Raw genomic sequence first — 144179 nt, 5'->3', positions numbered from 1 at the left:
CAGAAGGGCATTGTTGGCTAACCTTGAGCACCCTGCGGAAATATGGTGGGGACAATTCGCAGAGAGAGCAGTGGGGGGGGGGCGAGACTGGAGAGGAGATGGTAGAAGACAGAAAGACCACCGACTTGCCTGCGGTGAGAGAGTGAGAGGCCCAAAGACTCAGCCTCATCGCACAGGAGATGCCAATGATCTGAAATGCCTTGGTTTCCACAGCGTGAAGCCAAGAAAGGTGGGAGGCAGGAGCACCAGCCCAGAGGGCAGAGCAGTACTCCATCAGACTGCAGACAAAAGCTTTGTAAGTAGTCAGGAGCTCAGGTGGGCCGAGGAAGGACTTTGCACGATGGAGGATTCCCAGTCAGCGACTGGCTTTGGAGGCGAAGTTTGAAATGTGGCTTTCCCACAAAAGATTATGGCAGGTAGTGAGACCCAGAAGCTTGAAAGAAAGGACTTCTTCCAGAGGATTGTTGAGAAAGTGGATGGGAGGGTTTCCCAAATGGTCCTTTCGGAGAGACATAGTGAAAGTGTGAGATTTGTCCGGATTTAAAGACATGTTCCACGTGTTGGACCAGGTTGTGATTTTTATACAGATCTGCCGAGAGCGAAGAATCTGCTGCTTGCTGGTCTGAGGGATGACAGATGGTACGGCAGAGGGTGGAATCATCAGCAAAAATATAAAGAGGATTTTTGAGAGAGTCGGAGAGATCGTTGATGAAAACCAGAAAAGGAACAGGGCCCAGAACGCTACCTTGAGGAACTTCAGCCTGGACAAGAAGAGGGGATGAAAGAACTCCATTTAGGGCCACACAGTGATGGCAACAGGAGAGGAAATCTATGAGCCATGAGTGGAGATGGCCTTGGATACCATAGGAAGAGAGTTTGGTGAGCAGGGCAGGGTGCCAGACCATGTCAAAAGCACGCGATATGTCTCGGGAGATGGCTCTGATTTCATATCTGGCATTGAGGACCTCCATCCATTGTTGGGAGAGCAGAAGCAGCATATCCAGGGTAGAGTGACCTGGTATGAAACCAAATTGATGATTGGAAATCAAGCCAGTGGAGAAGAGGAAGGATTTGACGTCTGAAGCGATGATTGATTCCATAACCTTGCTGATGTTTGGGAGAAGGCTGATTGGTCTGTCGTTGCAGGGATCTGTTTTTGCACCTTTTTTATGCAGGGCAGTAATCTTTGCTGATTTCCCAGCAGATGGCAGATGACCTTGAGCAAATGAGAGGGTGAATAGAAAAATGAGAGGGTGAGCAAGACCAGAGGAGCAGGTTTTTCGGACACGTGGGCTGATGCCGTCTGGACCGGTTGCAGAATCTGAGTCGAGGTTTGACAGCAAGCTCTCCACCTTGTCAGGAGAAAAGGACACAGAGTGCAGGGACAGTTGGGTGCGACTGGGTATGGTGGGTACAGAAAGCGATGGGTTTTGGACACAAGATTTCAATGCAAACACCGAGTTTCGGCATTCAGCCTTTTCATGTGTGGTGTCAGCAGTGTGGCCATTTGAGGAAAGGGAGGGGATGGAGGGGAAACATACACCAGAAACAGATTTGATTAGATGCCACCAGGATTTTGAGGAGGGAGAGAGGTTTGAGTGTTCATCCTTGAGATGAGAAAGATGTTGTTTTCTGGCTCTCTTGAGGGTAGATACACACTTGTTACGAGATTTATGGAAGGAATTGAGATTACCCTCAGTTGGGTTTGCTTTCCATGAGGCAAAGGCAAGTTGTTTCAGGACAATTGCCTCGCCACAAGCTTCAGTGAACCATGGGCGGGAGGAAGGGTAGGACAACTGAAGATGAGAGTGGTAAATCTGTGCATGAGGGAGAGCAAGTTTCTTTAAAAGAATTCCCAGGATGAGTTGATGTTGGAGAAAGTAGCGATAGGATACCAGTCAAGAAGTTTGATGGCTGTTTGGAGACCCTGCCAGTCGGCATGAGTGAAATGCCAGACTCGACGGCGGTGAGGTGGTTCTCTGATAACAGCCAGAGAGATGTCCACTTTGACGAGGCCGTGGTCAGAAGAACCTTTTGGAGCGGAAGAAGAACAGCAGATATTTTCAGTGAAATTTGTCAAAATCAGATCCCGAAGAGATGGAGTACCATTGGTTGAGATCCGGGTCGGGAAATTGATCGATTGAGTCAGTCCCAATAAGTCGCAGAAAGCTTTTGCTGAAGTACCATGACAGGTGAGAGAGGTACCCACACCCATCCAAATGGCATGATGACAATTGAAGTCGCCACATATGAGGAAGAGAGAGTTTGGATGAGAAGATAGAAGTTGGTTCATGTTTTCAGATAGTGAGGTGTAGATGGAGTCATCACTGTTTGGTGGACGGTACAGTACACATATATAAACATGAGGTGGAAGTGGGGGAGGAAGCCGTAGCCAGAGGTATTCCTGGGGGTGTGGGGGAGTGAGGGCAGTGCATGGATAGTGAGGAATAGGGTCTTTGATGAAGAGAGCAACTCCTCCACCAGGAGGAAGCTCAGGTCTGTCACACCGGAGGAGGGAGTAACCAGGGAGAGATACTTGGGAGTCAGAGATGTCTTGAGGGAGGAAAATTTATGTTCGGCAGACTATGTCTGGTTTGTCAGTGGCAACCTGTATGGAAGGATCTGAAAGGTTTGAGCGAAGGCCCTGGATATTTGAGGTCCACACTGTTAACTGGAGGAGGAGCACTTGGTAGAGTGCAAAACCTCCGCTGCCAATACTGCTGGGTCACTTAAGTGAACCTGATATCCGATTCATTGTAGGTCAAAACGGATCAGATTCTACTGAACCACGATTGAATAAACTAAACTAGATCGACACGCATGTAGAAATGCCAAAAAAAAAAATCGAATTTTTTTTGAAAAAAATGTTGCAAAATTTGTTGTTTTTTTTTCTCAAACAATTTTTTTTTGGGGGGGTTGGAAATCACTGAAAACATGCAGAAATGCAAAAACAAAAATTCAAATATTTTTCCAAAATGGCCGCCATAGCGGCCATATTGGACTTTGGACCAAGTCCAAAATCTAATGGCATGATCCTTGCACCATACCTAATCCCCCTACCAAGTTTCGTCAAAATCCGTCGAGGAGTTTTTCCGTAATACTGTTCACAAACAAACAAACAGACAGGGGTGAAAACAGTAACCTCCGTCCATCTTCGATGGCAGAGGTTAACTAGAGGGGGAGCACTCGGGAGAGTGCAAAACCTCCACTGCCAATACTGCTGGGTCACTCAAGTGAACCTTATATCTTATTCATTAAATATGATGTCAACAGTGCTGACAGTTATAGTTCTTTTCTCCAACATTTTTTTGGGGGGTGGGGGGTTGGAAATCACTTAAAACATGTAGAAATGCAAAAAAAAGAAATCGAAATTTTGTTGAAAAAAAAGTTGCAAAAATTTTTTTTTTCTCCAACAATTTTTTTGCGGGGGGGGGTGGAAATCACTTAAAACATGTAGAAATGCAAAAAAAAATTGTTTTTTCTCTAAATTTTGTTGGGGGGGTTGGAAATCACTTAAAACATGTAGAAATTCCCCCCAAATAATTTTTTTTTCTCTAACAGTTTTGTGGGGGGGGTTGTAAATCACTGAAAATGTAGAAATGCAAAAAAAAAATTTCTCGAACTATTTTTGTGGGGGGGGGGTTGGAAATCACTTAAAACATGTAGAAATGCAAAAAAAACTTTTTTTTTCTCTAACAATTTTTTTTGGGGGGGGGACCAAGTCCAAAATCTAATGGCATGATCGTTGGACCATACCTAACCCCCCCCCCACCAAGTTTCGTCGAAATCCGTCGATGAGTTTTTCCGTAATACTGTTCACAAACAAACAAACAAACAGAAAGGGGTGAAAACAGTAACCTCCGATCTTTGATGGCGGAGGTTAACGAGAGGGGGAGCACTCGGGAGAGTGCAAAACCTCCGCCGCCAATACTGCTGGGTCACTCAAGTGAACCTTATATCTTATTCATTAAATATGATGTCAACAGTGCTGAGAGTTATAGTTCTTTTCTCCAACATTTTTTTTGGGGGGGGGATTTTAAGTGATTTGGTGATTTGGTTTGATTTGGAAATCACTTAAAACATGTAGAAATGCAAACAAAAAAAAAAATTATCTAACAATTTTTTTGGGGGGGGCGGGACCAAGTCCAAAATTTAATGGCATGATCCTTGGACCATACCTAACCCCCCTACCAAGTTTCGTCGAAATCCGTCGAGGAGTTTTTTCCGTAATACTGTTCACAAACAAACAAACAAACAGAAAGGGGTGAAAACAGTAACCTCCATCCATCTTCGAAGATGGCGGAGGTTAATAAAGAGGGAGGGAGGAGGCTTTGGGTACAGGGGATGGGAGGGGTGGGGAGGGGAGGACAAGGGAGGAGGGGAGAGGTAAGGAGAGTTGTTGAAAGAGTGTGGGGGATTGCAGAATAGCTAGGGGAGGGGTCTGGATGAGGAGGAGATAAGGCTCTGTGGTGCTGGGTGAGAGGGGGGACAAGAGAGGGGGCAGAAGGCAGTTGAGGATTTGAGGAAGTGTCGTGATGAGATGGAGGTGAGAGAGCAGGGGAAGGAGGCAGCTTTGTGGTTGAGAGGGGTGGGGGGGGGGGAACTTTAAGAAGGATGAGTGAGGGGGAGTGAATGGTGGGAGAAGGATGAGTGGGGAGAGTTGAGGGAGAAAGGTGAGAGGGAGGCTTGGAGGGAGAAGAGTCTGATGGTTGCTTTGAGAGTGAGGGGTGAGTTGGCACTGAAGTTGGAAAAAAAGAATGGTTGATGGAAAGCGAACATTCATCGCAAACTGGGGTTTTATAAATATTTCTGTCAGAGGTGCGATTTCACACGTTTCTTGATGGATGCAAGAAAGAGGAATTCAGAGAATGAAGAGGAGAAACGCTGTAACAGTTGGATTTTTCGGCAAGGTATGAAGGAAAGGTCAAATTGAGAGCAGTCTGTTTAAATAGTAGAAGAGTAGTGCATTATGATACAGTCAAGACTGCCACACGCATGAAAGAGGAAGATTAAGCATTATAAGAGATCGTTTTTATTGTTATCATTATTATCATTCTTGTTTGAGAAATTTTTCATCAGATTAGGTAATGGAAATGTTGTGGAAAAAATCGTGAAGTGAATGGTGAATTTGGATCGGTAAACGCAAGGGGTGGAAACAGATCACGGGTACCGTGAGAAGCACGTGACTCTGGGAGGTGTATTGTCAAAAGTGAAATTATTTATTTTAAATAAGGATTGTGTAACATTCGGAAAAGAGAAGGTTGAAGTAAAATCATGGAGGTGTACGGTGAATTTGTAACTGTAAACGCAGAGTGAAGCTGCTGGGTTGATGAAACCCATCAGGAAGAGGGTGGAGATTGACACGTGGTTACAAGAGGTGTATAGATCGAAAGTGTACAAGGAATGTTATTAATTTTTGAAGAGTAGGTAAGATTCGGGAATGGAAGGTTGTTGGAAGAAATCGTGAAGGTAATGGCGAGAGTGGGTCAGCTCAAGTCGAATAAAGATGGTTTCCGGCAGGAGGAGGAAGAAGAAGACGACTAAGAGGAAGAAGAAGAAGAAGGATCGGCACTTGTGGATATGCAAGGAGAAAGGTAGTTTTTTAAAAAAAATTGGGGGGGGGGGTTAAGACAAGAAACAAAGTGTTTAGTTTGGAGGGGTGGGGGCGTTGGGAAAGTGGGGAAATAGGAAATGAAGGTAATAAGGAGAGAATACAAATAAAAACGATCGTATACCAAGAGGGAAAGGATGAGGAGGCCTCAAGAAACCCAGTCAGACAAGGTCGACGAAAACTCACAAAATAGCACGATTTTTGAAACATAACCAAACTAGGAACACACAGTAACATGTAGGTAAGAAAATAAACAGTTAAAACGGGAAAGATAACAACCGGAAACTTAACTTTGAGAAAGTCAGCAGAGAGCCCTGAGAGACCCTGCCGTCGCTCCAAACCTAGAACCGGAAGTTCTAGTAATAGGTGTCCACAACCATCCTTGACCAGGTTTTTGGAACGTCGGCCGAGGCCCTCACTTGTTTTATTTTTGTTGTTGTTATTTCTTCCACCCTCTCTTTGTTATCTTCTTTTGCTTTTAAATTCATTTTCTTTGCAACCACTTGAGTGATTGACACAAATCTTGCAACATAGGATTGTCTACCCATGTAAAGTTTATTTATTTTTTACCAAAGTCACATGATTATTTGATGGAAAATGCAGATGGTGTTCCAAAAAGTCAATTTCTGTAGGCATGGGAATTGCAGGGTGTGGGTGTTTCACGTATCAGGAAATAATGTCAGTGTGTGTGTGTGTGTGTGTGTGTGTGTGTGTGTATGTGTGTGTGTGTGTGTGTGTGTGTGTGTGTGTGTGTGTGTGTGTGTGTGTGTGTGTGTGTGTGTGTGTGTGTGTGTGTGTGTGTGTGTCCTCCATAACTCCAAAACCATGAAACCCAGCAGCCTGAAACATTGCACGCATACTAAGAGAACTCCAAGAAAGTGCAAGAGTGATAATTCAGTGATTGGGTTAATTAAAACACCCGTTTTGAAGATAATTAACGGCCTTATTTAATTATATCCTGTCAGGTGCATCCTCGGCCACATTACTCTTTGGGGTCTTAAGGCATCTCCTAGATAATCTCGCCGGGGTCTGAAGCTGCCATGTTTTTTGGCCTACTCAACCATGCCTTGCCTTGGAACAGGCTGCAATGATTTCTTAACGATAAAGTTTTTTTTCACTTTCCTCACTCATTATTGAATACCTGTTCATCATAGCTACGAATCGCTGTGTACATCACATTTGTAATTGGTATAGTTTTCAAATTAGGAGCTTGAAGCGATTTCATGCATTAAACTAGGTTCCCACTGTCGTGCGATCCGTTACGAACTCCACGATTGGCCATTCGTAGCTGATCATGGAATTTCTCTGAAATTTCATGTTTGGATATGAGGTGATGTGAGTCGATACGTTCTGATACGATTTGTTGTGCTCGGATGTGATCTGTTCACGATTTGTCAATTTCAGGTGTCACGATCTGTCACGGTCTGATCTTCCGTTCAGATACGATCATATACGTTCCGATAGGATTGTTTCGATTGAGTCCACGATTGGGTCTCGATCTGACACGATCATCACGATTGGGTTCCCCGAATTAGGACAATCTGGTACATGCAGATACGTTGTGATACGTTCATCAAGAACCGATGCGCTCTGTTACGATAGGATACGATTATGGTCGCGATGTCTTTCACGATCATGATCGAGGGTGAGCACGATTTAAGCTACGACTGGACCCCGACGGGTATATATACAGCCCGACTGACCATGTCTTCATTGTTTCTTGAACTTTTACAGAGTTGAGAACACATCTCAACAGAGCGTGGTGTTTGTCTTGTCTAAGATCGATCCCGATCACCACGATTTGGAAGCACGATTAGATGCGATCTGTCGCGCTTTGTTACGATGCAATACGATCTGATACGATGATCCTGATTGACAATTGATCATGTTGATCGTAGAAAAATTTTGAACCGTTCAAAAATTTTCTACGATTAACACGATTGCCACTACTGATCTCAAGATCTGATAAGATCTGATAGGATCACCACGATTAGTCCACGATTAGGACCACGATTTCAATCGTGATAGTGTGAATGATGCATTATATGATACGATTTCCCACGATCTACTCTCCCAGACCAATTCAATTGAAATATTATTTCGGTTTGGAGGATCGGATATCATCCAGACTAAAGAAGTGTCGAAATCTGGAGTGAAATATGATAATTAAAAGAAATAAATGAGTCTTATAACTCAGCCGATATACCTATTTTCTTTAAGAAAGCAAGTCTGTGTTCCTTCCTTCTCCATAGATACACAAGAAAATGTGAAATTCCCAAACCATTAAACTTTTATTTTCTACTGTTTGGAGAATTATATTCAGTGAACAAAACATTTAGGAATGTGCCAAAATTAACCAGCTTCATTGAGCGAGATGACTTGATGCATTCCATGCTTGACCTCACACTGTCCCCCAGAAGGACTACTTTTCCATAGCGTCTGCCAGATCTGTCTATATTTTCGTAGGTTTCACGAGGTGCTCTACAGGGAATCAATGCATATCTGGTGAAAAACGGACGTTTTAATGAAGTTATAACGTTTGAGTGGACCGCGAATGATGTACCATGTGACGCGTGCACAGACGAGTAGGCAACATGGTGGATTATATCTGTAATGTTTATTTCAAGAGTGATTAAGCTTTGCGATGTCTCCAGAGTTGTTCGACATGAGCAGCATCTCTTTTGTGGATAAAGTCATTATTTGAACAAGTTTATTTTATATTTTAACTGCTGCATGTGCGGTGAAGACTGCCTCTAAAGTTAAAGCGATCCCCGATGGTGTGTGTGTGTGTGTGTGTGTGTGTGTGTGTGTGTGTGTGTGTGTGTGTGTGTGTGTGTGTGTGTGTGTGTGTGTGTGTGTGTGTGTGTGTGTGTGTGTGTGTGTGTGTGTGTGTGTGTGTGTTTTGGCAGACCTGGGTTTGAGGTTCTTGATGAGGAGAAGTGCTCAGGTTCCTCTTGAATGTCCGATCCTGAGGCTACCGGCCACGAATAACTCTGTGGCCCAGCAGGTTACAAGTGAACCACAAACGTTGATTGGTACCACCAATCCTGGCAGGTTTCTCACGACGTACCTTGTTACCTTTTAACTGGATTGGCAGGATCAACGGGGGCTTGTGCTCTGGACACATACCTCCTTTATCTTACCTGGTCAGGTGCAGCTGAGTAGAGCTGCCAAGCACGCGCCGACTAACATGTAGAGCCAATTTGTTGGGTAAAACTTCCTGCCTAACAAGCATGCGGACTATGCTAGATCAATGGAGGAAAGGACACTAAGATGTGGGTGCATTACAATAACAAACAATTTATTCAAAGAAAGCATGAGGAGAGGTATGTGGCAGCAAGCTGGCTCTCATTTTGCTGACCTCAGAAGGATGACAGGCAGAGTTAACCTCACCTGGTATTAATTCAACAGCTGAGTGGGATTTGAACTCAGGATCCTAGGATCCCAAGCTCACTACCCTAACCATTAAGCCAACATGAGGCATGAAGGACTGTCTAGAACAAATAATAATGAAATGACTATCTCGGGAACTGCTATATGTTGTGTGCCATTGCCTCAGGGTCAGAGTTCTCAGAACTGTCACAGTGTGTGTGTGTGTGTGTGTGTGTGTGTGTGTGTGTGTGTGTGTGTGTGTGTGTGTGTGTGTGTGTGTGTGTGTGTGTGTGTGTGTGTGTGTGTGTGTGTGTGTGTGTGTGTGTGTGTGTGTGTGTGTGTGTGTGTGTGTGTGTGTGTGTCTGTCTGTGTGTGTGTGTGCGTGTGTGTGGTCATCATAAAGCATAACATATCTCTCTCCTCCCTCTCTTTCTCCCCCCCCCCCATCAATCCCCCACTCCCCCACCCCTAATTACTCTCTCTCTTTCTCTCTTTCTCTCTTTCTCTCTTTCTCTCTTTCTCTCTTTCTCTCTTTCTCTCTTTCTCTCTTTCTCTCTTTCTCTCTTTCTCTCACTCTCACTCTCTCTCTCGCGCCCCCTGCTGGTCGTTGGTGAGTCGTGCATGGGTGTGGCGTCATGGCGGCTCTGTGTGTGCAGCTGTGAGTACTGTGCTGTGTTAGTGTTGTTCCTGTCCCTATTTCGTTTCCCTCTGTGTCCCCGTACGTGTTTGTGGAGTTTTTTTCCCTGTTTCCCTTCCTGCTGAGACGAGAGAGAGGGAGAGCGCGCACGGTAGGTGCTTTGTGGGTTTTCCTTGAAACCTTCGGGTTTCTGGGCCTACTTTTTCATCTGCCTTGTTTTCATAGGCCTGCCGTTTATCGGTGGTTTAGCTTCTTCCTTATACTCTTCCTTTCCCTTATACTTCATTTGACCCACTTGCTGGTTGCTTGTGACGGTTTTCCTTTGTTAAACTTAAACTTCTCTTCTTTTGCTTTAAGCTATGGCAAACGGACGTTTGCACAATAGTGTGTACGAGTCACTCACTCGGAAAAATGGAGTGACAATTACTCCACCTGATGGAGTTAGTGTTGAGAACGTGGTGATGGCTCTGGGAGAGCTCGTAGGAATCGAGAATGTTCTCGCCGCTTCGAAAATGAGCCAACATGTCGTGGTTTTCTTGTCGGAGGAGCGACACGTGGCTCAGGCGGTCGAAACCGGTCTATCCGTACTACCAGACGTCTTCGTTAACGTTAGTTATCTCGATACGATGGCGGTAAAATTATCACTGTCCAACATCCCGCCCTTCTTCTCGAGTGAGGAGATTGTAGCTGCATTAAGCGTTTTTGGCACAGTTGTATCACGAATCTCCATGATTCCACTTCGTCTCCGCTCTGACGCTTCGGTTCGCCACATCATGTCGTTCCGACGTCATTGCTATATCATTCTAAAAAACAACGCTCAATCGCTCAATGCAGTTATGACTTTAAAAAATAAAAACCGCAATTACCAGATTTATATTGCAACGGAGACCACAACTTGTTTTATCTGTGGTGAATCGGGACATTTAAAAAGCGATTGCCCCAAGAATATATTAAGTGGAATATCTAGTGTGGTCGAACCCATTGAGACGAATAGTGGTATATCTAGAGTTGGGAACGTTGGTGACGCTTCAAACTCGAACAATCTGCCTGGGCCGTCGAGAGTGGAGGTAAATCCCCCCCTGACAGATGACGAAAGCTTCACCGTTGTTCCTTCAAAAAGGAAACATAAATTGAAGCATTTAAATGATAACAATAGTCAAGATGTGACGGCGAGCTGTGCAAAAAAGATGGCGCCGGCTGCCGAGAATAATGACTCGTGTTTGGAAGCAACAATAGATGCTCTTTTTAAAACGAAAAATCGATTTGATGTAATTGCTCCAGAGGATCATGACTTTTTTATCGGTGGGGTTAGTGAACATGAGGAAGAGATTGGTTTTGTGCAGCAGGGAGCACACGTGACCACTCCCATAGTCACAGGCACCTTGGATATTAACACCGAATCCACTGTAACCCCCCTCCCTGAAAAGACCAACAGTGAAATGTGTACCGTTTCTAAGTCACCAATTACTCCAAACCTGGTTGAATCAGGGTGTAAAGCTTCAACTAGTGAAACACCAGGTTCATCTCAAGCGGAATATAACGTTCCTTCCATTAGTATTCTTCCTCCTCCCCGTTTTCTTCACGCTCCCACTCCTCCTCCTCCTCCCCCTCCCACTTCTAATCTTCTTCCTCTTCCCACCCCTCCACCTCCCCTATTCCACCTCCCCCCACTCCACCTCCCCCTACTCCACCTCCCCCCACTCCTCCTCCCCCACTCCTCCTCCCTCCACTCTTCCTTCCCCGACTCCTCCGACTCCTTCTCCCCCTTTGGAAGCGGAATGTGAGGCTTCCCTTATTAAACCATCAGCTCCATCTTTGGAGCATAACGATAATGTAATGGACACCAATCAGTACTCGGATTATGATTCGGACGGGGACTCATCACTTGCTTCTTGTGGCAGTGCTGAAGCATGGAATGATCCAGTTTCCCAAGATTCGGAGAGTGTTACCAGTGTTCCACCTGCCGATATCATAAAGTTTCTTCATGACACCTTTCGCAAGAAACATGTTAAAATTAAAAACTTTTTCCCTGACTTGTCCGGCTTTATAATCTCTGCGAAGCTTTTGCTCCTCAAAGCCGGACAGCTTGGTGTGACGGAATCACAAGTGTATCGACTCCGGAAATGCATCCTCAAAGCAAAGAATGAGCTGCAGACACAGAGAGACTAAGTTTTTGACACACCCAAACTCTGTGTTAGCCTATGGCCTTCTCTATAGCGAGTTTAAATATTAATGGGGGACGCTCCTCCATCCGTAAAGCAGAACTTAAACAGTTTGTTGAGACAAATCACATTGATGTTTTGCTTTTGCAAGAAACAAGATGCAGCTCCTCTTGTGCAAGTGAATGGCAAAGGATAATGAGGGGAAAATGGTTTTTTAGTAGTCTGGAACACCCAAGGGCTGGGGTGGCTGTTTATTTACAACCTTCCTTTTGCAGTCCCAGTGTTGTTTTTAATGAGATTATCAAAGGGTATTTGATTTCACTCACCTTCACACACAATGGCTTTAAACACACCGTACTGAATGTCTACGCACCTAGCGATAGCACAGAGAGACTCGCCTTTTACACACACTTAGAAACGTCTCTTGTACACATTGATTTTGATGGACTTGTCTGCTTGGGTGGAGATTTTAACTGCACGATGGACCCCACCATTGATCATAATGGAGAGGAGCCGCACCCAGCAAGCGCAGCGCCTTTGTTGAGAGCCTTGTCCAAGTTTTCCCTGGTTGATGTGTGGAGAATCCGCAATCTTTCTCTCCGCCAATACACGTGGAGTCGGTGTTCAAAAGGCCACGTATCACTTGCAAGATTGGACCGTTTCTACATCAACAGTACCTTTTTAAATGTTGTGAGCAATATGGACATTATTCCGAGCGGCTTCTCAGACCATCACATGGTCGCACTTCGGATTCACCAACCAGTTCGGAATCGTGGTGCTGCCTACTGGACCTTCAACGCAAGCCTCTTGGATGACCAACTGTTTGTCGATGCCTTTGGTGTGTTCTGGAGAGCCTTGCTCCAACGTAAAACTTCCTTCCCCTGCCTTGGAAAATGGTGGGACAACGTCAAAGTGCAAATAAGATCCTTTTGCCAACAATATGGAGCCTACCACACCAAATATGACTCTGCCCTTCAATCCTTGCTTGCCAAAGAAATATTATATTTGCAGACCAACCTCTTGGCCTCAAATCATGAAAGAACCAACCTCTTGCTGGCGAAGAAAAAGCTCTTCTTGCTGGACTTTGTGCAAAGCAAGCCAGAGGAGCGCTGATTCGTCTCCGACTGGAGAATTTGTGCTACCTGGACACCTCCTCTAAGTTCTTTTTTGGACTGGAAGATCAAACAAAGAGAAGTCAGCAGATAACTTCAGTAAGGACAAAGGAAGGAAGGATAACACACAATCAAAAAGATGTCAGAGCCTCACTCAGACACTACTTTACTGAACTTTATCATGCTCCGAAAATCGACAACAAAATGGTAACAGTGCTGACTTCTTCCTTACCTACCTTGTCAAAATCTGCAGTTCTACAAATGGACAAGGAAGTAACTTTGGAGGAACTCCAAGCTGCTCTTCAAACTCTACCCTCGGGTAAGGCCTCCGGCCTGGATGGAATTCCTGCGGAATTTTATAAAACCTTTTGGGACCTCCTCGGACCAGAACTACTTGAGGTTATAATCGACGGTCGACGATCAGGCGCACTGCCATTAAGCTGCCGGAGGGCTGTCCTCGCCCTTATCCCCAAAAAAGGAGACCTTCAGCAACCACACAACTGGCGTCCCATCTCATTACTCTGTGCAGACTACAAAATATTTTCCAAGGCCCTTGCCAACCGCCTTAAAGCCATAATCGAGGAGATCGTACACCCAGATCAGTCTTACTGTGTCCCAAAGAGGACAATTCATGACAGTATCTTTATTGTGCGTGATATAATTGACATCTGTTCTCTTGAGCAAAGAAATGTCGGGTTGGTGTTCTTAGATCAAGAAAAGGCCTTTGATACCATTGATCATTTTTATCTTTTCTCTGTTTTACGGTGTGTTCGTTTTGGGGAAAATTTTATCTCTCATGTGCAGTTACTGTATAACAACACTTTTAGTCTCTTAAAGGTTAACAACATTTTATGTCCCCCTTTCCCGGTTAATAGAGGCATTCGTCAAGGGTGCCCTCTTTCTGGCCTCCTGTACTCTCTTGCGATCGAGCCTTTGCTCGTTCGGTTGCGTGCACGTCTTCTTGGTTTCCTTCCTCAACCAATGGCGAACCCGTTTAAAGTGATTGCTTATGCAGATGATCTTTGTGCAATCGTTCGCTCGAATGAGGACGTCTCAGCCTTGGTCCGTTGCATTCATGAATTTGGTTTGGCAAGTTCCACAAAAGTGAACTGGGGAAAAAGCAGGGCTCTCCATCTTGGTCCACAAAATGGCGCCATTCCTCCGACTCTTCCCGAGAAACTTAAATGGGAAAGGGATGGAATTCTTTACCTAGGCGTCTTTCTTGGAACTGAGAACTTCATTTTAAAAAACTGGGAATCTCTAATAATTAAAACTGAGAGACGTTTACGAAAGTGGAAGGGCTTACTTTGTCAACTCTCCTATCGGGGCCGAACCCTCATTATAAACAACCTTGCAGCATCAATGCTTTGGCACGTTTTTATAGCACTGCAGCCCCCAGATTTGTTTCTTAAAAAATTACAATCAATTCTTATTGACTTCTTTTGGGGAGGAAAGCATTGGCTCCAACCTGGTGTGTTAAACTTGCCTGTTGCTGAAGGAGGACAGGGGCTGATTGCTATTACCAGCAAGGTGATGGCTTTTCGCCTCCTTTCGCTTCGCAGACTGCTGTACACGGACGTCTCGTGGAAGGCCTTGGCTCACTGCCTGCTTCGGCAGGCGGGGAAACTCGGCTACGATCAGCAACTGTTCCTTATTGACACCAAGAAAGTTGATATAGCATCAGTCCCCCTGTTTTATAGAAGCATGCTGAAGGCATGGCAGGCAGTCACTGTTCGCCGAAATAACAATGACTACTCCCTGGAAATGTTTTTAAATGAGCCTATCTTTTTAAACCCCATTTTTGAAGGGGTCTGCAGCAATTATATTCTTGTGCAGAAGTTTATTGATGCTGGATGTACGAAGGTAAAAGATCTCAGAACTCCTTCTCCTTATAAGTGGAAGCCAGCTGCTGACGTCGCTGTGGCCACTGGAGTGAGGTCCATTCGAATTATTGGGAGAATCTTTTCTGTGATTCTGCGCTTTTTCAAGCAAACTAATCTGAAATGGATTCCACAGGTAGAAGCTAACCTTTCTTTATCCCTACATCCCTTTCCAGAGCTTTTGCTTCATTTTCAAGGTTTCACCTCCTTTAAATTGATGGAAAAATCTTCTGTTTACGCTTTGTGTGTTAAAACTCTTGTTCCCGATAGACCTGCGGAACCACAAGCACATTGGGGGAGAATGCTTCAGACCACTCATTCTACTTCGATCAACTGGCATGTTATGTACAAGGCACCCACTGCTAAGCGCTCCGGAGATTTGCAGTGGCGACTGGCACATTACATTTTACCATCCAATGTTTTATCTCATCGTATATGTCCCGATAACACAGAATTGTGTCCCTTCTGCGGTGCCACAGAAACTATTTTTCACATTTTTATTGATTGCTCAAGGTTGGCACCCCTTTTTACAGTCTTATCACGTGCTATCCGGGGACTCGGCCTAACTTTTACTTGTTGTGGTTTTGTTTACGGTTTTAGCATCTTCCACCAGCGTAAATATGAGTGCCTGTTAGCAAATTATTTGTCCTCTGAAGCGAAGCTTGCTATATACATGTCAAGGAAACGCAAACTTCAAGATGTTTGTGATTCTGTTTCCGATGTTGTTTATCTCTTTAAAACCTTGGTCACAGCACGAGTGCACCTTGAAATTAATTCCAGTGATTGTACACTGTTTTCACAACAGTGGTGTGTGAACACATCCTTATGTGAACTTGTTGATGGTGTACTTACATTGAAGTTTTAATTTACCTTGTTTCTTTGTTGGGCAATGCTCAGGCATTTGCTTGTACTGGTATAACTTCTCTTGTTACATCATGATCCCAAACAATCAAGAGGCCAAAAGTGTCTGTGTCTCTCTCTCTCTCTCTCTGTCTCTCTCTCTCTCTCTCGCTTGGCACGCACGTGCAAACGCAAGGGGCTGTTGCTCAGTCTCTGGCGGTACGTGTGGAGCCTGTGTTGCTTTCTCTCTTCTTATCATCTTCTCCTCTCTCTAATGTATTTTTTGGGGGTGTTCCTTGTGTATAAATTGTTATCAATGCTTTATCGATTACTTGAAAATTGAATTGGTTTCTTCTCTTCTTTTTTCCACTCTTGTATATAATCCTTTGCTTTGTTGTATTGAATTTTTACCTTTTATACTTTTTTTGTAATAAAAGGACATAAAAGTCAAAGTCTCTCTCTGTCTCTCTGTCTCTCTGTCTCTCTGTCTCTCTGTCTCTCTGTCTCTCTGTCTCTCTGTCTCTCTGTCTCTCTGTCTCTCTCCTCCCCACCCCCTTGGTATTCCCATCAGTGAAGCGATGTGTGGTGTTTGCTCGTGAGGAATAAACGGCCTCGACCTCGTTCAGCCTTAGCCAAATGCATATTTACTTGCTACACGAGCCATGGAACCCAAAAATATTTTTTAAATACATGACAAACTTCCCAGAATTTATTTGGGTAATGCATGCAAAAGCACATCCTGGAATTCAAATGGCCATGCTATTCTCCCAAACACCCACCTGCCAAATCATCCCCACCACCGCCCATCTTGTCCAAGGCATTTAACCACAGAGTATGTTAGATGCCCTTCTGACAAGGCCCAGTTCTTTTTCCAATATCTTGGAACATTCTTTTTTGCAATTGCTATCCAACCGTAAAGAATCTAAGGACAAATAATGAAGCATCAATTGTAACCGAATTACTTATTCTTAGTCACGAATCAAGTTCGTATTGGTCGTGAATCTGTCAATAGTTTTGTAAAGCACACAGTATTCATCTCCACAAACTCTCCAGCTGAACCCCATGAGGCTCGGTCGCTCTGAGGATCAACATCCCTCGTTAGCCAAAAGAAGCAAAGTTCATTCCTGCTAAACTTGGTGCTGTGGAGAAATGTCACACCCTCTGTCTTCACACACAACCCAGCACGTGCTCCCAGTAGATGTCACGTCTTTCTACCCAGCAGGCCTTGACGAGATTGACAGGCTGACGCCGTGATCCCCGCACCATCAGCATGCAAAACACTGTGCCTGCCAGTGATCCCATGAAACGGTAACAAAGACAGACTCTGTTACAGTATAGCAGGTCTCGGCTGGAATGAGCCCATGTTAAAGTGCTTATCAAATCGTCCGTCCCTGCTGCATCTGCACTTGGATTCTTGTATTTCCAATTATTTCTTTTAGGGGAAAGCAACTGAAAGTCAACATTATTTTTACTAAACATTGCAAAGCAATTGGGAGATAAGAGTCCACAAATCCAGATATATGAATTGGTGATTATAGGGAAGAAAATTTTTTCATTCAACTTTTTGTTGGGATGCTTTCTTAATATTTAAATTTTGTCAGATACATAATGCGTATGACTGTGGAACATTGACAGATCTATCCCACCCCTGCCTACCTCCTGTATATAATCTATATATAATGGAACAAGTGTTTGTATGTCTGGATGTCCACTCTATACCCATTAATTTGACAGCTGTCCTGACGCCACCCACAATTGTAACTTGAAAAAAATTTCATACATCCACCATTTTGGTGCTATATTGTAAGCCTATTCAGAAGTGTCAAATTCACAGTTGCCATGCCCTCCCTATAAGTTTTCCATTCAGTGTAAAACAACCAAAGCAGCTGTTAAATGGCTCATCAAATATCGAAAGGTTGGAGCTGATAGGTGTCATGGGCCTTGTGAAGTCAACAGTACGTACTGTATGTATATATTGTTATGGTTTCGGCGTCGACCGAAGGGTGTGGGTTCATGAGGAGGAAAGGGGGGAGGGCTCTCAGACATGCCACTCAACCTCCACAGCCGCAGGTAACGGATAACTCCACAGCCCAACCGGTTGCTATGCAACCGCAGATGCCAGTTGGGGCAACGAGGTTGAACAGGGTCTTCACAACCTATTGGTGATATAATGACCCCAACTGTGGAACCGTGCTCTCAACGCCCCACCCCTATCTACTTACTTAGTATGTCCGAATGAAACCATGGGTGGGATGTTGGAACAAATTAGTGGGGTACAACTTTCCATCTGTTCATTAAGTACATGCTATGCTGAGCCAATGAAGGAAAAGAGACAATCGAGCAGGTTTGAAATCAGTTTACCAATGATTCCCAGAAGGCACATATTTACAGCGACATGATTCACAAGCACCTATTTCCAATCACAATTATTTACAAGCACATACAAAAAGAAAAGCAATTACCCCTGCCACAGAAGAGTCCCTTAAACACTCTTAATTATCTAAGATCAGAGACAGACAAGCGTGCCACACAATCATCTGGGAAAGTAGAAAGGAAGAGGGAAAGAAAAGAAGAGTGAGGTGTGGTTGCGGCCCCTCACTCACCCACACAAGCAGGCGGGATTGTGTTCATTGCAAAGTGGAGGGAAGGGAATGTGGTGGTGTGTCGGTGCAACATCAGCAGAGTTGGATGTATGTGGAGCCTCTGCACCCGAGGATTGCATACTGCCTAGTGCCGTCAGAGTCCTTTGATCAGCGCACTCGTTCAGGCAATAAAGCAGGCAGCTCATGGTGCGGCAGACCCAGAGTTCCCAGAGTTCATCTCTGGGTATCCCCGATTCCCAAACGCTACCGAGAGTTCATCTCATCCATCCCTTTGGTGTTTATCAAAGACTGCTGCAGATATCACAATACTGTCTGTCATTTGAAAGAATAGCAAAACTTTTCACTTCATTGTGTTTTACAGCATTGTGTACAGGAACAAACAACTTCGTATATGCCTCCTCATGGTTACATGATAGGGCAGCTGCTCGATGTAAATCAGCCTCAAGATTCGTAACAGCTGCGTCTTCTTTGGATGCAAAGACTAAACCTCCAGGTCTGCCTTGTTTCAGGCTCTCTGCCAAATAAGGATACAGCTCCTTCCTTTCCTGGTTCTGCATAAAAATTGGCCAGATTTTTTGGTCCCCTTGCCTCTTCTTTGTCTGGTGTAGGATTTTTAGGCTGTTTTATTTTCATACATCGAAGACAATTCTTGTATAACCTACATTCCTTATATACCTCCCCACCTTCGACCTTTCCCCTCTGACCCAGTGTGGCTGGTGGGGACGGTGACTCAGCAGTGTGATGGGGTTTGTTTTCAGGTGTGGAGTAGCTTCATGCCTGCTCGCAGGGCATCCATTCAGTCCTTCAGCTTGGCCGTTCCTGATAGGTCTTAACTGATTTTTCTCTGTGCACCGCTGGATTGGAATGCGTTGGTTCCTCCTGATACTCCAGCATCGCCAGAGGAGAGGGTATTGCATTTGTGTCAGTTTGTTGGTCTGGTGTTTGTTTGTCTGTTTATCTGTTTGTCCACACAGAATATGAGTGTTTTTTCTCTGCAACCGCTTGTTGGATTGAGACTAAATTTTCACCACAAGAATGACTACTAATGTGGACTGTTTTAATGAGAATTATGATGTCATACATCACGTGGTGTGGCAGCCATTTTGGAAAAAGGAAAAAGTTTGGACCTCTGTATCTCTGAAACTGCACCAAGGAAAAAATTGAAACTTGGCACATGGCAAGTACTCTCCTCATGGGCAATATGTGTGACTTTTTCCTGAGGATGTCATAGGTGCCTTCATTATCACATCTTAAGTACAAATGTAGAATGCTACATCTGATCAGTATGAAACATTGAGGGTCATCTGGGGATATATTGGTCAACAGGAAAAAAATTAAGGATGTCATCGGTCACAAGGATGCAGCCTTATTGTTTGTTTGTTTTTTTAACTTTCAAAAATCTTCTCTGAAACAGCTGAACAGATCAAGGCAAAACTTTACACGCATGATCACCTATCCATGAGGACCAAAGCGTTCACATGGTTTGGCAGCCATATTGGATTTACCCTAAAACCTGGAAATAACATCTTCTCCAGGACAGATCGAAGGGAAACTTCACACAAATGTTCCCCAAGCTTTGGGGATACCAATGTGTTCACAAATAATATGGTCTGGCAGCCGTATTAGTCCAGGAACCAAACCCCCAATTTTTAGTGAACCTGGTTCTGTCGGATAAAGTTTTTTTTTCTCTCTTGTTTCTGGTAGTCTCGGGCTTGCTTATCATGAATCAGGGGGGTGCCAGATGATATCCCTTGGGGAACTCTTGATATTAACCCTTTTCTATCCAATACAGCCAAATTCTGAAAGACTCAAGTTTCCACTGTTTCTCAAGAAAGTTTGCTGAACAAAAGCTCAAATATACTTACATTCTGCAATAATTCATGTTGTAGAGAATGTTAAAATCATTTTAGGGGCACAATTTGGGAAATTAACCCTTTTCTGCTCAATTTTGTAGCATGTGGGATGGGCGTTGGCCATAGAAGAATGATGGCTTCCCACTTTCTTTTGCCACTCATGTCTTAGAAATTAGTCGAGTTCCTGAAAAGTACATCAGATGGCATTGCAGAATTGTTTTACTTCCTGTTTTAATCAATGTGTTTACCATGCATTTGTTTTAAGTCTTGTTGCTCAGCCAAGACATCAGACCACGAATTTAGACTGTTTTGAAGGCACCTAATGTAAGTAAAAATACTAAAGCATCACTGGAATGATGTATGTTAAAACATCGATACAGTTAAAGGCCAGTTTTAATGGTTTTAATTAGATTAGGCAAGCACTTCATTTCTCAATTCAATGTTAGTACTGATGCAATAAGTTATAAAAATGCCGTAGATGAGAGCTTGACAGTCTTGCATTTCGTTTTCAGCCTTGGCAGTCATGGAATCGGATACTGATGAATGCTACTTCAAATGGAAGTTCAACTGTCAAGACAAGAAAGAGAAGCTTACATGTGCTACGGCCGTCCGAAATGCCAACATCATCCGATGTAGCAAGATATATGGTGATGAAAAGCACTTTGAGCTCGAAGATGCGTTGGAGAAAAACAAGGAATTCACCTTGAAATGCCACAAAAGTTGTGTCTCCTCCTACACGTCTAAAAGTCACACACAGCGTCACAAACGTCACTGTGATGAAGAGACTGATCCTATCTCCCAGAAAGTCATGAGGCGTTCATTATCAGGATACTCTGATGAAACCTTCAACTTTAAGAAACACTGTCTTTTCTGTGGGGAAACTTGTATTATTGAGAAAGACAAGAAACAGCCTTCGACATGGAGGGAATCATACCTCTTTCATGAGATAGACAAGAAGCAGTCCCTCATAGAAATTTATATCAAGCGAAATGATGCTGTAGCGAAAATTGTCCAGCAGCGTGTTGAGGGGCACTGAGTGATCTCCATGCAGCAGATGCTAGATACCATCTGGACTGTCGGCAAAGATTTGTGTCATTTAGGTCACTTCCTGGGGAAGGTGCTGCCAGTAGCCAGGAGTCAAAAGGTAGTGATGAAGATTGTCCTTTTCTGTCAGTTGTTGAAATGCTAAAAAGTGACAGATCACAAATGTGGAATTCGGTAGAACTGTTTGACTCTTATTCCCAGTTCGGTGGAGTCCAACTTTGTCGTCGAACACTGTTGTCTAAACTTCAAGAGTTATTTGGCAATCATCTCATGGTTCTTTCTTTGCCAGGCATTGCTAATATTATTGCATTTCATAGCTGTGCCTCACAGATTCTTAGACTTGTGAACACTGAAGAAGACGACACGGAAACTTTGATTGGAAAAGCCAGTAAGAGCATCCTTCAAGAGATAAAAAAAAAACATTGACATTGACAAAGACAACTACAGCATTGACATTGATAAGGACCTTATCAAAGAGACAGTTAGTGATTTTCTCCTCAAATTATTAGGAAAGGTTTCTCCAAAACTTGATTGTACACTTCCAGCGTTGCTCATTGGTTCAATTGTAACAAGTGTTGTTAAATTCCAAATGACCAGTTTGCAAGTAGGCCTAGCTGGAAAGATGTTAGAGTCAAAGAAGCTTATCAATAATTTCTATTCATATGGGGTCTGTTGCTCATATACTGAGTACAGACGTTTCAAGAAATCAGCTGCTGAAGCAGCGGTGGCAGCTATGAAGATGGCTGGCATATCAAATGCTGCGGATGGCCTAGTTCAGGGTATTGCGGACAACTTTGACGCCGACATATCCTCTCAAAACGGTAGGCAGTCCACCCACTAACTTGCAGTCCTCCTAGCACAGTACTCACACACACCACCAGAGAAAGAGGCCAGTCAAACAATCAAAAGGATCCCCAAAGATTCCAAAGAGGTTCCATATGACGTCGACATCCACCGATACCCAAGGACCAAAACAGCCACCCATGCCAAAACATGATGCTATCAAGGCCGTCCCCACCCTGAAGTCACTTGCACAACAAGTGATTGCAGTTAAGAGAGCTTCAGAGATTGATCATAGCTTCCTACAGGATATCCTTACAAAGGAAAGCTGCCCAGAATTCCATGGGTACAACACTAAAGAAAGCAGAGAGCAGGGTCATCTTCCACAACCCAAGACAAAAGCCTTCTACCTACCGCTGATCGATATGAAGCCTTCTGATACTGATACAATGTTAACAGCAATGGAAAGAGTCCAAGATCTGACATTCAAAACTGGCCAGAAGTTTAGCGTCTTGACATGTGACCAACAGCTCTATCGAGTCGCTGTCCAGGTGTCCTGGAATCAACCAGAAATATTCAAGCATATGTTCTTGCGTCTAGGAGGCATGCATCCATTGATGAGTTTTGTTGGGGCTATTGGCTCCCTAATGGCCAATAGTGGGCTGTCAGATGTCCTTTCAGAAGTATTTGGCGGGGTTCCAAAGATGCTTAGTGGCAAAAAGTTCCCACAGAATGCACGTTCCCTGCGGATGCTGTCCGAGGAGGTGCTCCACAGCTTGTTCGCAGATCATCAATTTGAGAATGTGGATGACCTGATGAAGGCCTTGGATCAGACTGTAAGAGAGAGAGCAGGACGGTAAAACTGTGGGTAGAGGTACTGGTGAAGCCTGTTTTGTTGATGATGTCCTATATTAGGGCTGAACGAGAGGGTGACTGGTTACTTCACTTGGCAACATTTAGAAAAATGTTGCCCTATTACTTTGCGGCCAGGCACGTGAACCATGCCAGATATGGTGTGTACTATCTGAGGTCCATGGAGAAGCTGCCCAACCAAGTCCAAAGTCTATTCCTCAAGGGACAGCATGTGACGAGACATATTCGTGGGATATGGAATGGCATCTGGAGCGACCAGTTCATCGAGTCCACGTTCATGAGATACGGTCATAGTGCTGGTGGAATCATTGAGATAACCCTGAAGTTGAATGCTCTGAAAGTCTGGGCACTGAGCCGCCATATCTGTTGCAAGATTGAGTCGGACATGATGGAATTAGAAGAAGAGGAAACTGATGCTACCAGACTGCAACGGCATCACAAGGAGGAGTCCAAGGCAAGAATACTAGCTGATGCCACGGACAGGGCTGGTCTCCGTCAGAAACTTGAGACTTGCACTGATCCTATGGATCCAAAGGAACATCCTGAAGGGAGTCTTGTCAACATTGTCAGTGGAAAGCTAGCACCGGTATCTGTAAATGTTGAAAATGCCGTCATGATTGGAGAGGCAATGTTAAAAGACTTTGAGAACACATGGCCTGAGGGATTTTACAGTACCATCTCTAAGACGGTAGAATCGATGTCAGTTGCCAGCAAATCTGTGAACATTGTTGACACCAAGGTTTATGACCTGAATGCCATCGACTCAAGGGTCATTGCATTATTAGCCAGTGACAGAGATGTTGATGTGAAGGAGGTGTTTGCCTATGAGTTTGCACCTGTACCAACTGCCATGTTCACGAAGGATGGAATGCGGATTGCTAAAGCCAAGTCCAAACTGAAGAAGTTGCTGCAAGTTGAAGTTTCTCGGAGGAACACTGGTGATGCAGATGTCACTATCATAGATGGGTCAGCCCTTTTATGGACCATACATTGGCCAGCAGATGGTACAGTAGCTGATTTCATTGTAAATGTCAAGAGTCGTTTAACTTCCTACCTGACCAACAGTGATGTCTACCTCATCTTTGATAGCTACCATGAATACAGTATTAAGTCTACCACGCGAGATGGCAGGGAGACAGGGGTCAGTAGACAGGGGTCAGGAGACAAACATCAACTCCATCGGACTACAAAACTGCCAGCTCAAAAGGTCATCTTGTCTTCTGTTGAAAACAAGAAACAACTCATCCAGCTCATATGCGACTAACTTATCCAAGACAGGCTTTTCCATCAGGAGAGTACACAAAGGCACAAGTTGGTTGTGACAGGAGAGGAGCCTTGCCCGATTGAAGTCGGCATGGAAGAAAAGAGGAGCCGGTTTGATCGAGAGAACCATCATGAAGAGGCCGATATCATAATTATTCAGCAAGTCCTGCACTGTGTCAGACTGGCCCGCCAGATCTCTGTGATTTCGGATGATACAGACGTCTTTGTATTGCTACGACATCACTGCCAAATGGCGGGGATGCAAGTGCCAATGACTATGGAATCTCCAAGCAATGAAAGGGCAATTGTTGACATTAAATCGACATTGGCGAGGCACCAGAAAGTTGTGAAGAACCTGCTAGCTGCCCATGCTATATCAGGATGTGACACAGTGGTGTGTTACTTCAGTATTGGAAAGGGCAAAGTGGTCAAGATCCTCAAAGGTGATGGACATGACTTATCAGCCATAGGAAATGTTTATGCTCCAATTGAACAAGTCATTGATCAAGCCACTCGCTTCATTTCAGCTTGCTATGGCATGAAGGACAGCGCAGACATGTCCAACACAAGGCTGCTTGTATGGGGTAAAAAGAATGGGAAGGGTCATTCGTCTTCCCCTAACTGGACTGCTCTTCCACCAACAAGAGAAGCATTCATTGAAAATTTGAAGAGGGCCCATTTCCAGACAATTCTATGGCGAAATCCTAGTTCTAACCCTCCACCACTGAACCCAGAAGACTTTGGATGGAAGAGGGACATAACCAACAAATCACTTTGCCCAACTGCTCTACCGGACAACACTAAACCTGCCCCTGAATTCATATTGGAAATGATCAGATGCGGCTGTAAAAGCGAACCCCCCTGTAGCTGCAAGCGATGCAGTTGTCGGGATAAAGGCTTACCTTGCACCATGTTTTGTGCATGTTTCAGTGTAGGATGCTCGAGGACCACAGTAACCTGAACTAGCCATTGAGGTGCCATTAAACTCGGAATGCCAGCAATCTGCCAGTAAGTGTTTGTAACCATGTTTTGGTCATGTGCTCACTTCTGGGGCTTTTAAAGTGAGACATTTTGAAATACACAATGCATACAGATGCTGGATTTCTGGGCCTTGACAAAAGTAGGTTGAAACTTCATCTTATTGTCTTTCTTAGTTATTTTACATTATTATTTCCACTTTACTTCAGGTCTTTGAAGTTATGCTAATAGAATTGTGAAAAATTGCTTAGTATCAATGACCAGGAAAGGGTTAATTTTTTTTCTATTGTGATCCATATATCATCCAGCATTAAGCATTGTGTGAATAAATATCAGATTTCACAAATTTGATGCATTTTATGTGAATTAATACCATGGAACGATAGGAAATTTCGAAGTTTCCATGGTTTGGGCGTGTCAGACATGAAGGGGTTAATATCAAAATTTGCCCAAAGGATATCAATTGGCACCCTCCTGATTCTTGATAAGCAACCCCCAGGCTACCAGAAACAAGAGAGAAAAAAACTTTATCCAACAAAACCAGGTTCACCCTTGCCGCTCCTGGACTATATTGGATTGAGCGGAAATCGTTTGAAACAATTATTTCTCTTGAATGGCTTCATTGATTGAAGTGAAACTTCACAATTATGATCTTGTAGTGATGGAGAATATATGTTTCAAATTTCAATGTGATCGGACACATGGTCTGGCAGGTATAATTTTTTTTTTTTTTTGATCAGGGTTCTTTTTGATTTTTTTTAGATCCTCGTGGAGGATCTCTAAGTCTTAGGCCTAAGTCAAATTTCGCACGGCGGCCATAGGATCTACAAAATCTATGGCCACTAGCAATTATAGGGTGGCTGCAGTATTTCCACGGTCACACAATGTAGCAGTCATGTATGTTTTTATTTTTCGGGGAGCCGCACGGCGTATTTAGAAATTGTGGAGACAGAAAACGTGGGGGTGCCGTACGGTCTTTGATTTGATGTCGCACGGTGACCTTAGGGCGTCCCTGCGGCGACCATAGAATTTTCAAGGCAGACGCAAGGTAGCCTCAAGGTGCCCGCAAGACGACCGCAGGGGTCCCTAAGGCGAACGTGCGGACAGACGGACGGTAATGAGTGGGTATATATACCAGTTCTTTTTTTACTGCAATAAAAATATACCATTATAATGTATATATGACTGAATATACTATAAGTATAATATATAACTGAATATATCAGTTCGGAGTATAGGCAAACACCTATACTCCGATCTCTAACGGTAGCGCACGGTGGACGCACGGTCGATGCAGACTGCCACGGAGGCCGTACGTAGGATGCATGGCGGGCGTATGGGGACCCGTGCATCGACCCTGCGTTGCCCGCAGGTAGTCACACAGACCGCAAGGCCACCGTACGTTGAACACAGGGACGTCTTAGGACTACCCTACGGCGACCGTGGAAATAGTGCGGCCGCCGTAATTTTTTGGGAGTTGGCAAAATTCATTTTTCATTGATAAGAGCCTACGGCAGCCGCACGAATAACGCAAGCCCACCGTACGCCCTACCTACGGTCGACGTGGAACACATCTACATCACAGCTTGGCTTGTCGAATTGCTACGGCCAACGTAGAAATGAAAAAAGTTATAACTCCGCCCTATAATTCCACGGCGACCCCTACGTGTAAAAGATAGCCATATGGCGTAGGGCCACCCTGAGGCCACCTCACAAACTCTGCGGCCGCCGCACGTTTCTATCAATTCAGGGGGGGGTACAGCCGCCGTATCCTAGCCGTAGAGCAAATGTGACTTAGGCACTCACGTTGTTGTTCTTGTGGACTTTTTAGCCGTGTCTCGCGTAACGAACGTGGCTCTAAGAGAGCCCGGCGTTGTTGTTGTTGTTGTTGTTGTTGTTGTTGTTGTTGTTGTTCTCCTCCTCGTCCTCCTCCTCGTCCTCCTCCTCGTCCTCCTCCTCGTCCTCCTCCTCGTCCTCCTCCTCGTCCTCCTCCTCGTCCTCCTCGTTTTTTTTTTGTTTCACAACCCAGAGTTTTCATCGGATCTTCGTGAAACTTGCCATGTATATGCAGAAAGCCCACGCGCAGGCAGTACCCATCTCCGATTTTGGAAATTCTTCTCTGAAAAAAAGTTAACGGCATAATATCGCCACTAATGGCAATCACCTACACCGTTATCTCGAAACTAGTTTGTTTCACAGCCTACAGTTTTCATCGAAACTTCCTCAAAATTGGCATGTATATGTAAAAATACCCTGCGCAGACAGTAACCATCTCCGATTTTGAAAATTCCTCCTAGAAAAAAAGTTGACGGCGTCATATCGCCGCTAATGGAAATCGCCTATACCATTATCTCCGAAACTAGGCAAGCTGTTTGAAGTTTGTTTGCAGGAATCAAGCCGGGCATTAGCACAGATAATTTATCGCAAACCTGGTACATCACAATGACGTCATATTCGATTTTATGACATCATCATGAAGAGGATGAGGATCTTTGCTCATTCGAGCTTGTTTATTTTATTTTTTATTTTATCAGGCTCACTTGGCTGTGCCTGGATGGGTTTGAGGGTAGAGGAGTAGCAGCTGAAACGGAAATTAATTTTAATCCCATTCTGGATTCAATTGAATAATAATGAACGTCATGGGTCAGGATCAAGTGTCCGATCAAAGGGAGGTTACATCAAAGCGAGACGTCTTCGTACTCAGTCATCACTGCCAGCAGTTATCAAGTGGCAGTTCTAGTTGTCTTTTATTAATTACATAGCACACCAGTACACAATCATCACCCAAGATGCACCACACAAAACAAGTTGTGGTGAGGGTCTGCAATATCTGATTGCTCTTTTTCTTGTTTGATTTTGCAACAAGCATGTATGGATGCGCTGCAGAGGTGGAGAGACAGAGAGAGAGACAGAGAGAGAGACAGAGAGAGAGACAGAGAGAGACAGAGAGACAGAGACAGAGAGACAGAGAGACAGAGACAGAGAGACAGAGAGACAGAGAGACAGAGACAGAGACACAGAGACAGAGAGAGAGAGACAGAGAGAGAGAGACAGAGAGAGAGAGAGAGACAGAGAGAGAGAGAGACAGAGAGAGAGACAGAGAGAGAGACAGAGAGAGAGACAGAGAGAGAGACAGAGAGAGAGACAGAGACAGAGACAGAGAGAGAGACAGAGAGAGAGACAGAGAGAGAGACAGAGAGAGAGACAGAGAGAGAGACAGAGAGAGAGACAGAGAGAGAGACAGAGAGAGAGACAGAGAGAGAGACAGAGAGAGAGACAGAGAGAGAGACAGAGAGAGACAGAGAGACAGAGACAGAGAGACAGAGAGACAGAGACAGAGAGACAGAGAGACAGAGAGACAGAGACAGAGAGACAGAGAATTTGATGGAAAATATGAGTCACAAAGGGGGTCCGAGTCTTCGAAACAAACAATGCATATTCCCTTTCCGTTGATATGGGAGAGGTAATTCAGCTCCACAATATATGATAATATAACAGCACTAGGGTTCCTTAATGTGTGTTGTATGTGTCTCCCGGTGTGTCCGAAAACCGTCATACCACCCCTTCCTCTGTACCAGAGCCATCCTGAGTCTGCCGGCTCAAGTACATTTCAGCTGTAGTCCCTTCAGCACCATTACCTATCCTAATGGATCCCTGAGTGAAACATTTTTGGCCAGGAAAAATTATCTTCATACATGTCCCCACGAAAAAAAGAATAATGAAACTTAATGCGTTGTGTAACTATTCTGATGCATTTATTTAGTGCACGGAATAATGACAGTTTCGCGATTCAACCTTTTATCCACACACATTTGACCAGGTGGTTGCAATGTATACACTTTATACAATCGTTACTGGTCTTTCATGATGTCCAACAGCAAGGGTCATAAATGGTCTTTGGTCAACGGCAATTGATGACAACATGCATGGTCCTTGTCGTTTGAACATGATGAGCTCTTCTTGGAGGGTGGGGTATGATAAGGCAAACTTTGGCAACATGGCAAAGCAAACTGAGCCAGCAGGTGTTGTGGCCGACCTCGCGAAGCTGCACATGTACCCAAGGGGATGGTGTTGCTGGCCGATCAGGCGGCTAGCTCGGCTCTTACCTAACATGTCCCCCATGGGCCAATCCCTGTCATTGTCCATGCCCCTCTATCCCTGTCTGACCCCCCTCCCGCTCTGTTGCTTGTCCCCCCCGCCCCCCCCGCTCTTCTCTTTTACTGTCTCTGCGTCTCTATCTATGGTGTCTCTTGGGGTCCAGTAAGTTCATTTTAACCCCCTCAAGAGAAAAGGTGGACTTGTGGAGAACCTTAGCACAATATTGAGTTGCGTCTGCAGGTTCCTTGGGTGGGAGACTCCAGTGCCCGGCAATCATCTGGGTGGTGGTTGTTGTGACAAAGAAATATTTCGAACTAACCTCACAGTTTTTACATCATTCTTTACACTCCCCTGAGACTCCACAACATGTCTCTCCTGAAACTATACGGTTCTATAAACCTTAATCACCTGTCGTCCCGCGTTTTGGTGCTCAGACCGGCTCGGCCTAATTTTGTGGCTGGGCTGTGTGACTCCATTTGCAGGTCTGCCCATGTGTTTACTCTACCGTGGCACCCCCAAACTACTGTGGCTGCCACTGAGATTACCTGCTCCACATCAAATTATGGGGGGAGCTCTTCCCGGTGTCCCTTCCCTACCAACCCCCCCCCCCCCGGTGCTCTTTCTGTTACTTGGTGCCCTGTGTCCTCTTCTGAGGTACCCGGGCCCATTAATTTGGCTCACTCCTCAGGGTCCACGGCCTACTCTGGGCTGGCGTGCTTCCAGCACCCGGGGTGCCCTTCACAACCGTACGCTACCTTCAAAGAGCCACAGTCCCAGCCCGTAATTTCACTTTCACACAATGCAATACACAACTTTCTATCCACAGCACCAACCATGGAGTGACTTCCATAAAAAAAAGTTTCTGGATCCTGCTAATTAGCCTTTAACTAGTCCTGGGTTGGCTTGGGCGGGACTCATTCCCACTCAATCATTATTTCACACCACCATTTATTCATCAATTTCTGGGCCGATGTTCCTGCATGCATTCCATCCTTTCGAGAGCGACAGTGATACCATCTCTGAGTAATTTCCCTCTAACACTTGCTCACCCCCATCGTCCCTTAAACTACACACATTACTTTGTAGTCGACATCACTAATCTCTCTGCATTCCCTGCTCAATCTCACCCATCTCTAATCTACTATGTCCACAAACAGTTTGTACATCAACATTACGTGCCGTCAGGGAACCTTAGCTTGCATCGGAGCAGTGAGCATCCATGTTGGTCCGCTGACATCCGGTATTCAGAGTATCCTAAGACTCCTCATCGGCTTGTCCACCTTGACATCTCGATGATCAGTGCATCTGATACTCAACGCACCTAGGTATCAGTACTCTAGACACTCGACGCACCCAGACTCAGCGCCTTCGGAAATCGACATGCACACACAGTGATCAGAGGCAGTAGAGGGAACATTACTCGATGAAGGAAACATTATGCATTACAGTATTCTTACTCTTCCATGAGCCTTAGCTATGGATACAAAAAAACTATCATTGGTTAGCAACCATTGTGCAGGCTTGATGTGCCAAATGGTTTATCTTTCTGTGTTGAACTTCCTTGGAAAGAAAGTCATCCCTTTACATTATGAACCACAGTGTCTTTCGTGTTCGTTTGTCTCCCGTTTATGGCGGCCGCTTCCTGGGCTGCATTTGAAAAGCTCAACGATCACTTTTCAAATGAAAACAGGTGTGAGTAATGTTGATGCCAAATTTTATTTCGCAACCAGGACCGATTGACCCTAAATTTGAACAAGATTTGCATTTCAGGTCACTGAATTCAACCACCAATAATTTTTAAGGACAAATTTGTGTTCAGGATTTTGCAAGTATCGTGCTCCGCACTGACGTCTTTCTTGTTTTATTATTCATTAACGAGTTTTGCAATAATGATGATGATCAAATAATCTTTATAACAACACAACCATTTTATTTCTGAGGCACTTGTTTGAACTGAAATATTGTGCAGCAATTTCGTTTGGAGTATTCGTCTTTTTTCCGACGCTGCAAATGGCCGTGAGGAGCATCATTGGCTGATGGTGTGGCTGTGCCACTGATGCAGTGCCACCTGTAGGCTTGAGCAGGTATTGTTCAGGGTGCCAGCGATAACGCATCTATTCTTCACGAAGGACACCCGTGGGATCTTTAATGTCCACCAAAGAGTACCATCAAATGGGATGTGCAGTTTAACGTCTATTCTATGGACGAGCAGATACCCGTCTACGATGGGTATGGGGGACAGGACGGATCACAATACTCGGTTACGGTAGTTTCTTTGGATGTTTTGCGCCACATTCAACAGCTCAGTTTATATTGGTGGCGTGTCTGGGTGCCCATGGTAGCGTTTCAGACCAGTCGCTTTAGATTGTTGGCCTTGACACATAGTGCCGGATGAATAACACGAACGATTTGAGATATTCATCGTTTCTATATTACCTCCATCAACAGATTAACAACATGGCAGGATAAAAGTCATAAATGCTGAGTTGAACAAACGTCCTGAACTCATGGACTCAGTTAAGTTAAGCACGTTGTCTTGGACCTGGCCGTTGGTTTGCTTCCGAACGCTGCTGATTGTGACGTCATCGATTCCTCTTTGAAAATTCAATCTATATTTGATTTTTTGAATCCGCTATCACCTGCGTAAATACATGGAACGCATAATGTGAAGATTTCGGAAGTATGAACAGAATAAGTTCAGAGAAAAGTGTGCTAGAAGTTGCAGGCTTACGCCCATTATATTATGATGGCACACACAATGATGAATTACCTTGCAAAACGCCACGATGGCTGTGTCAGGATTCGAACCCAAGCTACACCGCTCAGGGGCGAGTGTGCACACTTCTAAGACAGCCTGGGTGGGGGGTGTTGAGTCACATGCTGAATAGCTGACACAAGGAGGAACGCATGGAGAGTGGGGGATTACACAACAATAAATCAACAGTCAGAGACGATAAAAAGTGCCTTTTTAGGTCATCTCTTCGAACATGACCTAATAATATGGGTGTCGATGTCCTTCGATCCTTCCGTCCGTCCGTTCACAATGAAGTTGAGGTGGGAGATCTGGTATTATTTGTCCTTTCGAATTTCACAACATGCATACTTCCCTCCATGAGTCCAAGACAGGTGTGTGCCTGGACATTGGCCCAGGTACACCGTCATTCGTCTTGTAGAACAGAGAGTGAAAATAATCCATTTTAAAAATTAAACTTGATTACTTTTGAAACACCTATTTTTCTGGTCGTAAAGAGACAAGGTGAGAACAAAATAACAAATAAACACTGTTGGTTCAATCTACGTGTAGAAATAAAAAAAGAAAACACCAGCCCAGGTAATGTCTCCCACGTCAGGACGAGGTCGCATGAATTCGTGGGTTTTTGATTTCCTTTGGAAGTTCACAATTTACTGAACCTCTTGAAACTACAACTGCAGCTGTATATCAGGAACACTGCACTTTACCCAAACGGAGAATTTGGAATTTAACTTTGGTAGCTGCCCAAAGGCTGAGTCTTGCGAGCGTGAAATTGTAACATGGAATCTTTACATCACTTAGATCGCAGATATGGAGCAACAGATTCCCTTCAAAGGATGACGAGCTGCACTACTTGGTAACCAACTACTCCTGTTTACAATGATCCAATTCCACAAGATTAGAACAATAGCACATTATCAATTAATGGATTTCGAACCCAAGATGAATGTTGGGATCATGTGATTGGCTTCAAGTAGATGTATGGTTAGAGGTTGCAAAATTCGAATGATTTTAGTTGGGAACAGACATTATAGGAGGTGCATTGGACGTTTGTGAATGATACGCAAAATTCCAGAGACTGTGGCCAAACAAACGAAAAAGACATGGAGATAGATGGGCATTAACTCGGAGAAGACAACAATGGAGAGACAGCAAGAACACTGAGGTTCAGTGCACATGGAGACAAAGATAGTTTGATTAGCATTTGTACTGTCTGTTGAACAAAATATTGTTGTTTTTTACAGACAAAGGATACATTAATTATTTATACTTGTAGATGAGACCGCACACATTCTGAATAATTTTCCCTCTTGTGATTGCTGTTGCGTGTGCAGTCCCTGAGGCCGTTTGGCGGTTTACGAGCTGAATACTGATCGTGCTGAGCTCATACTGCTGACAAAAAATCTACAGAATATACAAGGAATAGATGAGAAATACACAACCGACTTCAACACTGGGGATAACATGCCATTTGGCTTATCATGCCTGTGCTACATCATCACCACATTTATCCAACAAAGTAATCTAAAAGAAACATATGCAGTCCACTCTATCACCTCTTGGGGGGAGGAGGGAAAGACAAAGAGGAAAATATATATATATATATATATATATATATATATATATATATATACTGTACATATATATGTATGTATGTATATATATATATATATATATATATATATATATATATATATATATATATATATATATACTTTTTTTGATACTTTTTCTTATTTCATATAGTATATATATGAAAGACACAGGGCGTAGTGGCGTGCGCCTGTAATCCGGCGACTCGGAGGCTGGGGTTGGAGGATGGCTTGAGGACGGGAGCTCTGCACTGGGCCGCGCTATGAGAGGGTGTAGGGCAGCCCGGAATCATGGCGAAACCCAATCCTTATCCCTGTGTCATAAGAGGCGACCAGGGTAGCGTCAGGAAGGGCATCCGGCATAAAACCTGTGCCAAATCAGTATGCGGATCATAACGGATGATCCGCTGTAGCAACCCATAACAGGAGCTGTGGCGACCCCGAAAGAAGAAGAAGAAGATATATGTATGAAAGACAAAGACGAAAGACAAAGAGGAAAATATATAGAAACATATGCAAAGATATATATATATATATATATATATATATATATATATATATATATATATATATATATATATATATATATATATATATATATATATATATATATATATATATATATATATATATATATATATATATATATACATATATATATATATATACAAAGCCTGGTGTTGGCGCAGTGGTTTGGGCAGTGGCTTGGGATCCAAAAGGTCCTGAGTTCAAGCCCCGTTGGGCCACTGAATTAATACACCAGGGGGTTGACTCAGCCTGTCATCCTTCCGAGGTCGGCGAAATGAGTACCAGTGTACTGGCCCGGTGTTTACCCCGGTTAAAATAGGTGTACCATATCCCTGTGTCGTAAAAGGCGACCAGTGTTGCGTCAGGAAGGGCATCCGGCGTAAAACGTGCCAAATCACTATGCGGATCATACGGATGATCCGCTGTGGCGACCCCTAATGGGAACAGCCGAAAGAAGAAGATAGATATATATATATATATATATATATATATATATATATATATATATATATATATATATATATATATATATATACGTACATCATCAATCTATGAAACATTACCATCATTTGTTCAGTCTCTTCTCTTGTAAGAAAAGGTCTATTATCACCCTCGTACTTAACATTCATTTATCTTTTTAATCATGTAAAGAAATTCATTTTTGGTATAATTTTGAAACAGTTATGTTCCTTTTTATAGTTTTTACTTTCATTATTTAGAAGATAATCACAAAATATACATTGTTTATGGGCTTTTGACTCTGTGTTTCATCCCACTCTATCACATGCAGGACAATTCTCAAATTTGTCATATGGAGAATCAGAGAATTCTGGAGGCTCAAGATCTGGTATTCCATTCATATTTATATCATAAAACTTTACTTAAAATAAAATTCATCTTCAGTTTGATCTTCAGTACTTTCATGATCAGCTATGAAACTACTTTCATAACTATCATTTTAAAACAAACTCTTGGTATCATAATTGTCTTCCGTACCAATGGAGATATGAGTGGGGTGAATATACTGATTCTGGCTCACTTTTCCCCATGCAAGTGAATGGGGGACTTTCAGCGATTCATATTTTTTTTCCCCTAAAAATAAACCCCCTTTTTATCCCAAGGTATATTATTTGTCTCCCCTTTTAACCTAGCGGCGCTCTTTTCAAATAACCAATGCAATAAGATAAAGATTTGTTCAAGTAGTAAAGTAGTAATGTGTTTTGTTAAAAGTGATTCTAAAGAAATATCTGAAACATGTAAGCCTAGGGGGCACTCTTTTTCAAATAACCAATGCATATTGTTTAGCTCACTCATTGAACCAACAAAGATTTGTTTATTCTCAAATTCCTTCAATAGTTTAATTTTCTTTGCACAATAATCCCCATCTTAAATATTTAAAAATAAAACATTTGAATCTTTATATTTTTCAAGATACCCCTTTTGTGTCATTATGAAATGATAAACTTCTCTTAATGCTCTCATCTGACTACCTCCTGAGCCCCAGATCATTTTTGCATAAGCCACGCCCACTTTTCATAAGCCCTGCCCACTTTTCATGAGGTATTTTTATAAGCCACGCCCACTTTCCGAAGCCCCACCCACTTGTACTAAGCCCCGCCTACTATTACATAATTTCCAGTTCATCTCTGACTCACAAAGAAATCACTAGAAAATTCTAGAATGTTACGGTTTTGAAAAATTTCCCAAGGAAGGCTTGCCTGGGCTTGCCTGGAGTTGCCCAGGGAAACCAATCTTTCTGTATAAAACATTCAAGCCCAGACTCCATTTTAAACATTTTTTTTACTTTCATTGAGAATGGAGTGCTGTACTGAGCTTGGAGTTCCTTGGAGTTCTACTACTTGTATGGAACTAAACCTTCAAATTTATGAACTGGATTCAAACCTCTTATCTATTGAGGTAAGATTTTATTTTTCTATTTTCAGAGTTTGATTTAAGCATAGACTCATTTAATAATTAAATCACTTAATTAATACATTATTATTTTCTCTCACAGGAAATTGTATCTGAAAATACCGATTTTGCCACAACTTGGGGTGAAATTGTTGGTTTGGTTGAAGACCTTATGAGTGACCAAGACCCACAGAACGAGCTGGACCTTGAGTGGGATGATTTTGGGGTTCCTTGGATTTCTACTACTTGTATGGAACTAAACCGTCAAGTTGATGAACTGGATTCAAACCTCTTATCTGTTGAGGTAAGATTTTATTTTCCTATTTACAGAGTTTGATTGAAGCATAGTGATGTGGATTTTTTTAACCCACCTTGTTGTGATCATTGAAGGATTCTACCTGGCCGATTGTGGAATCCTATTTGACTTCAGGCAGAGTTTAATGTTTTGATTTGGTTATAAAATCCTGCATAAAACCCATTGACACTAATAAAACTGATGTCCACACAAGTCCTTCCTTGTGAAACAATTTATTTTCTAATTTTCTACCATACACTCTTCACCCTCATACAATGAACTTAAGAATCCCCATTGATTGCAATATTATTTGGTTCTATTTCATTTATTCTTACTTTAGTTAACAGTTAGACCAACCCTATTCAATTCACTTCCACATTACATCAGAGAGTTTTATTCTAACTTGGTACTTGGTCAGTTCCAAGGAGCACAAGCCACTGAGATTCTAATACTTCCTCAGGTACTTGCACTGAAACAATTTTATATTTCAAAGCATTTTATACTTTCATGAGAGAGTGGTGGGGCCTATCAACCCAGACTGCAGACGTGTCCTTGAGACGAGAAGCCACTTCGTACATTTCGAGGCAAAGGTTCGCTGTTATCAGCTCAGGTCACTCCGCTCCAGACCAAGACATTTATCATCATTTAGGGCAAAAGTCTCTTGGCCAGAAAGGACAGCCAATTCAACTTGTAACATAAAAGTTGCATTTCTAAAACTCCATTTGTTACAATTTAGAATACATTAATATAAATTTTCCCCCCACAATAGACTCATTTAATAATTAAATCACTTAATTAATACATTATTATTTTCTCTCACAGGAAATTGTATCTGAAAATACTGCTTTTGCTACAACTTGGGACGAAATTGTCAGTTTGGTTGAAGACCTTGTGAGCTACCAAGACCCACAGAACGAGCTCGTCCTTGATGACCCAACCAAAGAGTTATACCTTGGAGACCAGCAAATCCTGAAAAAGAGCTTTACAGCAATAGTATTCATTGTGAGTTATCAAGGCAATACCCACTGAACAAGTTATACCTTGATGAGCCAGAATACAAATTTTACCTTGAAGACTCACAAAATTTGAAAAAATCAGAAAATGAGTTCTGCCTTGATGGTTTAAATAACTACCTTGGAGACTTGGGAAAAGGGTTATGCCAAGATGGTTCTAAATATGGAACCTACCTTGGAGACTCACAAATTTCAGACATTTTGAAAAATGGAGATTTCCTTGATGATCCACAGTTATACGATGTGAGATCAATCACTGAACAACATAAAAATTGGAAAAATGGAGTTTTCCTTGATGATCCACAGTTATACTATGTGAGATCTATCACTGAAACCCATAAAAATTGGAAAAATGGAGTTTTCCTTGATGATCCACAGTTATACTATGTGAGATCTATGACTGAAACCCATAAAAATTGGAAAAATGGAGATTTCCTTGATGATCCACAGTTATACTATGTGAGATCTATCACTGAAACCCACTATATTTCTGGAAATTGTGGTTCTACCTTGGAGTCTTGGATAGATGGTTATCTTTTTGGAGACTAGAAATGTGGGTTCTGTCTTGATAACTCACAATGTGATACATATCTTGGAAACTCAACAGGAATCTGGTTTTACCTTGGAGACTTGGAAAGTTGGGTTTATTTTGGAGACTTGAAATGTGGTTTCTACCACTCTTGGGGATCTAAACCTATCAATGTGGTTCTTTGTTGGATGGTGCTTGATGAGAGCAATATCAAGAAAGTTCTGGGAAGAAAGTGCAGGAAAGTTCTTACTCCCCCTTTTTACTTTATCAAACCTGAAAACTTTAAAAGACAGAATTTGAAGAAGAAAAAACAACATAAAAATATAGAAATTGTGAGTTCTGCGAAGAAGATGCAGGGAGGTTCTTACTTCCCCTTTTTACTTCATCAAACCTGAAAGCCTTAAAAGACAGAATCGGAAGAAGAGAAAAAAACATAAATATATATATATATATATATATATATATATATATATATATATATATATATATATATATATATATATATTGTTGTGGTTACCAGATTCGCAAACCACCATTCAGGTCCCTTAGGTGAGGTATCTCGGTAAGTGCATGTGTAGTTAGGCCCAGACCCGTTGTCTAGTGGGAATACATGTCATTTATGCGAGCTGCGACTCTTCAGGATAGCCGTTTTTCTTTTACTATCTTTATTTTGGACCAACCGCCATGATTACCATCACAACCACAACAACAACCACCAACCACAACGCCGCTTCACCACAACCGCCACGACCTTTACCGTCACAACTCGCCACCATCGCATCACCGTCATCTCGCGCCACTCATGGGCACCGATGCTGGACTCGTGTAGGGCGCACGTTGAACAGCGTGTACAAAATCACGGATTCTGTGCTTCAAAAACGGATCAAAAACGACACACGCCCACTTTTTGCCGTCCAATCGGTGAGCGAGGGGCGATTTGGCCCCGCCTCCAGGGCGATCGATATATGCAAATTTGTGGATCAAAAAGCCTTCACGCCCACTTTTTCTCGGGCCAATGGGGAGCGAGGTGAAAGGTCAAAGGGAGGGGGTCAAAGGCGAAGCTACGGGGGGGATAAAAGGACGGTGTTCGTCAGTCAGGAGAACGAGAAGGAGTCGGAGGGAGAAAGAGTCAGAGAAGAGTGTGGAAGTCTGGAGCCCGAAGCCTGCAGTAGCTGGAGAAGCTGAAGAGAGTCGAACGAGGGGAGCCCAAAGAAGAGTCCAGGGTGGAGAGTCCAGAGGCGGAGAGGCGGCAGCGGCGAAGGCAGACGAGGGGGTGCTCGCGTCGGTGCCAGGAGCTGCACGCCCGAGGGAGGCCGGCAGCGCGACCTGGCCGAGGTGGAGACGCACACCAGGGATAATAAAGATCCTCTATACCCCGAGCATCAGCAACCCCCTCCTGTTTCCCCCGCGCTGAGATAGTGCGACCAAGGGGCCCCTTTTCCCACCCCTGCCAGGCACTGTCCGCGAGGCCCGTGGAGTGCGGCGCCATCGCCGCTCCGCGTCTCATCACCAGACGGGTAGGCGCGACCCGGTCTCGGCCTCAGGCCTGCCTCATTCTTGGGGACATTTCTTTTCCTTGGTTTTGGGTATGTGTTGTCGGCGCCGTCTGTGAAGTAGAATTGTATAAGTGTTGCCGTGTGCTCGGTAGTCGGTATTAGCTCTGCATTGTTTTCACTTTTATATTTGCTTTTTGTGTAAATGGAAGTGTGTTTTCTTTTTTTTGTGTGCATTTGGTGGAATTGTATTTGTGTGCTTCCCGTGTGCCGCGAATAAATGTGCTTTATTGTTGAACTGTTCTCCCGCTTCGCTTCGTCTTTTTCTCCCATTGAATCCTCATCTTGCTTCACGTAAAGGGTTGGTAGTGGGCTGAATACGCCCGATAATTAATCGAACCGTCGAGGTCGACGATAACACCGCTCGGTTATTCTGATAGTACGGAACGGGTCGCTTAAGTGGCCCGTGTCCGAAGTCGACCTGCGGCGAGGTGCGATCGCCCGGTCTACCCTCCGCGTGGGTACTTAGGTAGGTCGAATTTGGCGAGCAACCCTATCCCACGCGGGGGCTGATTGGCTCGATCGCGGTGAGACCGAAAGGTCCACCCGTGACTGGTTCCCGGCGTTAGTCCGAGAGGGTCACGACTGGATTGTCCGTCCGGTGGGCGACGTGCCGCGATTCGAGTTACGTGGCCGTCAGCACGCCGGCGGGCGCGAAAACCGCAACACTGGTGTCAGGTCGTGCGATACAAATCCATCGCCCTCCTCGCGGCACTGGTATCGGAGAACAGGAAAACGGGCTCTCCTGTCTCCGGCTAAATTCACGGGAATCGGTCCAGGGGTGAGAGAAGCGACCCCCGATTCCCTCCAAATTACGAGCGAGCAAATTAACCCTTCACGAGAAGCAAGATGGCGTCTCAAGGCGAGCGGGTGCCGGGTGGATTTGGTATGTGTAATAGTAATGTAGAATCCATGGCTCAGGACGAGATCACCGTGCAAGAGAAACCCGTACCAGAAGGTTGGGAAAGGCATCGATGCAGTTCATCTGGTCGGTTTTTTTATTATAACCCCACCGCTAAATGTAGTCAGTGGGAGTGGCCAGGGCAGGTGATAATACAGCACGTTATGGAACTCGTGCAGAGCATAAATGACAAACTGGATTACAGGAATGCCGAAATGAAAGAAAGGAACAACGAAATGAAGAGAAATACGCAACAAATGGAAAATAAAAAAATGGATGGAAACGCACTCGAAGCGAAAAACCAAATGAAAGAAATGCGGGGTGAGATGCAGAGCATGGGCATAGGCCTGCAGGCAGGCATTATGGCAATGGCGAGGAGCGAAACGCGGACCACGGGCGAGAAAATGGCGCTGCCACGTGCTGGGACGAACGAGCTGGGGGGAGTGCAACGGCTGTCAGGCCCGCGGTCGGGGCGGGCGAGAAAATAATTCGGGAGACGTGTAAGACGAGACACGAGGTAAAGAAGGTATTAGAAAAATTAAAAGAAAGCCAGGAGGAGACAGAGGAGGGATTGAAGGTCGAAACGGTGGAGTGTGAGAAAAGACTTCAAGACATGACGAAGAGAGTTGATAAGCTGGGACTGGAGGGAAAAACGGAGACAGAGGAACTGGGAAGACGGGTAGAAAACCACAAGCGCAAGCCGGAAGAACAGTTAGAAGCCAAAGCAAAGTCTGAGTGTGCGGAGATGAGAAAGGAATTGGAAAATAAAGTTTCTGAGTTACAGAAACACCAAAACAAAGAGAGGGAACTACAAAACGAACTGAGAGTGTTAAAAGAGGAAAGGAAGAGAACGGAAAATGAAACTTTAAGAAACCACACTGTACAGATCGAACAGCTGGAAGCGAAGGCCAGACTAAAGAATGAGGAACAAGAAAGAGTAATGAAGGAAGAACGAATGAGACAGGAGAAAGAAATCAGTCAGTTGAAAGAAATGACGAGATTGCAGAAGGAGGAACAAGAAAGACAGTGGAATAGAAAACTGAAAGAGTATGAATTTGAAACTGAACGACAAAAGGAAAAAAATAGGTTTGAATACGAGGAGAAAGTAAAGGAGCAAGGAATGAAGCAGGAAGGAGAAATCAGGAGATTGAAGGACACAACGAGATTGGAGAGAAAAGAACGAGAGGAACAATGGAATAGAAAACAAAAAGAACATGAATCTGAGGTTGACCAATTGGAAGAAAAGCTGAGGCTGGAGTACGAGATAGACAAAGAACAGCGAATGAAACACAAACAGGAGATTAACCAAATGAAGAAAACCATGAAACTGGAGAAGGGAAGACAGGAGAGGAAACAAGGAAGAGTAATGAGACAGCAGCAAATGAAACACAAAATGGAGATTAACCAAATGAAGCAAACCATGAAACTGGAGAAGGAAGGACAGGAGAGGAAACGAGGAAGAGTCGTGAGAGAACAGCGAATGAAACACAGGAAGGAAATGAGGCAATTGAAAGAAACGATGAGATTGGAAAACAAAGAGCAGGAGGAACAGTGGGAAAGAAAACAACAACTCTATGAGTGTGAAATTGAACAACTAAAACGGAGGGAGAACGAACAGCTCATGGGGCTCAGAGAGAAAGAACGACTCAGATGGGAAAGGAAAAGGAACCAGGAAGAGACAGAAAAAAGGAACCAGGAGAGAAAATGTATAGAGACACGGGAGACAGACAAAATAGAGGAGAGACTGCACGATGAAGACGGGGTAAGTGACGCACACACACACACGGAGGTAGTGGAGGACAATGGGGGTGAGCTCGCGGAGCGTGTAGAGACCCAGTGCGAGCATCTGGATGGCCTCCTCCAGGAACGAGGGGAGGGAGTCTGCCCCCTTGAGGTGAGTCACGACCAGGTGAGTTCGGTCGTGCTTTGCGAGGTTGAGAGGACGGGTGCTGTGGACAGGTGCTTGGAGAGCTTGGGGGGTATAGAGGCCCCGGAGACCCTTGTGGGGACACGAATCCCCAGTGTGGTTGTCCCTGTGTGTGTGGTGCAAGGTGTGAGTGCGTCCCCGTGTGTGGAAGCGACCCCGTGTGTGAGTGGTGTGGTGGCGATGGTGCCGGAGTACGTGCTTCCCAGCACGCCGTGCGTGGGTGAGGCACCGTGTGTGAGTGAGGCCGTGTGTGTGAGTGAAACGGCCAGTGTGAGTGAGGCACCGCGGGTTAGTGCCCCCGCGTGTGTGGGTGAGGCACCGTGTGTGGATGAGGCACCGCGGTTGAGTGCCCCCGCGTGTATGAGTGAGGCACGGTGTGTGGATGAGGCACAGCGGTTGAGTTCCCCCGCGTGTGTGGGTGAGGAACCGTGTGTGGATGAGGCACCGCGGGTGAGTGCCCCCGCGTGTGTGGATGAGGCACGGAGTGCGAGTGAGGCACCGCGGGTGAGTGCCCCCGCACGCGTGAGTGAACGGCCGTGTGCAAGGTCGCTGTGTGCCAGGGAGACCGTGTGTGTGAGAGAGCGGTATGAGAGGGAGATGTCGGTTGGCATGCGGGAGCACGCAGCCGCGTCTCCCCGTGTGAATGTGATGGAGTGGACTGTGTGCGTCGTGACACGCAGGTGTGCGTGGGTTGAATGGAGACGACGACGGCGACAGAGGAGAGAAAGCCGAGTAGCGGCTGTAGTTGTTTCGGGGACCGTGCCGGGTTCACCCAGCAGTGAGCACGAGGTCCGTGCTGTGCAACGCACGAGACCACCACGTGCTCGCTTGCGAGAGTGAAGTCCCGGTCCGGAAACGCACGCGGTGGATTTGCCGATCCCGCGGACGGACAAAGTTTAGGCAGGATAACGGATTTGGACCGGACGGGTTCCCCACGCGATCGTGTGTGTTAAGCTCCAACGGGCAAAGCACATGTGTTCGCGTGGGGAACCCCTCGAGACGTGGGGCTTGTTTTTTTTTATGCGCACGGTGACGTCATGGCGGCACGTGGGGTTGGAATCCGGCAGGAGGGGTATCTCTGCCGGATGGTCCCGTCCAAGGAGGGACGAGGAACACGTGCAGCTGCATGACGTCACAGGCAGGTGTAAAGTGCGCGAGTTGCCGCGCAGGTGCTGCGCATGAAAAAAAACAAAAACAGCAAGCTTCACTTTCGGGTGCACAGGATTCCTGGGCAAGGGGTGGAAGACCTCCTTGACCTGGGCACAGGATGGAAACTAGTTAGGGGGAAGGGTTAGCTTAGTTAGACCGACTTCATGGGGCAGGGGTAAGTCCTCATGGAGTCCGTGGAATGGATTAGGTAGAGGGATTGTAGCCAGATTTAGGATGGGAAAATGGGAAATGATTTTTGATGATTTGAGGACATGGACAGACTTGTGAATGTGTAGTGGGGACGTAGCTTAGCTACGTAGGTTAAAAGGAACGTGCTATAGTTTAAGGGACGACGTGGGAGCACGAGTTAGTTAGGGGATGTAGTTAGAAGGATGGCAGAGTTCAGCGGTGTGTGTGTTGAAGAGATGAGAGTTGTGAGGTGAGTACATGGTGAGTGAGTGAGGCCAGCGGGTCTGTGTGTATGGAGTGAATGGGGAATGCATGGTGCGATGAGTGATTGGGGGGAGGAGTGACTCCCGCCCAAGGGACCCCGGGGTCAGTATAAAGTGAGTTAGCTGGGTTAGTCAAATTGAAAAATGGAGGTCGTTTTGTTGTTGGTGGGAAAGTAGGCTCGAGACCCATTTGGAGGGGTGCAGGAGCCCTGTTGACGGGCTTGGGAGCGTGGCTGCGAAAGGTGAGTATCGCTGAGTGGGTACCCCGGGCACCAGGCTAGTCGGCCGCGGTAGGCCATGGGCCCATGTGGGGCCGGGATAGAGTAGTGGGCACGAGTGCGCCTGCTTGGTGCGGGGGCCTGGGGCGCCATTAGCCGCGTGGGCAGTGTTGTGGGCACGGGTGACCCTCGGAAAGGGGCCCGGGAGGCCGGCCTGCCACGTGTGCGTTTCAGGGGAGGTGCCATGGGGGGCACTCCCCGGTGTTAGGGAGCTGGTAGGCTTGGAGGCAGTGTAGTGCCCGGGGGTGCCATAGCGGGAGATTCGGCAGAGGGTCGTGCCTGCCGGAGGGAGCCACGTGTCCCAGCCAGGAGACCGTGTGAGGGCACGGAGAGAAAATTGGGGGGCGAGGCCCGAAATTGTGAGGACACCAACACAGGCGACGGGAATCTGGGTTGTTAGAACCAATAGTTTAAGCGAGAGGCGCTTGTTGAAAGCCCCGGGGTAGTTTAACAGTTAAATGGATAGGGTAGACTAGGAAGTGTACCCCTCCGCACCATCCATCCCCTCGCTGTCGTTGTGGGCCGCTGGACCCACTTTGGTTATAGATCGCTGAACTCTGGGGAGGCCATTCTGAGGCTTCGTTGGGCCTCGACACGGGACGTTAGCTCTCCCTTAATCCCCTCCGGGAAGGGAACGTAGGGGTTGGGAGTAGGCTAGGTGACAGGATAGGTTAGCCGAACAAGGACGATAAAGGGGGTTAGGGGACGATTTATAGTGGGGGAGTAAAAATAAAAACAACAGAAAAAAATTAAGTTGGGGCTAAATTGGGGTTTGACAAATTAAGGGAGTGGGTATGTACAGTGACAGGCAAAGGCGATAGGTTGGGAGGGAGACAGGTAGGTAGGTCCGAGCCCGCCTTCCAAGTGGCCAGCACCACCGCACTCCCTCCACCAACTTCCACTGACGGCAAAAGCTGGCCAGCTTCATCTGCTGGCTGTGTTACTGCAAGGCCTGTGCCGGCCTGGTTCTGCGGGCTGTGTTTGCCTGCTGCCTTTGCCATGCCATGCCCACTGCCCCTGTTCACCAGCCCCGTTCAATTTTTGCTTTGCCCCCCCTGTTCATTTCCATGTGCGCCAGGATCAAGGCAACAGTTTGCAAGCTGCGAGAACTGCCCTGTTGGCAGCTACAACACGGGCCTGCAGTGGCGGCCCGTGCACCGTGTTTGCATTCATCCATCCATTCATCCATCCGTTCACCCATCCATTCGTTGTGCTCGTTGCGTGTGCCGCTTGAGCTGGCACGGAGACTACGTTTGTGCGGCCCATGCACCGTTGTGGTTCACTGCGTTCAGTTCAAAAGGGTAGGCCTTGGACTGCGTGTGAGCAGCCAGCCACGTTCCCTGTCACCTGCATTGTTTTGAGCCAGAGACTGCATGTGGGCAGCCTGGCTCCCTGCTAACTGCTTTCTTTTTGCAGAGTTCAATGATCCTGGGCCATGGTTTAGTGTAAAATTTGTAAGTTAAGGTTAAGATGTACTGTAAATATGAGTGCGCCCCCGGCATGTCTGTCTAGCGCCGGCAATTTTATTTAAGTCGTCCGTGTGAGTGAGTTTGTTTAGATAGTTACGCAGCCCTCAGGTTATTTATTTTGGGGACACGAATACCATGAATGTCGCACTCAGGGATCCGTAGGTAAAATGTACTAGGGGAAAACTACACATGATGGCACACGAAAATTTGACGACTCGGGACGAGTCTGTAAAAAGGGGAGGCGGTAGTGTTGTGGTTACCAAATTCGCAAACCACCATTCAGGTCCCTTAGGTGAGGTATCTCGGTAAGTGCATGTGTAGTTAGGCCCAAACCCGTTGTCTAGTGGGAATACATGTCATTTATGCGAGCTGCGACTCTTCAGGATAGCCGTTTTTCTTTTACTATCTTTATTTTGGACCAACCGCCATGATCACAACCACAACATCAACCACCGACCACAACCACCGCTTCACCACAACCGCCACGACCTTCACGTCACACCTCGCAACCGTAGCATCGCCACCGTTCTTGCCCCGCTGTGGGTACCGGTGTTGGATTCGTGCAGAGCGCGCGTCGAACAGCGTGTACAAAATCACGGATTTTGTGCTTCAAAAACGGATCAAAAACGACACACGCCCACTTTTTGCCGTCCAATCGGTGAGCGAGGGGCGATTTGGCCCCGCCTCCAGGGCGATCGATATATGCAAATTTGTGGATCAAAAAGCCTTCACGCCCACTTTTTCTCGGGCCAATGGGGAGCGAGGTGAAAGGTCAAAGGGAGGGGGTCAAAGGCGAAGCTACGGGGGGGATAAAAGGACGGTGTTCGTCAGTCAGGAGAACGAGAAGGAGTCGGAGGGAGAAAGAGTCAGAGAAGAGTGTGGAAGTCTGGAGCCCGAAGCCTGCAGTAGCTGGAGAAGCTGAAGAGAGTCGAACGAGGGGAGCCCAAAGAAGAGTCCAGGGTGGAGAGTCCAGAGGCGGAGAGGCGGCAGCGGCGAAGGCAGACGAGGGGGTGCTCGCGTCGGTGCCAGGAGCTGCACGCCCGAGGGAGGCCGGCAGCGCGACCTGGCCGAGGTGGAGACGCACACCAGGGATAATAAAGATCCTCTATACCCCGAGCATCAGCAACCCCCTCCTGTTTCCCCCCGCGCTGAGATAGTGCGACCAAGGGGGCCCCTTTTTCCCACCCCTGCCAGGCACTGTCCGCGAGGCCCGCGGAGTGCGGCGCCATCGCCGCTCCGCGTCTCATCACCAGACGGGTAGGCGCGACCCGGTCTCGGCCTCAGGCCTGCCTCATTCTTGGGGGATTTCTTTTCCTTGGTTTTGGGTATGTGTTGTCGGCGCCGTCTGTGAAGTAGAATTGTATAAGTGTTGCCGTGTGCTCGGTAGTCGGTATTAGCTCTGCATTGTTTTCACTTTTATATTTGCTTTTTGTGTAAATGGAAGTGTGTTTTCTTTTTTTTGTGTGCATTTGGTGGAATTGTATTTGTGTGCTTCCCGTGTGCCGCGAATAAATGTGCTTTATTGTTGAACTGTTCTCCCGCTTCGCTTCGTCTTTTCCTCCATTGAATCCCCATCTTGCTTCACGTAAAGGGTTGGTAGTGGGCTGAATACGCCCGATAATTAATCGAACCGTCGAGGTCGACGATAACACCGCTCGGTTATTCTGATAGTACGGAACGGGTCGCTTAAGTGGCCCGTGTCCGAAGTCGACCTGCGGCGAGGTGCGATCGCCCGGTCTACCCTCCGCGTGGGTACTTAGGTAGGTCGAATTTGGCGAGCAACCCTATCCCACGCGGGGGCTGATTGGCTCGATCGCGGTGAGACCGAAAGGTCCACCCATGACTGGTTCCCGGCGTTAGTCCGAGAGGGTCACGACTGGATTGTCCGTCCGGTGGGCGACGTGCCGCGATTCGAGTTACGTGGCCGTCAGCACGCCGGCGGGCGCGAAAACCGCAACAATATTGTTGAAATATGTATTTAAAAAAATGCATTGTGTTGGGGGTTGGGGGTTGGGATTTTGAATGTGAGGGTTGGGAGTAGGGTGAATATACTGATTCTGGCTCACTTTTCCCCATGTAAATGAATGGGAGATTTTCAGCAATTTATATTTTTTTCCCCTCAAAATAAACCCCCTTTTTATCCCAAGGTATATTTATTTGTCTCCCCTTTTAACCTTGGGGCACTCTTTTCAAATAACCAATGTAATAAGATAAAGATTTGTTCAAGTAGTAAAGTAGTTATGTGATTTGTTAAAGGTGCTCCTGCCTCCCACCTTTCTCAGCTTCACGCTGTCGAAACCAGGGCTTTTAAGATCATTGGCATCTCCCGCAATGAAGCTGAGTCTTTGGGCCTCTCACTCAATCACCGCAGGTTGGTCGGTGGTCTTTCTGTCTTCTACCGACTCCTCTCCAGCCTTGCCCCCCCTGCTCTCTCTGTGATTTGTCCCAACCACATTTCCACAGGGCGCTCAAGGTCCGCCAACAACCCCCTTCTGGTAAAACTACCAAAATCACGAATCACTGCTCATCTTCACTCTTTCATTCCTCTTTTTTCCCGCCTTTGGAATAAACTTCCTCACTCTATTCTTTCCCATTCTTCCCTCCAGGCTTTCAAAACAGCTGTTCACCACCACCTCTTATCTTCCCCCATCCAAATCCTCGATCTTTTCTACCCCCGATAATCCACCCAAGCCCACTTCCTTCAATTCTCCTGCTTTCCTTCCTGAAAGTCCCTTTAATGTCCATCTTCCCCTCGCCATGTTCCCCGTCCCATCCCCATCCCTCTCCCTTCCACAGTTCACCTGTGTCTGTTCCCCAATGTTTTGTCCCTTCCACTCCCGCCCCTCTTGTCTCATGCCTCCTTGCTGTGAGTTGTGTGTTAGCTCTCATACGAGCCTCGACCAAGGTATACAAAAAAAAAAAAAAAAAAAAAAAAAAAAAAAAAGGTGATTCTAAAGAAATATCTGAAACATGTAAGCCTATCGGTTCAATGAGTGAGCTAAACAATATGCATTGGTTATTTGAAAAAGAGTGCCATTTAATAATTTAATAATCTCTTTTTCAAATAACCAATGCATATTGTTTAGCTCACTCATTGAACCGATAAAGATTTGTTCATTCTCAAATTCCTTCAAAAATAGTTTAATTTTCTTTGCACAATAATCCCCATCTAAAATATTTAAAAATAAAACATTTGAATCTTTGTATTTTTAAAGATACCCCTTTTGTGCCATTACGAAATGATAAACTTCTCTTAATGCTCTTGTTTGACCACCTCCTGAGCCACATATCATTTTGAGATCATAGTAAATTGTTTTTTCATTGTTCAATTGATATAACCATCAAAGTTTTCAGTCCATTCACGGATATTAATTTTTTTTCTTTACATACTCGAACTTACTAGTTTTTTAATTGATTCGCTCATTTGTTTTATTTACCTTTGTTTTAGTTATTTTTTTCAATAAGATTTATTTGATATTTTTCACATTCATTATGTTTTCCATTTATATACCAAGACTGAGGTTTTCTCCACTCTTTAGTTTGATTAATACTTGGTTTGACCATTTATATATTGTGAAAAAACACGGCGGTAGCACTTAAAAACCCGAACCCATTTTCCCACCGTTAAAACACAATCTATTCTATACACTCTATCATACAATATACATATGGAACACAATCTATTCCATTATCTAAAATATATCTCTCATCATCAAAGGCTCCTAATGCCTTATGATGTACTTCTTCACTATATATCTTATGTTTATAACTTCTTATTGTATTCATTTTCCTCTATTCTTCTTTCTTATTCATCAAACAATTATAATAATTGAAAAAGTTATTGATTTCTTTATTACATATTTTTTATACCCTTTTCCTCTTATCAATCTCATCACCATACTTGTAAGCATATGCCCTTGCTCTCAATCCAATAAACTCACTCATTACTTTCCACCCAACTCATCCTTAAACTTACCAATAAACTTTTCATTATTTTTTGAAAATAACTCACTCTTCTGACTAAATTTACTTGTATCATATACTCCAATATTTTTTTTCATATCTTTATAAACATCATCAGTTTTTATATTAAGGATAAAACCATCAGCGTCCATATACAACAATGAAACATTTTCACCATACTCTTTCTTGAAGCCATTATACAAATAATCATACATCAATATCTTTGATAAATCAAGAACTGCTGTTCCAATATAAATTGGTTTATCCATTGCAATACTTTCCTTTTCCATATGAATAGCAGAAAAGTTCCCTGAAAAACCCTCTTCTCTCTTAAAACTTGGTTTATTTATCAATCTAGAAGCTTCTTTCCAAGATGTTGCAAATCAAATGTTTTGCCTGTTTCTAACATTCTCCATTGTCTTTCCAAAGACAGCATTATTCATCAATTGAAAGAATTCCCCTTCAAATTTTACTTTTATATTTGTTCTCATATCTGTATTGAATTTAATATACTTTTTCATCCAAGGACTTTGTTTAAATTTTAAAACTCTATGAATTCTAGCTACTCTCAATCCTTCTCTCAAAAACGGTTTCAAGCTTCTCTGATGCAAAACATATCCCTCTTTATCATACAATGTTGTTAATAAGTTTTCTGTTGATTTGCCTTGAATATTAAAACTTTTATGATAATCACTTAACCATTCTTTCTTTGGGGTTTCTTTCTCACATGAAAAAGGAAGGTCTTTATGCTTATTATGAAGATCACTCGGGTACCTCAAATCAACTTCAAAATAATTACCTTCTTCTTCCTCATTCAATTCCTCTTGAGAAGAAATAACAATATTCATCAAAGCCTTTTCATAATCCTTTTATTCCACCCACTCTAATTTACCATAAGGCAGAGATTGAGACATTGCCTATCCATACAAATTATTAGCATCAAAATACATCAAATAATTACTATCTTTTTCACTATCATAATTTGGAAGATATTTATTATTTGCTTTAGCATATCTTTTTGAACATACTTGTGATATTCCACCTCTCTTAGACTTCTCAATCATAAAAAGCACATCTACATCACTGATTAAATCTATATCTTGTTTTGTCATTTTCAACATTGCACTCCAAGCAAAACCAGGAGCTGTGAAATAGTGGGCAGGATACAATCCATCACAATTTTTATTATGACAGAGTGATCTAAAAGCTTCAAACACATCAGCTAACAATAAAACATCTGTTTTTAGATACAAATCATGATATTATCCAAGGTTCTTTATCGTAAATATTTCCCAAATTTCTTGTGCATGTTTACATTCCTTATCACTTATCTCTTCTTCATAAAGGTTATTATAGAAACTTTCTTTTGAAGGAAGTTCTGTTTCTTTAAATCTCATAAATGAATCCATATAATCATACGGATAAATTCCCTTACTTGTAAGAATTTTCTCTTTACTTTGAATTTCATTCCTTGTTTGAATTTCCTCTCTCGTGAGAATTCCTTCTTTAATCAGAATTTCATCTTTAATCAGAATTTCCTCTTCAGTTAGAATGTCATTCATTGTTTGAATTTTCTTTATAATTAGAATTTCATCTTCAGTTAGAATTTCTTCATTAATTTCCACATTAATTAGAATTTCCTCTTTACTTTGAATTCTCTCTTTAATCTGAATTTCCTCTTTAGTTGGAATTTCCTCTTTTGGAAAGAATGAATTAAGATTAGGAAAAGACCCCGTGGAGCTTAGATTTGATGCGAGGTTGGCTGGTGGTGTTCCCATAAAGTTGTAAGAATCTAGAAACCTAATACGAGTTAAAGGTTTTGTGAATATCATTTTTGAAAATGAAATATACTTTTGACTTGTGTTTGTTATGGCAGAAATAATCTCTGGTGTTTTTGAAAGTTCATTTATAAACAGATGTGTATCATAGTTGGCGCTGTTGTGAAGAAAGACTGGAATAAAAGAAGGAAATTTATAATTAAGATGACAACAGGAATGAGCGGGACCTCTATATTTACCAGTAAGATGACAATGATCCCTAACTTTAGACTCCTCAAATTCCTTCTCACAATGCAGATCTTGTTCTTTCTAAATTCTAATATTTCTTCTTCGGTTAATTTCATCGGTTCATTTGTTTCTTTCATTAATTTAGTTACTCTTATACAATCCTTTTCTAATCGTTTTACAAACTCTTTTGAAGCTTTTTTCCACTATAATGTTCAAGTTTATTATACTTTTCTCCAACAGATGATTTGATATAATAACAGAAACCACAAGGAATATGTTTTTGATATTTATTTGTATATGATTCTTTTGGATTAGGAGAAGCAGTATTTATCTTTTTTTAGGATACATTCAAAATCAGCGTATATCACAAATTGGTGCATGATAGATTAATTTTAATCTTCAAAAGAAATCTTTTTACCAGGTTTATACATTGTAATTACAGCTGATTTATGATTACTACAATATTTTGAATGTTGTTCTAATCGTTCTTTTGTATGAAATGAATTAAGACATCGTTTACAAGGATATATTTTGTTGGCTGTTCTGAATACTGAGAAGAGATTAATCTTGATAAATTATTGATGTATGTATTATGTGAATTATTTTCAACACTAAAATATAAAAGATCAATGTGTGTTTCTTCATTTTTATAGTTGTTTGAAATTTTAATATTTGAACTTTGTTTGTATCCGTTAATCCATATACATTAATAGAAAGATTATTCTTTTTATCAAATTTAGGAATATCTGTTAGTGGCATTGGGAATTTAAAATCTTTAATGTCCAAGGTTTTCTCATATTTCATATATTGCTTTACTCTTTCTGAATTAGAATTTGGTGGATGTAAGTGAGCAAGAACAGACCAGAGAAAACATTTATTATCATTGTTCTTAATATTAACAACTGCCTTATTTAGTTGTTTTTTTTTTTTTTTGGTAATTCAGTATAAGAAGAAGCTGAAAGAGGGTTTGATTTTAGAATGTGTATATCTTAAAAGATTTTTTAAATATTAAATCCACTTCCTACCACTGAATTATCAACATCCTCCTCTTGTCTTGATAGTTTTTCATAAACCCCACTATTCAAAAAATGTTGAAATGATGTTATAAAATGAAGATCTGTTCTCATATATGGAGTTTGTTCTTTATCTTGTCTTTTCATATTCATTTTCACTCCCATATAAAACTTTAAAGTTTTACCAGTATACCAGTTTACCAGTATGAGTACCAGTATACTGGGCTGGTGTATACCCCAGTTAAAATAGGTGTACCATATCCCTGTGTTGTAAGAGGCGACCAGTGTTGCGTCAGGAAGGGCATCCGGCGTAAAACATGTGCCAAATCACTATGCGGATGATACGGATGATCCGCTGTGGCGACCCCTCACGGGAGCAGCTGAAAGAAGAAGAAGAAGAAGAAGAAGAAGAAGAAGAAGAAGAAGAAGAAGAAGAAGAAGATAAAAGAAGATAGTTCTTCATAAACCCCACTATTCAAAAAATCTTGAAATGATGTTATAAAATGAAGATCTGTTCTCATATAATGAGTTTGTTCTTCATCTTGTCTTTTCATATTCATTTTCACTCCCATATTAAACTTTAAAGTTTTCATTTCTTTTAATGTCTTTTTAATAACTTTTTCAACATCAGGTTTCACTATTTCAATTGATTCAGCTATTGATGATGGACCGGGTTCTCCAAATTGAAAAAGCCTTATTTTTATATGCCCTTTAAATGCCCCATCAGTGTTTTCAATATAATAGTCTCCCTTTACTTTAAACTCATTTTTCTTGTGTTTTTGTGATTGAAGGTGATTCTTATAACTACTCTTCAAAACATCCTTTGAGCAGATATCACAATGTTTTCTTTCCAACTCAAGAGGAGATATTTGATGAAATAGATTAAATGTGTGTTTGTTGGTTTGAAGGTGTTTTTTATAATATTTATATTCGTGATTACAAACATCGCAGTACGTTGTAGTCACCCATATTTATATAATAAAACTTTGCTTAAACTAAAATTTTCTTGATAAAAATTTCGTTTAATTTATCGGCGAATCTGTTCTTAAAACTATTTTATCCTCCAACTTTTTTCACTTAATAAATACTTTGTTTCAAGACACAAAAGACAAGTTTCAATCAATCTCTTCATTTGTAAAAGATACTGAGAAATATGTCAAGGATGTAAAATTGAACAAGAATAAATATAACAACTATTGGATAAAAACAATTATGGTAAATAACATGAGTTCTTCAATTTCCTTCAGTGGAAGGGCTTTTAGTATACCTGGAAGAACATCAATTAAGGTATCTCCAACAAAAGTTTCTCCTCTCCTTCTGGTAATATATTTAAAACGAGAAAAAGCAATGAAACAAGAAAAAGTATCAAAAAAAGAAAAAAACCTTATGGATGAAGCTTTAGAAAGAAAAGACAAGACCATCTGTAATATGCAAGGAGAATTTTGTATTTTTTTTCAACAACCCTAAAGATGTAAATCCTGATGAAATAAAGGATGTTAATATATCAGCTGAAATGGCATTACGTTCAATCGTAGATTAGGATCATTTTAAAATTACCTTTTATATAAAAAAATGTTGTAGTTCAATCTGGTAATGAAAAATAGTATATAGATATCGATGGTAATATTATTAAATATGAGTCAATATGCAACTGAAAGTATAGATGAATTTTAGTTTAAATAAAGTTTTACTTTATAAATTTGCGAGACTTTCCTGATTCTCCATATGACAAATTTGAGAATTGTCCTGCGTGTAATAGAATGGGATTAAACACAGAGTCAAAAGTCTACAAACAATGTATATTCTGTGATTATCTTCGAATTAATGATAATAAAAAATATAAAAAGGAAAATAATTATTTTAGATTTACACCAAAAATGAATTACTTTACAATATTGATTCGAGAAATGAATGTAAAGTATGAGGGTGATAACACACCTTTCCTTACAAGAGAAGAAACTGAACGTATTAGAGAAGTGTTCCAAGGATTGTTGTTATATATTATTCATGGATGTGATTTTCAGGGAAATATCAACACAAGATATTGCATAAATAAAATAATGGATTATCTTGAAAACCTGAACTTAGGATAAAATATAGAGTTTCTAAAAAAGCCAACAATAAAATAAATAACCTGTTTTCCAAATATATAAATGAATGATTTTTTACCCATTTGGGAAAATAAGATAAAATTTAACAATCATAAAAATCTTCCAAATTCATTAAGTTGTCTCATAGTTGGTTCAAGCGGATGTGGAAAAACCTGCCTACTTTTCAAGATGCTCCTGACTCCCAACTTTTTAGATTATGATAATTTAATAATTTTCACAAAGTCGAGTTTTCAACCAGAGTATCAACGACTCTCACAAGGTTTTAATGCTGGTCTTCAAAAAGAAGATATTATTGGTTAATTTAAACTTCAAAAAAACCTAAATGATCATAACATTGAAGATATAATACAACTATTTTGTGATACACAGAGATGTAAAAATAAATCAAAACCGATAACTTGTATTCTTAGTGATAATACGGATGATATACCGTCTCCCCAAGATTTGGAAAAATCAAAAAAGAACCTCGTTATCTTTGATGATTGTGTTAATGAGAGAAACCAAACGGTAATGGACAGCTACTACACAAAAGGGAGACATTCTTCTTGTAATTGTATTTATCTTAGTCAATCATACTTTCAACTTCCTCGTCATTCCATCAGAAATAATGCTAATACTTTTATTTTATTCAAGTTAAATTCAATAGATATAAACAATTTTTGGAGAGATAATTGTTCTACATTATGTAGTAAAAAGGAACTTGGGGATTACATGAAGCACATGACTGAAAAATATAAATATATTGTTGTGAAACAAGATGAGATATAAAATGATATTTTCCAATAAATAAATGGGTGCGAAAGAAAGAGCAAGAAGATTTAAGGAACATCAAGAGTTGGTTTCAAAAGGTGTAAAACAGCAGGAAGACATAAAGAAGAAACGCAGACAGAAACTAAGGGGTGAAGAATCATTTGAAAGAAAACAAGAGAAATTTTTTAAACCACTTTTAAAAACTTCCCATGAAAAAATTATAGATGTTTCCACAGTTCCCACAGTAGAATATACGCCTAAAAAAACTTCAAATGTTAAAAGATTTCAGTCAAATGACGAAGGAAGAATTAGAGCATATCGGAGAATTATAATATGATGATGAAGGTTTATTTCAACAACTGGAAGAGATTAATTGACCCCCTGAAAATATTGTGAATGCTCTTCAAAACAATGAATACTCAGCGGATTCAAAAACCAAAGCAGGACTCATTCCAACAGAACAACCAGCAATATTTCATCTTGTTCAAGAAACCAAGCTGTTATTTAATGATGAATTAAAGTTCTTGGGTTCTGCTCAACCCCCGATTAAACTAACTCCGAGATTTATGTTTCTTCTCACAAAAGATGGAAGACAAGGTTCAACTGTGAGGGATGAATCAAAGTATATTGATAAACCATTGGATATGAAAAATAATGATGATAGAGTATATATTGATCTGCTGAACACTCTAAATTATAGGGTTAGTATTTCTGGTAAAAGTAGGAAAAATGAGGAGAAACACATTATTCAGGCTTTAAGTATCCTTGGTTCAGGTATTAGTTTTCTTCCAAATGGCCCATCCCAATTAGTTAATAGATGGTTATTGTTGTAAGGTAGTATTAAGGCTGGAAATAACAATTGTTTTAATGAAGCATCAGCCATTTTAGACCAGTTGATGAACATGAAAATAATTAATAAATCTCAACATAAAGACATTTTATCTCATATTAAATAAGATGAGAAGCAGAATCCTGAGTTTTAATTTCACAACAAGCGACCACACATCTTCATTCCCATACCCACTACAACTTGACCCAACAAAAGAATATGAGGCATCTTTATTGTCCATGGAAACTTATAATACCTTATTTAATATAACTGATAAAAATGACAAGTTTAGTTATAATCCGGGAACTGGATACAAAACGATAACAGTCTCACCCGGAGCATATGAGATTTGTCAAATATCTTCCGAAATTGCTTGTCTTATGAAAGAACAGGGTGATGAACCAAAAAATATTGTTATAGATATTCAAAAACATACTTCAAAATCAACGATTAAACTTAAAAATAACTACAAGGTTGATTTCACAATTGATAATTCATTTAGAGAGTGATTGGGTTTCTCCTCAAAAAAGATTGAAACTAATGGGACGTTTTACAGTGATAATGTCATTCAAATATCCTCAGGAATAAATTCGGTATTAATTCACTGTGATTTGATTGATGGTGCTTATAATGATGGAATAAAAACAAATGCAATATTTTCATTCAGCGCATACTCAACCCCAATTGGTTATAAATTCAATATGGAACCCAAAAATTTGGTTTATCTCCCTGTGTCAGGAAAAACCATACACAGAGTAAATTTTAGGATAACCGACCAAGATAATCGTATGATTTCTTTTAATGGAGAAGTTATATCCATCAGAATTCACCTACGTGAAGTTTTCCAAAAAATAAATACGATGGTTATTGTGAGGAAACACGAGTTGAGAAAATATGAAATAATTACAGGGGATGGGATGTTCCTTTCCCCATACTACAACGGTGAAGGTATGTATCTTGATGGAGGATACTATAAACCGAAGAGACAAAGGGATGTCGGACATCAATTTAGAGCAGATGGGATAATTGATACTCTAATGCATATCAGTTCAACTATTCTTAAACATAAAGACCTAATTGGTTCAACTGCTTCTGCTGTGGGAAATGTAGCAGGTGCTGTAAAGAGCATAAAAGATACCCAAAAGGAATCTCATAAATTACAAGCAATTAAAGAAATTAAGAAAGGCAAAACTCAGTTGTCCTCCCAAGAACGACAGAAAATAATTCAAATACTTGGGTCAGGATTTCAAAAGTTTTAATATCTTTTTTCCTCAACAAATACAAGTTTGGAAGCAATTGATAGTATCTATAATTTGGATGAAACTATTATCATCTCAAACTCCACTAAAAAAGATTACTTCAAGGTAAAGGCAATAACTGGAACAGACTGGAATGCAAATTGTACAAAAAGTTTTGAAATAAATAAGCAACAAACCTATTTGAATCTATCCGAAAGTTTTTAATTGTGAAAATTTAAATTCACTAAGGTTGGGAATAACACAAACGCTACACTCGTAAATGATTTCTTCTGGAAAATGTTTGATAGTTTTCGTTTGTACATTGGAACACAAGAAGTTGAAGCAGTTGATTATGTCTCTGCTGTATCTGAAATGATGAAATTTACACTATATACATTCAGTGATAGAATGGGAAAGGGGGCTGTCAAAGGTTTTATTCCTGATATGTCAACGGGAACAACCACAGACCCTGGATATACTCAAAGGAAAGGAACGTATATGAATGATACAAAAGCAGTTAATCGTTTTACTGTGGCAGTTCCTCTTAAAGGTATATTTGGATTTTGTGATCATGATAAAGTTCTGTATGGTCTTAAAATTAGATTTCAACTTCAAAGGAATGAAAATGAAAATAGATGACTTTTTGGTGTTGGTAGTGCTTTTGGTGAGCAGAATAAATTTGTAATTGATGAAATGAGTTGGTATATTAGTGAATATACTCCAAATCTTAAAACAGAAGAGATGTTGAATCGAAGACTTAACTCAAAGAAACCACTCAGTGTATCATACCTCAAAAGATGTCAACACATTGAACTAAACCAAACCACTTACACGTGGAATTTGGGTGTCTGGAAGGAAAGCCACGATATCTGTGTATCATTTTTTTTTAAAAACCAGATGGAGATACTTCTACTGATAAGAATAATGCATTGAGTGATAATGCTCAGGTGAAACAACTTCGTGTTTCTCGAGATGGAATATTTTATCCACGAGATAGATTGGAAATTAATTGGGGAGAAAATGATTTTGCTGAAGCATACAAGTCTTACCAAAAGGTGTGTGAAAGTAATGGAAATAAAGAACCTATTTTGGATATGACAGCATTTAAAAGTTTGAATACAATCTATGCGTTTGACCTGAGTGCTCAAAAGGAAACTACAAAGTCTAATTGAGTGGATACTTCCCGATACATTGAAAGAGGAGAGAGTGAAGAAGTTGATGCATATTGTTTGCTTTTGGAAGAAACAGAATGATAGATTAATACAGATAATGGTGTTGTGATGAGTCTCACATAATTTTTTGTAAAATAAATGAGTGACAAAGTACCAACTGGGGTATATGTTAATCAAATCAATCTTCATAAACTATCATCTTGTGTTCAACATCAAAAGTCTTGTACGATTAATGTTTATACAATTCAGAGAAAAGGAGCAGTAAGAATTGATGTTTTGCTCACAAGAGAACAGGTTAAAATCCTGAACGATACTGGCTCACTTAAAATTAAAATGACAAAACCAATGTTGAAAAAATATTCAAGAAGAGAGACGAGTGGAGGATTTCTCCCATTTCTAATTCCTTTATTTGCGGGTTTAAGTGCGGTTGGAGCATTGACGGGTGGTATTTCAACAGCGGTGAAAACTGCCAACGAAAGGAGGGCTCAACTCTGGGCTCAAAAAGAATTGGAAAGACATAACAAAGAGTTGGAGAAACAAATTAGTGGAAGTGGTGTAATTGTAGATTTTGCTGAAAAACTTGAAGGTCTGCCTGATAAAGCGAGATTGTTAGTTGGAGATATGCTTTCTTCCATCGCACAAGGAGGTGTAAAATTAACTAAAAGGGGTAATGGATTATATCTTTCTAATAAATAAATGAGCATTGATGAGTGGTTTAAAGGATTTGGAAAGAATACAACATCAAATTTACAACTTGTCAAATATTGTAAGAAATTAAAAATTCATAATATGGTTATTTGTATGAGAGATGAATTAACAAATGTGCCGAAACATACAAAGAATATTATTATGAACTTAGAAGATAATAATGGAAACTGTTCTCATTGGGTTTGTATTTTTAATAGTCAAGACAAATATTATTTTGATAGTTTTGGTCTAACACCATCTGTTGAAGTCATAAAATTCTTCCAGAATGGTGTTTATCAAACATTTCAAGTCCAAGAATTAAATTCCAATTGTTGTGGTCAATTATGTCTCTATGTGTTATTTCAACTCAACAAAAATAAAAAATTTTATGACATTATTTTTAATCTAATATAAATGACTGATGTTGGTAAAGATGGTTCTATCTTTGTATCCCAAGAACTGGATATTGATTTATCAAATTATTACACAAAGGCACAGGCTGAACGACATAAATATAGTATAACAAGATATATTAATATTAAAAATGCTTATAAATTAAAAAATTATCCAAGCCCGACTGACGCGAATGACTTGGTGAGATTAAGCGATTTTTCACAATATAAATCCTTAAATAAAACGGCCGGGTATTCCAAAGATACAAAAGTGTTGATTTTATCTCCAGGTCACACAGAATTCACAATTCGAATCAAAATAAATTTTTATAAAGAAGGGCTTATCATTTGTATGAGAATAGAACAACGGGGGTATGGTATGAATGATTTAGGGTATAATTGGTCATTTAAAATTGACGTAGAAGACCTGGAACATTTAAATCAGTCTCGTAAGGAAGAATATTATCCACTTGGTATAGAGAATAAGTTTTGTGGAAGCATGATTAGTTAGCAACAATATAAAATAATTTAATAAGGGTAAATACAGTAATGGTTTTGCCATAGTTTATATCATGAAAACAGAAAAAACAGGATTATATATAATAAGTAAGGAAATACAAAATGATTTAACTATGGGGAGGTGTTTCGTACCATCATATTATTTTGACATATATTTCTAATACATAAATGACAGCAAGAAGGCTTCAAGAAAATTATCATTTCTGTGTCCAAGCATACCTTCAAGAAAAGGGTATTCAGTATTTTGATAAATATGTTCTACAACATAAGAATGAGGTATTTTCAATAAAAGATTGGCTTTATACTGATGTTGATAAACCAACAACTTTAGATTTAATTAGAATGTTAAATAATGAAAAAAATATTTCGTTAAGAAAATGTAAGGCTATTTTAGAAATTCAAAAGAAATTTTATTGGGTTCCTGTTGTGGTAAAAAAAATTATTTTGGATACAGGAATAACAAGAAATCCCGATGAATATATGTATGATATTCTATGGGATGTAAGCGATTCAAGGAGAGGAAGGAGTTGAAGAAGAGAGAGAAGGAGGAGAGGGAGAAGAAAGAGAGAGAAGAGAGAGAAGGAGGAAAGAGAGAAGAGAGAGAAGGAGGAGAGAGAGAAGAGAGAGAGGGAGGAGAAGGAAGAAAGAGCGAGAATGAATAAAAAATGAAAATATGGAAACCAGTGAGATTAAAAAAAGATTGGGGGTATTACAGAAAATAACTCAACTCACCGAGGAGGAAAACAAAGAATTGACAAGTCTATGAGCAATATTTTCGACAAGACTGTTTTCAAGGACAAGATATCAACTTTAATTTAAGTTTTTCATATTTTTCTGAAATAAATGGAGGAGAGAGTAAAGGCATTTCTAAGGATTCTTTATGTTTTAAAAATTAAGATTCAAATGTGCATGTTGGAAACTAAAAAGGTTTTCGCACTCTGTAGGAATTTTTCTCATAAATAAATGAGTTATTGTCTTAAATGTAAAAAGAAAACTAATACTAAAAATATTTCATATTGCAAAAGTAAAAATAACAGGGTTATACAAAAAGGTAGATGTTTGGTGTGTGGCTCAAAAAAAATCAATTTATCTCCAAACACAAACGAGGAGGAGATATACAAAAGTGTTTATCAGGAAGTAAATTTACAACTACTGGAATACCAGGGGAATTGCATCTACCAGGGTATCCTTTCTGTGATCCAGGCACAAACTTGGATTAAAGATTAGATGAGGCAGACAATCCTAAATCATGGAGTAAGCCCATCAATAGGGTTGATGAAGTGTGCATGAGGCACGATATTGATTATGGGAATACCACAACCTTGGAAGAAAAACATGAAGCCGATAGAGAAATGTTGTATAATTTGTCTCTGATACAAAATCCAACCTTGAGAGAAAAAGTTGATAGGTTCATCGTGAAGAAGATTATCAGTGCTAAATTGAAACTTGGACTTGGAAATTCAAAAAAATTATAGGCTCTAATGATGTCATTAGGACTGAAGAGCAATTAGCTGATGAATTACATAAACCAATATTCACAAAGTTTCGTAGAAGGAAGGTTTATTCCAAGGAAGTTGATTATATCTGGTCTGCTGATTTGATTGAACTCAATAATGATAAGGGGTACAAGTATGCTTTAACCGTTATTGATTTGAGGAGTAGATACGCATGAGTTGTCGCTTTAAAAAACAAAACAGGTAATACTCTTATGATAGCCTTTCAACAGATATTTAATAAAAGCTAGAGAAAACCTAAAAAATTGTGGACTGATGAGGGTGGAGAGTTTTATAACAAGTCATTTGTGAATTTTCTAAAAAATAACAGTATTACATTATACAGTACCTTTAATGAAGGAAAGGCCGTTGTTGTTGAACGTTTTAATCTTACCTTAAAAGAGAGACTATATCAAAAATTCACACAACTTGGTTCACAATGGTCATCTTTTATTCAGGATATTATGGATAAGTATAATGACACGATTCACACGTCAACGAATATGAAACCATCAGAAACATTTACAAAATTAAAATATGAAAAAGAGATTATTGTCAGAAAACCTAAGTTCAAAGTTGGTGATATCATAATTATATATAGGGGGAAATCTCATTTTGAAAAGGGTTATACTAAACGATGGACGAACGAACTTTTAAAAATTGTTGATGTAATACATACGGTTCCTTGGACTTATAAGATATATGATTTGGAAGGGGAAGAGATTTTAGGTTCATTTTATTCACAGGAATTACAAAAGACAAAACTAAGCAGATAATACCCATGGGAGCAATGGGTTGGCCCTTCACTCCCTCCTACCATACACCTTTGTGGGCACTCGAGGTCAAGTCCGAGGTGTATAACAGTATATAATGTGTGTCAAGGGGGGGCGTTCACAGAATCCTCAACTGAATAGTCAAGGCTTAGCGTGTGTGTGTGTGTGTGTGTGTGTGTGTGTGTGTGTGTGTGTGTGTGTGTGTGTGTGTGTGTGTGTGTGTGTGTGTGTGTGTGTGTGTGTGCGTGTGTGTGTGCGCGCGCGCGCGCGTGCGCACAATGGGAGCAATGGGTTGGCGCTTCACTCCCTCCTACTATACACCGTTGTGGACACTCGAGGGCCAAGTCCGAGATGTATAACAGGTGGCATCTGCCGTATATAATGTTTGTCAAGGGGGGACGTTCTTAGATTTATGAACCCAAAAACACAGAATCCTCAACTGAATAGTCAAGGCTTAACGTGTGTGTGTGTGTGTGTGTGTGTGTGTGTGTGTGTGTGTGTGTGTGTGTGTGTGTGTGTGTGTGTGTGTGTGTGTGTGTGTGTGTGTCAACCCTCACATTCAAAATCTCAACCCTCGCCCAACACAATGTCTTTTTCAAAATGAGATTTCCACATATATATATATATATATATAAATATATATATATATATATATGTATATATGTATATAAATATATATATATATATATATATATGTATATATGTATATATATATATATATATATATATATATATATATATATATATATATATATATATATATATGTATATATGTTTTACTTTTTTTTTTCTCTTCCAATTCTGTCTTTTAAGGCTTTCAGGTTTGATGACGTAGAAAGGGGCAGTCAGCCTGCACTTTCTTCCCAGAACTAACAATATATTTTCTATGTTTTTTTCTCTTCTTCCAATTCTGTCTTTTAAGGCTTTCAGGTTTGATGACGTAGAAAGGGGGAGTCAGCCTGCACTTTCTTCCCAGAACTTTCTTGATCTTGCTCCCACCAAGCACCATCCAACAAAGAACTACATCGATAGGTTTCGATCCCAAAGAGTGGTAGCATTTCAAGTCTCCAAAATAAACCCAACTTTCCAAGTTTTCAAGGTATAACCACATTCCTGTTGAGTTTCCAAGATACGTATCACATTGTGAGTTATCAAGCCAGAACCCACATTTCAAGTCTCCAAGGTAGTTATTTAAACCATCAAGGCAGAACTCATTTACTGATTTTTTTGTAAAATTTGTGAGTCTCCAAGGTAAAACTTGTATTCTGGTTCATCAAGCTATAACTTGTTCAGTAGGTATTGTCTTGATAACTCACATTGAGTACTATTGCTGTAAAACTCTTTTTCAGGATTTTGCTGGTCTCCAAGGTATATCTCTGGTTGGGCCATCAAGGTCAAGCTCGTTCTGTGGGTCTTGGTCGCTCACAAGGTCTTCAACCAAACCAACAATTTCACCCCAAGTTGTGGCAAAATCGGTATTTTCAGATGCAATTTCCTGTGAGAGAAAATAATAATGTATTAAGTAAGTTATTTAATTATTAAATGAGTCTATGCTTCAATCAAACTTTGAAAATACGAAAATAAAATCTTACCTCAACAGATAAGAGGTTTGAATCCAGTTCATCAACTTGAAGATTTAGTTCCATACAAGTAGTAGAGCTCCAAGCAAGCACACAGCACACCATTGCCAGCAAAAAAAATGTTTAAAATGGAGCCTGGGCTTGAGGCTTTTATGGAGAAACACTGGTGGGTGTGATTTCCTTTGGAAATTCCCTGGGCAAGCCCAGGCAAGCCTCGTGAGAATGGAGAAAATTTTTTTCAAAATGGAGGATTCTTTGAAAATTCCCTGGGCAAGCCCAGGCAAGCCTTGTGAGAATGGAGAAAATTTTTTCAAAATGGAGGATTGTTTGAAAAATTGCCTAACAGCCTTGGAAATTTTTTCAAAACCATAACATTCTAGAATTTTCTCATGATTTCTTTGTGAGTCAGAGATGAACTGGAAATGATGTAAGAGTCGGCGGGGCTTAGTAAAAGTGGGAGGGGCTTAGGAAAAGTGAGCGTGGCTCATGGAAAATACCACGTGAAATGTGGGTGGGGCTTAGAAAAGAGTGGGCGGGGCTTAGGAAAAGTGGGCGAGGCTTATGAAAACTGGGCGTGGCTTAGCAAAAAATAATCTGAGGCTCAGGAGGTGGTCAAACAAGAGCATTAAGAGAAGTTTATCATTTCGTAATGGCACAAAAGGGGTATCTTAAAAAAATATAAAGATTCAAATGTTTTATTTTTAAATATTTTAGATGGGGATTATTGTGCAAAGAAAATTAGACTATTGAAGGAATTTGAGAATGAACAAATCTTTGTCGGTTCAATGAGTGAGCTAAACAATATGCATTGGTTATTTGAAAAAGAGTGTTCCGAGGCTTACATGTTTCAGGTATTTCTTTAGAATCACCTTTAACAAATCAAATTACTACTTTCCTACTTGAACAAATCTTTATCTTATTACATTGGTTATTTGAAAAGAGTGCCCCGAGGTTAAAAGGAGAGACAAATAAATATACCTTGGGATAAAAAGGGGGTTTATTTTGAGGGGAAAAAAATATAAATCGCTGAAAATCCCCCATTCATTTACATGGGGAAAAGTGAGCCAGAATCAGTATATTAACCCAACTGTTGGGGTTGAGATTTTGAATGTGAGGGTTGGGGTGGGGGTTGAGATTTTGAATGTGAGGGTTGGGGTTGAGATTTTGAATGTGAGGGTTAGGGTTGAGATTTTGAAAGTGAGGGTTGGGGACACACACACACACACACACACACACACACACACACACACACACACACACACACACACACACACACACACACACACACACACACATAACAACAAACAAAAGTTAAGCCTTGACTATTCAGTTGAGGATTCTGTGTTTTGGGTTCACAGATCGAAGAACGTCCTCCATTGCACACACACCAACAAACAAAAGTTAAGCCTTGACGATTCAGTTGAGGATTCTGTGTTTTGGGTTCACAGATCTAAGAACGTCCCCCTTGACACACATGATATACGGCAGATGCCACCTGCTATACACCTCGGACTTGGCCCTCGAGTGTCCACAATGGTGTATAGTATGGGGGAGTGAAGCGCCAACCCATTCTTCCCATGGGTATTATCTGCTTAGTTTTGTCTTTTGTAATTCCTGTGAATAAAATGAACCTAACATCTCTTCCCCTTCTGAATCATATATCTTATAAGTCCAAGGAACCGTATCTATTACATCAACAATTTTAAAAAGTTTGTTCATCCATCGCTTTTTATAACCCTTTTCAAAATGAGATTTCCATCTATATATTCTTATGATATCACAAACTTTGAACTTAGGTTTTCTGACATTAATCTTTTCATATTTTAGTTTTGTCAATGTTTCTGATGGTTTCATATTCGTTGACGTGTGAATCGTGTCATTATACCTATCTACAATATCCTGAATAAAAGATGACCATTGTTGTGAACCGAATTGTGTGAATTTTTTATTTAGTCTCTCTTTTAAGGTACGATTAAAATGTTCAATAACAATGGCTTTTCCTTCATTAAAGGTACTGTGTAATGTAATACTGTTATTTTTTAGAAAATTCATAAATGTCTCGTTATAAAACTCTCCACCCTCATCAGTCCACATTTTTTTATGTTTTCTCTTACTTTTATTAAATATCTGTTGAAAGGCTATCATAAGAGTATTACCTGTTTTGTTTTTTTAAAGGGACAACCCATGCGTATCTACTCCTCAAATCAATAACGGTTAAAGCATACTTGTACCCCTTATCATTATCGAGTTCAATCAAATCAGCAGACCAGATATAATCAACTTCGTTGGAATAAACCTTCCTTCTTTGAAACTTTGTGAATATTGGTTTATGTAATTCATCAGCTAATTGCTCTTCAGTCTTCATGACATCCTTAGAGCCTATAAGTTTCTTGAATTTCCAAGCCCAAGTTTAAATTTAGCACTGATCATCTTCTTCACGATGAGCCTATCAACTTTTTCTCTCAAGGTTGGATTTTGTATCGGTGACAAATTATACAACATTTCTCTATCAGCTTCATGCTTTTCTTCCAAAGTTGTGGTATTCCCATAATCAATATCATGTCTCATGCACACTTCATCAACCCTATTGATGGGCTTACTCCATGATTTAGGATTGTCTGCCTCATCCAATCTTTTATCCAAGTTTGTGCCTGGATCACAGAAAGAATACCCTGGTAGATGTAATTCCCCTGGTATTCCAGTAGTTGTAAATTTACTTCCTGATAAACACTTTTGTATATCTCCTCCAACTTTGTGTTTGGAGATAAATTGATTTTTTTTTGCACCACACACTGAACATATACCTTTTTGTATAACCCTGTTATTTTTACTTTTAAAATATGAAATATTTTTAGTATTAGTTTTCTTTTTACACTTGAGACAATAACTCATTTATTTATGAGAAAAATTCCTACAGAGTGCGAAAACCTTTTCAGTTTCCAACATGCACATTTGAATCTTAATTTTTAAAACATAAAGAATCCTTAGAAATGCCTTCACTCTCTCCATTTATTTCACAAAAAAATGAAAAATTTAAAAGTCAATATCTTGTCCTTGAAAACGATGTCAATAGTCTTGTCGAAAATATTGCAAATAGACTTGTCAATTCTTTGTTTTCCTCCTCGGTGTGTTGAGATTTATTTATTTTCTGTAATACCTCCAATCTTTTTTAATCTCACCAGTTTCCATATTTTCATATTTATTCGTTCTCGCTCTTTCCTCCCTCTACTCCTTCTCTCTCTTCCTTCTCTCTCCTCCTTCTCTCTCCTCCTTCTCTCTCTTCTCCCTCTCCTCCTTCTCTTTCTTCTCTCTCTTCTCCCTCTCCTCCTCTTTTTTCTGTCGTTCCTCCTTCTCTCTCTTCTCCCTCTCCTCCTTCTCTCTCTTCTCCTTTTCCTCCTCTTCTCTCTCTTCTTCAACTCCTGCCTCGTCCCTTACTATCCTTTAATCACTTACACCCCATAGAATATCATACATATATTCATCAGGATTTCTTGTTATTCCTGTATGCAATAATTTTTTTACAAGAGGAAACCAATAAAATTTCTTTTGAATTTCTCAAAGAGCCTTACGTTTTCTTAACTTTATAATTTTTTCATTATTTAACATTTTACTTAAATCTAAAGTTGTTGGTTTATCAACATCAGCATACTGCCAATCTTTTATTGAAAATACCTCATTCTTATGTTGTGGAATATATTTATTAAACTACCGAATACCCTTTTCTTGAAGGGATGCTTGGACACAGAAATGATAATTTTCTTGAAGCCTTCTTGCCGTCATTTATGTATTAGAAATATATGTTAGAATAATATTATGACACGAAACATCTCCCCATCTTCCCATAGCTAAATCATTTTGTATTTCCTTACTTATTATATATAATCCTGTTTTTTCTGTTTTCATGATATAAACTCGGGCAAAACCATGATTATATTTACCCTTATTAAATTCTTTTATTTGTTGTTTACTAATCGTGGCTCCACAAAACTCATTCTCTCTACCAAGTGGATAATATTCTTCCTTATGAGACTGATTTAATTGTTCCAGGTCTTCTAGGTCAATTTTAAATGACCAATTATATCCTCAATCATTCATATCATACCCCCATTGTTCTATTCTCATACAAACGATACGCCCTTCTTTATAAAAATTTATTTTAATTCTAACTGTGAATTCTGTATGACCTGGAGATAAAATCAACACTTCTGTATCTTTGGAATACACGGCCATTTTATTTAAGGATATATATATATATATATATATATATATATATATATATATATATATATATATATATATATATATATATATATATATATATATATATGTTGTGATTAATCACTTAATCTCACCAAGTCATTCGCGTCAGTCGGGCTTGGATAATTTTTTAATTTAAAAACATTTTTCATCTTAATATTTTTGGTTATACTATATTTCTGTCGTTCAGCCTGTGCCTTTGTGTAATAATTTGATAAATCAATATCCAGTTCTTGGGATACACCAAAGATAGAACCATCTTCACCAACATAAGTCATTTATATTAGATTAAAAATAATGTCATCAAAAAATTTATTTTTGTTGAGTTGAAATAACACATATAGACATAATTGACCACAACACTTGGAATTTATTTATTGGACTTGAAATGTTTGATAAACACCATTCTCTAAGAATTTTATGACTTCAACAGGTGGTGGAAGACCAAAACTATCAAAATAATATGTCTTGACTATTAAAAATACAAACCCAATGAGAACCGTCCCCATTATTATCTTCTAAGTTCATAATAGTATTATTTGTATGTTTTGGCACGTTTGTTAATTCATCTCTCATACAAATAACCACATTATGAATTTTTACTTTCTTACAATATTTGACAAGTTGTAAATTTGATGTTGTATTCTTTCCAAATTCTGTAAACCACTCATCAATGCTCATTTATTTATTAGAAAGATATAATCCATTACCTCTTTTCGTTAATTTTACACCTGCTTGTGCGATAGAAGAAAGCACATCTCCAACTAACAATCTCGCTTTATCAGGCAGACTTTCAAGTTTTTCAGCAAAATCTACAATTACACCACTTCCACTAATTTGTTTCTCCAACTCTTTGTTATGTCTTTCCAATTCTTTTTGAGCCTGGAGTTGAGCCTTCCTTTCGTTGGCAGTTTTCACTGCTGTTGAAATACCACCCGTCAATGCTCCATCCGCACTTAAACCAGCAAATAAAGGAATTAGAAATGGGAGAAATCCTCCTCTCGTCTCTCTTATTGAATATTTTATCAACATTGGTTTTGTCAATTTAATTTAAAGTGAGCCAGTATCGTTCAAGATTTTAACCTGTTCTCTTGTGAGCAAAACATAAATTCTTACTGCTCCTTTTCTCTGAATTGTATTAACGTTAATCGTACAAGGCTTTTGATTTTGAACACAAGATGATAGTTTCTGAAGATTGATTTGATAAACATATGCCCCAGTTGGTACATTGCCACTGATTTATTTAACAAAAATTATGTGAGACGAATCATAACACCATTATCTGTATTAATCTGTAATTCTGTTTTTTCCAAAAGCAAACAATATGTATCAACTTCTTCACTCTCTCCTCTTTCAATGTATAGGGAAGTATCCACTCGATTCGACTTTATAGCTTCCTTTTGAGCACTCATCAAACGCTTAGATTGCATACAAACTTTTAAATGCTGTCATATCCAAAATAGGTTCTTTATTTCCATTACTTTCACACACCTTTTGCTAAGACTTGTATGCTTCAGCATAATCATTTTTTCCCCAATTAATATCCAATCTATCTCGTGGATAAAATGTTCCATCGAGAGAAACACTAAGTTGTTTCACCTTAGCATTATCACTCAATGCATTATTCTTATCTGTAGCAGTATCACCATCTGTTTTTTTTTAATTGATCCACAGATGTCGTGGCTTTCCTTCCAGAACACCCAAATTCCCACGTGTAAGTAGTTTGGTTTAGTTTAACGTGTTGACATCTTCTTTTGAGGTATGATGCACTGAGTGGTTTCTTTGAGTTAAGTCTTCTGTTCAAGATCTCTTCTGTTTTAAGATTAGGAGTATATTCACTAATATACCAACTCATTTCATCAATTACAAATTTATTCTGAGCACCAAAAGCACTACCAACACCAAAAAGTCATCTATTTTCATTATCATTCCTTTGTAGTTGAAATCTAATTTTAAGACCATACAGAACTTTATCATGATCACAAAATCCAAATATACCTTTAAGAGGAACTGCCACAGTAAAACTATTAACTGCTTTTGTATCATCATTGTACATTCCTTTCCTTTGAGTATATCCAGGGTCTGTGTTTGTTCCCTTTGACATATCAGAAATAAAACCTTCAACAGCCCCCTTTCCCATTCTATCACTGAATGAATATAGTGTAAATTTCATCATTTCAGATACAGCAGAGACATAATCAACCGCTTCAACTTCTTGTGTTCCAATGTACAAACGAACACTATCAAACATTTTCCAGAAGAAATCATTCACGAGTGTAGCGTTTGTGTTATTCCCAGCCTTAGTGAATGTAAATTTACACAACAAGAAACTTTCGGATAGATTCAAATAAGTTTGTTGATTATTTCTTTCAAAACTTTTTGTTCCATTTGCATTCAAGTCTGTTCCAGTTATTGCATTTACCTTGAAGGAATCTTCTTTTTTAGTGGAGTTTGAGATGACAATAGTATCATCCAAATCATAGATACTATCAATTGCTTCCATACTTGTATTTGTTGAGGAAAAAAGATGTTAAAACTTTTGAAACCCTGACCCAAGTATTTGAATTATTTTCTGTCGTTCTTGAGGAGACAACTGAGTTTTGCCTTTCTTAATTTCTTTTATTGCTTATAATTTATGAGATTACTTTTGGGCATCTTTTATTCTCTTTACAGCACCAGAAGCAGTTGAACCAATTAGGTCTTTATGTTTAAGAATAGTTGAACCGATACCCATTAGAGTATCAATTATCCCATCTCCTCTAAATTGATGTCCGACACCCCTTTGTCTCTTAGGTTTATAGTATCCTCTATCAAGATACATACCTTCACTGTTGTAGTATGGGGAAAGGAACATCCCATCCCCTGTAATTATTTTATATTTTCTCAACTCGTGTTTCCTCACAATAACCATCATATTTATTTATTGGAAAACTTCCCGTCGGTGAATTCTGATGGATATAACTTCTCCATTAAAATAAATCATATGATTATCTTGGTCGGTTATAATCAAATTTACTCTGCGTATGGTTTTTCCTGACACAGGGAGATAAACCAAATTTTTGGGATCCATATTGAATTTATAACCAATTGGGGTTGAGTATGCGCTGAATGAAAATGTTGTATTTCTTTTTATTCCAGCATTATAAGCTCCATAAATCAAATCACAGTGAATTAATACTGAATTTATTCCTGAGGATATTTGAATGACATTTTCACTGAAAAACGTCCTATTTGTTTCAATCTTTTTTGAGGAAAAACCCAATAACAATCTAAATGAATTATTATCAATTGTGAAATTAACTTTGTAGTTATTTTTAAGTTTAATCGTTGATTTTGAATTATGTTTTTGAATATATATATAACAATATTTTTGGTTCATCACCCTGTTCTTTCATAAGACGAGCAATTTCGGAAGATATTTGAGAAATCTCATGTACTCCGGGTGAAACTGTTATCGTTTTGTATCCACTTCCCGGATTATAACTAAACTTATCATTTTTCTCAGTTATATTAAATAAGTTATTATAAGTTTCCATGGAAAATAAAGATGCCTCATATACTTTTGTTGGGTCAAGTTGTGGTGGGTATGGGAATGAAGATGTGTGGTTGCTTGTTGTGAAATTAAAACAAAGGATTGTGCTTGTCATGATATTTAATGTGAGATAAAATGTCTTTATATTGATATTTATTAATTATTTTCATGTTCATCAACTGGTCTGAAATGGCTGATGCTTCATTAAAACAATTGTTATTTCCAGCCTTCTTACTACCTAACAACAATAAAAGTCTATTAACTAATTGTGATGGATCATTTGGAAGAAAACTAACACCTGAACCAAGGATACTTAAAGCCTGAATAATGTGTTTCTCCTTCTCATTCTTGCTACGTTTACCAGAAAGACTAACCCTATAATTAACAGAGTTCAGCAGATCAATATATACTCTATCATCATTATTTTTCATATCCAATGGTTTATCAAAACACTTTGAGTCACCCCTCACAGTTGAAGCTTGTCTTCCATCTTTTGTGAGAAGAAACATTAATCTGGGGGTTAATTTAACAGTGGGTTGAGCAGAACTCAAGAACCTTAATTCATCATTCAATATAAATACCTTTTCTTGAACAAGATTAAATGTTGCTGGTTGTTCTGTTGGAATGAGTCCTGCTTTGGTTTTTGATTCCGCTGAATTTTCATTGTTTTGAAGAGCATTCACAATGTAATCAGGGGGTTGATTTTTCTCTTCCAGTTGTTGAAATAATCCCTCATCATCATATTATAATTCTCCTGTATGCTCAAATTCTTCCTCCGTCATTTGACTTAAATCTTTTATCATTTGAAGTTTTTTAGGAGTATATTCTATTGTGGGAACTGTGGAAACATGTACAATTTTTCTTTGGAAGTTTTTAAAAGTGGTTTAAAAAATTTCTCTTGTTTTCTTTCAAATGCTTCTTCACCCATTAGTTTATGTCTGTGTTTCTTCTTTATGTCTTCCTGTTGTTTTACGACTTTTGAAACCAACTCATGATGTTCCTTAAATCTTCTTGCTCTTTCTTTCGCATCCATTTATTTATTGGAAAATATCATTTAATATCCCATCTTGTTTCACAACAATATATTTATATTTTTCAGTCGTGTGCTTCTTCTAATCCCCAAATTCCTTTTTACTACATAATGTAGAACAAGTATCTCTCCAAAAATTATTTATATCTATTGAATTTAACTTCAATAAAATACAAGTATGAGCATTGTTTCTGATGGAACAACGAGGAAGTTGAAAGTACGATTGACTAAGATAAATACAACTACAAGAAGAATGTCTCCCTCTTGTGTAGCAGCTATCCATTACCGTTTGATTTCTCTCATTAACACAATCATCAAATATAACGAGGTTCTTTTTTGATTTATCCAAATCTTGGGGAGACGGTATATCATCCGTATTATCACTAAGAATACAAGTTATTGGTTTTGATTTCTTTTTACATCTCTGTGTATCACAAAATAGTTGTATTATATCTTCAATGTTATAATCATTTAGGTTTTTTTGAAGTTTAAATAAACCGATTATATCTTCTTTTTGAAGACCAGCATTAGAATCTTGTGAGAGAAGTTGATTCTCTGGTTGAAAACTCGACTTTGTGAAAATTATTAAATTATCATAATCTAAAAAGTTGGGAGTCAGGAGCATCTTCAAAAGTAAGCAGGTTTTTCCACATCCGCTTGAACCAACTATGAGACATCTAAATGAATTTGGGAGATTTTTATGGTTGTTAAATTTTATCTTATTTTCCCAAATGGGCAAAAAAATCATTCATTTATATATTTGGAAAACAGGTTATTTAATTTATTATTGGCCTTTTTTTAGAAACTCTATATTTTATCCTAAATTTGGGTTTAATTTCAAGATAATCCATTATTTTATTTATTCAATATCTTGTGTTGATATTTCCCTGAAAATGACAATTGTGAATAATATATAAATCCTTTGAACATTTCTCGAATACGTTCAGTTTCTTCCCTTGTAAGGAAAGGTGTGTTATCACCCTCATACCTTACATTCATTTCTCTCATCAATCTTGTAAAGTAATTCTTTTTTGGTGCAAATCTAAAAGAATTATTTTCCTTTTTATATTTTTCATTATCATTAATTAGATGATAATCACAGAATATACATCGTTTATAGACTTTTCACTCTGTGTTTAATCCCACTCTATAACACGCAGGACAATTCTCAAATTTGTCACATGAAGAATCAGGGAAGTCTTGCATATTTATAAAGTAAAACTTTACTTAAACTAAAGTTCATCTTCAGAATCATCTATAAAACTATCATAATCACTCTCATGTTATTCAAAATCTTCAGTTGAATATTGACTCATATTTAATTAGTAGAAACAATATTACCATTGATATCTATATTCTTTTTTTTCATTACCAGATTCAACTACAACATTTTTTATATTTAAGGTAATTTTAATATGATCCTTAACTACCATTGAACGAAATGTCATTTCAGCTGATACATTAACATCCTTTATTTCATCAGGATTTACATCTTTCGGGTTGGTAAAAAAAAAATACAAATTTCTCCTTGCATATTACAGATGGTCTTGTATTTTCTTTCAAAAGCTTCATCCATAAGGTTTTTATTTTTTAATACTTTTTCTTGTTTCATTGCTTTTTCTAGTTTTGAATATATTCCCAGGAAGAGAGGAGAAACTTTTGTTGGAGATACTTTAATTGATGTTCTTCCAGGTATACTAAAAGCCCTTCCACTGAAGGAAATTGAAGAACTCATCTTATCCACCATAATTGTTTTTATCCAATAGTTGTTATATTTATCTTTGTTCAATTTTATATCCTTGACATATTTCTCAGTATCTTTAACAAATGAAGGGATTCATTGAAACTTATCTTTTGTGTCTTGAAACATTGTATTCATAAAGTGAAAAAATTTGGAGGATAAAATGGTTTTAAGCACAGATTCACCTATAAATTAAACGAAATTTTCATCAAGAAAATTTTAGTTTAAGCAAAGTTTTATTATATAAATATGGTGAATACAACATACTGTCATGTTTGTAATCACGAATATAAATATTATAAAAAACACCTTTGAACCAACAAACACACATTTAATCTATTTCATCAAATATCTCCTCTTGAGTTGGAAAGAAAACTGTGATATCTGCTCATAGGATGTTTTGAAGAGTAGTTATAAGAATCACCTTCAATCACAAAAACACAAGAAAAATGAGTTTAAAGTAAAGGGAGACTATTATATTGAAAACACTGATGGGGCATTTAAAGGGCACATAAAAATAAGGCTTTTTCAATTTGGAGAGCCTGGTCCATCATCAATAGCTGAATCAATTGAAATGGTGAAACCTGATGTTGAAAAAGTTATTAAAAGACATTAAAAGAAATGAAAACTTTAAAGTTTAATATGGGAGTGAAAATGAATATGAAAAGACAAGATGAAGAACAAACTCATTATATGAGAACAGATCTTCATTTTATAACATCATTTCAAGATTTTTTGAATAGTGGGGTTTATGAAGAACTATCAAGACAAGAGGATGATGTTGATAATACAGTGGTAGGAAGTGGATTTATTATTTTAAAAGTCATCTTTTTAGATATACACATTCTAAAATCAAACCCTCTTAAAGCTTCTTCTTATATTGAATTACCAAAAGAAATAAAACTAAAGAAGGCAGTTGTTAATATTAAGAACAATGATAATAAATGTTTTTTCTGGTCTGTTCTTGCTCACTTACATCCACCAAATTGTAATTCAGAAAGAGTAAAACAATATATGACATATGAGAATACCTTGGACATTAAAGATTTTAAATTCCCAATGCCACGAACAGATATTCCTAAATTTGAGAAAAAGAATAATCTTTCTATTAATGTATATGGATTAACGGATACAAACAAAGTTCAAATATTAAAAATTTCAAACAACTATAAAAATGAAGAAACACACATTGATCTTTTATATTTTAGTGTTGCAAAGGATTCACATTATACATACGTCAATAATTTATCAAGATTAATCTCTTCTCAGGTATTCAGAACAGCAAACAAAATATATCCTTGTAAGCGATGTCTTAATTCATTTCATATGAAAGAACGATTAGAACAACATTCAAAATATTGTAGTAATCATAAATCAGCTGTAATTACAATGCCTAAACCTGGTGAAAAGATTTCTTTTGAAGATTATCATAAATCTATCATGCACCCATTTGTGATATACGCTGATTTTGAATGTATCCCAAAAAAGATAAATACTGCTTCTCCTAATCCAAAAGAATCATATACAAATAAATATCAAAAACATATTCCTTGTGGTTTCTGTTATTCTATCAAATCATCTGTTGGAGAAAAGTATAACAAACTTGAACATTATAGTAGAAAAAAGCTTCACAAGAGTTTGTAAAACGATTAGAAAAGGATTGCATAAGACTAACTAAATTAATGAAAGAAACAAATGACCGATGAAATTAACCGAATAAGAAAAATTAGAATTTTGAAAGAACAATACCTGTCATATTTGTGAGGAGGAAATTGAGGAGTCTAAAGTTAGGGATCATTGTCATCTCACTGGTAAATATAGAGGTCCCGCTCATTCCTGTTGTAATCTTAATTATAAATTCTCTTCTCTTATCCCAGTCTTTCTTCACAACAGCACCAACGATGATACACATCTATTTATAAATGAACTTTCAAAAACACCAGGGAATATTTCTGCCATAACAAACACAAGTCAAAAGTATATTTCATTTCCAAAAATGTTATTCACAAAACCTTTAACTCGTATTAGGTTTCTAGATTCTTACAAGTTTATGGGAACACTACGAGCCTACCGAGCTTCAAATCTAAGCTCCACGGGGTGTTTTCCAAATCTTAATTAATTCTTTCCAAAAGAGGAAATTCTAACTGAAGAGGAAATTCAGATTAAATAGAGAATTCAAAGTAAAGAGGAAATTCTAATTAATGAGGAAATTAACGAAGAAATTCGAACTGAAGATGAAATTCTAATTATAAAGAAAATTCAAACAATGAATGAAATGCTAACTGAAGAGGAAATTCTGATTAAAGATGAAATTCTTATTAAAGAGGGAATTCCAACTTGGGAGGAAATTCAAACAAGGAATGAAATTCAAAGTAAAGAGAAATTTCTTACAAGTTAGGGAATTTATCATGATTATATGGATTCATTTATGAGATTTAAAGAAACACAACTTCCTTCAAAATAAAGTTTCTACAATAACCTTTATTAAGAAGAGATAAGTGATCAGGAATATAAACACGCCCAATAAATTTGGAAATTATTTAAGATAAAGAACCTTGGAGAATATCATGATTTGTATCTGGAAACAGATGTTTTATTGTTAGCCGATGTGTTTCAAGCTTTTAGATCACTCTGTCATAATAAAAAAATTGTTATGGATTAGATCCTGCCCACTATTTCACAGCTCCTGGTTTTGCTTGGAGTGCAATGTTGAAAATGACAAAACAATATATGGATTTAATCAGTGATCTACAGATGCTTTTGATGATTGAGAAGTCTAAGAGAGGTGGAATATCACAAGTATGTTCAAAAAGATATGCTAAAGCAAATAATAAATATCTTCCAAATTATGATAGTGAAAAAGAAAGTAATTATTTGATGTATTTTGATGCTTATAATTTGTATGGATGGGCAATGTCTCAATCTCTGCCTTATTGATTCACGAAAAAAATTTTCACGACAAATATAATTGGTTCACGAAAAATATTAGTGACCACTATATTCGTTATTGTTGTGTGTCTGTCTGTCTGTCTGTCTGTCTGCCTGTCTGTCCCAAGCATAGCTCCGTGGGTTGTGATCCGATCCTGATGAAATTTTGGTCGGAGGTTTATATCATGATCTTGTTGTGTTTTCTGAAAATGGGCGTGATCCACCCATTATGTGCGGAGCCACACCCAAGAAACGTGTTTTTAGGGGGTAGCCGATTTCAATTTGCATCTTCTCCTCGGGATTTTGTCGAATCTGACAGGGGTTTCGGTATTTGGTTAGCCCAATAGCACCTGCATAGCCCCACGGAGCTCGATTTTTCATTTTCGTCCCAAGGTCAAGGCCACAAGGTCACGAACTTAGAAAATTGTGAATTTTGACGTAAAAAATTCTTCTCTGAGGGGTTTGTCGAATCTGGCAGAGGTTTTGGTATTTGGTTAGCCCAATGGCACCTGCATAGCCCCACAGAGCTCAATTTTTCATTTTTGTCCCAAGGTCAAGGCCACAAGGTCACGAACTTAGAAAATTGCGAATTGTGTTTTTAGGGGGTAGCCGATTTCAATTTGCATCTTCTCCTCGGGGGTTTGTCGAATCTGGCAGGGTTTCAGTATTTGGTTAGCCCAATGGTACCTGCATAGCCCCACGGAGCTTGAATTTTCATTTTCGTCCCAAGGTCGAGGTCACAAACTTAGAAAATTGCGATTTTGACATAAAAGTCCATCTTCTCCGAGGGGTTGTCGAACCTGGCAGGGGTTTCAGTATTTAGTTAGCCCAATGGCACCTGCATAGCCCCACAGAGCTCGATTTTTCATTTTAGTCCCAAGGTGAAGGTCACAAGGTCATGAACTTTAAAAATTTAGAATTTTGACATAAAAATCAGACCACCACCCAAACTTTGAGAGCTGGGATGACAATATTTTTTATGCATAATCTTGAGGTCATTCCCCACCTTAAGTCTTGAAACCATTATTCTCTATCTCGAACACCTTGCATGTGGCGCCTCCTTCAAGTTTGCTTTTACGCTGATTTCATCAAAGTATGGATAATCTGAGGAGTGCGAAATGCCATATAGCCAATATGACGTTATATTGTTCCTGGAATGTTCCAGAGGAATTTTTGCACCAAAGATCATAATCCTTGACCTTTGACCTTTAAAGTTCAGAAAGGTCAAATTTTCAAAGTTGTGGGAATCGAACCGGGTTTTCGACCTTCTTCGACGAACTAACTCCATTAAGCTATAGCACGTATCCTGTTTCCTTATTTTAATGTCCACAACATTGTTTTGGGACCTTTAAAGGTTATGCAAAGGTCAATTTTTTTTAAGTTGTTGAATGAAACCGGGTTTTCAACATTTTTCAGCTAATAACCTGTCACTCGTACCACATCATGTTGATCATTTTTATAACTTGGTCAAACATTATCACATTGTCTCATCCTTGACTTCTGAAACAATCTACATCGTCAAATACCGCTTGTGAACCATCGCCATCTTCAGACTTGTGGTAAATTAGAGTGGGTGGAAGAAATTGATTATGAAAAGGCTTTGATGAATATTGTTATTTCTTCTCAAGAGGAATTGAATGAGGAAGAAGAAGGTTATTATTTTGAAGTTGATTTGAGGTACCCGAGTGATCTTCATCATAAGCATAAAGACCTTCCTTTTGCATGTGAGAAAGAAACCCCAAAGAAAGAATGGTTAAGTGATGATCATAAAAGTTTTAATATTTAAGGCAAATGAACAGAAAAGTTATTAACAACATTCTATGATAAAGAGGGATATGTTTTGCATCAGAGAAGCTTGAAACAGTTTTTGAGAGAAGGATTGAGAGTCGCTAAAATTCATGGAGTTTTAAAATTTAAACAAAGTCCTTGAATAAAAAAGTATATTAAATTCAATACAGATATGAAAACATATACAAAAGTAAAATTTGAAGGGGAATTCTATAAATTGATGAATAATGCTGTCCTTGGAAAGACAATGGAGAATGTGAGAAACAGGCAAAACATTAGATTTGCAACATCTTGGAAAGAAGCTTCTGGATTGATAAATAAACCAAGTTTTAAGAGAGAAGAGGTTTTTTTCAGATAACTTTTCTGCTGTTCATATGTAAAAGGAAAGTATTGTCATAGATAAACCAATTTATATTGGAACAGGAGTTCTTGATTTATCAAAGATATTGATGTATGATTATTTGTATAATGGCTTTAAGAGTGTGGTGATAATGTTTCATTGTTGTATATGGACACTGATAGTTTTATCCTTGATATAAAACTAATGATGTTTTTAAAGATATGAAGACAAATATTGGAGTATATGATACAAGTAGTTTTAGTAAGAAGAGTGAGTTATTTTCAAAAAAGAATGAAAAGGTTATTGGTGAGTTTAAGGATGAGTTGGGTAGAAAAGTAATGAGTGAGTTTATTGGATTGAAAGCAAAGGCATATGCTTATAAGTATGGTGATCAGATTGATAAGAGGTTAAAGGGAATAAAGAAATATGTAATAAAGAAATCAATAACTTTTAGAAATTATTATAATTGTTTAATGAATAAGAAAGAAGAATATAGGAAAATGAATACAATAAGAAGTTATAAACATAAAATATATAGTGAAGAAATAAATAAAAAGGCATTAGGAGCCTTTGATGATAAGAGATTTATTTTAGATAATGGAATAGATTGTGTTCCATATGGATATTGTATGATAGAGTGTATGGAAGATTGTGTTTTAACGATGGGAAGATGGGTTCGGGTTTTTAAGGGCTACCGTCGCATTTTTTTCACAATATATACATGGTCAAACCAAGTATTAATCAAACTAAAGAGTGGAGAAAATCTCAGTCTTGGTATATAAATGGAAAACATAATGAATGTGAAAAATATCAAATAAGTCTTATTGAAAAAAATAACTAAAACAAAGGTAACTAAAACAAATAAGCGAATCAATTTAAAAACTAGTAAGTTAGAGGATGTAAAGAAAAAAATTAATATCCTTGAATGGACTGAAAACTTTGATGGTTATTATCAATTGAACAATGGAAAAACAATTTACTATAATCTCAAAATGATATGTGGCTCAGGAGGTCGTCAGACGAGAGCATTAAGAGAAGTTTATCATTTCATAATGACACGAAAGGATATCTTGAAAAATATAAAGATTCAAATGTTTTCTTTTAAAATATTTTAGATGGGGATTATTGTGCAAAGAAAGTTAAACTATTGAAGGAATTTAAGAATGAACAAATCTTTATAGGTTCAATGAGTGAGCTAAACAATATGCATTGGTTATTTGAAAAAGAGTGCCCTTAGGCTTACATGTTGCAGGTATTTCTTTAGAATCACCTTTAACAAATCACATTACTACTTTACTACTTGAACAAATCTTTATTTTATTACATTGGTTATTTGAAAAGAGTGCCCCGAGGTTAAAAGGGGAGACAAATAAATATACCTTGGGATAAAAAGGGGGTTTATTTTTGAGGGGAAAAAAATATGAATCGCTGAAAATCCCCCATTCACTTACATGGGGAAAAGTGAGCCAGAATCAGTATATTCACCCTATTGATACTATCATAGTCTTCAAAATCTTCACTTCACTAATGACTCATATTTAACTAGTATTAAAAAATTACTATCCATATCAATGTACTTTTTTCATTGACAGATTCAACTATGACATTTTTTTATATTAAAGGTAGTCTTAAAATGGTCCTCAACTACTACTGAACGAAATGTCATTTCACCTGATATATTAACATCCTTTATTTCATCAAGATTGACATATTTTGGGTTGTTAAAAAAATGCAAATTTCTCCTTGCTTATTCATCATGGTCTTTTCTTTTCTTTCAAAAACCTCATCCATCAGGGTTTTCTTTTTTGATACTTTTTCTTATTTCATTGCTTTTTCTAGTTTTGTATATTTTGCCAGAAGGAGAGAAACTTTTGTTTGAGCTACTTTAATTGATGTTCTTCCAGATATACTCAAAGCCCTTCCACTGAAGGAAATTGAAGAACTCATATTATTAACCATAATTGTTTTTATGCAATAGTTTTGTTATATTAACTTTATTCAATTTTACATCCTCGACATATTTCTCAATATATTTTACAAATGCAGAGATTGAGTGAAACTTGTCTTTTGTGTCTTGATACATTGTATTTATTAAGTTAAAAGGTTGGTGGTTTCACCTATAAATTACCACAACATTTTCATCAAGAAAATTTCATTTTATTCACAGGAATTGCAAAAGACAAAGATGATGAAAAAAATTGAAAAATAAGGTTCTAATACTTAAACAGTCTCCTTCAAAAAGACTAACTAACTTGGACCTGTGCCAAGAATTGATTTTTATTTTAAGCAAAGTTTTACTGTATAGATATGGTGAATACAACTCATTGTGATTTCTGTAATATTAATATTCTTTAAAAAAAACAATTACAATAGACACCTTCAAACACAAAAACATAAAAGATCTGTTGAAGGAATATCTTTAAAATATATGCATTGTGATACATGTAATATTTATGTTCTTTTAAAAAATTATAATGGACACCTTCAAACACAAAAACACAAGAAGAATGAAGAGGCGATACTTGGATACTCTATTAAAAATATTGATGAAGCATTTAAAGGACATACAAAAATAATATTATTTTGCTTCAAAGAACCAACATCAACATCAATCATTGAGACAATTCTTCTGGTTAAACCAAAAACTGAAATTCCAATTAAAATTACATTGAGCCAAATCAATGCTTTTATGTTTTATCTCGGAATAAAAATAAAAACGACAAGAGAAGGTGGTGAAGAAACTCCCTACATGAGAACAAACCCTAACTTTATCACATAACTTCAAGATTTCTTAGATTGTGATGTATATGATGAACTTCTGAGATATGAACAAAATGATGACAACGTGGACAGTAGTGGATTCATTATTGAAAAAATAATCTTTTTGGATACACACATACTAAAATCAGATCTTCTCAAGGCTTCCTCGTGCATTGATTTACCAAAAGAGATAAAACTTAAAAGGGCAGTTGGTAATATTCAAAACAATGACAATAAATGCTTTCTATGGTCCGTTCTTGCTCACCTACATCCTCCAAAAAGGAATATTATAAGATCCTCCAAAAAGATCTTAAAATTGAATACAAGATCCTCAACCTACATCCTCAAAAAAGGAGTAACTCATTATAAGAAATATGGGAATACATTAAATGTTAAAGATTTAAAGTTTCCAATGATGCTGAGAGATATTCCTAAATTTGAGAAAATAAATAATCTATCTGTTAATGTATATGGATTAACGGATACATACAAAGTTCAGATATTAAAAATTTCAAACAACTATAAAAATGATGAAACACACATTGACCTTCTCTACTTTACTTCAAAGGAAAAATCGCAATATGTTGACATCAAAAATGTATCAAGATTAACCAAATCACAACTATACAAGAGAAAATGTTAAACATATCCTTGTAAGAGATGTCTCAACTCCTTTCATACAAAACAACGATTCAATCAACATTTGAAATATTGTAGTAATCATAAATCAGCCATAATCAATTTTCCAAAAGCAGGTTCAAACATATCATACCAAGATTTTTACAAATCTATAAAACATGCGTTTGTGATCAACGCTGATTTTGAAAGTCTCCTCGAAATGATAGACACTGTTTCTCCAAATCCAAATCCATCATTCACAAATAAATATCAAAACATACTCCTCGTGGTTTCTGTTATTACATCAAATCTTCTGTTGGTGATGAATACAAGAATTTAAAATTTTACAGAGGAGAACATGCCTCAGAGAAGTTTGTGAAATGACTGGAAAAAGACTATTCAATTATCTCAGGTAATGCAAAAAACCTGTAAACCAATGTCCTTAACAAAAGAGGAGAAAAGGAAATTTAGGCAACCACAGGCTGTCAGTCATATTTGTGAGGAGAAAATTAGTGAAAGTCTAAAGGTAAGAGGCCATTGTCATCTCACTGGTAAATATTGAGGTCCAGCTCATCAGAGTTGTAATCTCAATTTTAAACTTCCCTCTTTCATTCCAGTATTTCTTCACAACAATGCTCACTATAACACATCTTTTTATAAATGAATTGAGTAAAACCAATGGAGACATTTCAGCCATCCCTAACATGAACCAGAATTACATCTCATTCACAAAAACAATCCCTACATCTCCCATAACTAATATCAGATTTCTTGACACATTCAAGTTGATGTCTAATCCATTAATCTGTCTTGGTATCGAATATTAAAAACTTTCCAATTCTCCAAATTCACATTTCTCAAATCAAGAAGAGATTGATCTCCTATCACAAAAGGGAATATATCCTTATGATTACATGAACTCATTTGAGAGGTTTAAAGAAACAGAACTTCCCTCCAAGGAAAGTTTCTATAAAGAATTTTTAATAAAAATTTAATAAAACTGAATAAAAACCAAATAACTGATGAAGATTACACACAAGCACAAAATATTTGGAAGAAGTTTAATATAAAGAACCTTGGGGAATATCACGATTTGTATCTTAAAGCTGATGTTCTTTTATTGGCTGATGTATTTGAGACTTTTCGAACAGTATGTCATGATAAAAATTCCTCCAGATTAGACCCTGCTCAGTATTGCACAGCCCCAGGATTGGCTTGGAGTACTATGTTAAAAATGACAAAACAACAATTGGAATTAATTGGTGATATAGACATGCTTTTGATGATAGAGAAAGCTAAAAGAGGTGGAATATCACAAGTCTGTTCAAAGAGATGTGCTAAAGCTAACAATAAATATCTTCCCAACTATGATGTTAAAAAACATAATTCTTACTTGATGTATTATGATGCTAACAATTTGTATGGATGGGCTATGTCTCAGTCTTTTCCTTGTGAAAATCTTAGATGGGTTCAGGAGAAAATTATGAAAGTTTTACAAGACATTGTTGTCGCCTCTCAAAAAGAATTAGATGAAGCTAAAGTAGGATATTATTTTGAGGTTAATTTAAAATATCCTGAAGAACTCCATAAGAAACATAAAGACCTTCCATATATGCCTGATAAAGAAAGTCCTAAGAAGGAATGTCTTGGTGGTTAGGTGTCTTGGAAGGAATCAACAATCATTTCTTACAAAAGGCAAACCAACAGAGAAACTGCTTACCACATTGTATGATGAAGGAAATTATGTTTTACATCAGAGAAATTTAAGACAATATTTATCTGCTGGGTGAAGAGGAAAGAAAATTCATAGGATTTTGAAATTTAAGCAGTCATTGGTTAAAAAAGTAAACTGATTTTAACACAGAAAAGAGAACACTTGCAACAAATGATTTTGAGAAAACTTTTATAAATTAATGTATAATGCTGTATTTGAAAAGACTATGGAAAATCATCATAATATAATGGGCGTAAGCCTGAAACTTCGAACACACTTTCCTCCGAACATATTCTGTTCATACTTCCGAAATCTTCACATTATGTGTTCCATGTATTTACGCAGGTGATAGCATATTCAAAAAATTCGAATATAGATAGAATAGCTATGAATAAGGCCTTTGTAGAGTTCGTTTCACATCCGCTGTGATTTTCTGGCAACCGTAGCGACATCTATACCCCATTGGCAAAACGACCGTTTTTGCACCCAAAATTCATCTTCACCCCGATACCTTTTGTAAATATATAAAAACAAACATGTAAAAAAATAAAATATGAAACTATAAATGCAACTTTTCTTTTGTCCCCATAGTGACATGCTGAGACAGATGTCTGAAAAATGCCGCCACCCAAACCGCAGAGCATCGATGGTTGGGGTGTCCAATCGTGCACGGCAAGATAGGAAACGGAGGCATCTAGCATTGCAAAGTGTCACACAGTTGCCCGCTCTTGATACAGCAAGTATGCCTCATAATGAATACCCTGCTGTGCGAACTGTTTTCGAAGTGTAACATTCCGCCCCATAATTGTTGTTCGCTGTATGACGTCTCATGTCCCCATTGTTTGGCGTATCGATGGTCTGATGAACTTGAAGGGAAATGCTGCCAGGGAGGAAAACTGAGGTTAGAATCCACAAGGGAACCACCCAGTGAAATTTGTTCAATTTGGACTTCGCAGCACTTCATAGGCAATTTGTGGGCATACAACAATGTACTAGCACTGGCATCATTAGGTTGCAATGTGGCCACCAATACTGGTTTCAACCCCACGTTTGAAGTCCAGGGTAAATTGTATCATACCCTTGGGTCACTCCTCCATGATAAGGGAGAACAACCACCTAAATTTGCACAGTTGTTCTTTCATGATACCGTTAATGAATTCAGAACCGCTTCTCACATGTTTATGATCTTAATCACGATTCCCTATTGTTGCTGCAACACTTCCTTTGTTGTGTCAATCAATCATAATATCATGGGCGTAAGCCTGGACCTTCTAACACACTTTTCTCTGAACATATTCTGTTCATACTTCCAAAATCTTCACATTATGTGCTCCATGTATTTACACAGGTGATATCGGATTCAAAAAATCGAATATCATAATCATAATATAATGGGTGTAAGCCTGGAACTTCTAACACACTTTTCTCTGAATTCATTCTGTTCATACTTCCGAAATATTCACATTATGTGTTCCATGTATTTACGCAGGTGGTAGCGGATTCAAAAAATCGAATATAGATAGAATTTTCAAAGAGGAATCGATGACGTCACAATCAGCAGCATTCGGCAGCAAACCAATGGCCGGGTCCCACACGACGTGCTTTACTTAACTAAGTCCATGAGTTCAGGATGTTTATTCAACTCAGCATTTATGACTTTTATCTTGCCATGTTGTTAATCTGTTGATGGAGAAAATATAGAAACAATGAATATGTCAAATCGTTCTTGTTACTCATCCGGCATGATGTGTCAAGGCCAACAATCTAAAGCAACCGGTCTCAAACGCCACCATGGGCACCCAAATACGCCACTAATATGAACTGAGCTGTTGAGTACGGTGCAAAACATCCAAAGAAACTACCGTAACCGAGTATTGTGATCCATCCTGTCCCCCATACCCGTCGTAGATGGGTATCTGCTAGTGTTAGGAATAGACAAAACATAAGACATGCTACATCTTGGAAACAAGCATCCAAATTAATTAATAAACCAAGTTTTCAAAGAGCAGAGGTATTTTCAAAGAACTTTTGTGTTTTTTATTTGAACAAAGAAAGTATTGAAATGGATAAACCTATCTACATTGGAACATCAGTTCTTGACTTGTCAAATTTGTTAATGTTTGACGACTTCTATAACAACCTAAAGAAGAAATATACTGTATGGAAGGGGTGAATCTACTTTATCTGGATACAGACAGTTTTATTTTGAAAATCAATACAGAAGATATTTATAAGGATATGTCTCAAGATGTAGGTATTTATGATGCAAGCAATTCTAAAACAGATAACAAACCATTCTCTACAAAGAATAAAAAGGTTATTGGAAAGTTTAAAGATCAGTTGGGTGGAAAAATAACGACTAAGTTTGTGAGATTGAAAGCAAAGGCTTATGCCTATAAATATGTTGATAATAAAATTGAAAAGAGTGATAAAAAGTTAAAGGGGATAAAAAAAAATGTAATCAAAGAAACAATACATTTTGAAGATTATTTCAACTGTTTAGCCTTTAAGAAAGAAGAGTACAGAAAAATGAATACAATAAGAAGTTATAAACATCAATTATATACAGAGGAGGTAAATAAGAAGGTGATGGGGACTATTGATGAAAAGAGCTTTATTTTAGAAAATGGGATTGACAGCCTCCCTGACGGATATATATATATATATATATATATATATATATATATATATATATATATATATATATATATATATATATATATATATATATATATATATATTGTAAGAACAAAATAGGGGGTTGGGGCGGTTTAACGGGCAACCGCCGCTTTTTTACTGGTATACTTGCCGGTGACGAGTGACCATGAACAAATATTTGATGGAGCCATGTAAATTTTTGTAAGTGCCTCAGAACCCCTGAAAAGGGAGGAAGATCTTGAGGGACTTTGGGGAAGAAAAGTTTTGAGAGTGGGGTCTAAAGGAGGTAAAACAAGGGAAATTGGGAGGATTTTGGTGTCAGTTAATAAGTTTTTGCCTTTTTCTCCATTCACTTGCATGTAAATTTTTGAGGTGCACCAGAAGCCCCAAAGTCTGACTGCTACAATGTGCTCGTTGATAGTCACTGGAGGATGATCCAGAACTACAGGGTCTACCGGAGTACTGAGTTCCTCAATACCGACCACAGGCTTGTGGGAGCAACTCTGAAGTTCCAGCTTAAATCTGGGAGAATGGTACCATCTAAGCCAAGGCTGGATATGGACAAGCTCAAGGATTAGAGGGTAGCTGATGAGTTTGCGAACAGGCTGTGGGGTTTTGAAGGGTCTAGGTGTTTTGTAAAATCCTGAAGAGTTGTGGAGTGCCTTCAAAGCTACCATCCTTGATGTTGCCAATGGATGTCTTAGAACTCACTATCGGGCGAAGAAGAATTTTGTCTCTCAAGGGACACGGGATAACATTGACCAGGGTCACAGGGCCAGGCTTAATGGCAGAGCTGAGCTCTTCATGGAGTTGAGGTGTAAAACTGTACTTGCGCAAAAGGAAGACAAGAAGGCGAATGTGCGAGGAATCTGTGAGATGTAGAGCATATGAGGGGTAGAGAAGGGTAGAGCATTGACCCGTGTTCAAGTGATTCTCGCCCTGCTTACAGGGAAATTCACGCATTGCATTCCTCCAACCCATCCCTCAGTGTACTGCAGTTAGAGCAAAGGGTGGTATGCTCTTGACAGAGGAGTCTGAAGTGAAGGCCTGCTGGGCCGGTTACTTTGAATAGCTGTACCAGGCTGATTCACCCGCTGTTGAGTTGGATGTCAGGTGTGTTACTATCCCTATTGCTGACCCTCCAATCAACTATGATCCACCTTCATTTGTGGAAACACGGGCTGCGGTGAACCAGTTGAAACGGGGTAAAGCTCCTGGGAACTGTGGCATCCATGCTGAACTTCTCAAGGCTGGTGGAAATTCTGCACTCATGTCTTTGCATGCAGTCTTGTGCTCTGCCTGGAACACAGGCACCATCCCAACTGACTGTAAGAGGGGCCTTGTTGTCCCTCTCTAGAAATGGAAGGGTGATTGCCAGGACTGCAACAACTACCGAGGGGTGACGCTGCTCTCAGTGCCGGGCAAGATCTTTGCTCAGATAATTATTGATGGGGTTCACCACCATTTGCTTGAGCACCAGCACCCAGAGCAGTCAGGCTTTACACCAAAGAGGCCAACATTTGACCATATCCTTGCTGTTCAGGTCCTCACCGAACACAGATGAAAGTTTTGGCAGGGGCTGCTTGCAGCCTATGTTGATCTCTGCAAAGCTTTTGATTCAGTGAATTGGGATGCCCTCTGGAGGTTTCTTTGTCTTCATCGGGTTCTACCAAAACTGATCAATCTGATGTCTGAACTATACACTGTTACTGTGAGTGCTGGGAGATGTGGTGATTCCATCTCCGACTCATTTCCAGTTGTTACTGGACTTCGTCAAGTGTGTGTATTGGCCCCCACACTTTTCAGCGCTTATATGGACTGGATTCTGGGGAAGATGTCGAAGAGAACAAGCTGTGGTGCAACATTTGGGAATGTCAAGATCTCCGACCTTGATTTCACAGATGATGCAGTCATTTTTGCAGAGACTCTGGATATCCTTTTGGGGGCCCTCGAGGTACTGAATGAGGAGGCAGACCCAATGGGATGACGGGTTTCCTGGAACAAAACGAAGATCCAGGCTTCCAATGACATCTTGGATGCTGCTATCTTGTCTGTACCTGTTTGTGGTGAGGATGTTGAGGTCATGGAGAGATTCACTTGCCTTGGCACTGATATTCATGTCTCTGCTGACTGTGAGCCAGAGGTCAATAGACATCTGGGTCGGGCTTGGGGAGTCATGGATTCACTGGATTGTGTGGCACTGTCAGTACCTGTGCAGGAGGATGGAAGTCTGAGTCTTCAGGTCCTCAGTGCTTTCAGTCTTGCTCTGCAGATGTGAGACTTGGACTCTGACCAGGGATCTGAAATGGAGACTTAATTCCATTGATACCAGGTCTCTTCATAGAATCCTTGGCTATTGCTGGTCAGACTTTGTGTCCAATGAGCGGTTGCTGAGAGAGAATCTAATGAGATTTGTTACCTGCATCGTCTGTGAGCGTCAGCTGTGGCTGTATGGACACATGGCTCATTTTCCTGATACTGATCCTGTTCACCAGATTCTCTCAGTGAGGTAGCCTCGTGAGTGGAGGAGGCCAATGGGCCGACCACATGCCTCGTGGTTGCAGCAGGTTGATCAGCATCTCAAGGAGATGGGGATGGGCCAGGCATCTTCCTGGGGGATGGCCAGACGGAGGCCTCTGGAGTACCGGCGGAAAGCGGATGCAGCGATGCTCTGCTCTGGCACATGCTCCCATAACTGACCTCAACTGAGAAGCCTATTGATTTTGAGGTCAAAGATCATCTTGAGGTCAAACTTCTAAAATCTCCTTTTTTCATCTGATTGACTTGAAAGTTGAACAGGATTTGCATATTGTGTCACTGATTTTGGGAAACTATTTTTGAGATCAGAATGTCAAAGATTAACTCAAGGGCAAACATCTAAATATCATCAATTTCAATCTGAAAAATAATCAATTTTCATCCGATTGACCGAAGCTTTGATTAATATTGTCAATTTTAATCTGAACAAAATTGACAATTTGATGTATCCATGGCAACATTTGGAGAGGAGTGGATTTTGTAAGTAAAGTACTCGACACGATGTTTTTTTCTTGTTTGCAATATTTTTGATATCATATTTATTTTAAATTTATTTGTGATATAAGAAGGTCCAATTGGTCTCAATGGTCAAGGGTGTAAGCTGTCTAATCTCTCTGAATTGTGTTTAGGTCTAAGAGGTCTAAATGATCTAAGGGGTCTCAAGGGTCTTGGGAATTAACATTTAAACATGACATGATTAATGGGCATATAGTCTTCATAGCTTCCCAAACTGATTCACGGCTTCACCGCGCTTTTCATATATATATATATATATATATATATATATATATATATATATATATATATATATATATATATATATATATATATATATATATATATATATATATATATATATATATATACATATATATATATATATATATATATATATTTATTTAAAAACACACCACCACATCACCGCCACATTCTTAAAAACAGCTCACCTACACGTCCCTCAAAACTACTGCCACTGTGCAATTCAAAACACCTCACCACATGTCACTGTTGAGGCAGGCTTGTTGTAACTGAGGATAAGTATGTGAGGTTCCATGTTGTCTTGATTTACACCAAGCAGGATTCAAACATTTATTTTGCAAATATATTTTAATATTCGTGACATTACATTTTTATAAACAATTGAAGTTCAACAATTAAGTTTAAAAAAAAATTCCCCGAAAATATCAAAAAAAATACCCTTAAGCCACATACGGGAGAACTCGGTGCAGCCCGGAAATTTGGAACGGTTTCACAAAAGTTTGAGGGAGTAGTTCAGTGACAACACAGATACTGCACAAATCTATATTATAAAGGGAGCCGTCCGTGTCTGTCTGTTTGTTTGTTTGTCGTGTTATAACTTGAGAACGGATTAACGGGTTAATGGATTTCAATAAATCCAACTGCTGTGGATTCAGGGAACTCCCAGGAAGGTTTGTGATGAAAAAATAAAAAAATAAAAAAATTTTATGGGTACGTGGGCACACGTGGCGAAACTGCAAATGCCAACTTGTGACGATGGTTATCCATGCACTCCCAGGAATCCTTTTTCTTCTTGCCCTATTTATTAGACATCACAGCAAAGACTGGTATTTCTGTCAGCAAAGCAACCGGTCTTTTATTCCAGTGTTAGCTCACACCAATGAGCTAACCTTGCTATGCACGGGAGGGGGCTGGACAGCCGGTTTGTGAAGTCTTGGGCATAAAACCACTGCAGCTGACCCCAACAGAAGTAAGGTGGGTAATATTTATATGATGTCACAATGCTGAAACTGCAAATACCAAATCCGTGAATGTCATGGGTGGAAAATCTCACATCATTTCCTGATTTTGCTTTAAACTCAACCTCTATATTTTCATTCCAAGCAACACCATTCTAATCACAAATTAATACTGCACCATTAATATAACAAAATACAAACACTCCAAATATTAGCTTCCTCGCTCAAAAGGTGCCTGAGACATTGCCAGGATGAGAATGAAAATAAATGTCATGAATAAATCCATAATGATTAAGTAATTAATCAATTAACTGATTAATCAAAAAAATACTGTTTTTGCCAAAGCACATCTTCACTTTTGTCTCCAAATTTCAGCCTCCTCGATCGAAGGATGGCTGAGATATCACCCGGACAAACAAACAAAACAAGAAAACAAACAAACAGAGTGAAAACTGAATATTTCCTTCCTTCGGTGCTCGGCAATGGCATCATGTATCGCCTGGATATGGAATTGGGAAGGAGTGGTGTACAATATGATGCACATTGTTGGTGATGGTGAGTTGTAAAAGGAGGAGTGATACACACAGTATATATTCAATAAGTTATATGTGAGAATAGTTCTTCTACAATGGAGTAATTACAGCATTTCTGCTAAAAGTGATGGATTGGTTATGGAATGCATTGTCAGCACAAAGACAAAAAGATATTCAATTAAGACAATTACCAAAGATTGATGCCAATAATATAATGTTAAATGATGTCATGGTGTAGCATCTGCTGATTGATGCCAATAATATAATGTTAAATGGTGTCATGGAAGAGCATCTGTTATAAGTCTGGGAGGTTGGTGGTTCGAATCCCATCTGAGTCGTACCAAAGACTTTAAATATAGGATGTGATGCTTTCTTGCTGGATGCCCTGCATTTAAAAAGGATAGAGTATAATCAAACAGCCATAGGTTTTTCTGCAGATGAACCAGAAGAAGAAATGTACCAAGTATAGACATTAGACAAGATTTTGTTTGTGTACACATATGTATGTACATATGCATGCATGTACTTATCGAAATTAGAGTAATTTTCAATGTTGTGTCATCCAACCTAATAACCAGACATGCTGACAATAACAAACAGTATTATTCAACATAATCTCCATCCTCTTCAATACATTTAATCCAGCAGTAAAGCAATTTTGAGATTTGAGTACAGAGGCCTTCCTTTGAAATGACCTTGAGGCAATGAACATGGCAGCGTTGTTCTCTTCTATGGATGCAAAACGTCTTCTACTGAACTTTGTGCATTTTATCTTTTGGTTTATTAAATGTCAAGCTGTTAGTTTAATGGCCATTTTTGTTTTACATCACCAGGAATTTAACAAGAGTTCAGATGTTTTTAATGAAGCTGAATGTCACAGCCACATCTATGGTACAAGATGTATTATATTAATTCTTAAAGCAAATCAAAGTATGAGACACAACTGATCATATATATATATATATTTATATATATATATATATATATATATATATATATATATATATATATTACTCTCATGCGCACACACACACACACACATACACACACACACACACACACACACACACACACACACACATACACACACACACACACACACTGCTATCTGTGACACTCTCTTGCTTCTTTCCCTCATCTCTGCCACTTTGTTTCCCCCCTCAACCCACCCCTTGCCCTGCCAGTTTCAGTAATTTTTGGACAACTTTGTGGATCAACTGTTCTTGAGGTTCTGTGATTGCAGGGTCGAAGTCCCGCTTGTTGGCAGTTCCCAACTGAGAATCTGGACGGTGCTTGCGCCGGGCAGTCGTAATCTGAAGGAATTCATCATCCCCTGCACACTACCTTACTGGTTGACACTTCTATCCATTATTGGAATCGTGACAGCTTAATTATCCATTAACAGCTTGGCTGCATAATTAGGGATGTAATTCCAGTTGTATCTGGTCAAACCCACAAAAGACCACATATCTCTTCCTTTGTCACAAGCCGTTGTGCATCCCTGATCTTTTCCACATTGTCATCATGAAGGTGTAACAAGCCACATTCTATCTGGTGATCCACAAAGCTCGCATTCTCCATACCGATAAGACACTTCGATGGTCTGGCTGTGAAGCAGGTCACAGGCATCTTGTGGAGTAATTTCCTAATAGTCAGGTGGCTGGAGTGGGGAAATGATGTTCCTCCTTCAGATAAGGGTTTTCTGCTGTATACCTAACAGAAAATGCACAACTTCTAATTTATGGCCTGTGATGTTCGCCAACATTTTGGCTCCACCGAGGCACCTGGATCTCGGGATTCATCCATCATGTTACCAATTTACCGAAAAATGCAAAATCTAACAATACTTTGAGTATTGGAGCTTTATAGCAATACTATAACTTTATTAATATACCAGCAAATACCACACGTCACTTCACTGATGGGAATACTAAAGGGGGGAGGGAGAAAAAAGAGGGGGGAATAATGAGAGAGGGTTGGGGGAGAGAGAGGAGAGAAAAGGGGTGGGGGAAGGAAAGACAGTGTGAGGTGAGAAGAAAGGAAGGCAGACATGCGGTGGAGTATTAATTACCATCTGGACGTGTCTGGAGACGAGCACCGCCCTGAAGCGTCCAGAGATAAACACCACCCGGACATGTCTGGAGTCAAGCTGGCCGGCGACAAACACCACTGGGCATGTCCGGAGACAAACTCCCATCCAAACATAAACACCGCCCGGACAGGTCCGGAGACAAACCCTGCCTGGACACATCCGGAGACAAACACCATCCAGACATAATCACTGTCGGGATATGTCCAGAGACAAAGACAGAGAGAGGAGGGGATAGTGAGAGAGGTGTGAAAGGAGGGTGCTGAACTGTATTGGGATGGGTAGAGCAAGAATGGGACAGAGAGAGAGTTATGCTTTCGGAACAACACACACACATACACACACACACACACACACACACACACACACACACACACACACACACACACACACTTGGCTTATATCGGCAACAACCCAAAAACCATGAGTAGCTTCCACCAAAAAACGACGTTGCATTTACATCGACATTTCTGGCATCTGTTCACAAACATTCATCTTTATAAAGAGCTGTGTATGACGGGTGGAAAAAAAAATTTGACCCAGTAATTTAGAAAACACTTTAATATGGCAAACAAATAATATGGTTTGGCAAGTGGCTTAAGCACTCATGCAAGCACTTCAGTAAAATGGTTGATAAGGAATGGTTGGCCAGGCTGTCACTGCAAATCACAAAGGATCCCTTTTGATTCAAAGCCGGTCTTCACCACACACACAGCAGTTAATGAAATAAAATGAATTCGTTCAAATAATGACTTTTTCCACAAAAGAGTTGCAGCTTAATGCAGAACAACCCTGGAGACATCGCAAAGTTCAATCTCCTGTGAAATAAACATTGCAGATTATCCGCCATCTTGCCTGCTCGTCTGTGCACGCGTTTCGTGGCACATTGGTTCGGGCCCCACGCAAACGTTATAACAATTTTTGTAAACGTCCGTTTTTTTTTTTTACCAGATTTGCTCTGATTTCCTATTTGATTTGAAAACTATAGCACTAACAAAAGTGATATATACAACAATTTGTAGCCATGATGAAAAGGCATTCAATAATGAGTGTGGAAAGTGGAAAAAAAACTCGTTAAGAAATCGTTCTGGCCTGTTCCAAGTTGAGGCATGGTTGAGCAGGCCAAAAGACATGGTGGCTTGAGACCCCAGCGAGGTTACCCAGGCAACGCCTTAAGACCCCAGAGATTGAGATGGTCGAGGATCGCCTGATGAGGAATGTAATTAAATATGGCCGTTAATTATATCTTCAAAAGGGGTGTATTAATTAACTCAAACACCCAATTTTCACTTTTGCACTTCCTTGGAGTTTTCTTAGTTGACATGCAAAGTTTCAGGCTGCTAGGTTTTATAGTTTTGGAGTTATAGAGGACACACACACACACACACACACACACACACACACACACACACACACACACACACACACACACACACACACACACACACACACTTATTAGTGTAGATATTTAATGTAAGTTATTTAATTCGTTAATAGCAATACTTTGAGTTAAAAATTTACTACTTTCTACATTTGAGTGCATTGGATGCAAACTGACCGATAATTATGTTACATGTGTGCCAGTTAAATGAAGTTTTATAGCTTTTCTATGATAATTACGAATGCGTGAATACATTAGAGTGACGTGCACTCACAATCTATCACATTTATGGAAAATATTCTATTCTGTTCTGCATCTTTTATGAAAAGCACAAATTTAGTAAATTTCCTGAAAATGGAGGATGTGATATTATTTTTTGCCATTGCTCGGTTACATGACTTGCCATTCCAATTGTTTTAACTTTTAAATAAATCACATTAACTGGTACAAATTCTAATATCCCGATCAGGTAAGTTTGGTTACTTTGATAAAATACTGTAATAAATTTACCAAAATTTGAAAACACAAAAATGCAACAAAAAATCTCCATTTTCAGAACGTTTTCTTGCATCGTGTCCAGTAGATACATTAGTATGCTGTGAACTTTTCACAAATTTTAACCACACCAAGTAGCTATAAAAAAAATGACATCACCTGAGAGTCTGGGTCATCATACGTCAGTCACGGATGATTTTCTGAAGATTTCTTGCCAAATTTATTTGAAATCCCCTCAGTGATAGCTCATGTACACACCACCAAGCTGACAACTGGACAGGAAAGATGCGCAATGATCCTCTTTAGGTAATAGAAATGGTTGTACGTATGCAGGCGAAAGTGTTTACGAGGCGCTTAACTCAGCAACTTCCTCACATTGGACCATCTAACTATAAGAGTGGAAACATGCTCACTTCAAGTGTGAGTATGGATCAGAATGTCGTCAAGAAACCGATTTACATTTTCCATTCGAAAGAACAACTTCCTCATGCCTCATAATAACGCAGCTCGTGAGTACATCATCCCAAATGGCATTTTCAAAAACTCATTAAGTGCCGTCTCTTTAAGTTCAAAAACTCGTTAACTTGAAAAACTCATCACAAATTCTGTCTTACACTGACTTCCTCATGAACCAGGATCTAACAATACCCTTACTCAGGTCAATCTCTGTAAAATCCACATTGAACTTCTGTAAGAAGTCACTGACTGTCACCATTGGTAAAATACAATGATCTTAAGCTTCTGATAAGTCTGAAGACGACGATGGTTCACGAGCGATATTTGATGATGTAGATTATTTCAGAAGTCAAGGATTAGACAATGTGATGATGTTTGACCAAGTTATAAAAATGATCAACATGATGTGGTACAAGTGCCAGGTTATTAGCTGCAAAATGTCGAAAACCCGGTTTCGTTCAACAACATTCAAAATTTGACCTTTGCAAAACCTTTAAAGGTCACAAAACAATGTTGTGGACATTAAAATAAGGAAACAGGATACGTGCTATAGCTTATTGGAGTTAGTTCGTCGAAGAAGGTCGAAAACCCGGTTCGAGTCCCACAACTTTGAAAATTTGATCTTTGTGAACTTTAAAGGTCAAAGGTCAAGGATTATGACCTTTGGTGCAAAACTTCCTCTGGAACATTCCAGGAACAATATAACGTCATATAGGCTATATGGCATTTCGCACTCCTCAGATCTTGACGCAGACCTCGCAGACCTTGACGAAATCAGCGTAAAAACAAACTTTAAGGGGGCGCCACGGGCAAGGTGTTAGAGATAGAGCAAAATGGTTTCAAGACTTTGGGTGGGGAATGACCTCAAGATTATGCATAAAAAATATTGTCATCCTCGCTCTCAAAGTTTGGGCGGTCGTATGATTTTTATGTCAAAATTCGCAATTTGCGAAGTTCATGACCTTGTGACCTTGACCTTGGGAAGAAAATGAAAAATCGAGCTCCGTGGGGCTATGCAGGTGCCATTGGGCTAACCAAATACCAAAACCCCTGCCAGATTCGACAAACCCCCTCAGAGAAGATGGATTTTTATGTCAAATTTCGCAATTTGCTAAGTTCGTGACCTTGTGACCTTGACCTTGGGACGAAAATAAAAAAATCGAGCTCCGTGGGGCGATGCAGGTGCCATTGGGCGAACTAAATACCGAAACCCCTGCCAGATTTGACAAACGCCCTCGGAGAAGATGGATTTTTATGTCAAAATTCGCAATTTTCTAAGTTCGTGACCTTGAGACCTTGACCTTGGGACGAAAATGAAAAATCGAGCTCTGTGGGGCTATGCAGGTGCCATTTGGCTAACCAAATACCAAAACCCCTGCCAGATTTGACAACCCCCTCGGGGAAGATGGATTTTTATGTCAAAATTCGCAATTTTCTAAGTTCCTGACCTTGTGACCTTGACCTTGGGACGAAAATGAAAAATCGAGCTCCGTGGGGCTATGCAGGTGCCATTGGGCTAACCAAATACCGAAACCCCTGTTTTCGACAAACCCCCGAGGAGAAGATGCAAATTGAAATCGGCTACCCCCTAAAATCACGTTTTTTGGGCGTGGCTCCGCCCATAATGGGCGCACCACGCCCATTCTCTGGAAAACACAACCAGATCCTGATATAGACCTCCCACCAAAATTTTATCAGGATCGGATCAAAACCCACGGAGCTATGCTCAGGACAGACAGACATGCGGACATGGGTAGTCGACTACCCAATAGAAACTGACGCGATGGGACCGTTCGATGGGGAATGACCTGAGGATTAAGCACAAGAAAATTAATGATTCCAGCTTCAAAGGTTAATGCTGCAGATTGTTTTTTCGTTAAAATACCCCCACATTTCGAGGTTTCTCGGCCGTTGCTGGGCAACGGAGGGGTCCAAAGCAACGGTTCTTTCTCACACATAACTAGGACATACCATGAACCCACCATACCAGTTTCATTTATATCTGAGTCATAGTCTCTAAGATATAACGAACTTTGTTTTTTTATTGTTTTCGACCAGGGTTCATTCAAAGTCTATCTTCTCCGACAGTTTTCAGAGGATCCAGCTGGAAATTTTTGACAATATGGCTGAATGTACTGCCCACAGTCGCAGGTTGCCCGATTTTTGATTTTCGAAAAAATAATTTTTTTTATGATTTTTAAAAAATTTCAAAGTCCCGTTTTCTCGGCAACGGTGGTGTCCATAGCAACGGTTCTCATTTGCACACAACTACGTCATGGTATGAAGCTAGCAACCAAGTTTCATCGAAATTGCCATTGTATTAACTGAAATCGCCATTTTAAATACTGAAAATAAGGGGAGAACAAATCTCAAAAAAACATTTTTGGAATTTTTTTTTTCCGACGAGATCGACCACCCAACAGAAAGCTGGTAGGAAAACATGGGTCGTCGCCTACCCAATACAACCTGACTCGATGGGCCCGTTCGATGGGGAATGACCTGAGGATTAAGCAAAAGAAAATTCATGATTCGAGCTTCAAGGGTTAATGCTGCAGATTGTTTTTCGTGAAAATACCCCCACATTTAGAGGTTTTTCGGCCGTTGCGAGGCAACGGAGGGGTCCATTGCATCGGTTCTTATTCACACATAACTAGGACATACCATGAACCTACCATATCAGTTTCATGTATATCTGACTCATAGTCTCTGAGATATAACGAACTTCGTTTTTTTATTTTTTTCGACCAGGGTTCATTCAAAGTCTATCTTCTCCAACAGTTTTCATAGGATCCGGCTGGAAATTTTTGACAATATGACTGAATGTACTGCCCACAGTCGCTCGTGGCCTGATTTTTCATTTTCGAAAAAATTGATTTTTTATGATTTTTCAAAAATTTCAAAGTCCCGCTGCGAGGCAACGGTGGTGTCCATAGCAAGGGTTCTCATTTGCACACAACTAGGTCATGGTATGAACCTACCAACAAAGTTTCATCGAAATCGCCATTGTATTAACTGAAATCGCCATTTTAAATACTGATAATTAGGGGAGAACAAACCTCAAAAAAAACATTTTTGGAATTTTATTTTTTCGACTGGATCGACGACCCAACAGACAAGCTGGTAGGAAGACATGTGTAGTCACCTACGCAATAGAACCTGATGCGATGTGCCTGTTCGATGGGGAATGACCTGAGGATGAAGAACAATAAAATTCATGATTCTGGCTTCAAGGGTTAATGCTACAGATTGTTTTTTCGTTAAAATACCCCCACATTTAGAGGTTTTTCGGCCGTTGCTAGGCAACGGAGTGGTCCGTAGCAACGGTTCTTTCTCACACATAACTTGGACAGACCATGAATCTACCATACCAGTTTCATATATATCTGACTCATAGTCTCTGAGATAAAACGAACTTCGTTTTTTTTATTGTTTTCGACCAGGGTTCATTCAAAGTCTATCTTCTCCGACAGTTTTCATAGGATCCGGCTGGAAATTTTTGACAATATGGCTGATTGTACTGCCCACAGTCGCTCGTGGCCCGATTTTGGATTTTCGAAAAAATTAATTTTTTTATGATTTTTCAAACATTTCAAAGTCCCGTTGCTGGCAACGGATGGGTCCAGAGCAACGGTTCTCATTTGCAGACAACTCGGTCATGGTATGAACCGACCAACCAAGTTTCATTGAAATCGAAAAGTTCAAAGTCCCGTTGCTTGGCAATGGATGGGTCCAGAGCAATGGTTCTCATTTGCACACAACTCGGTCATGGTATGAACCCACCAACCAAGTTTCATCGAAATTGCCATTGTATTAACTGAAATTGCCATTTTAAATACTGATAATAAGGCTAGAACAAATCTCAAAAAATTTTTTTCGACTGGATCGACTCCCCAAACATATCGACGGAAAAACTGATAAGGGAAGAACAAACTTCAAAAAAACTTTCCAAAAAATGTTTCTCTCTCAACTGGATCGACTATTTTTTTTCCACTGGATCGACTACCCAAGAAACATATCGATGGAAAAACTGATAATAAGGGCAGCACAAATTTCAAAAAAATTTAAAAAAAAAAATTTCGACTGGATCGACAACCCAACATATCGACGTCAATACTGATAATTAATAAGGTTAGAAGAAATTTCGAATTTTTTTTTTGTAATGTTTTTTTTTTCGACTCGATCGACTACCCAACAATCCGGTAGGCGGACATGGGTAGTCGACTACCCAATAGAACCTGACGCGATGGGCCCATTCGATGGGGAATGACCTGAGGATTAAGCAAAAGAAAATTCATGATTCGAGCTTCAAGGGTTAATGCTGCAGATTGTTTTTCGTGAAAATACCCCCACATTTAGAGGTTTTTCGGCCGTTGCGAGGCAACGGAGGGGTCCATTGCATCGGTTCTTTCTCACACATAACTAGGACATACCATGAACCTACCATATCAGTTTCATGTATATCTGACTCATAGTCTCTGAGATATAACGAACTTCGTTTTTTTATTTTTTTCGACCAGGGTTCATTCAAAGTCTATCTTCTCCAACAGTTTTCATAGGATCCTGCTGGAAATTTTTGACAATATGACTGAATGTACTGCCCACAGTCGCTCGTGGCCTGATTTTTCATTTTCGAAAAAATTGATTTTTTATGATTTTTCAAAAATTTCAAAGTCCCGCTGCGAGGCAACGGTGGTGTCCATAGCAAGGGTTCTCATTTGCACACAACTAGGTCATGGTATGAACCTACCAACAAAGTTTCATCGAAATCGCCAATGTATTAACTGAAATCGCCATTTTAAATACTGATAATTAGCGGAGAATAAACCTCAAAAAAAACATTTTTGGAATTTTATTTTTTCGACTGGATCGATGACCCAACAGACAAGCTGGTAGGCAGACATGTGTAGTCGCCTACGCAATAGAACCTGATGCGATGTGCCTGTTCGATGGGGAATGACCTGAGGATTAAGCACAATAAAATTCATGATTCTGGCTTCAAGGGTTAATGCTACAGATTGTTTCTTCGTTAAAATACCCCCACATTTAGAGGTTTTTCGGACGTTGCTAAGCAACGGAGTGGTCCGTAGCAACGGTTCTTTCTCACACATAACTTGGACAGACCATGAATCTACCATACCAGTTTCATGTATATCTGACTCATAGTCTCTGAGATAAAACGAACTTCGTTTTTTTATTGTTTTCGACCAGGGTTCATTCAAAGTCTATCTTCTCCGATAGTTTTCATAGGATCCGGCTGGAAATTTTTGACAATATGGCTGATTGTACTGCCCACAGTCGCTCGTGGCCCGATTTTGGATTTTCGAAAAAATTAATTTTTTTATGATTTTTCAAACATTTCAAAGTCCCGTTGCTGGCAACGGATGGGTCCAGAGCAACGGTTCTCATTTGCAGACAACTCGGTCATGGTATGAACCGACCAACCAAGTTTCATTGAAATCGAAAAGTTCAAAGTCCCGTTGCTTGGCAATGGATGGGTCCAGAGCAATGGTTCTCATTTGCACACAACTCGGTCATGGTATGAACCCACCAACCAAGTTTCATCGAAATTGCCATTGTATTAACTGAAATTGCCATTTTAAATACTGATAATAAGGCTAGAACAAATCTCAAAAAATTTTTTTCGACTGGATCGACTCCCCAAACATATCGACGGAAAAACTGATAAGGGAAGAACAAACTTCAAAAAAATTTTTCAAAAAAATTTTTTTTCTCAACTGGATCGACTATTTTTTTTCCACTGGATCGACTACCCAAGAAACATATCGATGGAAAAACTGATAATAAGGGCAGCACAAATTTCAAAAAAATTTAAAAAAAAAAATTTCGACTGGATCGACAACCCAACATATCGACGTCAATACTGATAATTAATAAGGTTAGAAGAAATTTCGAATTTTTTTTTTGTAATGTTTTTTTTTTCGACTCGATCGACTACCCAACAATCCGGTAGGCGGACATGGGTAGTCGACTACCCAATAGAACCTGACGCGATGGGCCCATTCGATGGGGAATGACCTGAGGATTAAGCAAAAGAAAATTCATGATTCGAGCTTCAAGGGTTAATGCTGCAGATTGTTTTTCGTGAAAATACCCCCACATTTAGAGGTTTTTCGGCCGTTGCGAGGCAACGGAGGGGTCCATTGCATCGGTTCTTTCTCACACATAACTAGGACATACCATGAACCTACCATATCAGTTTCATGTATATCTGACTCATAGTCTCTGAGATATAACGAACTTCGTTTTTTAATTTTTTTCGACCAGGGTTCATTCAAAGTCTATCTTCTCCAACAGTTTTCATAGGATCCTGCTGGAAATTTTTGACAATATGACTGAATGTACTGCCCACAGTCGCTCGTGGCCTGATTTTTCATTTTCGAAAAAATTGATTTTTTATGATTTTTCAAAAATTTCAAAGTCCCGCTGCGAGGCAACGGTGGTGTCCATAGCAAGGGTTCTCATTTGCACACAACTAGGTCATGGTATGAACCTACCAACAAAGTTTCATCGAAATCGCCAATGTATTAACTGAAATCGCCATTTTAAATACTGATAATTAGGGAGAATAAACCTCAAAAAAAACATTTTTGGAATTTTATTTTTTCGACTGGATCGATGACCCAACAGACAAGCTGGTAGGCAGACATGTGTAGTCGCCTACGCAATAGAACCTGATGCGATGTGCCTGTTCGATGGGGAATGACCTGAGGATTAAGCACAATAAAATTCATGATTCTGGCTTCAAGGGTTAATGCTACAGATTGTTTCTTCGTTAAAATACCCCCACATTTAGAGGTTTTTCGGACGTTGCTAAGCAACGGAGTGGTCCGTAGCAACGGTTCTTTCTCACACATAACTTGGACAGACCATGAATCTACCATACCAGTTTCATGTATATCTGACTCATAGTCTCTGAGATAAAACGAACTTCGTTTTTTTATTGTTTTCGACCAGGGTTCATTCAAAGTCTATCTTCTCCGATAGTTTTCATAGGATCCGGCTGGAAATTTTTGACAATATGGCTGATTGTACTGCCCACAGTCGCTCGTGGCCCGATTTTGGATTTTCGAAAAAATTAATTTTTTTATGATTTTTCAAACATTTCAAAGTCCCGTTGCTGGCAACGGATGGGTCCAGAGCAACGGTTCTCATTTGCAGACAACTCGGTCATGGTATGAACCGACCAACCAAGTTTCATTGAAATCGAAAAGTTCAAAGTCCCGTTGCTTGGCAATGGATGGGTCCAGAGCAATGGTTCTCATTTGCACACAACTCGGTCATGGTATGAACCCACCAACCAAGTTTCATCGAAATTGCCATTGTATTAACTGAAATTGCCATTTTAAATACTGATAATAAGGCTAGAACAAATCTCAAAATTTTTTTTTCGACTGGATCGACTCCCCAAACATATCGACGGAAAAACTGATAAGGGAAGAACAAACTTCAAAAAAAATTTTCAAAAAAATTTTTTTTCTCAACTGGATCGACTATTTTTTTTCCACTGGATCGACTACCCAAGAAACATATCGATGGAAAAACTGATAATAAGGGCAGCACAAATTTCAAAAAAATTAAAAAAAAAAAATTTCGACTGGATCGACAACCCAACATATCGACGTCAATACTGATAATTAATAAGGTTAGAAGAAATTTCGAATTTTTTTTTTGTAATGTTTTTTTTTTCGACTCGATCGACTACCCAACAATCCGGTAGGCGGACATGGGTAGTCGACTACCCAATAGAACCTGACGCGATGGGCCCATTCGATGGGGAATGACCTGAGGATTAAGCAAAAGAAAATTCATGATTCGAGCTTCAAGGGTTAATGCTGCAGATTGTTTTTCGTGAAAATACCCCCACATTTAGAGGTTTTTCGGCCGTTGCGAGGCAACGGAGGGGTCCATTGCATCGGTTCTTTCTCACACATAACTAGGACATACCATGAACCTACCATATCAGTTTCATGTATATCTGACTCATAGTCTCTGAGATATAACGAACTTCGTTTTTTTATTTTTTTCGACCAGGGTTCATTCAAAGTCTATCTTCTCCAACAGTTTTCATAGGATCCTGCTGGAAATTTTTGACAATATGACTGAATGTACTGCCCACAGTCGCTCGTGGCCTGATTTTTCATTTTCGAAAAAATTGATTTTTTATGATTTTTCAAAAATTTCAAAGTCCCGCTGCGAGGCAACGGTGGTGTCCATAGCAAGGGTTCTCATTTGCACACAACTAGGTCATGGTATGAACCTACCAACAAAGTTTCATCGAAATCGCCAATGTATTAACTGAAATCGCCATTTTAAATACTGATAATTAGGGGAGAATAAACCTCAAAAAAAACATTTTTGGAATTTTATTTTTTCGACTGGATCGATGACCCAACAGACAAGCTGGTAGGCAGACATGTGTAGTCGCCTACGCAATAGAACCTGATGCGATGTGCCTGTTCGATGGGGAATGACCTGAGGATTAAGCACAATAAAATTCATGATTCTGGCTTCAAGGGTTAATGCTACAGATTGTTTCTTCGTTAAAATACCCCCACATTTAGAGGTTTTTCGGACGTTGCTAAGCAACGGAGTGGTCCGTAGCAACGGTTCTTTCTCACACATAACTTGGACAGACCATGAATCTACCATACCAGTTTCATGTATATCTGACTCATAGTCTCTGAGATAAAACGAACTTCGTTTTTTTATTGTTTTCGACCAGGGTTCATTCAAAGTCTATCTTCTCCGATAGTTTTCATAGGATCCGGCTGGAAATTTTTGACAATATGGCTGATTGTACTGCCCACAGTCGCTCGTGGCCCGATTTTGGATTTTCGAAAAAATTAATTTTTTTATGATTTTTCAAAAATTTCAAAGTCCCGTTGCTGGCAACGGATGGGTCCAGAGCAACGGTTCTCATTTGCAGACAACTCGGTCATGGTATGAACCGACCAACCAAGTTTCATTGAAATCGAAAAGTTCAAAGTCCCATTGCTCGGCAACGGATGGGTCCAGAGCAATGGTTCTCATTTGCACACAACTCGGTCATGGTATGAACCCACCAACCAAGTTTCATCGAAATTGCCATTGTATTAACTGAAATTGCCATTTTAAATACTGATAATAAGGGTAGAACAAATCTCAATTTTTTTTTTCAACTGGATCGACTACCCAAACATATCGACGGAAAAACTGATAAGGGAAGAACAAACTTCAAAAGAAATCTTCAAAAATATTTTTTCTCGACTGGATCGACTATTTTTTTCCACTGGATCGACTACCCAAGAAACATATCGATGGAAAAACTGATAATAAGGGCAGCACAAATTTCAAAAAAATTAAAAAAAAAAATGTCGACTGGATCAACAACTCAACATATCGACGTCAATACTGATAATTAATAAGGTTAGAAGAAATTTTGAAAAAATTTTTTGTAATGTTTTTTTTTCGACTCGATCGACTACCCAACAATCCGGTAGGCGGACATGGGGAGTCGACTACCCAATAGAACCTGATGCGATGGGCCCATTCGATGGGGAATGACCTGAGGATTAAGCACAAGAAAATTCATGATTCTTGCTTCAAGGATTAATGCTGCAGATTGTTTTTTCGTTAAAATACCCCCACATTTAGAGGTTTTTCAGCCGTTGCTAGGCAACGGAGGGGTCAATAGCAACAGTTCTTTCTCACAAATAACTCGGACATACCATGAACCCACCATACCAGTTTCATGTATATCTGACTCATAGTCTCTGAGATACAACGAACTTCCTTTTTTTATTGTTTTCGACCAGGGTTCATTCAAAGTCTATCTTCTCCGACAGTTTTCATAGGATCCGGCTGGAAATGTTTGACAATACGGCTGAATGTACTGCCCACAGTCGCTCATGGCCCCAATTTTGATTTTCGAAAAAATTGATTTTTTTGATTTTTCAAATATTTCAAAAAAATTCAAAGTCCCGTTTCTCGGCAACGGATGGGTCAATAGCAACTGTTCTCATTTGCACACAACTCGGTCATGGTATGAACCAACCAACCAAGTTTCATCGAAATCGAAAAATTTCAAAGTCCCGTTTCTTGGCAATGGATGGGTCCACAGCAAAGGTTCTCATTTGCACACAACGAGGTCATGGTCTGAAACTACCAACCAAGTTTCATCGAAATCGAAAAATTTCAAAAAAATTCAAAGTCCCGTTTCTAGGCAACGGATGGGTCCACAGCAACTGTTCTCATTTGCACACAAATAGGTCATGGTATGAACCCACCAACCAAGTTTCATTGAAATCGCCATTGTATTAACTGAAATTGCCATTTTAAATACTGATAAGGGTGGAACCAATCAATAAAAAAAATTTTGACTTGATCGACAACCCAACATCTCGACGGAAAAACTGATAAAAAGGGCAGAACAAATTTCAATTTTTTTTTTTCGAATGGATCGACGACCCAACAATCATATCGACGGAAAAACTGATAAGGGAAGAACAAACTTCAAAAAAAAATTTTTTTTCTCGACTGTATCGACTATTTTTTTCCCACTGGATCAACTACCCAACAAACATATCGACGGAAAACCTGATAATAAGGGTAGAACAAATTTAAAAAAAAAAATTTGAAATTTTTTTTTTTTCGACTGGATCGACAACCCAACATATCGACGTTAATGCTGATAATTAATAAGGGAAGAACAAATTTCGAAAATAAAAATTTTTGAAAAATGTTTTTTTGACTCAATCCACTATCCAACAAGCCGGAAGCCGGACATGGGTAGTCGACGACCCAATGGAACTTGACGCGATGGGGCCATTCGATGGGGAATGACCTGATGATAAAGCACAAGAAAATTCTTGATTCTTGCTTCAAGGGTTAATGCTGCAGATTGTTTTTTCGTTAAAATACCCCCACATTTTGAGGTTTTTCGGCCGTTGCTTGGCAATGGAGGGGTCCATCGCCACGGTTCTCTCTCACAAATAACTCGGACATACCATGAACCCACCATACCAGTTTCATGTATACCTGACTCATCGTCTCTGAGATATAATGAACTTCGTTTTTTTATTGTTTTCGACCAGGGTTCATTCAAAGTCTGTCTTCTCCGACAATTTTCATAGGATCCGGCTAGAAATGTTTGACAATATGGCTGAATGTACTGCCCACAGTCGCTCGTGGCCCCAATTTTGATTTTCGAAAAAATTAATTTTTTATGATTTTTAAATATTTCAATTGCTATGGACAATGGATGGGTCCATAGCAACGGTTCTCATTTGCACACAACTTTGTCATGGTTTCAACCTACCATCCAAGTTTCATCGAAATCGCCATTGTATTAACGGAGCACTGGACTGAGCAGAGGGACAAAGAGACAGACATACAAACACATCGACGGAAAAAGTGATAATAGGGGGAGCACAAATTTCCCAAAGAAAATTTTTTGAAAAAAAAATGTTTTTTTCTACTGTATCGACTATCCAACACACAAGCCGGTAGGTGACATGGCTGCTCGCTCTTGATGGAAAGCTGGCCGACGCGACGAGCCGATATTCATGTGCATGCTATCAATCAATTTAGCACAATCAAGATGATTATCACAGCCCTCTTAGCTTGCGCCCAGAAACCCGCCTTGTGAAATTTCAGGCATGTTTCCAAAGAGACTCTAACAAATGGCAGCCCTGGTAATTTCATTTATCTCTTCGCTGAAGATTTTATATTTTTTTATATGATGCTGTAAGACATTCTCCTTGGGCACAAAAAAACAGGTCCCTCGGAGGTCCAGTTTCGGAGGTGTTGATTTTTTTGTACAGTCCACATTAAGTGTACAATGTGCGATAAAAGTATTTTAGCTGTTGCTAAGCAACGGAGGTGTGCATAGCAACCATTCATTTTTGTGTACATGCTAGCCACATTGTACACATTTCACCCAAGTTTCATCAAAATCAGACTCTTTCTCTTAGAGATATTCGCAATTAACCGTTTCTGAAATGTTTGACATGTACTCGCCCAAAACATATCTCCTCCTTCAAATATTTCTTGTTAGGGCTGCAAATTGGCATGAAGCGAGCTAGATAGATTGCGCACAGAACTCTAAGCTTTGATTTTTCAATTTATTTATTTTTGATTTTTTTCGATTTTTTGACCACTTTAAAGGGCCGTTGCTATGCCGTTACTGGGGCCTGGGGTCCCAGATGCGAAAGCACACGATTCCCAGAAATATTGGTCCTACCTACCAAATTTCATTGGAATCGGTTGAGTGCTTTTGCCCTAAGGCTTGACCAAAGTTTCACGGACAGAGAGACAGATGGAAATGTCCAGAATAAGGGTGCTCCAAGAGCAGCCAACAGACAGACAGACAAACATATCGACGCAAATACTGATAATAAGGGTAGAAAAAAAATCTCAAAAAAAAATTTTTCGACTGGATCGACTACCTAACAGACAGACAGACACACACCAATAACGAATATAGTGGTCACTTATTTTTTCGTGAAAAATATTTTTTCGTGAACCAATAGTCAACACACACATGGTTTGTCCCACCCGTTGTAAGACCCATCCATCACCATTGGTAAGGGGTATGGAAAATTCGACTACCGAATAATCCCCATTTCCAACATCTCTTGTATGTAACTGATAAAGAAACTCACGAACACTGGTGGCAGAACATTTGCCTTTAATGACCTGTAAATGGGTCAGGAGAGATGAGATAGGTGCTCAGCTTCAACTGAACAGGCTCTCTTGTCGCAAAATTAACATGAAAATAGATCAAGGTCATCGTCCCCTGAAAAATCTATTTAAAATAATTTTTGATACTCATGCACTAAAGATCCCAGCTCCTCGCATGGGTGAGATGCCAAACAAACTCCACATCTTCTACCATTTCCTTGGATTGCAAATACTGAGCTCCTACAATTACTCGTCATCTCCTATATCCGCTGTGGTCACTTCAACAGAATCCATAGCAGGAGCCTTCACTACATCCAGGTAGTAGACTATGTCTCCAGGCACATTATCTTCCTTCACATTATCTTCAGGGAAATAGCTTCTGAGTATCTGGCGACATCGTCCAAAAGATTACAGGTATAAAAGTGATCCTTCTTACTCAGGGGATGGATCAATGGCAACTACTTTTCATAGATTGTTGATTTAGCATCGTCTCCAACATAGTTCTCAGGATACTGTACAGCATTTGACATATGCCGATTGTGAGTGATCAGGAAAATATCTGCAATCCTCGTTACCTCTTCAAGATTCTGTGGTGTCCTCTCGCACATGTGGGCAAACAATATCCTTCAGTTCCTAACAAATAAATTGGTCCTTACACCTGGCCAGAATGACACTTTAGCCTAATTTGTGAAGCAATTTCTTAATCTAACAAGAAATTGCTCAGAGCTCTCCCTTCTCTCTGGGTTAACTAATGAACTTGGTTTGGCCTCGTCACACATAACCTGTTTACCAAGGTTCATCTTCATCCATCCATAACCTTTTGAGATATTATGCAAACAGTCAGACAGACAGACAGACAAGCGGGTGAAAACATGACCTCCGTCCATCTTCGGTGGCAAACGTAATAAAAGGGGAAGAGGAAAGAAAAGAGGGAAAGGAGGGAGGAGAATGAAAGTGAAGGAGAGTGATCAGGGAAAAAGTAGGAGAGATGAGATGGATAAAGTATAACAAAAGAGGAAAACAGAGAGAGAAAGGATTGAAAAGTTGTAAGAGATGAGGAAAGGTCTAAATGAATGAAAAGCACTCGTTCATCCCAAGGGGAGCTCATGTGCCGATCCTGTAGATAAGGCTTTGCTCTTTGATTATGACTGTCTTTGATGCTGAAATGGAGAAAAATACCGGAGATTGCCATATGACTGAATGAATATTCAGGAAGGTAGAAGTGTTGAGCAACTGACTCAGATGGGTCTAGCCAGTGGTCCCCAACCTTTTGATCCCACAGGCCGCATTCACTACTTCCAAGGATGTTGGGAGCCAGAAAAAAATTGATGCATTTTATTGAGAAACTTGATACTTAGAAACATTTTCAGAGTCAATGAGAAACTTGATGCATTTTTTTCAGAGTCAATGAGAAAATTGATACTGCTTCTGCTCTCCCAGGATCGAGTTGATGTCAGGCACCAGATGGGAGGAAGCAACAGTGAAGAGTGTTCAGGGTGTAATTAATTTTAAATACTGCCGCAAGATGCCGGAAGGTAAAATCAAATTGATTTGATTCCTCCCGGCGGTAAGCGGCAGTGGCCGGCAGCGGCATTGTGTAAACCCCTTTAAAATTGCTACATGGAAATGTGTTTTGATTGGAAAGTCCTCGTGGGCTGCAGCCATAGGGCTCCACGGGCCGCAGGTTGGGGACCAATGGTCTATGCTGTTGATCCATACATATGGCAAGTGTTAGCGGAAACAGTTGCCCAGTTTCACTGATGTAGATCTTTTTGCAGAGAGTGCACATGATTCTATAAATCCCATTCATGGAGATGCAATAAAAATGGTCTGTGACAACACTGATTTTGGGTACTGAGAGTGAAGTGATTGTCTTGATGAAAAGGCAGGTGTTGCAGTGTCTCCGTGTGCACTTGAATTTTCCTGGTGAAATGTCAGAGGTAATGGTCTTCTTGTCAGGGAATTTTGCAAATTTTGCAAAAGAGATGAGTGGCGGTTGTGGGGAAACCGAGGTGGTTTCAGGATCATGATGTAAAAGCTTGACGTTACTATGGATGATGTTCTTGACTCGAAGGTTGACGGAATGGTACATCATTGTGAATGGGGTCTTTTCTTAATTTTTCTTCTCAGAAGGTTGAAAAAATAATCTGTCTTTTGTGGATGCGCTCCAATGCATCAGCCACAATGGAGGTGGGAAAGGCAAGCTCCATGATGAACTTGCACATCTTATTTGATTTTGATTCAAAGTCGGCATCGTTGCTGCACAGACAATGGAGCCTGAGGATCTGAGAATCTAAGAATCTGAGAATTGATAATTTGATGTGCGAAGGGTGGAAGGATGCATGTTGAAGGTAGCTGTGTGAATCTGTAGGTTTGTGATGGACAGTGGTGGCATGTCCGTTCTCTTTGACGGAAACATTAATGTCGAGAAAGGAAATAGCAGTACTCAGAATATCCCATGTGAAATTGAGGGCTCGGTGGAAAGAATGGACAAAGTGAATAAACCGTTCAAGGTTCTCTCTGTGATGCAATTTGGTACAGAGGCAGTCAGCTCTGCAGCAGCTAAATAATTTTGAGGCGGCAGCATCAAACTGTTTGAAATTTTGTTTCTCAATGAAACTGACTAAAATATTTGCATACATGGGACCAATTTTAGTGTCCATGGCAATGTCGTTTATCTTCTGGTAGAATTGCCCATCAAATGAAAAGTATTTGAGAGTGAGGACCAGATCTGCGAGGCGGAGAAGAGTTTCTGGGCTTGGTTCCGTGGTGGTCTGGAAATCGAAAAAGAAGTGTTTGAGAACCCGAAATTCCTTGTCGTTGGGATTTTGATGTCCATAGTGAATAAAAATTCGTTTTCAGAGGGAAACCTGAACTGTTCAACGATAGTGAAAACATGATTGGTGGCCTTGATGAAGGAGGGTGGAGATTGAACGAGAATTGTCATCCTCCCGTTAAGATAACTTGAGATCGGTTTGGTGGGGCAGCTACAAGTGGAGATGATAGGGAGGGCAGATAATAACAAATGAATCCAGGAAAGTAGGAAGAATTTAAAGAACAGAATCAATAAATGCAATTGCCCATGTGGAGAAGGAAAAATTTCTGAAGGCGTGCAATTTTTACCTGCGTCATGTCACAGGTCTACAAGAGCTCCGCATAGTTGTTGTTGTCGTTGCTGTTATTGTGGTTCTTGTTAGGAGTCAATTTTTTTAATGTGCACCCATTGGTTGGACAGCTGCCAGACCTCACCCACATTTATCACTTGACTGCAACCACCATGGCACCCAGACAAACTAATATGGCTGCCATCTTGGTTTTCTGCTGGGCCTAAGATATCAGGCCTGTTGGCCTTTGTTGATTTATACACTGCATCAGATTTATTGCGTCAGATTTCCATTGACGAATGGTACTCAGGATGAGGGACCACAAAAAAACTCATCAAATGTCGAATAGAAATTATTAGTAAGGTTTAATCAGGCCCTTCAGCATGCACATTAATCAGGCCATAAAGCCGTTCCCGTGGTAATTTTGTTAAACATCATCCGATTTCCATCGGCTTTGTTACTCATGATGCAGTCTGCATGCATCTTTTGTTACCTCTTCCACTACTGAGTAAAATGGGCTTCACTCATGATGAAAACTGAACCACCACTTGGCGAAAGTCATCTGCTCAATTTTCGTGTTCCTTTTGAAAGTTTTTGACATCAACTTTTGTGTACAATTTATTTGCTTGATGTAAAATAAATCTCCAGTTAACGAAAAGCATGAATGACAGGTCACCATGTCCACCCATAATTTACGTGTGCATACGGCCCATTCAAAAATTACGTAATGCTCGAGGGAGATGGGGGTTGGTGTGAGGTGGTGGGTGGGAGGTGTCCAAATGTTAGGGAACATTACAGGGGGGTTGGGGTGGTGTTTCCAGTGGCGTTACTTAATACTATTAACCAATGACTATTTTGTTTACCTCTGTAATAGTCAGAGTTTTTGCATTCAGATCTTACATAATAAAAATGGCGTAAAATTAATTGTGGAAAATTGTAGCGTATGCCTACGGTATTGCATTTATACACCACTATAACATAAATATTGTTGTAGTTTTGGAAATGGTAGAGGAAAGCAATTTTACTCATGGAATTTCAACAGTATTATCAATTGTTAGTATTTGGAAGTCCATTTATGACTAGTGAGGATGGAGAAATCGTGGGGCTTAAAGTGAAGTTGCCAATTTTTCAGAAAAAGAGTTGTCAACCATAAATGTGCATGAAAACGGACATACACTACCGGTCAAAAGTTCTAGAGGAGGAGGAGAGGGAGATTGGAACCACACTCTGTGCAGAGCGTTGGTGCTGCTTAAGCTGTCTCCTTGGCTATTGGGCACAATCCTGGATGGGTTGCCACTCCGACACAGTACACCAGCATGCTGGCAGTCATTTTACCGACCTCGCAAGGATGACAGGCCAAGTTAACCCCACCTGGTATTAATTCAACAGATGAGCGGGATTTGAACTCAGGACCCAAGGATCCAAGGCCTACCACCCTAACCATTAAGCCAACACCAGGCATAAAGTTTTTGAACACCCCCATTTTCCAGTTTTTACTGAAATTTAAGCAGATCAAGTCCAGTGAATAACCTGAAATGTTACAAAGCTAAGCAGTAAACTGCCAGAGGTTAAAAAAAGTTTAGGTTCCCAAAAACTGAAAAAGAATGCAAATTTCAGAGTTGTTAAAAAAGACCCTTTTCAGGGAACAAGTAATGGGTGAGCAACTGCAGCTGTTCTGCAGCAATGGAAGTAAATTAAGCCTTGAAAGTTGATGCTAACAATTCCGAGATGTGTCCCAACTTTTGGTGATGAGTTACAAACCCTCTGTCTGTATAAAAGCAGAGTTGGAACAGACTGTGTTGCTGCACCCTCTGAAGCATTATTTGGACAATATTGCACTGCAGGAAGTAGTATATTGCTATCATAATGGCAAGAAAAAGACAATTTTTTTTTTTTTTGTATACCTTGGTCGAGGCTCGTATGAGAGCGAACACACAACTCACAGCAAGGAGGCATGAGACAAGAGGGGCGGGAGTGGAAGGGACAAAACAGTGGGGAACAGACACATTAGGTGAACTGTGGAAGGGAGAGGGATGGGGATGGGACGGGGAACATGGCGAAGAGAAGATGGACATTTCAGGGACTTTCAGGAAGGAAAGCAGGAGAAATGAAGGAAGTGGGCTTGGGTGGATTATCGGGGGTAGAAAAGATCGAGGATTTGGATGGGGGAAGATAAGAGGTGGTGGTGAACAGCTGTTTTGAAAGCCTGGAGGGAAGAATGGGAAAGAATAGAGTGAGGAAGTTTATTCCAAAGGCGGGAAAAAAGAGGAATGAAAGAGTGAAGATGAGCAGTGATTCGTGATTTTGGTAGTTTTACCAGAAGGGGGTTGTTGGCGGACCTTGAGCGCCCTGTGGAAATGTGGTGGGGACAAATCGCAGAGAGAGCAGGGGGGCAAGGCTGGAGAGGAGTCGGGAGAAGACAGAAAGACCACTGACCAACCTGCGGTGATTGAGTGAGAGGCCCAAAGACTCAGCTTCATTGCGGGAGATGCCGATGATCTTAAATGCCCTGGTTTCGACAGCGTGAAGCCGAGAAAGGTGGGAGGCAGGAGCACCAGCCCAGAGGGGAGAGCAGTACTCCATCAGGCTACGGACAAAAGCTTTGTAAGTGGTCAGGAGCTCAAGAGGGCCGAGGAAGGACTTAGCACGACGGAGGATTCCCAGTCGGCGACTGGCTTTTGAGGCGAGGTTGGAAATGTGACTTTCCCAGGAAAGGTCATGGCAGATAGTGAGACCTAGAAGCTTGAAAGAAAAGACTTCTTCCAGAGGATTGTTGAGAAAGTGGATGGGGGGTTTTGTAAACGGTCCTTTCGAAGAGACATAGTGAGAGTGTGAGATTTGTCTGGATTGAAAGACATGTTCCACGTGTTGGACCAGTTTGTGATTTTATCCAGATCTGCAGTGAGTGAAGAAGCTGCTGCTTGCCGGTCTGAGGGATGACAGATGGTACGGCAGAGGGTGGAGTCGTCGGCAAAGAGAAATAGAGGATTTTCCAGAGAGTCCGAGAGATCATTGATGAAAACCAGAAAAAGAACAGGGCCCAGAACGCTACCTTGAGGAACTCCAGCCTGCACAGGAAGAGGGGATGAAAGAACTCCATTTAGGGCCACACGTTGACTGCGACAGGAGAGGAAGTCTGCGAGCCATGAGTGGAGATGGCCTTGAATACCATGGGAAGAGAGTTTGGTGAGTAGTGCAGGGTGCCAGACTGTGTCAAAAGCACGTGATATGTCCAGGGATACGGCTCGGATTTCCTGTCTGGCATTGAGGACCTCCATCCATTGATGGGAGAGCAGAAGCAGCATATCCAGGGTTGAGTGACCTGGTCTGAAACCAAATTGATGATTGGAAATCAAGCCATTGGAGAAGAGGAAGGATTTCATATCTGAGGTGATGATGGATTCCATCACCTTGCTGATGATTGGGAGAAGGCTGATTGGTCTGTAGTTATAGGGATCTGTTTTTGCACCTTTTTTATGCAGGGCAGTGATGTTAGCAGATTTCCAAGCAGATAGCAGATGACCCTGGGCAAATGAGAGGGTGAATAGAACAGAGAGAGGGTGAGCAAGAGCAGAAGAGCAGGCTTTGAGGACACGTGGGCTGATGACGTCTGGACCGGTTGCAGAATCTGACTCGAGGTTTGAAAGCAAGCTCTCCACCTTGTCAGGAGAAAAGGATACAGAGTCCACGGACAGTTGGGTGCGACTGGGTAAAGTGGGTAGAGATAGTGATGGGTTTAGCACACAAGATTTAGCTGCAAACACCGAGTTTAGACATTCAGCTTTATCACGTGTGGAATCAGCAGTGCGGCCATTTGAGGTAAGGGAGGGGATGGAGGGGGAACATACACCAGAAACAGATTTGATTAAACGCCACCAGGATTTTGAGGAGGGAGAGAGGTATGAGAGTTCAGACTTGAGATGAGAAAGATGTTGTTTTCTGGCTCTCCTGAGGGTAGATACACACTTGTTCCGAGCTTTGTGGAAAGAACTGAGATTGCCCTCAGTTGGGTTTGCTTTCCATGAGGCAAAGGCAAGTTGTTTCAGGACAACTGCCTCGCCACAAGCTTCAGTAAACCAAGGGCGGGAGGAAGGGGAAGACAACTGAACACGAGAGGGGATAAATCTGTGCATGAGGGAGAGCAAGTTTCTTTGAAAGAATTCCCAGGATGAGTTGATGTTTGAGAAAGTAGTGATAGGAGACCAGTCTGTAAGTTTGATGGCTGCTCGGGGACCCTGCCAGTCGGCTTGAGTGAAATGCCAGACTCGACGGCGGTGAGGTGGTTCTCTGATAACAGCCAGAGAGATGTCCACTTTAACAAGGACGTGGTCAGAAGAACCAATTGGAGCGAAGGAAGAGCAGCAGATATTGTCAGGGAAATTTGTCAAAATCAGATCCAGAAGAGATGGAGTACCATTGGTTGAGATCCGGGTCGGGAAGTTGACCGATTGAGTCAGTCCCAATGAGTCGCAGAAAGCTTTTGCTGAGGTGCCATGGCAGGTGAGAGAGGTACCCACACCTAGCCAACTGGCGTGATGACAATTGAAGTCACCACATAAGAGGAAGAGAGAGTTTGGATGAGAAGATAGAAGATGGTCCATGTTTTCGGATAGTGAGATGTAGATGGAGTCATCACTGTTCGGTGGACGGTACAGTACACATATAAACATGAGGTGGGAGTGGAGGGGAAGCCGAAGCCAGAGGTATTCCTGGGGGTGTGGGGGAGTGAGAGCAGTGCATGGAGAGTGAGGAATAGAGTGAGGAATAGAGTGAGGAATTAACAAAGGAGGATAGACAGACCATTATAACCCTTAAAAGTGGAGGTCTTTCCATTGGAGAAATTGCAAAGAAGCCAAGGTGTCAGTGAGTGCAGTTTCCTACACCATCAAAAGGCACTTGGAAACTGGAGGAAACTCTGACAGGAAAAGTCTGGCAGACCCAAAGCCACAACACAATCAGAAGACAAGTTTCTGAGAGTCAAGAGATTACATGATAGGTGACTCACAGGACAGCAGCTTCAAGCACAGCCTAACACTGGTCGAAGTAAGGAAGTCTCAGTTTCAACTGTGAAGAGACGACTTCGAACTGCAGGTTTGACAGGTCGAGTGGCAGTAAGAAAGCCATTGCAAAGATGGCAAAATAGGAAAAAGAGGCTTCCCTGGGCCATGAAACACCACCAGTGGACTACTGAAAACTGGAAGAAGGTCTGATGGACCGATGAATCAAAATTTGAAGTCTTTGGTTCATCGCGCAGGGTTTTTGTACACCTTCGAGTAGGCGAAAGGATGGTTCCTCAGTGTGACAACAACTGTCAAACATGGAGGAGGAAGCGTGATGATCTGGGGCTCTTTTGCTGGATCTAAAGTCGGCGACTTGCACAGAGTGACTGGCACCCTGAACCAAAAGGGCTACCAAAGCATTTTGCAGCACCAGGCAATACCCTCTGGTCTACGCATAGTTGGTCAGGGGTTCATCCTACAGCAAGGTGACGACCCAAAACATACCTCCTGGCTATGTCAGAACTACCTTAGAATAAAATAACAAGATGGTTGGCTTCAAATCATGGAATGGCCAGCACAGTCTCCAGACTTAAACCCCATCAAGCTGGTTTGGGATGAACTGGACAAAAGGGTGAAAGCAAAGCAACCAACAAGTGCAACACATTTGTGGGAACTTCTGCTACATTGTTGGGAAGAACTTTCTGACCAATATTTGATTTCCATTGTTGAAAGAATGCCACGAGGATGTTCGGCTGTTATATCTGCAAAAGGTGCCGACTTTGATGAGTCAAAAATTTAGATTAAGTTTTGTTAAACAAAACGATTCCATGATTTCTTTTTTTATCTGCAATTGTTTATTTGTTCAATGCTTTAATTTCAGAATACATTGAAACATTAAACTGCTTAAATTTCAGTAACAACTGGAAAAATGGGGGTGTTCTAAAATTTTGACTGGTCATGTACTTCACATTGTTTTTGTCCAAAAAAATCATTTTTGAGGATGTTTCACATATTTTTGCCAAATTTTAGATTCTAGAACAGTGAACTTCACTACTTTTTTAGAGGGCCACTTTTGCCGAAAATATATCAGAACGAGAGCCGCCACACCACCTGAAGGACTCCAAAATGGCTGCTATTAGGCCCCGCCTCCATCTACTCTTTTTTGTTTGTTTGTTTCGTTGTGGTTACTGGGCTGTAAACATAATTGTTTGCATACTTCTCCCTACTGATGTTGGGATACTGCTTTTATGCTTCACATTGGAACACTAATTTGAAACCATTGGGTCAATTTGATGGCATTTATGGTGGATTATGATTGGCCTTTTCACATTGGTGTATTATCAACTGCACGTCAGGGGCCCCACTTTAGGTCACTAGGGGCCGCCAGTGGCTCGTGGGCCGCACAATGAAGAACATGGTACTAGAAACAACTGCTGTTATGGGTGCTGTTAGGTGTTACCCCTTTATTTTACCGCTCCCCCTCCCTCCATGGAGGGGAGGGCTTCTGGTGGAATTATTTTGAGCTCACGACCTGACCGTGGGTAACCCCAACACATTTCCAACATTTGATGGAGCTTGTTCATTTCCTGAAACCAGACCCAGCTGTCCATCAGACTCGTCATTGATATTGAACCAAACCATGAAGACCCTTGGATATGAATAGTATAGTACATTCAACAGCAAGGATGAGGTAGTTGAGTGGACAGAGGAGGTGAATATATATATATATATATATATATATATATATATATATATATATATATATATATATATATATATATATATATATATATATATATATATATATATATATGTAAATGTATGTGCCACAGGTTGTGGCCACAGTGTGGTCATTCTTGTTATGGATTGATGGTCTTCATATGACTCAAGACCACGATGGTTTGCAATGTGCAGAAGAGAAAAAAAAATAATCAAATATAGCATATATCCACTTTCTCCCTCTCGTTCCTGGGCATGACCACATGAATAAAGTAATTTACAGTTGCTCAGGTCAGGTCAGGTATGGAAGCATGCGTCAGAGCAGCGTGTCGCTGCGTCGACTTTCCGCGAGTACTCCAGGGGACTCCGTCTGGCCATCCCCCAGGCAGATGCCTGGCCCATCCCCATCTCCTTGAGATGCTGATCAACCTGTTGCAAATACGAGGCATGTGGTCGGCCCATTGGCTTTCTCCACTCACGAGACTCCCTCGCTGAGAGAATCTGGTGAGCAGGATAAGCGTCAGGAAAATGAGCCACATGTCCATGAGCTGATGCTCACGGACTACACAGGTAACAAATCTCATTTGAGTCTCTCTCAGCAAACGCCCGTTGAACACAAAGTCTGACCAGGGATAGCCAAGAATTCTCTGAAGAGACCTGCTACCAAAGGAATTAAGTCTCCATCTCAGATCCCTGGTCAGAGTCCAAGTCTCACATCCATAGAGCAAGACTGGAAGCACCAAGGAACTGAAGACCCGTACTTTCCTCCTCCCACACAGGTAATGACAGCGCCACACCCCATGATCCACTGAATCCATGACTGCCCAGGCTTGACCCAGATGTATGTTGACCTCTGGCTCACAGCCAGCAGAGACATGAATATCACTGCCAAGGGAAGTGAATCTCTCCATGATCTCAACATCTTCACCACAAACAGGTACAGACAGGATAGCAGCATCCAAGATGTCATTGAAAGCCTAGATCTTAGTTTTGACCCAGGAAACCCGTAATCCCAGTGACTCCGACTCCTCATTCAGCACCTCGAGGGCCCCAAAAGGATATCTAGAGTCTCTGCAAAGATTACTGTATCAGTTGAAAAATCAAGGTCAGAGATCTTGACATTCCCAAACGACGCACCACAGCTTGATCTCTCTGACATACTCCCCAGAATCCAGTCTATTCAAGCACTGAAAAGTGTGGGGGCCAGTACACACAGCTGATGAACTCCAGTAACAAGTGGAAATAAGTCAGAGATGGTACCACCACAAGAATGAATCCTATCAAGAATTATCCGAGCAAAGACCTTGCCCGGCACTGAGAGCAGCGTCACCCCTCGGAAGTTGTTGCAGTCTTGGCGATCACCCTTCCCTTTCCAGAGAGGGACAACAAGGACCGTCTTCCAGTCAGTTGGGATGATGCCTGTGTTCCAAGCAGAGCACAGAACTGCATGCAACGACATGAGTGCAACATTTCCACCAGCCTTAAGAAGTTCAGCATGGATGCCACAGATCCCTGGAGCTTTACCCCATTTCAACCGGTTCATGGCAGCTTGTGTTTCCACAAACGAAGGTGGACCACAGTTGATTTGAGGGTCAGCAACAGTGATTGTAACACCCCTGATGTCCAATTTGACAGCTCGTGCATCAGTCTGGTACAACCGCTCAAAGTAACCGGCCCAGCGGGCCTTCACTTCGGACTCCTCCAGCAAGAGCCGACCACCTTCTGCTCCAACTGCAGTACACCGATGGATGGGCTTGGAGGAATGCAATGCCTGAATTCCCCTGTAAGCAGGACGAGAATCACCTGACCACAGGAGATGCTCTACCCCCTCACACATTCCTCGCACATAGGCCTCCTTGCTCACCCTTAGCGCACGTACAGTTTTATGCCTCAGCTCCCTGAACAGCTCAGCTCTGCCATTCAGCCTTGCCCTGTGACTCTGGTTAATGGTCTTCCGTGTCCCTTGAGAAACAATATTTTTCTTCACCCGACGGTGAGTTCCAAGACATCCATCAGCAACATCAAGGATGGTGGTCTTGAAGGCACTCCACAACTCTTCAGAATCTCCCTAAGTATCCAGACCCCCCAAATCTCCACTCAGCCTGTTCACAAACTCCTCAGCTACCCTCTCATCCTTGAGCTTGCCAACATCCAGCCTAGGCTGGGATGGTGCCATTCTCCTAGATTTAAAGTGCAACTTAAGAGTTGCAACAACAATCCGGTGGTCAGTATTGAGGAACTGAACACTCCAATAGACCCTGCAGTTCTGGATCATCCTCCAACGACCATTAACGAGCACATGGTCAATCTCCTTTGCCACACTGCCAGCATTGGAATATCAAGTCCAGCAATGAGCTTGTGGGAGGTGAAACCATGAATCAGCCACCCTAAATCCATGACTTCTTGCAAAGTCAAGGAACTTAGTGCTATTCAGGTTCACAGTTCCAGACCCATGGGGACCAACGTGCATCTCATAACCATCCCTATCAGTTGCAGTCGATGCATTGAAATACCCCAAGACTAGAAGTGTATCTCGTCTGGGGCACTGATCAGCCACAGACTCGAGCGTGGCATAGAATGCGTCCTTCACGGTGAGATCACTCGCCTCAGTCGGCGCATAAACAGAGACCAGGGAAATGACAACCAAGGAGTGACAAATCCTTCGTCTCATAATGCGCTCGTTGACCGGTGTTACCTGAATTATCATTGGAGTCAACTTATTGGACACAACTACAGCAACTCCTTGGGCATGGTAACCATCAGAGCGACCAAACCAATAGTAAGTGTAACCACCCGCCATTATCTCGCCGCAATCTGGTCTCCGAACCTCAGAGAGTGCTGCAATACCAATGTCCAAACGCTTGAGCTCAGATGATAACAAAGACAGGTGATCATCCTCTGTTAGGGATAGCACATTCCAGGTACCCACCCGAAGGGACCGCCTCAGGTTAACATAAGAAGACCCCATCTGATGGGTGACACCTCAGTACCACCCCGACACACTCCCGCAATCTGACCCGGGAATGTTTACCCCTGCGTTTCCCTCCCATAATCAAAGATTGGGGGTCCCGAAGGCTTTGCCCCAATCCCGTCTTCCGGTGACCTGCCCAGCGAAGGGAAGCTCTGCAGGAGGTACTCCCACGGAGTGGGTTTTCAGATTTTTTTCTGCTTTTAGAATGTTTTGTGGAATGAAGGGTTTTACGGTGGCCGGAGTACAAATCCTGCCACCACCTCCAAATAAGAAATAACCCAACTGCAGGAGGCCGTCCGCAGACACAGTTGAGCACTGGATATGGATGGCAGTTGGCTCACAAGGAGCTACTCCACCCTTTGGTTGATATCTTGAGTCCATGTATGTGTATATATATATATACAGTATACATATATATATATATATATATATATATATACAGTATACATATATATATATATATATACATATATATACATATATACATATATATACATATACATATACATATACATATATATACATATATACATATATATACATATACATATACATATACATATATATATATATACATACATATTATCCCTGTGTCGTAAGAGGCGACCAGGGTTGCGTCAGGAAGGGCATCCGGCGTAAAACATGTGCCAAATCACTATGCGGATCATATGGATGATCCGCTGTGGCGACCCCTAACGGGAGCAGCCGAAAGAAGAAGACGAAGATATATATATATATATATATATATATATATATATATATATATATATATATATATATATATATATATATATATATATATATATATATATATATATATATATGCATGTATGCGCCGCAGGTTGTAGCCACAGTGTGGTCATTCTTGTTATGGATTGATGGTCTTCATACGACTCAAGACCACGACGGTTTGCCATGTGCAGAAGACAAAAAAAGAAAGAATCAAATATAGCATCTATCCACTTTCTACCTCTTTCCTGGGTATGACCGCATGAATAAAGTATTTTACAGTCGCTCAGTCATTAGCAACTGTATCTTGTCTTTAATGCATTATTAATTGAGCCAGGAAACAATTTCCCTGAGGTTCCTGTTGCACCGAGGAGACTGAATAATGGAGGTTCCTGCTTTCTTGGAAAGTTACTTGGTTTTTGTTCACCAGTTGCATACCAATCTGGTGGCATTCTCTCTGTGGTCCTTCATGCACCTCCATAATTGGTGAAATAAATAAATAGAAACATCCATTAAACATTTTATTGGCATTAAGAATATTAAATATGTGGATTTGTCATTCTGCGAAGACCTCACACCTGAGTATGAGTGGCAAAAAGAAACTGGGGGAGGGAGGTGGGGTGAAGGGGCTATCATGATTATGAATATATATATATATATATATATATATATATATATATATATATATACATATATATATATATATATATATGTATATACACACACACATATATATATATATATATATATATATATATATATATATATATATATATATATATATATATATATATATATATCATAAACTGCCATCGAGTGATCTCATAAGCATTTAAAAGCCATAAGTTTTATCTATAAAAGAACAGTGTTGGGTATGGAAGAAAGCATGAGGGCAACAATGGGCAGAATTCTTTAAAGACTTGGGAGAGACACCGAAAAACTCACATGAGGGGATTTTCAAGGACAGGGGAGAAAAGGAAAATGTTAGTTGAAGACCCTCAGAGTGATGGAAGGACAATGTTTGATAAACAAGAGGCTGGACCAATAATTCTGCCATTTTGTGCAGCTATTATGCACAATGTCCTCCTATCAGTAATAATACCGAGCTGTTGAGGTTAGAGCTGGTATGGTGAGCTGCATTGAATACCAGAATACCGAGCCTGTCACACCTCCGGCGCATTTGAAGAGATTTGAAATAACGAAATCATTCTTGGTTTTAGCTATTGTAGTGTATCGGTTAGTACAGGCTATGTGAGGTCAGCATAAGAAAGATTTTCAGTAACATTTCAAGCGCATAGTGTGACGTGATGGGAATATTGCAAACCCTACTTATACACGCGTCACTTGAAATCAGATGCTGTGATATATAAGCACCATAAAGGATCTCTAGTGGCAGCAGTGGTGGCAAGATGTATCACCGTGTCGTGTTCTAATGTACTGTGTGCTCACATGTGCAATAAATACATCGGACGGAAATTTGGTTTATCATTTTAGGCAAGATGAAAAAAACCTTGTCAAATCAAATAAGTGCATTGACATCAGATGCTCTACCTGTAGCTCAGATGTGTAAGGTGGTGCTGTTTGAGCACATAATTCATCATGCTGTGACCCGAGATTCACATTTCATCGACTGCCTCCACGCATCCAATGTCCCTGTGTCATTCATCTAGGAAAAACTTTGATATGTCATTATGATGGATGTCATACATGTTCAAGATCCTCCATTATTGCAAATTCGTCTTCTTGTTTTTTTTTTTAATCTTATCTCTCTATCCTTTTGTTTCCATTGTCACGCACTGTGTATTCTGTCAATGGATAGATTTAATATAAATCGGTTACCCTTGGGATCTGACAAAAGGACGTTCCTTGAAACATGTGACCTGCCTGGTCAATTTGTTTATGCTGCAGAAGCTACCACCCAGAAAGGAACCACACTCTGAGATAGCAAGCAGCATAACCTTGTGACAATAGAACCTCCCAGAAGACTAGACCACTTGCTACCCACAGTCCAGACAGGAATTTGGAACTTAGCAAGGGTGCGGTGATAGCTCACCTTTTGTTCTCGAAAGATACTGTGGGATCTTTAATGCCCACTAATGTCGGCAGTCGGGACGCCCAGTTTAACGTCCATCCAAGGGACGGCACACACATTGATGAATTAGCCTGTCTGATAAACACAGGAATGACAGTTTATAGCTGGGTCGGGATTCGAACCCAGGCAAGGCAGATTTGAGGCGAGTGTGCGTCCCTCAAGGCCATCCTATTACAACCTTTCCCAACTATATGGATGGAATAAAAGAAACCAAGGTCAAGAGAAAAAGTGAAGTTAATGCAAATAATAACCGGGAGCGTCATCATAATAACATGCATGTCACCCTGTGTTGGCAGCAAGATAAAGAGGACGTGTAGGAGACAGAACAGTCAGGAGGGATAGCCGGTTGGCAGGTGCAGACAGCCCCATGGACCGTGGTTGTACCCCTGTGGCCCACTAAGGCTTGGTTAGACCCCTTTGGGATCAAACTGGTACCTATATAGGGGTAAGCAGAGCTTGTGGAGTGTGAGCCAGTACCTGCAGAAGTAGAAGTCGGCTATGGTGGTGGAGTGAGGGTGAGCTGACACCGCTGGTGCGAGATAGCATTTTAATGTGTCCGAGGTGTGCGTAGCCTTGCCCCCCGAAGTGTGTGGGCCTGTATTCTGGTGTGCGAGCTGAGACCCGAAGTGTGCGAGGTGAGCTTAGCTGAATGAGTGTTTAGGCCAGGCTATACAGGGAGTCTGGTGATGGTGCTGTGGGGCAATGCAAGTCCATTGGGTTGCAGCCCAAGGAGTCACCAGTTCTCTTTGGGGGGAGGAAGTCCCCTGAGGGTTTGAGATGTTCCCTTCCAGGCAGCTGTAAGAGGTGTGTCGAGGAGGACCACGTGGGAGAGGTGAGACTGGGTCGTGGCTAAGTAGTGTTTCCACCAAGGGCCAATGAGGGCCTGAGGAGAGAACTGCCTGAGCATGCGGTGCGGCAGCCTCCCTCTCCCATGATTCCAGAATCACGATTCACAATCACGAGAAAATACAAGGAAATTCGACACAGGTGGAGGCCATTCAGCCCATCATTCCTGTGCCACATCAACTCCACACGAATTTATCAACACAAGATCAAATTAGAGGGGGAGCACTCGGTAGAGTGCAAAACCTCCGCCGCCAATACTGCGAGGTCACTCAAGTGAACCTGATATCCTATTCATTCAATTTGACGTCAACAGTGCTCACAGAGTTATAGTTTGCAACTTTCCCTTTTACTTTTAACTTTTACATACTCAATTCATTTGTCATAACTAGATTCCTTGAGACAGAAATTGATTTTATGTGGGTATATCCACTTGAAGTTCCAAAATCAGCCGCAATTATAATTTTGTCATGTTTTTTTGTTGGAAATCACTTAAAACATGTAGAAATGCAAAAAAAAAAAAAATCGAAATTTTATTGAAAAAAAAGTTGCAAAAATTTTTTTTTTCTCTAACAATTTTTTTTTGGGGGGCGGGGGTTGGAAATCACTTAAAACATGTAGAAATGCAAAAAAAAAATTCAAATATTTTTTCAAAATGGCTGCCATAGCGGCCATATTGGATTTTGGACCAAGTCCAAAATCTAATGGCATGATCCTTGGACAATACCTAATCCCCCCACCAAGTTTCGTCGAAATCCGTCGAGGAGTTTTTCCGTAATACTGTTCACAAACAAACAAACAAACAGAAAGTGGTGAAAACAGTAACCTCCGATCTTCGATGGCGGAGGTTAATGAAGAAAATGCAAAATGTTTTTTTTTATTGTGTTTTTTGTGGGGTTTTTTGTAGTTTTTGTGTTTTTCTCCCCAGGAGAGGGGGCATGGGCTTAGGTACAAAATACACAACATCAACCACACAACATCCATTGACGAGATCCCCACCAACAACACCCCGTACACATGCACACAATCACCCATCAATGCTCAAGATACCGACTAGTCCTATCAACATCCCTCTACCCCTCCACCTCCAATACTTCCAGGTACCTATCTAATTCCAATTTAAACTTATCTACTGTTTCCACTGCCACTACCTTTCGAGGGAGACCATTCCTTGCATTAACTACTCTCTGATTGAATAGAAAGACCCCTGCCTTACGCCAACCTTAACTCTCCTCTTCTTTACTCTCAGGCTATGGCCCCTGGTTCTGTCGCTGTCTACTCTGTTGAGTAATTCATCTTCACTTATTTTATCAATACCTTTCATTATCTTAAACATCTCAATCATATCTCCTCATAACCACCTTCTTTCTCGTGTATGAAGCCCATCTTCTTCAGCCGCTCCTCATATCCGAGTCTAGCTAGGCCCAGAATCAATCTAGTAGCCCTGCACTGAACTCTCTCTATGGCATCTATGTCCTTCCCGAGTTGTGGTGACCAAAACTGCACACAATATTCCAGATGTGGCCCTCACTAAATTCTTATACAATGTTAACACCACCTCTTTTGATTTATAATTGATCCCCCTCCGAAGACAGCCTAAAACCCTCTTTACTTTACCTATAGCTGCCTGGCATTGGACTGCCTGCTTACCTCCCGTATCTATTACCACCCCCAGATCCTTCTCCTGTTTGACGTGCTCCAAAATTACCCCTTACATCATGTAATCTCTATTTTCATTGTTCTTCCCCATCCCCATCCCCAACAATTGCTCAGGTTAAATTACATCTGCCAATATTTTCCCCAATCTATACAAGTATCAATACTTTCCTAAATCTGATCACCACACCCTCTGCTATCCACCTCACCTCCAAACTTTGTGTCATCTGCAAATTTGGAAAGCTTACTCTTCACCCCACTATCCAAATCATTGATGGAAATAATGAATACTAATGGTCCGTATTGATACTAATCATGAATACTAAGTATTGATCTCTGCGATACCCCACCACTTACATCCTCCCAGCAAAATATCCTCCCAATCGTTGTGGATCTGCCAGAGCACTCTTACATTTGTGTCCTGTAAGGCTGCAACTGAATTTCTTGGCACACTTGCCAATAACTCAATATTTTTTGCCAGATGTCACCTTACAAATTGGTTCTTTGATTGTTTGGAGAGGGGATGAAGGAATTCCGTCCCCACCTTCACCCTATCGGCCATCACATTCCAAAACCAGGAGGATGATATGGGAGGGGGGGGGGGGGACAAAGCATCAGGAGAGGGGAAAGAAGAAGAAAAGTAAATGGAAGAAGTGAATGTCCTCCTGTCTGTGCAGTCCCCTTAATATGAGTTCTCATGAACAGAAGCTATGGTAAAGGGAAGGTGTGGCAACTCGCACATTCTTACACATAATATCAAGATTAACGAGTGTTTCCATCTATTGATTGTACATCAAGCTTGTATATCGATAAATGCCTGCAGCTGGTGCTCTATTGCTGTGTTGAAATCCACAACCCAAACCAGATAAATAGGTTCGTTTTTCATTAAAAAAAATATTGTATTCTTCTCCCTCAATGCTATGTAGTAGTCGAAGTAAGACCTCCAAAAACTCTGAAGAAAATGTAGGATGGGATTGATGAATGAATCACACCTTTTATGTTGAAGAAGATGACAAGCATTAGCCAGTCAATCATGAAACATATCTGGAATCATCTACAATATATATATATATATATATATATATATATATATATATATATATATATATATATATATATATATATATATATATATATATATATATATATGCACATATATGCACTGATGAGCCAGAACAATATGACCACCTGCCTAATATGCTGTTGGTCCTCCGTGTGCCGCCAAAACAGCGCCAACCCGCCGAGGCATTGACTCTGCAAGACCCCTGAAGGTGTCCTGTGGTATCTGGCACCAAAACATTAGCAGCAGATCCTTCAAGTCCTGTAAGTTGCAAGGTGGAACCGCCGTGGATTGGACTTGTTGGTCCAGCACATCCCACAGATGCTCCATCGGATTGAGATCTCAAGAATTTGGAGGCCAGGGCAACACCGTGAACACTTCATCATGTTCCTCAAACCATTCCCGAACAATGTGTGCAGTGTGGCAGGGTGCATTATCCTGCTGAAAGAGGCCACTGCCATCAGGGAATACCATTGCCATGAATGGATGTACCTGGTCTGCAACAATGTTTAGGTCGGTGACACGTGTCAAATTGACGTCCACATGAATGGCCGGACCCAGGGTTTCCCAGCAGAACATTGCCCAGAGCATCACACTCCTCCGCCGGCTTGTCGTCTTCCCACAGTGCATCCTGGTGGCATCACTTCCCCAGGTAAACGGCGCACACGTACACGGCCATTCACGTGATCCAAAAGAAAACGGGACTCATCGGACCAGGCGACCTTCTTCCACTGCTCCAAGGTCCAGTTCTGACGCTCGTGTGACCATTATAGGCGCTTTTGACGGTGGACAGGGGTTATCATGGGCACCCTCAGCCTGGTGTTGGCTTAGTGGTTAGGGTGGCGGCTTGGGATCAAAGGGTCCTGAGTTCAAGCCCCGTTGGCCGCTGAATTCATATACACCAGGGGTTGACTCAGCCTGTCATCCTTCCGAGATCGGTAAAATGAGCACCAATGTACTGGTTGGTAAGGGGGACACTGCATCAGCGGCGTAGCTGCGTCCCAACCAATGATGTAACCAGCAGCCACAGGCTGCACTCAATTGACATCGGCACTCTGACCGGTCTGCGGCTCCGCAGCCCCATATGCAGCAGGATGCGATGCATTGTGGATTGTAACACATTCCTCCCGTGACCACCATTAAATTTTTCTGTGACTGGTGCCACAGTAGACCATCTGTCAGTTCGGACCAGACGGGATAGCCTTCGTTGCCCTCACGCATTGAAGAGCCTTAGGTGCCAAACACCCTGTTGCCGGTTTGTCCCTCCTCAGACCACTGTCAATAGGTACTCATCACTGCTGACCGGGAGCACCCCACAAGCCTGGCCGTTTCAGAGATGCTCTGACCCAGTCGTCTGGCCATAACAATTTGGCCCTTGTCAAAGTCGCTCAGGTCTTTACTCCTGCCCATTTCTCCTACATCCAACACATCAACTTCAAGAACTGACTGTTCACTTGCTGCCTAATATATCCCACCCCTTGACAGGTGTCATTGTAACAAGATAATCAATGTTATTCACTTCACCTGTCAGTGGTCATTATGTTTTGGCTCATCAGTGTGTATATATATAGATATATATATATATATATATATATATATATATATATATATATATATATATATATATATATATATATATATACAGCCAGCCATATATTATTATCTTATCCAGCCACTACCAGTTGAGCATCCAGGGGTACTGCCCCTATGTTTTGTAGTCATTAAAATGGTGTAAGTTTCAGATGGTGTAAGTGCAAAAAAATCGAGAAAACATTTTGCGTTTTTAGACAAAAATACATTTTAATTGAAATTAAGACCTGTAAAATATATTGTCTATTCACTCAGACTCCCTCACGACTTTATCTTAACTCCAACTCACCTTCTGATTTCATCTTTTGTCGTCGTTAAGATAGTTCAAGTTTCAGTTTCAGCAAAAGGTGAGAAAATCGGACAAATATGCATTCTCATGGCAGTTTTGAATGTATCTGGTCGAACGCGATGTGGGGAGGAGAAAGGAGGGGGGGGGAGTGGTGTGGGAGGAGAGGAGAGGAGCGAAGGGGAGGAGAGGAAGGAGGGAAAGTGGAAGTGTGACGGTAGGGGTAGTTGTGAGGAGAGAGAAGTAGTGATAGTGTAGCAGCATAGCAAACCTGTTGTGCATTTTGTGATACAAGCACCAAATTTGGCACAAATCTACATTAATATGTTGTGAACATTTTCAGATATTGGGCCACTTGAAATTCTCTCTTTATGTCCGCCATATTGGATTTCAAAATGGCCACCACTTGAAATCTACATTTGCTATTATCTCTGGACGTAATGTAGCTATTGACTTGATTCTGGTATCTAAATGTATGTTTTTGGGGGCAAGGAATCCAATGGTACCATTTTCAACTTAATATTATCTATCACAGTCTGTTATATAATTTTATTTGGAAATTATCGAGGCAAATATTGGATTCAACACAATACTTTGAAAAGAATGTCTTAGTTCTGTAAATGTCTTAGGTATAATACTGACATGCTACATGGTCTAGTATTTGAGGCAAGGTGTACTGGTATCTGAGGCTAGGTATATACCGGTACTGAAGATACGTGTACATAAACAGTGTCATGTTAACAAGTTCAGCATTGCCACAAGTACATGTATGTTGTTGACTCATCGTCATGTGCAGTCCCCTTCACACACACAGAGGGCTGTGCACTGAAGGGCAGCCTTTTTGCACTTGCAGCGCCTCACACACCATTTCTTGCACTTACAAGAAACCAGCTCAATGCAGCTGTGAGCTGCCTCAGTTAGCCTGGTCCAGTAAGGTGTGTACTGTCCTTCTCCAGTCCTTGACCAACCCCAGTTGGTTGGTGGAGGGTGCTCTGGTGCTGGCAGCAGTATCTGACCCCACACATGTCCACCTTGATACACTGCCCTCTTGACATCTTCCTCCAGAGCTGCCTTCGTTGGAGGGATGAGCTGCACATTGTTCTTCCTTGCGAAGAGTTTCCTCCTGGCCTTGTCAATGTCTGTGCATTTGCTGGTTCGATCATACAACAGGATCACGAACCTCTCGATGATGTGCATTGCATCGTCTGGTATGTCACGAGGTGCAGAGGACAGCAGCAGCAGCGCCTCAGTGAGTTCTGGCAGTACCGTCCAGACTGCCCACGCAGTCTTCTTGCCATGTCTATGAAAACTAGACACAGTGTCGCATCCAGTTAGAGCGTGGAACATTGGCAGTGCACGAGCCTTCTCTCGTCCCAATCCAGCTGCTATTTTGTGTGCTGCTAGGTATCGGAAACTCTGGCCTGTTCCGAATGCCAGCCACAGTTTGTCTTCTGATTGCAACTCCTGTGCCAGGGACACTGCCAGCACCACAACATCGGTGTCTACAGTCCGGATGAGTATTGCATGGTGTCCATGCTGGACTGCGTGAGATGCATGCAGCAACATCCGACTGTCAGCTTCTTCATGGTTACATGGGGCGAGTGAGGTCAGATCTGGCAGTAGTGGCTTGCTGAGCACTGCCTCCCCATCAGTAATGACGAGTTGCTTGTCCTCCTGGTCAAACCATTCCATGAGAGCTGCTGAGAGGAACCTGAACAGCTCGGTCTTGTTGCTGTCCACTCGTAGGAAGTTCTGCCAGTTTCCTGGTATGGCTGCGGCAGCCACCACACGTCTCCGCACACCTTGTCCCCGCTTTGCACGTGTACTACCTTTCAGTGAATCAGCAAGGTAAGTATCCCAGACCAGATCCAGGCGTGACACTGTTTGCAGCTTCGTGGACATATATGGGATGAAGATCTGTTGTGCATACTCTTCAAAGGTCTTTGATGCAGCCGGCTTCAGCATCTGGACGATGGCTGCTCCATCAAGCACAATACAGGTCGTGACAGGAGTCTCTGTCTTTGCGTCGGAGACTTCTTCCAAGCATGTGAGGAGATCACTCTTGGTACCAGTGCAGAGGCTTCCACCATCAGACAATGCAGGAGGACATGCCTGATTCTCGTGAGAAAAGAACTCCTCAAGGTTTCCATCCCTCGTCTGGCAGCCAATGTACAGGTGTGCGAAGAGTTCACGGTCATTCTTGATGGAGGCGAGCTGTTGCTGACCTATGCTCTGGCTTCTTGGAGTGGAAGTGCTGAACACCTTCAGCTTGTTACGAGGAATGGGTGCGTCCACTGCCTTTGTTCTGTCCAACAGACACTCTCTGGTGAAAGCCTCGAACTTCTCTTGGCCAATCCTCTTGGCATTCATCACGGTCTCCACAGCAGCAGGATCTGCGATCTCCTTTGTGTCCAAGTTTGACTACATCCTAACTCTCCTCCTTGAATGGGTTGCCCATCTCCTCTATGACACCGACGAGAGAGCAAACATCTTTCACAAATGAGGCCTGTACACTTGCCGTCTGATCATGATGACGTGTGTCTGCTGTTTGCCGTCTCCAGTGTTGGTTCCCATCCTGGAATTCTTCGATCACCCTGGCAACTTCTGGTCCCGCAACCATCCAGCGACGTAGGGCACCAGGGTTGTCACTGAGCCCAACTGCTCCACCGTCTCCTTTGATGCAGGCATTATTCTGCTCATGTGCCTGGTCAATCGGGATTGAAGAGAACACCCTCTGTGTTTTCTGAACGGTGAAGTGGCTTTCCCTGAATTTCCTGGCGACATCTGGGCATTTGATGGTGAGTTCGGCCATGTCCTTCAGGTGCACTGGTATCTACCTAGCATAGTGGGTGTGATCCAGTGCATAGAACCAGGGGACCAGCTCTGTCAGAGCATCGAGGTACATCATTAACGATCCCTGCCTGAGAGAACGCACATACACTAGAACCAACAGTTCTAGTTCCAGCACGGTTGCCCGGTAGTGAAACTGGGGGATGTCTTCTCCTCTCTGGCAACACCACTCTTCAAACTCCGGAAGGTCCTCTGCATCCCTGGTTTCTCACAGACAGTAGTGGTTGTAGGCACGGTGTTGCAGGATGTACAGTGCTGCTGCAGTCACTTGATGTGAATTAATATTTTAGGCTGCCAGTATATATATGAGCTTGTCTGAGTTGTTACTAGTGATTTAGTATAGTTTTTTTTAATTTATATTTACAGAACGAAGACATTCGTTTCAAAGTATTGTGTTGAATCCAATATTTGCCTCGATAATTTCCAAATAAAATTATATAACAGACTGTAATAGATAATATTAAGTTGAAAATGGTACCATTGGATTCCTTGCCCCCAAAAACATACATTTAGATACCAGAATCAAGTGAATAGCTGCATTACGTCCAGAGATAATAGCAAATGTAGATTTCAAGTGGCGGCCATTTTGAAATCCAATATGGCGGACATCAAGAGAGAATTTCAAGTGGCCCAATATCTGAAAATGTTCGCAACATATTAATGTACATTTGTGCCAAATTTGGTGCTTGTATCACAAAATGCACAATTCTTTTGAATATTTGGGCTAAGCCGCCCCGCTATGAGGAAGGGGGATGTGGGGAGTGAGGGTATGGGGAGTCGTGAGAGGAGAGAGTGTGATGGAGGGGATGAGGGGAGTGAGGGTATGGGGAGTAGTGAGAGGAGAGAGTGTGATGGAGGGGGATGAGGGGAGTGAGGGTTTGGGGAGAAGTGAGAGGAGAGAGTGTGATGGAGGGGGATGAGGGGAGTGAGGGTAGGGGGAGTAGTGAGAGGAGAGTTGTTGAGGAGGAAGGGGAAGTAGAAGATCGAGGGTAGGTGGAGTAATGACAGGAGAGAGAGAGACAGAGGAGGGAGGGCAAGTAGAAGAGTGAGGGTAGGGGGAGTAGTGAGGAGCAAGGGGAGTAGCTAAGTGTGAGGCTAGGGGGATTAGTGAGGAGGAAGGGGAGAAGGAGAGGAGAGAAGGGGAGGAGAGGAGAGAAGGGGAGGAGAGGAAGGAGGGCAAGTCAAAGAGTGAGGGTAGAGGGGGTAGTGAGGAGGAAGGGGAGTAGCTAAGTGTGAGGGTAGGGTTCTCTGTAAAACTGAAGTAGGGAAAAGTGAAGTTGGGGTTCGAACTGGAGTCTAATTATATTTTTTCATGTTCCTGCGGTATATTTATAAAGAATTTATTTAAGACGAGTGATAACTCTTTTCTAACTATATAATGAACAATACTTCGAAAAACTTTGTACGTAATACATTGAATATGTAGACTAACGATGAAAACCAATTATTTATTTATAACATTTGGTTTTGAGGAATTTATAATTTGTGAAGTCAAGCGATGTGTATTAGATGTAAGTCGATCAAGGCAGGTTCTACCCCCTCTCAAGTCAAAGCAGAAGTAAGTTACTCCACACCCTCTCCAAATACTCACCTACCACCTCCCTCTTCTACACTGTGCACAACCTTCTCCCCAACCCTCTCCCCTCCCCTTCCAACCATCCCCTCTCCTCTCACCCCTCACCTCCCCCTACATCCTACCCCTCCCCTGCTCCTCCCCCCACCTTCCCCCTCTCACACTCCTCCCCCTCCTCTCCCATGAGTGAAGCATCAGATATGAAGAGGCCTGGTCCAAATGTCAAATATGTCTATGCCCGTGGGTTTCCCCCAGGTGCCTCACTCGTCTACATAATCTATATAATCTATATATAATGGAGTAAGTATATGTGATTATGGATATATATGCATGTATGTATGTATGTATGTATATCCACTCTTCACCCATTGGTTGGACAGCTGCCCTGACGTCACCCACAACTGTAGCCTGAAATACTTAACCTGAAGTGCCCAGAGGACCCTAAAGACCCCAAAGATCCGAAATACCCAGAAGAACCCGAAGACCACAAAACCCTCCTGGGAAAGCCACATCTCCAAGCTGGCCTCCAAACCCAGTCACCGCTTGGGCAACCTCCATTGTGCAAAGTCCTTCCTCGGCACACCTGAGCTCCTGACCACTTACAAAGCTTTCATCCACAGCCTGATGGAATACTGCTCTCCCTTCTGGGCTGGTGCTCCCACCTCTCACCTTTCTCGGCTTCACGCTGTGGAAACCAAGGCATTTTGGATCATTGGTATCTTCCGTGATGAGGCTGAGTCTTTGGGTCTCTCACTCTCACCACATGCAGGTCGGTGGTCTTCCACCATCTCGTCTCTGGCCTCGCCCCCCCCCCCCTTTTGCGCTGTCTGCTATCTATCCCGCTCATATTTCTGCAGGGCGTTCAAGGTCCGCAACAAACCCCTCCTGGTAAAACTACCAAAATCCCGAATCACTGCTCACCTTCATTCTTTCATTCCTCTTTTTTCTCACCTTTGGAACAAAATCCCACAAACTCTTCAATCGCACTCTTCCCTCCAGGTCTTCAAAACAGCTGGTCACCACCATCTCTTATCTTCCCCCATCCAAAACCACGATCTTTTCTACCCACGTTAATCCACCCCAAATCCACCTCCTTCAAATTCCCTGCTTTCCTTCCTGAAAGTCCCTGTAGTGTCCATCTTGTTTACCCTGTGTACCTCACCTCATCCCTCTCCCTTCCACAGATCTCCTCATGTGTATATTCCACACTAGTTTATCCTTCCCTCTCCCGTCCCTCTTGTCTCCTGCTCCCCTTATACAAGGAAATGCAAGGAAAACAGACACAGGTGGAGGCCATTCAGCCCATCATGCCTGCGCAAACACCATACTAATTTATCAACACACGATCCAAAGAAGAAAATACAAAAAATGTTTGTTTTTGTTTTCTTTAAGTTTTTGTAGTTTTTGTATTTATTTTTTTTCTTCTTCTTCCCCTCAGGGGAGGGGCATGGGCTTGGTTAAAACACATACAACATCAACCACACAACACCCCTTGACGATACTTGTTATATATTCTGAGTTAGCTCTTATACGAGCCTTGACATTGTATATAAAATAAGTCAATAAAAAGACCCTGATGACCTAAAATACCCAAAGGACTCAGAGGACCCAAAATACCCCCAATAACCCAAAAAGACCCAGGGGATCCAAATGACCCGAGGACACAAAAGACCCAGAACACATAAAAGAGCCTGAAAACCCAAAAGAACCAGCACAAACAAAAGACCCCGAGGAGTTAAAAGACCACAAGGACTGAAAATACCAAAGGAACTCAAAATACCTGGAGGATCCAAAAGACCCGAGGGACCGAAAAGACACAACGGGACCATTACGAACCCATGGAAATTCTGCATAAAATAAAATGCGACTTCAGGTCACTAACCCCTCCCCCCTTCAAACACCCACACAAAATCCCATGTCCTTAACCCCCCTTCCACCACACCCAAACTCTGTGCTCCCATCCCCCTTTTATCAAATCCTCAAACCCCTCGATCCCAGCTCTGTCCCCTCTCTACCAAGCCAACTTTCATCCCCTCTCCCTTTCTTCTTAAAGTCCTCAACTCCCCCAAACCCCAAGTACTCAATCCCCCTTCCAGCTCCAAGTCCATCCCCCTCCCCTTCCCAACATCTCAGTCTCCCTCCTCCAACACCATGCACCCTCATCCCCAACTCTTGGTACTACCCTCCCCCTTTCTTCTTCAAGTCCTCAACTCCCCCAAACCCCAAGTACTCAATCCCCCTTCCAGCTCCAAGTCCATCCCCTTCCCCCTTCCCAACATCTCAGTCTCCCTCCCACAACACCATTCACCCTCATCCCCAACTCTCTGTACTACCCTCCCAATTTCTTCCTGTTCTTAACAACGTTACACAAAGATACACAGGGAATTTTGGCGCATGAGAAGGCCATTTGGCCTCTCATGATTGTGTTGTTCCTGTTCCCGTTTGTTTAGAACAATGTTAAAAGTAAATAAAGATGGAATGTTAAATTTACAATCATCTCCCCCCTTTCTCCCCTTATCCTGACTATAATTCACGGACTGGTGTTTGCATGTTTGTTTGTATATTTGTTTGTTTGTCGAGCTACTCCTACAGTCGTGGGCTGATTCCATCCAGACTTGCAACATAGGATGAGCACGACTCCAATTAGTGCATAGAGGTGTTTATATCTTTGCCGGGGGTCTTGGGGGGAGGGGGAGGGACGCAAATTCTCCATGCAAATGTGTATCATGTCGCGCCGCCTCCAGGTGGGGGAGGATATTACAAGTCTCTACCATTTACAGCACGAACCCCTCACTGACTGACCCTCTATCCATCCATTGGGACCATATTCTGTGCAGAGCGTTGGTGCTGCCTAAGCAGTCTCCTTGGCTAGTGGGCACAATCCTGGACAGGTCGCCACTCCGACACAGAATACCAGCAAGCTGGCACTCATTTTGCCGACCTCAAAAGGATGACGGGCAGTCAACCCCACCTGGAATTAATTCAACAGCCAAGCGGGATTTGAACTCTAGATCCTAGGATCCCAAGCCCACCACCCTAACTATTAAGCCAACACCAGGCACATACTCACTGTCTCACTGACTGATGTTAAAGATCGGTACCTTCTGGGTGATTTAGAAAGCTATTATTTTGCATGCCGAGAATTGTCGGATAACATCCATAAATGAAAAGGTAAATAAATGAAAAAAAAGAAAATAAACCAATGTCACCCGCAGAGTGACCCTTATCTTGCCAAAAGGTGACCACGTGTGACTTCTTTAAGGTCACACTGAGGTGAACAGAGCTGCTATCCACCAGGAGCGACTCCTTGAGGAATATCTGCCGACGAGAGATTCCGATGAGAATCGTTCTACAGAGTAACCATGAAAAATATGTGTTTGCCTCATAACGTCACCAAATGACGTCATCATGTCTCAAGCTTGACATATCTAGAAAGCACTCATCGGGGTGTTCCATTTGAGGTACTACACGATATGGTTGCTAAAACTTGAAAATTTGACCTTGGGGTCAAATAAGTTTGACCTCAGGCGCTAACCATGAAGGTCAAGGCCAATCGCCACCAAAAACTAATCAGCTGAGCGCCAGACCATATACTACATTCCCATAAAGTTTGGAGACGATTAGATTAAAATTACTCAAAAAAATAAGGGTTTCGTCAACTCCCCTGATTTGCGACAAAGTGACCTTGACCTTTGACCTTGACCTTCAAAATTTTATGCGCTGAAAGGGACCTCTATAGGCCTCTGATATGCGAAGTTACAAAAATTTCCAATGACAACTGTGCTCTGCAGAGTAATTTATACGTGATTACAGACAAAAAAAAAACATATGAAGGTCAAGGCCAATCGCCACCAAAAATTAATCAGCTGAGCGCCAGACCATGAACTATATTCCCATGGAGTTTGAAGACGATCCGATCAAAATTACTCAAAAAATAAGGGTTTCGTCGACTCCCCTGATTTGCAACAAAGTGACCTTGACCTTTGACCTTCAAAATTTTGTGCACTGAAAGGGACCTCAATAGGCCTCTGATATGCGAAGTTACAAAAATTTCCAATGATAACTGTGCTCTGCAGAATTTTTTATACGTGATTACAGACAAACAAACAAACAAAAAAAAAACATACAAGCTGACTAACATATCTTGCAAAAACTTCGTTTTGGCAAGATAATAAATGGAAAATCAAATGCAGGTGAGCGACCCGAGACAATGGGGAAGCAAGGTTCGTATGCTTACATCGTGTGGAAGCAATATATATATATATATATATATATATATATATATATATATATATATATATATATATATATATATATATATATATTTGTATATACATGTACGTGAATTACAGGACCCAATCACGTCTCTCACCCGTAAATGGAGGGAATTACCAATCTGCTCTCACCTAATCAATTACCCCAGGTGGTGAGGATGAAATATATTAACTTACATGCTCTTCTCGCAAAAGACAGCTGCCTAAAGCAGCCAAGAAAAGCTACACAAGGTAGGCCCTTTGCTGTTTTAAACACAACCTGAGTGGCCCCCCTTTTCACACTCTGAGTGCCCCCCTCAGCCGCCTCATCGGTCCGGTGGCTGAGGCTTGGGGGGGGCATGTCGCATTGGGATTCTCATGCATGTACTACTTTTGAATGTCTGCACCTGGAGAGGAACTCCTCTGGATGAAACTGGACTGGTTACGGCAGTCTTCTCTGCATGTTTAAAATATTTATACAATGATTGCTGCTGGACAGCTTTCTTCTTCTGTTGCTGGTAGAGCTCTTTGTAGCAGGCAATGCTGTCGGTGAACAACCTGTTAATCTTTGAGCTGCGTTCTCTGTTTGGATCATCCTCACTAAAGATTGCCTTTGTTGCTTCCAAATGATGAAAAGCATCCGATGTTTTTACATTTAATGATTGAGGGGTGATGCTTCTATTTTTAACACTTTGTGCATTTAAAAGCAGGTTGTTTTTGAACTAACAAACAACATGACTGAATTTCCCAGCAATGTGTTGACATCTTCTTCTTCTCCTCCTCCTCCCACAGTCTTGTGAGGTTGGCTGGGGAAAGCTTATGTCCTCAGTATTTCATGAGCCGGCTGGCCAGACCTGCTGCTTTGACTAAGTAATTATGACAGGAATTTGGAATTTGTTTAGGACCCTGGCGATAGCTCGCATACTCTTCGTGAAGGACACCATGGGGTCATTAACGTCCACCAACTAATGCCGGCAGATGAGACGCCAAGTTCAACGTCCATCCAAGGGACAGACACACACATTGATGAATCACCCTGCCTGTGAAACACCATGATGACAACGTTTAACTGGTTCGGGATTCAAACCCAGACTCGATAGCTTAGAGGCGAGTGTGTGTGTACCTCCAAGCCATCCTGCCAGCACAATTTGTTGTCTATATAGTCTTGTTTTTTATACCTGTTTGGACCCTATAGGTTTTGAGCTGTGATGCAACAGGTACAAGGTTTATGAGAAATTGTAAACAGGTGATTGGTCTAATCATAATCGTGCCATGGAAACAATCTTCGATGCCAAGTACATCTCTCAAGATAGTTAACAAAGTTGAAAACTAACGTAGAATAGATTTGTTTACCAAGCAGTAATTGAGACAATGATTTATTTTTTTTCCTAAATACAATTCTGCTGTTGCTAACACAATCCTTAAATGATTTTGTACTCATGTTTGAGGGTCGAATTTAAATTTTTATTAACTTAACTTGGCACTGATTTGAAACTGCACCAACGCTGTTCCTTTAAAGATGTTTGGCCACACACAGTTTATTAGCTATATACTTTTTAATTTTTGAAATTACCTGATAAATTAGCATTCTGATTTTCTTCAATCCAAGGTGTGAACACCTCTTCAACCTCCTTAGTCCATTTGGCCAGCACCCTCACAATATTCCGCAAAGTACGAGGATGGAGCAAACGTGACATTACTGCAAGTACGTCCATAATTTTAAACTGAGATCATATAACTGAGCATTTTCTTTCGAAATGGAGCCAGGAAATTGAAGACAGGATTTATGTTGTGGAAGGCAGGGCATGATGGGAAGGGAATAGGTTGCCTCACTGTTCTGGTTGAAAGTGCAAATGAAGCACACGTTTCCTTTTTGGGAAAAACGGGTGAATAAAAACCCTTAAAGACTTTCCCGAATTTTATCCCGCGCTGGGCTGGACGAGCCACGTTTGTCAATATATTATTACTCTGTCTGGTCATAACCCATGATTTACCGCACCCAAAATAAAAATACACATTATAAAAGCACAAAGATATACACCAAACCTTTCATTCTATGGCCGTGAATCTCTTGGACTGCAATACACCACTGATGTCTTATGTTCTTGGATATCATTGGTGAACCTAAAAGCATAAAGTATAAAATCATGCGTTGGTATTTTCTCTTTGTTTTTTTAATATGTAGATCTTTTTGTGATATCGAAATGTGACACAAAAACAGCAAATGAGTGTCATTTTCTTGTCAAACAGAACATAAATTTACATACTTCCAGTAATGCATTGTATTTACATCAAACAATACTTGGAACCCCCAACCCCCCCCCCCAAAAAAAACTCTAAACTATCATTTGCAAATTAAACATTTATAGCTGACTGTTATTTTTACAAAAAAACAAAAAGGCATGTGTCAACAAAATGTTCATCAAAAGGGAGGTTGTCTCCTCCAGCCTTACAAGGCTGATTATAAATGCCTCCTATCTTGTCATGGGTGATGATTTATGGGTTTGCAACTTTTCCTTGGTGAACGAACCCCAAACAACCACGTCCTTACCCATCCCACCCCACCCCGTTACGCCACATGAATGACACTTCCCATCTCTTAACTTTGTTCTCTCCTCTTCGAGTCTCTTTTCCCACCAATATATTTTTATACAGTACAGGGTGTTCCAAAAAGACCTGGACAACTTTGGTTGTTAATATATTTAAGACCACAAATTATACGATAACCTTTATTTTATATGATACAGAAACTCATAAAGTTTTCTTTATTTTCAGGTGTGGTGATTTAATTTAAAGGAAAATGGTGACTCCACAAGAGAAAACTCGTCGAATGGTTCATCGAAACGAGATCCGACACGCAAGTTCAGTGTAATTTCCACACGAGGTATATATATATATATATATATATATATATATATATATATATATATATATATATATATATATATATATATATATATATATATATATATATATATATATATATATATATATATATATATTGTTGTGGTTACCAAATTCGCAAACCACCATTCAGGTCCCTTAGGTGAGGTATCTCGGTAAGTACATGTGTAGTTAGGCCCGAACCCGTTGTCTAGTGGGAATACATGTCATTTATGCGTGCTGCGACTCTTCAGGATAGCCGTTTTTCTTTTGCTATCTTTATTTTGGACCAACCGCCATGATTACCACCACCAGTCACAACATCAACCACCAACCACAACGCCGCTTCACCACAACCGCCATGACCTTCCCGTCACACCTCGCAACCGTCGCATCGCCACCGTTCTTGCGCCGCTTGGGGGTACCGGTGTTGGACTCGTGCAGGGCGCGCGCCGAACAGCGTGTACAAAATCACGGATTTTGTGCTTCAAAAACGGATCAAAAACGACACACGCCCACTTTTTGCCGTCCAATCGGTGAGCGAGGGGCGAATTGGCCCCGCCCCCAGGGCGTTGGAGGGCGATCGATATATGCAAATTTATGGATCAAAAAGCATTCACGCCCACTTTTTCTCGGGCCAATTGGGAGCGAGGTGAAAGGTCGAAGGGAGGGGGTCAAAGATGAGAAGGCGAAGCCACGGGGCTTATAAAGGCGACCGTGTTCGTCAGTCCAGGGAGTAGTAGAGTCGAGAGGGAACAGAGAGTTAAGACTTCGCGGGCGGTGGAGTTGGCAAGAAGGAGCTGGTCGTCGTGTGCGTTGGAGTCGGAGCGGAGGGGACAGAGCTGTGGAGAGGCGGCGAGGGCAGACGAGGGGGTGCTCGCGTCGTCCAGTGAGCTGCACCCCAGGGAGGCCGACAGCGCGACCTGGCCGAGGTGGAGACGCTCGTCGCGGGACAATAAAAATCCTCTATACCCCGAGCATCAGCAACCCCCTCCTGTTTCCCCCCCGCGCTGAGATAGTGCGACCAAGGGGGCCCCTTTCCCACCCCCTACCAGACACTGTCCGCGAGGCCCGCGGAGTTGAGGCACCATCGCCGCTCCGCATCTCATCACCAGACGGGTAGGCCCGACCCGGTCTCGGCCTCAGGCCCGCCTCATCTTTGAGGGTGTTCTTTTCCTTGGTTTTGGGTATGTGTTGTCGGCGCCGTCTGTGAAGTAAAATTGTATAAGTGTTGCCGTGTGCTCGGTAGTCGGATAGCTCTGCATTGTGTTTCTCTTTTATATTTGCTTTTTGTGTAATATTGTGTTTTTCTTTTCTGTGTGCTTTTGGTGGAATTGTATATGTGCGCTTTCCGTTCATCGCGAATAAATGTGCTTTGTGTTGAACTGTTTCCCGCTTCGCTTCGACATTTCTTTCATTGAATCCTCATCTTGCTTCACGTAAAGGGTTGGTAGTGGGCTGAATACGCCCGATAATTAATCGAACCGTCGAGGTCGACGAATAACACCGCTCGGTTATCCCGATAGTACGGAACGGGTCGCTTAAGTGGCCCGTGTCCGAAGTCGACCTGCGGCGAGGTGCGATCGCCCGGTCTACCCTCCGCGTGGGTACTTAGGTAGGTCGAATTTGGCGAGCAACCCTATCCCACGCGGGGGCTGATTAGCTCGATCGCGGTGAGACCGAAAGGTCCACCCGTGACTGGTTCCCGGCGTTAGTCCGAGAGGGTCACGACTGGATTGTCCGTCCGGTGGGCGACGTGCCGCGATTCGAGTTACGTGGCCGTCAGCACGCCGGCGGGCGCGAATCTGTAACAATATATATATATATATATATATATATATATATATATATATATATATATATATATATATATATATATATATATATATATATATATATATATATAGAAGAAATCCGCTATCGCAGATGAGTATCAGAGAGTGGTACAAGAGGTTTAAGGAGACTAGAAATTGTCAGAAACAGAAAAGTACCGGTTGACCGAGCACAAGCACAGCAGATGTTGAACGAGTGCATGAATCATTTCAACAAAATCCCAGAAATCAATCCGACGCGCATCCAGGGAACTGGGACTACCAAACACCACTGTATACAGGATTTTGCTTAAAAGACTGAAGCTTTATGCCTATAAGGTACAGATTCTGCAGGAACTCCAACCAAATGACAGACCCAAACTCAAGGCATTTGGCTTGGAAATACTCAGTTGCATAGAGGATGAAGAAGCTCACCTGAAAAAGGTCATGTTCGCTGACAAAACTTGCTTTCATGTACCAGGGAAGGTCAACTGGCACAATGTGAGGATCTGGAGCTCTGA

The 144179-nt window shown here is 40.8% G+C and overlaps 1 long non-coding RNA gene across 1 annotated transcript; it reads left to right on the top strand.

Moving 5' to 3' along the window:
* The first annotated feature begins 34666 nt into the window (after nt 1–34666).
* LOC147015018 (uncharacterized) lies at nt 34667–95931 on the top strand. The gene is made up of 4 exons (XR_015050191.1): nt 34667–36193; nt 85281–85429; nt 91979–92158; nt 93321–95931. It is a non-coding gene; the product is annotated as an uncharacterized LOC147015018 (long non-coding RNA).
* Nucleotides 95932–144179: the final 48248 nt, after the last annotated feature.

Source organism: Eptatretus burgeri, chromosome 12 (assembly GCF_056783735.1).
Source record: "Eptatretus burgeri isolate ZD-2024b chromosome 12, Ebu_testis_v1, whole genome shotgun sequence".
Taxonomy (NCBI): domain Eukaryota; kingdom Metazoa; phylum Chordata; class Myxini; order Myxiniformes; family Myxinidae; genus Eptatretus; species Eptatretus burgeri.
Note: the sequence above shows the minus strand (reverse complement) of the source record. Positions and strands in the feature narration are given on the sequence as shown.